The sequence below is a fragment of the Pyrgilauda ruficollis genome, unplaced genomic scaffold (assembly GCF_017590135.1).
Source record: "Pyrgilauda ruficollis isolate IOZ18807 unplaced genomic scaffold, ASM1759013v1 scaffold23, whole genome shotgun sequence".
NCBI classification, from domain to species: domain Eukaryota; kingdom Metazoa; phylum Chordata; class Aves; order Passeriformes; family Passeridae; genus Pyrgilauda; species Pyrgilauda ruficollis.
In genome coordinates, this window is record NW_024522539.1 from 7,938,508 (window position 1) to 8,082,686 (window position 144,179).

The 144,179-nt window shown below is 39.6% G+C and overlaps 4 protein-coding genes and 2 long non-coding RNA genes across 8 annotated transcripts; 2 read left to right on the forward strand and 4 right to left on the reverse strand.

The window, feature by feature from the left end:
- Positions 1-2,273: 2,273 nt before the first annotated feature.
- On the forward strand, positions 2,274-6,949 carry CFAP161 (cilia and flagella associated protein 161). Its single transcript, XM_041469288.1, has 7 exons — positions 2,274-2,336; positions 2,838-2,927; positions 3,096-3,349; positions 3,987-4,071; positions 4,934-5,092; positions 5,754-5,827; positions 6,772-6,949. The coding sequence occupies exons 1-7, from the start codon at positions 2,274-2,276 to the stop codon at positions 6,947-6,949; spliced, it is 903 nt and encodes a 300-aa protein (XP_041325222.1).
- A 22,680-nt stretch (positions 6,950-29,629) lies between these two features.
- Positions 29,630-60,321, forward strand: IL16 (interleukin 16). Of its 2 annotated transcripts, none has more exons than XM_041469336.1 (21): positions 29,630-29,679; positions 33,736-34,141; positions 41,730-41,866; positions 42,537-42,669; positions 44,398-44,491; positions 44,950-45,092; positions 46,907-47,017; positions 47,394-47,508; positions 47,713-47,786; positions 47,879-48,092; positions 49,125-49,242; positions 50,379-50,511; positions 51,454-51,541; positions 52,245-52,720; positions 54,199-54,340; positions 55,570-56,665; positions 57,173-57,356; positions 57,561-57,662; positions 58,350-58,602; positions 59,494-59,619; positions 59,868-60,321. In XM_041469336.1, the coding sequence occupies exons 1-21, from the start codon at positions 29,630-29,632 to the stop codon at positions 60,059-60,061; spliced, it is 4,389 nt and encodes a 1,462-aa protein (XP_041325270.1). In that variant the 3' UTR covers positions 60,062-60,321. The 2 variants fall into 2 exon arrangements, with proteins under 2 accessions (XP_041325270.1, XP_041325271.1); XM_041469337.1 differs by having other exon boundaries at positions 42,537-42,645; positions 54,202-54,340.
- Positions 60,322-62,157: 1,836 nt separating this feature from the next.
- Positions 62,158-67,248, reverse strand: STARD5 (StAR related lipid transfer domain containing 5). The gene is made up of 6 exons (XM_041469254.1): positions 67,096-67,248; positions 66,943-66,992; positions 66,708-66,840; positions 65,290-65,407; positions 64,177-64,270; positions 62,158-63,637 (listed from the first exon to the last, which is right to left on the reverse strand). The coding sequence occupies exons 1-6, from the start codon at positions 67,183-67,185 to the stop codon at positions 63,490-63,492; spliced, it is 633 nt and encodes a 210-aa protein (XP_041325188.1). The 5' UTR covers positions 67,186-67,248; the 3' UTR covers positions 62,158-63,489.
- A 665-nt stretch (positions 67,249-67,913) lies between these two features.
- On the reverse strand, positions 67,914-89,303 carry TMC3 (transmembrane channel like 3). The gene is made up of 22 exons (XM_041469312.1): positions 89,079-89,303; positions 87,598-87,741; positions 86,245-86,320; positions 83,680-83,761; positions 83,181-83,287; positions 81,986-82,084; positions 81,751-81,893; positions 80,176-80,323; positions 78,854-78,897; positions 78,553-78,700; positions 77,684-77,793; positions 77,453-77,531; positions 76,690-76,917; positions 74,996-75,124; positions 74,199-74,266; positions 73,812-73,940; positions 72,875-72,985; positions 72,356-72,481; positions 70,938-71,016; positions 70,698-70,740; positions 69,795-70,092; positions 67,914-69,075 (listed from the first exon to the last, which is right to left on the reverse strand). Exons 1-22 carry the CDS (start codon positions 89,186-89,188, stop codon positions 68,235-68,237), a joined length of 3,342 nt encoding a protein of 1,113 aa, XP_041325246.1. The 5' UTR covers positions 89,189-89,303; the 3' UTR covers positions 67,914-68,234.
- Positions 89,304-96,571: 7,268 nt separating this feature from the next.
- LOC121354584 lies at positions 96,572-112,211 on the reverse strand. 2 transcript variants are annotated; one of them, XR_005955298.1, is made up of 4 exons: positions 112,029-112,211; positions 103,799-104,677; positions 99,598-99,703; positions 96,572-98,944 (listed from the first exon to the last, which is right to left on the reverse strand). It is a non-coding gene; the product is annotated as an uncharacterized LOC121354584 (long non-coding RNA). The 2 variants fall into 2 exon arrangements; XR_005955297.1 differs by lacking the exon at positions 112,029-112,211 and adding an exon at positions 106,690-106,870.
- Positions 112,212-125,753: 13,542 nt separating this feature from the next.
- Positions 125,754-128,272, reverse strand: LOC121354269. The gene is made up of 3 exons (XR_005955249.1): positions 128,145-128,272; positions 127,696-127,772; positions 125,754-125,956 (listed from the first exon to the last, which is right to left on the reverse strand). It is a non-coding gene; the product is annotated as an uncharacterized LOC121354269 (long non-coding RNA).
- Between the last annotated feature and the right edge of the window lie 15,907 nt (positions 128,273-144,179).

A 144,179-nucleotide genomic window follows, 5' to 3' on the forward strand; every position in this document is an offset into this window, starting at 1 on the left:
CCACACATGATAATTTGTGCTACTGATATTACCAATGCATTTATAATTTCAAGTATTGAAAACATTTCTGACAAGCTCAAGGCAATTAAAAGTCTAACCAACCCAGCCTTTTATGTAAACTAATGGCTTAGCTCTGTGTGCTATTTGGGGTCTTCTCAACCATCTAGTTATCTTTCACTAAAAAAAACAAAAAGAGAAGATAGAAAGGATAAAAGATCTGCAACTCCAGACAGTAGAACAGTCTCTGAAAGTAGCTGGCTAAAATTTTACTTGGCAATGACTTTAAAAAACAAACAAACAAAAAACATTCAATATTATTGTATTCAGTAAATCACATAGACCTTTAATTCTGGTCAATTTGTATTCTGGCATAACTTGACACACAAAACATAGATAAATTCTTTCACAAGCACAGCTTTTCTTCACACCATTTAATAAAGCAAACAACTGTTAGGAGTAAACACAGATTTTATCTCATAAGGAAACTGAGTTGAATAGGCCTGTAACCTTTCCTGCAGGGCAGATGTTCAATTTTCAAACATCTTTATAGGGAGCTCTTTTTGTTTGTTTACAGGAAATACTATGTAATCAGAAATTGAATCCTTCCAAGTAACAAGGATACTCACCATAATCCTGCTAAGAGAAGCTTGGAGATATTTCTGTACACAGTTATATTTTAGCACAGATACTTCTCTATGCATCAGAGTGTGTAAGTAAATAAGTACAGACAGTGCATAAGGCTACAAAACTATGGAAGCTTGCTGGGAATTCTGTATATGAGCTACATGCTGCAACAAGACAGTGCACCTGCTCTTAATAACACAGCTAAGCATAATAGATGATTTTATAACAATGATTTATTAATGAATATTGATTTAAGTGGTCTAATTCTGAAACAAGAAAAAGGTGTTTGGCTTTTAACATTTAGCTAAGATCAACAAAGTTTCTTCCTTATTTTAATTACACATGTTCAGCATTGCTGACAACAGAGCTAGGTGTAGGGAAGTGTCACTTACCAGAACTGAACACTGAGTGGTGCTATTTGAACAAAAATGGATAGAATTTGGTCCTTAAAAGTTTGGGATGTGCTAAATAACTTTTTGAGTAATGACTTTTTGGGTTAAAAAACAAACAGGAAAGAGCCAAGTTTCATGTGAATTACTGTCAAAACTGCCTGATAATGAAATGTAGCCCAGCTGTCCACGCAAAAAACCAATTGTCTTTTAATCTTTGCAAGTTGTCCTGCATTGAAACCTTACAACAGCAAGCTTGCAAGAAAACCATAACAGTGGTAAAGGGATTAAATGTGTTGTGCAAGGATCTACACCTTCTCTGAAGATCACTGGCTTAGCCTACCTGGAAAATAAACACAGGGCACAGTCACTTAGCTTAACTTGCCACGTAGATTTCAAACCAAGATAATAACAAAGCAAAACATTTACAATCAAAACATTCACCTGACACATTCACTCCCTCTAAACACGAGGAAGTTTTTCACAACGAGGGCGGTAAAACACCGGCACAGGTTGCCCAGAGAGGTTGTGGCTGCCCCATCCCCAGGAATGCTCAGTGCCAGGTCGGATGGGGCTTGGAGCAAGGTGAAGGTGTCCCTGCCCACGGCAGGGCACGGCTGAAACGAGATGACTTTAAGGGTCCCTTTCAGCCCAAACTGTTCTATAATTGACAGCATTCACCAGCAGGGCAGTGATAACATGAGCTGATTTGCTGTGTTATACTGGCGCACCTCTTTGTCTTATACGGAGTGTAAAGGCAAGTGCCCGAGGAGGCACCGGTCTGAGCTATTCTGGCTGCTCTGGAGGACAGACCGACACGGTAAGCGCTAGAACAAGAGCGAACAGCCTCAGGCTGCTCCGGTGAACTTCCCACCGGGAGCTGCTCCACCGACAGGACTGGCGAGCACCGCAACAAGCTGCCAGGGCAGCGCTGGAGTCACCACGCCCGGGGGCACTTAAAAGACGTGTGCACTTGGGGCACACACGCGAGTGTGTTGGATGTGTGTGCTGGCAGTGTTGGATTTACAGCGGGACGGGACGATTTGCCCTCTCTAAACGCTCTTTTGTCCGGTGAAACCCTCCGTGACCCCACACCCCCTCACGGCCCCGCTCCGCCCTCAGCGCCGCTCAGGCCCCACCCCTGGCCCCGCCCCGTTCTCCTCGGACTGGCCAATCATCGCCCCGTCCTCTCCGCCTTGGCTGACCAATCGTGGCGCGGCGCGGTCGCTATGGCGACGGGGGACGCGGCCCGGCCCGGCCATGGCTTCCTACCGCCTCGGGGTCCGCATCGGGAACTGGCTGGAGGACGAGATCGCGCAGCAGGTACCGCCATCCCGGGTACCGCCATCCCGGGCACTGCCATCCCGGGTACCGCCATCCCGGGCACTGCCATCCCGGGCACTGCCATCCCGGGCACTGCCATCCCGGGCACTGCCATCCCGGGCACTGCCATCCCGGGCACTGCCATCCCGGGCACTGCCATCCCGGGTACCGCCATCCCGGGCACTGCCATCCCGGGTACCGCCATCCCGGGCACTGCCATCCCGGGTACCGCCATCCCGGGCACCGCCATCCCGGGCACTGCCATCCCGGGCACTGCCATCCCGGGTACCGCCATCCCGGGCACTGCCATCCCGGGCACTGCCATCCCGGGTACCGCCATCCCGGGCACTGCCATCCCGGGCACTGCCATCCCGGGTACCGCCGTCCCCGGGCACCGCCGCTCCCCCCGCTCCGGGCTGCCTCCCCGCTCTCTAAATCCACTTTAAACCCGAGACTGTGGGTGCTGGATAACGTATCTGCTCCTCTGTCCTTTGCCAACAGGACCTCCTGAGGGATTTTATCCGTAAGAGAGAGAAAGGACAACTTTTAGTACAGAGATTAGCCAGACTTCAAGAGAGTATTTTCAAGAAGGTAATTTTTAAAGAGGGTTGTGTCCACCTCCCCATGACCCCACAGAGTGGCATAACTCTTATTATTGCTCTGCCTGCACTAAGAATTTGCTACGGAAATTATATACTAAAATACTTCTGATGTTAGGTTCAGACAATTCTGTAAAGCACCGTGTAAATTCTAATTTAGGTAGAGCTGTCGGTATCTTCTGATGGATTTGTTCACTTTGGAGACACCGTGTTGCTTATGAACCCAGACTGCAAATCCTCGGATCTGGGAGGGACCTCGGAGGAGAGGGACCCCGAAATGCGTGGTGATGTCACTCTGGCTGTTGACATGGAAGAAGTGTCCCTGTACTCAGATGAGCCCCTGCAGATCTCACGTGGACTTAGTGCAGTCAAGAGGGTGGACCCCATAGGTCGAAATGCTTTCTGTATTGTAAGGTCTGCTACTTTATTCTGAGTTGTTTTCAGTTATTATTTTAGCTTTAGGTATCTTGTTTTGAGAAATATGCAACAAAGTGTGCTAATATACAAAGGAATATGAGTAAATTTAATTTAGTTAAGAAAGAGTCTTCAGTCATGCATTAAGCTGGATTCTATGCTGCATATTACTCTGATTAATTCCAAGGACCTCTAAATCAGCTTAGGTGTGAAGACAGAATCAAGTTCACTGCATCATTTGGTAAATTCTGCAGCTGTTTTTAGTCCAGTTGCAGACAAAACATGTCCAAATATCACTAGTATTAATATTCACTCTCCTGTAAGCAGAAATATGTGTCAGTGCTTTTGCTTTCCTTGAAGTGGACATGGTTCTGTTCTAAAAAACCCAGCATATTCTCTCTCTCAAATATATATTTAATTGCTGCTGTTTGTTGGAGAAGAAACAGAAGAACAGGGTCCTGCTCTGTAGTCAAAGGCTCAGCCTTAGGTTAAGATATTTTACCTATTTCAAAAGGTAAACAATAAAAAATATTGCCACAAAGCAACATCTAACTGTAGACCAAAACAGACAAAACCCCTAAACAATAGTAAAACTGATATTTGAATGTTCCTTTTTCCCTTTTTACAATTTTTACAGTGTTGATGGAAGTGCAGTGGGTGAACCACTTCGATACGGGCAAAACTTTCTTCTTGGGACAAAAGGAGGGGTTTCTGACAAACTGGTAAGGCAACAAAGTTACACATGGCAGTGGCATATACTGATAATGTGCACTGAATCCCTCTCTAAGAATAGATATACAAGGCTGTACCTTGGTGCAATGTCTTAGTTTTACAGAACAGGCTCAGAGTCATGCATAGATCAAGATAAGTAATACCTAATTAGAAAGTTTATGCTACTTGCCTGAGGTCAGGTGTGCAGGCCAAGGGGGCTGTTAGCCAGAATGACTGAATAAAGGGAATCTGAAAAGGAAAGAAAAAAGAAATCACAATTAAATTGTGAATCATGAAAGAATTCTTCAAGGAGATTTTAGGGTTTTTTACTTTGAACAACTCACTTAGGTATTGGAGTTAATGATCCTCGTGGGTTCCTTCCAACTCAGAATATTCTGTGAAACTCCAAAATGAGAAGATTTCCTTTCTTATGAAGATAATCTATAGTAGGAATATAAAGTGATGCACTATTCTATCATTTGGAGGAAGCAGACTTCTATTAAATAGTTACATTCTTTCCCACTGCAAATTAAAAGCAAATAAGGCATTACACATGTGTATGCACTCAAAATAAATCACCACAACTTTGAAAATGTTTTCCTTCTCAACAATCACTTTGGTGAGATAAAAATATTTGGAATGTAAATTCAATTTTAAATTTATATTCACAAATCTGCACATAGAATAACTACTTTATGAGTTTATCAACAGTATAGAATCTGTCCTATGGGTTTTGCCTGCTTAGTTTTAGCTAGGAAGACTGATCTGTCAGGAGCCAAGAGAAAAGTTCTTTTGTTCAAGAATATGTTTCAAAATTACATATCTTGTTTCTTTTACATTAATACTATCCCTAATATATATTTTTATTTACAGTTTTATCTGGCAAGTGACCACAAAACATTTAGAGATTTTGCTAAAAAATCTCGCCTTCAGAAAGTATTTCTGACAGCTGAGCTTTCCTATTTGACCTTCTGGCAAGCAAAGTCCTTGGATCCACAACTGCGTCTTGAACATGAAGGATTTCCAGTTCCTGTAAGAAATTAAAACTGTAGGAAATGTTATGAAAATTTAATTGAAACAGGTGGACTACTGAGAAAAAAATGTCATGTCGATTTCATTCACATATTTCCCTTATGCCAGTTCTGACCTCTACTTTTAGGAAGGGTAAGAGGGAAGGAACAATCTCTTTAATTAGGAATCTTCTAATAAAAATATTTGTTTCTACTATTCATTTTGAGGTTGACTTGTTCAGGTTTTCTCATCAGAAATTTTCAAAGCTTGACATTATAATGTTGTGAGGGTGCATTACTTACCTGTTTTTAAGGCCTTTTGAGACAGTAAATTCCATTTCCAATATTTGGAGATGTGATTAACTAACAGGTCCTATACATTAAGTCTCTAATAAAATTCTCAAGGCATCTGAATAAGTGGATGATTTTCCAGATGTTTTTAACCTTTTGTAAATACAGTATTTTCCTGTACCAGATAACTGCTAGGCTTCCTGAAGTGCTGGTGTACAACAGAGTACCACAAATACAATTGTTCCTTCACAGCCTTGAACTAAGACTCATTTACATGAATAAGCTCACTAATAAACACAGCCAAAATTAACTAATTGTTAAAGACAGTCTTTATTCACAGTATTGGTTTAAAAATGTTTGTCAAGTGTCTTCCCTTGCTCTTTTTTTTCCAGGCAGAAACTAAAATTATTATTACTCATTGCTACACCAATCGCAACTTAGCTGTTCCAAGGACCTTCTGTGTGTGGTAAGAGTAACTTACAACTGGCAGGGGAGTGCACAGTGATGGGCCAACAGCAGGAATTACTGTGAGGAGCAAGACAGGTGCTTTAAGAACACACTGAGGAAATGGAAAATAATGGAAAGTGCCATTCTCCTTTCCCTCGTGTTACTTCTTGTCTGTAATGTGTGCTGCTGTGTTGCTGCAGACAGTTGGATCAGTCTTAGTTGTTTGGATTTTGTTTTCATTTTTCATTATCATATCATGCTTTTAGTGTTCCCTAGTTTCTTGGTGGTTCTCTATGAAAATCTTGAGCGATGTCAGTTGTTTGGGTTACTTTTGAAGGGAAAAAAGAATATACTAAGAAGTGTAAGGAACAAGAGAACTAAATGAAACCATAGTGCTTAAATTTCTAAATGCTTATGTCTGTCTGAATTAATGTCTCAACAAAACAAAGTTAATTTCTCAATTCAGTTAATATAAATGCATTAAATTAATATTGATTAAGCACTGCTAGGAGTGCACCAATGTTTCCCATTAACTCCTTAGCAAGACCTGACTGAGGATTTGTGCAAGGGGTTTGAGGATGAAAGGTCAGAAGGTTTGAGGTTGAAGAAGTTATTAAGTAGCCAGAATCTTCCTCAGTCAGAGAGAGGTAAGGATGAAGGCCTAACCAGCTTTTACAAATCGAGTTGGTGTATTAGGGCCTTATTCTGCTGTGGCTCCTTTTAGCTCTGAGGCCAGAAAGGTGGCATTTATTTTGGATTTCAAATTCCTAAATTATTCATAGGAAACAAAGTGGGCTGTTGTGTTTCTTGTAAGGGTCTGGTATTTGAAAGTGCATGGTGATATTTCTGAGTATACCAAGAGAAAAAGGAGAAAATCTCAAACAATTCACAAGTAATGAAGATTTGCTGAATTTGTGTATATGTTAATTCTCCCTGCCTATCCCATCTCTTTTGACTTTGCAGGTCTTGTTTTGGAAGAGAATTTGAAGTCATTTGTCACAATTATCTGGACTCCCACAAAGTTGAAGAAGATAAGAATTACTGGGAGATAATTACAGGAAATCCTGGTCCTGAAGATGGTACAATGCCTGAAAGACCCAAAGCTCTCCCAGAAGGGTATGAGAATAAATTAGTTTCATGAAAAGACAGAGGACATAAAAGCCCAAGACCACAGCCAGGAGAGGTTGATGAGACTGCTTATTGTTTCTTTCTGTTTGTATTTTAGTTTTAGAGATTTTTATTTTAAAAATGGAAATTAAAGTCTGCTATTAATAATATTGCATAATCTCATTAACTCATCAAGGTTATAATGGGCAAAAAACTCTTAAAATTTGATGAACAACACATAAAAAATTCTAAATCAGGAGAGGCTCATTTTCCCATTTTCACATTCACTGATGACAAAAGTTGTCAGAACCCAGGAAACCTAATAGATTTTCATAAAATTACTGGCTCTCAGAGTATATTTAAACAATTCTTTCAAAGCCAAACCAGTGTCACAATTTTTAAAAGGGTGAGTGGACAGTTTCCAAAACACTGAAAACCAAACACACGCAAAGTTATCATGGGATGCTTTGACATTTAAAGTTCATCTGACAGAAAGCTGGTTGTTGAGTTTGTTCCACCCTACATCTAGCACAATGTTGCCAATTATTAAATTACAAGTGAGACTTTTTTTATCTTGAGTTTATCTTCTAATTCATGGATATAAATTGAGGTTTTTTTTATGTTTTTCCATGTATTCTAAACACTTTAATATCAAGTAATCAAGAACTTGAGCACAGTGATACAGACTAGAGACTTAGAACAGTCTTTTCCATGCATCACCATGTTCCATTTACCTCTCACCCACAGCATTTTTCAATACATAGTAATTTCTAGAAAGTTTGAGAGTAAGGTAAAATCATCAAAGAAAATTAGGCACCCACAAGTTTCATGATAGTAAATGCCAAAGCAGAAAACAAATATGATATGCTGTAAGTTTATCCAGTAAGAAAAAAATTGTAGTCTACGTTCCTACCTAATTAGGCAACAGAGTATCCATGCAAAAAAAAAAAAAGAAAAAAAAAAAAAAAAAAAGGCCTTTGAGGGTAGAAATTTCAGCTGAAGCTCACATTTTCTTAAAACCAAAATCAACCAAGTGTAAAATGCAAATACCAGGAAAACAGAGGTCATTACTGCATAGATTTACCTGTCTTTATATAGAAGCTGAAAAAGCATCACAGAGATCTTCTACTGTATGGCATTCCATGTTATCTATTTAGTTAAATATATATTTATTTCATCTCCTACTGTACCACAAGAGCAGGCTCTTTCTGCACAAAGTGACAACCTAAGTAAAATACTACACCAATCTCTATTCATAAAAGATTCCAAAGATATTCAGTGATTATAAAGGTCAGTTAAAACAGTCTAAATTTTCCAAAACAAACCCAGTAAACTTTCACAAAATAATGGATTGGTCCAAACATATCTTTAAACTGTATTCCCAAATAATCTGTTTGAAGCCCACAGGCAAAGCTGGCAAACCTTTACCTTTATTCAATATAAATTAAGTCAGCAGACTGCAGCCTCAGCTAGCTGGCATTTGGCATACAGGATCTCAGAGCAGCAGGCAGATCATGCTGCTGTGACATGCAGGTTTGCTTTGAGGGACTGTGCTGCAGAGGACAGCTTTAGCATCACACTCCTTGTGAGTAAACCTTTACCTATTATAGATAGGCTGTTATAGAGGAAATTATCTTCAGGAACTTCTTTCACTTTTTCCTTTCATTCTCTAGGTAAGGATAATTACCATGATGTGTGATGTTTTTCTAGAGGGTCTGTTAATAGGCCAACATTCAGAGGTTAAAATTTGCACATTTTTACAATGGATTGACATAAATCTGCTTAGATTTTGTAGATATTAACATTTAGTAGATAAAGTCTTGCAGGTATTTAAGTTTAGCAAGACTTAAACTGCATGAATGCACTTCAGTGTTTCCAGTTTGGGCATTTTACTGGTATTAGATGCAGCTATTTCAACTCTAAGTCTCTTAACTCTGGGTCAAATGTAGGAAACAAGGAGAGGCCTTAAACCAAAACCATTTCTGAAAGGAAGCTTCGTGTGAACTCATGCAGGAATGAGGACTGTGTGGGCGGGGTGCCTGGGCTGGCTGATGTTTTGGGTAGGAGTGTTTGTGTGTGTGAGTGGAAGGAAAGCAATGCATCCTGTACAAAAACAAGTTTTGCAAAGACTTAGAGGAAAACCAAAGAGATAAACAGATACAAAAATGGGTGAAAAAGCAGGTAATGTTGGAATTTGGTGCTGATTAATTTGGTGTGTTTTAATCATTTTGTGCTTACTGGAAAGGATTTCTTGAGCTGAAAATAAACAGGATTGAATCAATATTCTTGATACCATTAGCAGGGTTAAACCCACAGATTTGTGCATAGCTCCTATATTATATCATACATATTTATAATTCATCTAATTCACGATAACAAATACAGATACTTCTCTGTTTCCAAAGTTCTTTTAAAAGCTGTTTTTTTCACTTTTCAATATTGTCCACACGATGGCAGCACATGTTTCTAAACAGCACAATTCCTGCCATGTCTGTAAAACAGCCTGAGATGTTTAAATCCAAATGAGTCCCTGAAACACTGCCACAGAAGGAAACCGAGTTAAAACAGGCTTGAATTCTAGGCTAGGATATGTCATTAATGTTACATCATGTTTTTGGAAAATAAAGTTAAGCACAAAGGTAGACAGCAATGCAGGACATTTTGTATTGCATGCAATCAACTTCTGCATATTTTTATAGGGGTACTGTTATTGCTTTTACCAATTTACAGAAATTAAAATTATTTCCATTTTCACAACAGATTGACATAATTCTGATTTGATTCTGTAGGTATTAAACTAGGAAATAATCTGGCTGTGTAGAGTCCACTGCAGGATTTGTAATTTAGCCATTTGCTGATAAACCCGGGATTTATTATAAAGAATTATGGGATTGAATATTAGTGGAGAATATGAACAATCCTGCTATTGCCTGTTAGAGTCACAATATTTCTGTGGATAAGGCAATGGAGACCTGAACCACACCCCAGACCTGGCCATTGCGTTGCTTTTTCTTGTCCTAATACTGCGTATCATGAAATAAGGGCAGTGACGTTTCCCTCCTTTGCAATGCACTTTGCTTTTTGGAGGTGTATGGCACAGTCATGTATTTAAAAAGCTTTCAATGTTTCTTCCAAATTCCACCCAATATGGATAGCTCCACAAAGTACATTGTGGGAGCATAAAAGTCACTTTGCCTCCATTCCAGACAGCTCAAAAGCTGTTAGCATGAAGCTGATCCTGAGCTATTAGTCCTTGCTGAGGGCCAGGGTGCATTAGTCCAAATTTAGTGCAGTGTTACAATAGCCTTTCACAGGGCTGAGGCACAGAGAGTGCTCATATCTGCACGTTTTGCTGTGCAGTTGGGTGTTAGCAGCACAATATTGAAGTAAAGAGGAGAATTCAGTGTCAGCAAAGAAAAGCTGACTGGTTAGCTCACACTTAACACTGGAAAATGAAAATCCAGTTTAAATATGCCTTTTCACTTCCCTCTCTTTCACATTCTTCCCCAGCTCATATTTCACATCACATCACTTCTCTGCCATGTTGTCTAGCCCAAATGTACTGATTTACTGTGGTTATAAAGTGCTCTTCCAGCACTCAGCACAAGTTCTTGGCCTCACACCTAATCACATCAGTATCTTCAGAGCTGTTTTTCAGTTCAGTGATTGTCACGAAGTATTGTTTTAGCTCAGACAGCTGATAGAGGAGGAAGCCATATGCAGGTTTAGTAACCGAATAAAACGTCTGAGGGGGAAAAAAAGGCACAGAGAACATTACAATAAAATTCTACACATCAGTGGAAGAAAATATCCAAGCACTGGAAAATTTGGTGGAGTTGGTAGGTAAGCGTGTGATTTTGATAACATCTGTGCCCACTCACCCATAATTAATGTTGTAATTTGAGTGGGGTGGGTGTGAAATGATCTTTTAAAACCATAGCTGTTGTTTTAGAAACACTTAAGACTTCAATGTATGAAAATTAAACTAAGGAGGCCACAAAATAAAAAAAAAAATACATGTGATATGCAAAATACATTACAGGTGAAAATTATGAAATCTCTGTGTCAGTTTGTCAGCTACACTTCTAACTATATTCTGTTTTAGACTTTGTCCCAGGTCTTGTATCCACTCTCTGCCTGACCTGCCTTGTTTCCTTGCCTGAGCACAGCACAGAGGGGCAAGCCTTGCTCTGTCAGCTCCCCCATTCCTGCTGGTTTGACTTTGCCCTGGAAGCTGTAAAAGGGAGTCTAATCCTCAACACTCAATGCTTCTGGCAAAGAGGAGGAGTGGGAAAATCTGTCACCTTGCTGGATGTGTGCTGTGTCAGCAGGGATATGAGCAGCCATAAGGATATAAACTGCAGGATTTGCATGATAAATTAGCATTACTGACAAGAAGAAGGATAACTTGGCATAAAGACACAGGGAGATCCTTCCACTTTGGGGTTTTGGGGATTTTTTTTGGTCAACACTGTGTGCAGACGGTATGTAATGAAACAATTGACACTTTTCTTCCCCCTTTTTTTTTTTTTTTTTTTTTTTTTTTCCCTTGTCCCACTGCTGGGCCTGTACAAGGCGACATTCACTCAACAGAAGAAAATTGTCAGTAGGGTGCTAGAAAGTATTACTACAACTGAGGCACCTTCTCTTGAGAAGTTTTTATATATTCTGGCAAGGAAGACTCAAAGTACAGCAGAATAGGCACAAACATTTAAAAATGCCTGGTGACATTAATACCCACATTCAGTGATGAAATTAATTCATACACATGCATCTCTGCTCTAAGTTTATACAAGAAACTCAGAGAGCTAATTTCCCAACCTCTGTTAAATGCTGCTTCATACAATATGTCAAAACAAAACTAAACAGACCATCCAGTTAGAAGCCAGCTAGAATATATGTTTCTATAATGCTGGTCTTGTTTTAATTATAGCCTCCTTGAGGCAGGGACCATATCTTCATCTTCATCATTTTTTTCCAAATACAAAGAACTACAGCAGAGAACCCCAGTAAGTAATAGCATAAAGCTGTTATTAAAAGCATTTGTAAGACAACAAGAAACTGAAGTAAAGCTGGTGCAAATAACCAGAGATATGGGCATATGAAATCTGCACATAAAGTAGTGCCAAGTAGCAGGCTCTTAGTGTGGGGTATGAAGATTCAGCTGCCCAAGAAATTCTGATGTTAGTAGGAGTTGCTAGGAGAACATCCCACAAACCACAGTGCTGTCTCTGTGGGTCTGACAAACCCACAGAGGGGAATAGAATTATCCATGGTAGTATTTATTTTTATGCATATATTTAGTTTTTTAATTATATGGCATACAAGTAAAAAATACCTACCCAGCTCTTAGCACAAGTCCCATTCGCAACAGAGAAACCAGTCCTGAGAGACTGAAGAGCTGTTTCTTCAGTTTGTTCACATTAAAATTGTCAGGAATTATGTTGCACATACCCTTGGAGATCTTGGTCTAAGAAGATAATTTTCCAAAATTGTGTTTAGATGTTCCTGTAAACATTAGTGGTACAATTTATAAAGATATTAAATTCCAAAGCAAAATGAAAGCAAGAAACTAGTGAATAAGCAGAGCACTGAACTGAAGTTTGAACTACCTTTCCTTTATATTGAACTCTCTTATAACTCCTGAAATGCTAATAACTGTGGATTATTGTTTTAGGGTCTCTAAAAGATCAAACACAGAGGTTTGTGAAATCCATGGCAGACAGAGATCTCTATCCTTCCTCCCTGGTTTCCTACCGCTCGTCTTGCTTGGACTTTCTGCCTCTTCCATATCCTGAAGAAACAACTGAGCAGTTGTTTGGGGAAAAGTTTAAGGTTCATCAGCTTTTCCGGTCTTTTTGCTGACAATTTTGGCAGCATCAGTTTAGCCAGAACACCCAAGATGTATTATAGTCTCAAAAATAACCAGTGAATGTAACTGTGCCATGAAAATAAACACATATAGAGAAATATAAATGAATTGCTGCTATATACACATACACAGTCTGGGAACTTTTATGCTAGCATAGAAATCACATCCAGTTCAGCCTATGCAGAAAAAGAAATTCCTCATGAAGGGGAATTAACTGATTTCTTTTGAAGCTACCTGAAGTAATTAGTTCTTTCAGTGTAAACTATAGTGGCCAGGGACATACTCAGGTCTGATTATGAATGGCTCCATGGCATCACATGGTGATCCTGAATAACAGCTATTGTTTCACCATGCACCCTTTTGCCTTTCTGTCTTCATTCCCCTTTCTGCTTTCTCAGGTTCTACTCACAGTGTTATAGAGAAACTAAAAATTTGCCTAAAAATGGCCCAGGATATAGAGCTGTGCTCTTTGGTCATCCCAAGCCAGTCAGGGTGATAATTCTCTCCAGAGCATATTGAGCAGAGGACCTAGATCACTTTGTGGTCAATAATTCATAATTACAACAAAAGCAACTTTTAACCTTGTTGGCATAATTTCTGTGATAAGCTCCCGATTTATTTTACTGTGTTTTGTGAATTTGCTGCCAAAATGGCAGCTGAACTTTACTTTTAAGACTTTCTTATCGAAACACTAGCTTTGGATCAAATCAGGAATTCTGCCAGAAGTCACCTTATTGTAAGGAATGTTTATGACCAATAAAACACTTTTAGTTCTTGAATCAAACTAACTTACATTAATAATTTAGTCAGGTTGCTGTGGTATTAGTTGAATACATTTCAGGAGTCTCAAGCAGGCACAGCTGAAACCATCAGCATTCAAACTCTTGGACAGAATGGGCAGCTTGAAAGGCAGCTAAAGAATGCCTCCTGCTTTGTTGCCTTGGAAGGGGAAGCCAATCAGGATAAAAGGGAAGGGCTGAGTATGAAACTGCAAATCTTAAGAGTCTTAATGCAGCTAGCTCTGGCCTGGCAAGCCCTTGAAGAAAGCAGTCAGCCATGGTAATCTCCTAGACAGCCACCCACAGCTGCATGGCATTACAAATTCATGTTTATCCCTGCTGTGAAGTAGAATGTCTAATAGATAATAATTACAAATATGGGGGCTGGGTTCGTTTCTTACATTGATGGTAAATTACTGTAGCTCAGGTAAGGAGCAGTAGTTAACTTTGTCTTTTATTTTCATGGCAACACTTGTACACAGTGATCATGGTAGAAGTAAAAAACAGAGACCAGCCAAGACAAAAATCCCCTCTGCTTCAGCTTTGTATCTCCAACCACTGTTTCAAAGGAAGACAAACTTCTTTCCATTTCCCTATCACAGGTAATGGTGTTTGCTCTGCATTTCCTCATGTGTCTATCATGTGTCCTCTCTTCTTTCATTTACCATATCTGTGCATCACTAGCTGGGCATAGCTATTTCATAAAGGTAGTAAGATGTAGATTGTGGATGTTTATTAGGTGCTAATAAGAAAAACAAAGAAATATTACACAGATAATGTTTTCATTTCATTTCATTTTTAAGTATGTTGGCATTCCAAAGTTTTTCATAAAATATGTCTTCACATACTTGCTCTCAAATGGCACCAAATTCCACAAATTGAACTAATCAAATTAATAACTTTGATTAAGTTATCAATTTATTCAGACACAAGTTCCCTGGATCTTGTATTTTTTCTCCACATTTGTTTTTCAGAAACAAATTACAATTTGTCTAAAAGGAATGCATGTAGCTATCTCAATAATTACATGATCCCTGTATGGCATCACATGCATGACCTTTGATACAACATGGCTTATTGTTCTCTTGCTTGTTGGAAATTTTGGTGCTTCCAGAAGTACTTGAAATTCAACATTTTTATCTGCCCTTTGCTAATTAATATTTAACCATATATCAACTGATTGTGCCCTGTTGGGTGGTTATGGAATTTTGTCTGTAAGTGCTAACTGATTTTAAACAGTGCCACACTTTGGGACTACTGAATGGTTTCTTCTGAACACTGGGCTTTATACAGCACTCAGAAACACCAACACAAATTCCTGCTTCCTATGAAATTAGCTTAACAAGGATTTGGGGAGTAACCATTTGCACTCCACAGTTGATGTGTGCGACCTTTTCATCCAAGCAATTATTTCTGAGAACAGAATGTTCATTCATCATGGAAAGAATTGAGGCAAAGTCAATTTATACCACACATTTGGCCTGTTACATGACACAACCATTTGCTGTTTGGTTTTAGAAGTTAAGTACTACATAAAATCAAGCAACTGGTGAAGGTTTTTTGATTAGCCCACGTAACCTAAAACAATCTTAGGTTTTCTGCAATAATATCAAGTTATTGTTATAACAAAATATGTCAGAATTGGTATAAATGCCTAATAATAATTTTTCAAGTATATTTGAAGGTATTCTACAAAAGAGAACTTTGTATCACGCCAGGGTAGGTCAGCAATTTTTTGCAAATGAGCAGTGTAATTAAGTGAGAACAGTCCTCCTATGTAACTGTCGTGAAGAGAGTATTCATCACCTGGAATTCTATGTGCTTCAACATAACAGCATGTTTGGTAAGTTTCCTGAGGGTGGGACAGTGAACTTGAAACTGAAATGATAAGCAATAAAGGAGTTCTTAAAGAGTTCAGAAACCATCCATGAAACCAAATTTACAGAGAAAGAGAGCAACATAAACTAAAGCTCTTCAAAATATATTTAAACTTGCAGAACTACTTCTCCCTGTGGAGAATCCAATGTGATATTAAGGTTCTACAGGTGAACTTAGGTTATTTTCCCCACAGAAATAAAAAATGATCATTACAATTTAGTAGAAAAATATAGCCACAGTTATATTCTTCAAAATCAGTCTACAAAGTTTTGTGTTGATAGGTTTCTCCCTTGTTCATTGAAGCTAAAAAGTTTGCTTGAAAGAGCATGTTAGAGAGCGAAGAGGATTCACCTTTGCCACAGTTAAAAACAGTTTGTCTCAGTTCCTGTTACTGCAAAAAATATACTGGTATGATAAAGCCACTGGTTATGGAATAAACCAGTATTGGGTTTAAGTCTCACATTTCATTAAGCTACGTAACATTTGTATGTTGAGTACAATCAGGACAACACATACCAAGTTACAATTAATAACTTCACTTAGGTAAAGAAAACAAACCATTAGGGAGGTGAATTCATTTCACCTGATCCTGCCAATTACTACATTGCATTCTTCCAGTCCTTAATGCAAAATATGAATGAGTGAGCAGGCTTTTGAAAAAAGAGCTAAACAGAAACGTAGCTCCCAAAATTGATTAGGAGGGCATTAAATGTTGAGATGAAATCAGATCAGCCACTTTTCCAAAACCTGTATATCACTGCTGTGATAAATTGCATAGAGCAGAATAAACATTCCAGGAAGTTCTAATTACCTTAATGATGAACTTCTGTGTAACCATATTTGTGATTCAAATGCATCTGCCTTCATGTTCCCATACTCTGAATTCTGCCTCATGCCGGTATGTACACGGACTGCAAAGACATCACATTGCAACAAACTGCTGGAAGAAAATAAAACAAATTCTTAGTCTCTTACTGCAAAACACAATCCTCTGGCTTCTTAAAATGGTTTTCTGAACTCTTCCCACCTTGCTGCCATCTGTGCTAAAATGAGTGGATGCCAGAACTGGACACGGAGTGCTCATTTAATGCTTTATTCAGTGGTAAGGATCCTGTTCTTCCTTGATGCTTTTTGGCACATGCATCCGTTTTCAAGGCTGCATCCAAGACCTCAGTGAGGGTGGGTGGCCTGGGGATATCTGGAGAAAAGAGTTACATCCTCAAACCCCACTCCAGTTCCCATTTCTCTTTGCCTGAGCAGTTTGAGAGCAGAACAAGCTGTTCCACTGCGGCCAAGGAGGCAGGAAGATGGAGAGGTGACATTTGGTGCACAGAAGAGCAGGCTTGAGCTCAGTATTTAGACTAAGAGCACCTGGGAGCTGCTTTTCTGAATTCAGCTGTGAGAGGATTACTCCACACTGCTCTGGAGAGACTGAAAGAGACTTTTCTGGCAAACTGAGGTTTTGAGTTCCTCTGTCCTGCCATTCTGCTCTTCTAGAATTAATTCTAAACTCTAGCTTTGACTTTAGGTACTCTGGCTGTACTTGTCCCTATAGAGTTTCAACAGCCAATTATGATTAAATTCTTTTTAAAAGACATTAGAATAATGGATAAAAGTATAATCTTAGGGGTATAATGTAGTTAGTTATTTTAAATATCATAAAATGTCTAAAGGTAAAGAATAGCAGAGGACTAAGAAATATATTATGACTCAGAAAGTTGTGAAGACTAAATAAAAAAATACAAGTCAATGGTTATTTTGAACTGGGAAGTATATTAATAAGTAGAGATCCTAAGGCCTACACCAAAAATGGGGTTAATTTAATGTATTTGCTACTCATCTGGAAAGGAAGCATTCAGTAGCAGAGACAGCATAATTGGGAATTATGTGATCATTTTAAAAAGCCATGACTTAAAAAAGGCCCAAGAGCAAACAAAACAAAACAAATGCCTAAAAGAAGGGACCAAAAAAGATGGTAACTGAAATTCAGTGTAGGCAAGCATGAGGTAATGTGTACTAAAAGGAACAACTTGAACTACTCATATACACTTGATGGTTTGCAAAATCACTCAAGAAAAAGATCTAGGCGTTACTGCAGACAGCTTAATGGAAACTTCTACTCAGGGCACACTAGTGGTCAAAAAAAGCAAACAAAATGTCAAGCTATATTAAAGATGGATTGAAGAATAATACTGGAAAGAACAACAATGCCACCAAATATATCAACAAAGTATTCTTCATTTTAAGATTAGGTTATTTTGCTTTCATTATATGAAAAGAAATGGGAATCACCTAGAAAAAGAAATTAAATGAGATTTAGGGGCATTGATAAAGTACAAAGTGAAAGATATTTAAAGGGTATCAAAATTATGACATCCTTCAAATTAAGGGGTTTTTTTCTAAACGTCTCTATTTCTCAGTCATTGAGTTTGCAAAAAACGTTAGTAGGAGCATATCTGTCCCTTTGTCATATCTACTGAAATAAGTGACATACAGACTGTGGATGAGCTTCTTTTGAGCACGAGGCTTAAACGTAATTTCTGTGCAGCTCTAGAGAAAAAATGCAGAGGGTCAGCTCCTCACAGAACCTCCCTGCTCTGCTAAACCCAGTCTGCAGAGCCCCATCCAGTGCTGGGTCTTACCCAGCTTAGGCTCACCTGCTGCCTGCACCCAGCACCTTGTGTTCAGTTTTTACCCATTTGCTCAAATCCAGCCTAGCACCCTGAATTCTTTGCTCCTTCAATCCCTTCCTTCCCCTCAGTCTCTGCACTTACATCCCCAAATTACCCTCGGCTGCTTCCAGTCTCACACCAGTTACTCTCTGCTCCCCCATGGCTTTTTAGCCCACTTTCCCCTCCTGCAGGCACACTTCCAGCTTAGTTCCCCCACTGTGGGCTGTCAGGATTATCAGCTCTGCCAGACCCCCAGGAATTCCCTCCCCTCCAGTACCTACAGGAACTTCCCAGGCTCTGCAAACCCATGGCAGAAGCCCATGGTGCTGTTAATGTTATCAGTTACTATTCACAGTAAACATGAAAAACTACAATCAGAGATTAATTCACAGCAGATGAGCACCCCTTTCTGCCCCTACACACACCACCCACCTTGGGGCTTTATCATGCCCCAGTGCATAAATTGCTTAGATATTAATTAAGGCAGGAGATTTCTCTCCTAATTACGTGACATGCCAAGTTGAAAGCTGGCCTGTGGATTAAGGACAATGATATACACCAACCTCTGTGGTTCTTAGGGTAGAGTGCCTGCTATAAATAGATGTTAGAATTGTAAATTTAACATTGTTTAGTCTAAGTGAGGAAAATGGGAAACTCATTTGCTCAGTAGTAGCAGGGTGTGGAGTGTTGTTTTCTGCCCAGGATTATTTTTATTTTTATTACTAAACTCTTGAGAGCCTAGAGATGTCACAAAGTCCTTTTGCTGTTCTGGGCTGTGAAACCAGGAGAGGAAAATATGAACTTACACAGTTTTATATAACTTACAAATGTGTTTAGCATTTTCTGTGACAGTGAAGGCAGTCAGAAAATTTAACTGTTTCCTTTGTGAACTTTATTTTGTTTGTCTGGAAGTTTGACCTGTTTCATAGCAGGGGCAGGACATTTTCCTACATAAGCAAAATAATGTCTAATTACAATAAAAAGGGGAGGAAGAAAGAAAAACTGAAGTTATGCTGTGAAATGGCACTATTACTTCTCTAACAGGAAGCATATGGAATAGTAGCATACACACAGGTCTGAGAGCCAGGAATAAATCAGTCTAGACATGCTGATTCCAGCTGTGGTCCTGAAACAAGCTGTTAGGGCTAGAACCCGATTAATTCTAATGTCCATCTGGAGAGGATGATGAATGAAGGCAGAGCAACTGTCCCATCAGAGCTGTTGGGAGAACAAGGGCTACCCGCTGTAATCCCTTTTGTCTAACAGAGGCTGGATCCTCAGGCAGTATCAGAAATCAGGGTGGTACATCCTATGGAAGAGTGCCTAATCACATAGCCCCATTCTCTGCATTATAGAAGAAGAAGCAGAGGAAATGTCTTCATTTAATCCTTTTTTCCACTTCTTAGTATTCTCATTTGTTGTTCTGCTTGTGCTTTCCCCATTGTGGTTATAATTAATGGGGTTAACTAATATTTATAGACACCCTGAAGATGGAAAGCCTATGTATTATCTATTTAGGATAATTACCTCACTAAAGGACCTAAATAAATATTGATACAATTTCAGAGAGCAAGGCACTCACTACACTCACAAAAATACCTCCTCTCTCGGTCCTGCCTCTGCTCAAAACAATGACTCCATCTCAATTGATCTCATATGAATAAATAACATTTGCACCTCCTTTGCTATTATCTTATTTTCTCACAGCAAGAGGATCCTGGTTTGTCTGTTTGCTGTAGCCTAAATTCTACCATCCTCAGACAAAACTCTTCCCTCCACTACACAGACTTTATTCACCAAAGAAAAACCTCCCAAAGCCCTTACAGACCTTATGAAAGACGTTTTCACTCACTTGGGTTAAATGAGCACTGTGTGTTTTCTTTCTTCCTTCTTTTTTTTTTTTTTTTTTTTTCCTGGGGGTGGTGTAAAAAGTAATAAATGAATCATTTCAACTTTGGGCGAGAAGTTTAGGTGTTGTATTTGTACCATGCAACTACATAAACACAGAAGGAGCCAGTTAACCAATGAATTGCAGGAATGAGAAGCAGCGAGATGATCTAAAACGTTTTAACACATTTTCCATATACTGGCGCTCGGATTAGTTGTGTTTTGCTTTCTTACAACAGACACAAGTCAGTAAAAGTCCAAAAGGAAAGTCTGAGGTTTTATATTTCTGTTTGTGGTACAGGAAAAGGGTTACGATCTCAGTGGTTGATTCAGTGAAATAACATCTCTTTTATACACATCTGCCTAGCAAGTAGGGCGGTAGTTGGAAATACCCAATCTAAAGCATTAAAGATTTGCTGGCAAATAGCAAGGCATTTTCTGCAGAGGAAAAGTTGTTATATTGAGTAGTCACTTTGAATGCTTAGGAGTTACAGTCAAATATCCAAACACTGTGGAGTTACACTGCATTTATTATTTTCTCAAGTATTTAACACACTGGGAATGGACTCTGCTGCGTATTTCATATCCAAGAAGGCATGATAATAGCAGATTTAAATAAGAAGATACTTGGCAATGTCAATGGTAAGTGATATTTTTATAGCAAATTATTTAGGCATCATGCAGTCAGCTCTTTTTACATGTCAGTATGTATTATTTTCAACTGCTTTAATTTCAGAATTTGAAAGAGAGGAATAAGCAGATAAGAAGTATGTCACAAATTACATTTTGTCTGTCTATTCACTGTTATCACTGCTTTGTCTTTAAATTCTCTGAGAAATTTGAAGCAAATTATTATTGTTCAATGATCAGCATTATGAATTAAACAAAAAACCTCTTCATGGAGTACCTTAATTTAGGGCACTTCTGGTGTCCTGTAAAATATTTCTCCTCTTTCTGTTGATGTATATAAAAGCCTGCAGAGTGGACCAGAGACCTTTGTGAGTTCACAGCTTTCCTCAGTTTTGAAGGCCCCTGCATACCTGCAATATTATAAGAGGCAGAAAAGAAACAAAATCACATCAAGATCAAATGATTCATTATGCAGAAACATTTTTAAAACTACAAAATATCTCATTAGCAATTAAATTTCATAAATAAGATTAATTAATTTCAAAACCAGATGGAAAGGAGAGGATATGGGGTTTTAATTAATCTTTTTTTAGCTTCTGCTAAGTCCATTTTTTTCCAGAATTTTCTCTAAACTTTCTACTCATTTCCACTGTGCTGTGTAACTGAAGGCTATATTCTTTGAATATTCTATTTTTCTATAAAAAAGTAATACAGAAAAATTTATTCCTCTACAAGAACTAGATAGGGCCAGTATCTAATAATCTGAAAACAAATTTTCTAATAATTTTAAAATTAAACATTAATATGATTGTCTCCTACAGCTCCAGAGCATAGATCCAAGCAAGACATACAGATGCAGTATTTACTCAAATCCCTGTATGAACTAGCCTATACAGGAAATCAGTAAATTGCTCCTGAGTCTGTCTCAAAGGGAATACGTATTTGTTTAGTCATGTATTATAAATAACATCTGTAGACTTGAAACCTTGCCAGCATTATTAATGCAGTGTTCACTTAATAGTATTTGTTATTTTGCGCCTCATTAGTAACTGATTGAAGCAGTGTGAGCCCACAGAAAGAGGTGCAGGCTGGTGTAGCCCAGGGTGTTGGTGCTGGGCTGTCCCTGCTGCCAGCGCAGCCTGCTTGGAGGAGCTGGGGAGCCCAGATTTGGGACCCAGCTGCTGGCCAGCAGAGCCTGGGACACACGGTCACTGCAGGGCTTTGCAGCAGGATTGCTCCCAGGGTGGAGGTGGGGATTGCTCCCCTCTTCTCCCACTGTACCAGCCTGGGAACAGATGACATAAAGCTGTGGGGCTGTCAAATTGCCTCAATTTGTGCTGAAGGACTGACCTGACAGGCGAGGCCTCTTTGCTGCTCTTACAGCTCCTGGCTCTTAGAGAGCACCAGGGCTGTGATCTGCTGCTTTATTTGCCTCCTGCTGTTATAATATTTCTGCTCTCTGTATTACAGCGTGGCACATACTGCACCCTGTGAGAGAGCTTGCATGCCTTATCATATGGAATAAGATTTGTATGCAAGAGATTCTGCTTAATGGGAGGTGGGTTGAAAGGATATCATTACTTGACAACAGCAAATTCTTGTTATTTTCTAAGAGTAGCTGTTAATAATTTTGTCCATCGTCCCATAAAAAAAAAAAAACAAACAACAAACATTTAATTTTCTTATATTTTCATCAGAGAAATTCTCACTACACATACCCAGAAAAGAAGGTGACCACAAGGCCATAACCATCTTTCTTTGATGAGGACAAGGATTCAGAAGTGAGGAAAGCAAGCCTTGGGTCAAACCAGCAGGTCACCATCAGAGCTGGAAGGAGATCTCCAGACTCAATTAGAGTGTTCAGTCAAAAATGAGTTGGGGCAGATTTTTACTGCTTTATAGTGCATTAGATGTGGTAGGTAAGGTTCAGCTATGGTTAGTTTAATTCTTTGCCCAAGACTAATGCTGAGCCTAAACTGATATTTTCAAAGTCTTAACATTTTACTGATACCAATTTTATGTATTTTTCCTTAAGACAGGAATAAGGGTCTTTTCCTTAAGACAGGAATAAGAAAAAAACCCCTCAACTTATGCAATCCTCAAAGGTCTGGGTATTAAGTGTTTATTTGAGTCGAATCTTTAAAGATTCAGTCAATGAATAAAAAGACAACATTTATAATCAGATTAAAAGGTGTTGAAATAAAAAAGAAAGAGCCAGAGAAAGAAAATCCTGGGTAATATTGGTGGTCATATTTTTGTATTGGAACATGATTTTGGACAGTTACTTGGGAGTTAAATCCCAGAAGAGACTGCTTCTTTTGGGGAATCCAACAGAGACAAAGAATATAGCATCAGTTCTTATGGAAATCATTATTAGGTATTCTCTGGATCAAAAATGAGCATACATAAGAAAAGGACACTGGAAAATTTGACTTCCCTGAGCACATCTGTGCTTGAGGGTCAAGGTCATTCAGTGGCCAGGTGCACCAAGGCTGCTCTAGGAGATGGATTGTGCTGAACCTCAGCATGCTGTTTCACACCAGCTCTTTGAGTGTCTCCAGCCTTTCTACAGAGTCATTTCACAAGTCAGCCCCAGGTCTGCAGGCAGAAATTCTGTCCCACAGTCCAGTTTACAGGTGCTCTTCCATGATTCCTTTCACTCCATGGTCCTCCTACTGATTGTCATAAAAAATGCTGTGGAAGTGATCATAAGTATTTACTGTGCCATAACAGCAATAGTCAAGCTCTTTTGGGCCAACACAGAATAAAGGCAAATGAGGACACAGTGATGTTTAAAAGAAATGGTAACTAAGCAGCATAACAATCTGTCTTAGTGTATAGCACGTTTTCAAGACTGGTGTAATAATATCTTTACATTCAGATTTGGTGCTTATTTTAAAAAAGCTTTACCTGGAGTAGGAATTATTTTCATCAGTAAAAATTACATTTTATCTTCAACAGGTTAATCACACTAGCTAATTAGAACAACAACTTCTGGGCTTGAGAACTGATTCCGTAGAAAAATCAAAACCCAGTTATCAGGAGTACTCAGCTGAGATGTCTCAGCCACTAGCTCTAAACTACTTAACATTAGATACTGCTCTGGAGGTGTAGGCTGATTTCAAAATGTGGAAGCAAAGTAATCTCCCACAGACACTAAATCCTAGACTGGTTGGGATGCTGCAGCTGACCCCAGCACTACTTATCACACCTATGACCATCAGATCTCATGAAGCACTAGAAGCATTATGTTTTGTGCCTTACCAGGGACCTATTTATGTGAGAAATTCTACTGTTTCCCTCATGGGAAACCTGTGAAATACTCTGATTTTTCTGTCATGTGAGTAATGTATGTGATGTGCACTGTGACTAAAGTCAGTGTTAAAAGCTACAGCATTGCCAAAAAACAAGAGAGCCGCCCTAGGAACTTTATACTGTTATCTTCAACACCACAAACAAAACCTTTCTGCTCAGCTTCATTCTGATTGTCACAGCCTTAGAGATAAGGTACAGCAGCAGAAATATGAAGGGTCCTCAAGATTTTTCTAAGGCAGAGTTAAGAAGCAGCCTTTGTTAAGTAGCTTTGCCTCTGCCAAGCTCTAGGGATGACAAATATCAGAAATAGCTACTGCTTAAACCTTGTGCTTAAAATGACAACTCTACAAATGTGGTAAAGTAATTTTATTAAGACACTAATATCCAAGAGAAGAGGTTGTGTAATTCATCACCAATCACTGACAAAGCTAGCTGAAAAAAAACAAAGAAACAAACAAATAAAAAAGTTCAAACCAAACCATAAGAGCACCCCAAAACACTCTGCAATACCTTCTCCCCCTCAAAAAAGCCCTAACAGACAACCTAACCACCCAGAGAGGACCATGCATGTTACCTGTGAAGTGCTAAGGGATGATAAGACTCTGGTGAGCCAGAGATCAGACTGGTGGAGCAAGTGATGCCTGGACCAGAGTGTGAAATATGGAGTAAATTCTGCCACTGGTACTCAGGTGGACTAAGTATATTCACCTTTTCAGTTCTTCCACTCATTCACATCTGTTCAAGGAGTAAAGAAGGCAGCAGAACAAATATGACAAAATCCAATGTGAATTCACAATAACGGGTTAAATAAAAGGGCAGGTCAAATATACCTTTTAACTGAACTCATGAAAAATAAATAGAAAATTTTTGTATAATTTTTTCTAGGTAGAGTCAATTCAGTTTTCTTTTGCTGCTTATGTTTTTTTCCTTATAAATCATAGTTTGGCTATTGATAATTCTCCTTTCATTCAGCCTAAAGGGGCCTTTATGTATGCCTACAGTTTAGGGAACTATAAATTAAAGGAAATACTAGGTCAGATGAAAAAGGAGCATTATGTAGAAAGAAGGTAAAGTCATAACTTTTAAAAATATTTGTTTAAATTTGAATGACACCATACAGGAGAGCTCACATAATGCTTTTACTACTCTGGTGCTGCATTAAATTATAAACTGTGTATTGGTCAATGGTTTTTAAAAAAAAGAGATGGACCATTCCCTCAGTACTAGATATTTAGCAACTTCATAGCTGACATAAATATTTTGTGTTTCTCAAAGCCCAGCATAATGTCACACATACCCTATATGCACACTATAAAAATATTACAATAAAAATACAGTGCACAAAATTAGCTGAAAGGGTACAATTTTTGCCTCATGCATCCCTCCATGGCTACAGCCAAAAAACTTTACACTCATAGTGCTGTACTTTTTCAATCACACACTCTTAACACAATCACTTATGTAAATCACATGGGCTACTTTGTAAACAAAGCATTGTATGCATAAAGAAACATATTCTTCATAGAGTTCAAGGATATGTTCTCAAGATGAGGTAAAAATACTTTTTATGGGTGTACACTTAGACCCTCTTGCATGGAAATATATAAGCAGTATTTTACTGCTCATCTCTGGGGCACTGCAGCAAGAGTGGTTGGTAATCACAGAGTGGGAGTGCAAGTCATGAAACACAAAGGCTTCTGGCAAGACAAGGTCTAGGAACTTTTATTAATTCACAGGAAAGTAATTCACTTGAAAATAGTCTAGGAGGTTGCAGAGCTGGATACCATCATAAAATAGTCAGGTAATAAAGTTCACAAAAGGAAGTGAGTTTTTTCCAAAAGGATCTGAAGCAAAAGGAGGAGTTACAAACATATGAAAGCAGTGTGAGGCTGGAAGGAGGGGCAGAAGACAAAAAGATAAAAGTATGCAGAACACAGAGGATGACATCAGTACAGAGATCAATGAGAAAAGTATTCCATGGAGATATGAAGATCAGAATATTTTTCCTAGTACAAGAACTGAACAAATCTTAGAGGCAACAAATTTCAAACAATTACAAGGAAGAACATTTATATGTAACACATGAAACTCATTGCCTGTGCATACTCTTGAAATCAAAATCTTAATGGGAGCCAGAAATGGATAAATTACAGTTATATTACACAGGATTCATTTCATGTGTAGAAGGGAAAAAAATGTCTTTGTGCTTCCTGGCATAAATTAGGTACTAAGTAATGAAAGGAATTAAAAAGAGATTTACCTAATTTAACATTATGCAATACTTATCCAAAATGGGGCAGCTGTAACTTCTGCTGAAACAAGACTATCATACCATATCATATCATCATATCATATCATGATATGTCCAAGCATTTTGGAATAATATACAAACCTCACCCTACCAAGGTACTCAGAAACTCTTCCTGAAAGCAAGCTCTATCTTGATTTTTTTTTTTAAGTTAATCCCTTTAAAACAATTGCTGGAGAAGGATACTGGATTAGCTGGGCTAATATGGTGACTCAACATGCCATGTAGCTATGTTTTCAGGGATGGAAGGGCAGTGTGAAAGTCATGAAATGCAAGACAGAGATGACTAATCCAGCCTGGCTTAGCAGCAGTGAGGGGATGGATTGTCCTGTGCAACATAACCCTAGTCTGGCAAATGTGAAAATTGTGGCTGTGTTTGAGGCAAAAGTAAATTATCAGTTTGCTGAACAATGTAAGGACAGGATAAAAACTTGAACAGTTCAAACTATTGGCTTTGTTTCACATTAACACAAGCAGTGTTTGGGGTTGGGTGGAGATCAGGGTTGAGGCTGTTCCATCATTACTTAGATCTGTTTTGCCCAGTACTAATGTCCTGTTTAAATTTATACATTCCTTTTTGGAAAAGGTTATCACCAGTAGCAACAGGCAAAATATTTAATACTGAATAGTCTGCATATTTGTCCTCTACAACCCAAACCTGTGTATGTGGAAAATAATTTGGGGAAAAGAGGGATCAGCTCCTGTATCTGCTATAGTTCCAGACACATCCTGATTTTAGTCATGCAAAAGAGAAGACTTGACATAACTATTGAGTGAAGTGGCTCTTCTCTTTCCTTTACCCACTGCCAATAGATACTAACTCCAGACGTCAGAAGAGTTACTCCATTTAATGGTAACTATCCCATGGCAGGAGTATTACTCTGTCTGTAAACTGTATTGTTTGACTTTAATTCTGGAGCAGGAGTTGCTGCCCCTTCTGTATGCACTGTTCCCTTTATCTACAGATATATATTTTCATCAATTCACCTCTTGGGGTAAAATTTCTGTCTGACTGAAATCAAAGACAAAACAGCTAACTTCAAAGTGCTCATGATTTCTGCTGCCTTCTTGTTCCACACATTCATTATGGTTTAGATTTTAAGTATTTCCTTTTATTCGTTTGAACACTCTTTATTTTACCACATTCTTTTCCTGTCCCTCACATGAGAAGGAAATAAAGAAACCACACTGATTTGCCTTATATTTCCTATTATTTCACAAACTTTTATCAATATAGTTCCTTTCTGCATAGGAAGTCCACATAATTTCAATCTTTTAACACAAAATTACAGCCTCTGATCAGTGTTCATTGCCCTTTTCCTGCTACAATACCTTTGAGCTAAGTAATGAAGATTGACCACAGTATCCAATATCAAAGCATACCATTAATGCAAGAGGCAGGCACAGTAGAGGTTCTCCCTCTCCTTGTCCTCATGGCTTCTAAAAACCTGCTTTTCTGTTCACTACTGGGCACTGAACAATTACTGTACAGAGAAGACGGAAAAAACTGAAAAGGTTAGAGTAAAGCAACACGAAAAAACAGCCCCTCCTTGTGATATTTATGTTTCTGCTGCTGGCCCTGGCAGAAGCCCAGACTTGGAAAGAACAAAACTCCCAGTGGCTTAGGGACTACATTATTCAGCCCATAGTCAGGAAATGCAAAAGCATGTGACAATGGGAAGAAATAAAGCAAGCTTTCCAATGCTTTTGAGCTTCCAGCTCAATCAGCTTGGATCAGAACTCAGGGACTGTTGAGATTTTGTGTGAATGAGTTCTCTATTGCTAAACAAAAACATGTGTGTGTTGTAGTGAAAGACAGTAAAGTGGTAAACAGTCTGTGGCTTTGCTTCCTTGCTGATATTTCTTTTTTACAGTACTAGCACTACATATAAAACCCCATTTTATCTAGAAGGCCACTGTGCTCTCTTTTCAAATACAGTGACAAACTCTTTCCCAAAATACAAAGTCAGCTCCCTGTTTCTCCCCCTTTCCAGGAGAGCTACTTTGTAATTGTTGAGCACTAGTCAGTGCCAAGGCTTGGTTCTTCTGAAAGAGTTGGGTAATGTTCCATGTCATTTGTTAACCAGTGAGTCAGGTATAACCTCTGTCTTTTAGAGAAGATTTCCTTTGGGGAAAGAATATCCCAATAACATAGATGTTAGGAAAATAATGTCAAATTCTCTCAATAAATGTTTAAAACACAGAATTATCACTGACAGAGTTTTCCAGGACTCCTGTAGACATTGTACAGAGCAGAGATTTCATCTTCCCCTTTTCTCCCAGTATGGAATAATTCTCATGGGACAGATGTTTGTCTTTACAGTCCATGTTTTTCCTAGAAGTCATAGGATCACTAAACATGAGCCCCTATCAGTGCAAGATTTTAAACCTCTTCTGTAATTCCTCTCCCTCCTTTGGAAGGTTACTAACAGAGCAACCAAGACACAGAACACAGAGGGCAGCAGGTGTCTAAGCACTCTCATATTGACCATTTCCATGACCAGACAGGGTGAGGTTTATGGTTACATTTTTCCTGAAAAGCATGAGGTTTATGGTTTGTGAAAACACTCTAAAGAGGCCTGACTATTTCAATAAACTAACATTAACTGTTCCAGATACAATTCTTTTATGGATTTTTTAAATTTAACAAACACCCTATGAATCTTATCACACAATTTCATTGAGAGCAAGCAGGTTTTTGCAGCAAATTTGTTATGTCTCTCTGAGCACAACTGAGGATCAACAGGTGGGGACTGACATGATCTGTATGATAAACAACACTTTTCTGAGTCCTTGATCAGATGGGATCACAAAGTTGCAGTCTAGCCCATAAAGGGGAAAATATTTAAGAAATGGTTAAAGAGATTGTGTTCATGGTGAACAATACAGAGGTCTGGCATTCAGAAGTGGCAGCTCTTATGTTTTGCTCCTGGAGCAGAATTTGTCTATGAAACTCCTACTAGCTTAATGTTAAAATATCAGCTGAAAAATACAAGTATGCTTGCCATCTCAGCCTCCAACAGAAAACTTTCTTCACGGGATTAGCACAGACTCTGCTGTTGCCCAACTCCCCTCAGGTGGGTTTAACATGCCTGAACCCCATCAAACCTTGGGCCAGAGAGTGACGGGTGAAAACAAATGACACAAACTCCTTAAATGGTCCTGCCATGTCCGGGTAGCTGGGAGCCTGTTGGAAACAGCTTCCCCAAAACTGCATCCCATTGCTTTTGTTTATCTAGCCTTGCTGACATTTTCTTCAATTAGGAAACAATAGCTCCGTTCCAATGTACTGAGCACAATTACTGAAACTGAGTCACGTGGCACCAGGAGAGTGTGTTTTCAATTATTCACTCTGTCTTTTTTTGCCAGGCCTATGAAGAGGAACAGCCTTCTGCAGGAGTCAGGTTTGTCTGCCTTGCTGTTGTAAGTTCCTCCTTTTAAATTTTTATTTTACCATTAGGTTTTTTTAATTATAATTTTTTAATTCTACTCTCTGAGAGTTTCTTGCTCTTTATTAGAAAACTTCCAAATCTTTAGCTCTACCTAGTGTGGGGAAACCCCAGACATCTGCAACACTTCAGTGCTATAAGTACTGCGTAGCAATGAATCTGAGTAAGATGACAAGGTCTAGATTAAATTAGGATGCAAGATCTAGATTAAAAGAGGATGCTGCTAGCACTTGGTAATGTAAAACTCATCTTGTTCTTGCTAGTAAAGTCCTGTATCTTCTACTGTCTGGTTAACAGCAGAGCATTCACATTCAATCTGGGAGATACACCAAATTATTTGTATCTTGTAAATGCTTGGTTTAATATCCAACCAAAAATTTGAACCAAATGGCTACAGCTCAGATCATGCATTTTGTTTGCAGAAGACAGTCTGAGTTTGGGCTTTTAAGATTTAAGGCTGGAAAAATAAAGCTTGGGGGAAAAAAAATGAAACATAGAAAGAACATTTGGTTTGCATTACAAACCACAGACAGCTTCCATCAGACAAGCTGGAGGTATAAGAATGGCAAAAGAAAATGACAAGCAGTGAGTGCACTGGAGAAAAAGATGAATGGTTTGGAGAATTGACTTTGAAGTAATTGTCCAAGCCATCAATATCTCAGATTAAATTTGGTGGAAGATAGCAATGAATCACAAAGCTTCTCTGCTACTTGTGATATTGTATGCTGTGTAAAATAACACTTCTGGACATTTTGATTGGAAAACTTACAGACTATGTTTTTGATACCTTCTATATTTTTGTCACTTATGCAATCCTGAATCAGCAGCTCTGGAAAGAATGTTGCCTTAGTTAGGACTTGTGATCTAATACTTATAGTAAGAGCAAGTATTTAACTGGAAGTCTTCGGGTCTAGTGGGTTTATTTTCACGTCAGCCCCTGTCTCACTGTGGGATTGGGTAAGTCATTCAGGGTTAAACTTGGTCTTTGAGTGGATGAAGCTTTCATGGGGGTGGGGGAGGAGGAAACAGCTGATGGAGCAGGGCAGAGTTCTCTTTGCATAAGATAAAATTCCTCAGGAGCATTACAGAGGGATGGGAAAGCAGGATGCACTTAGACCCGTGTTTCCTTCACTGTTTCAACAGGTACTTCCATCATCCCTGCATCCCAGATGTTTAGCAGAAACAGAGAGGCACCTCTTGGACATTTAGTACTGATGGCAGTTCTCCCTTAAGCCCCCTAGCTTCAGGCAGAGCAAGAAAGGACTTCATTCTAGCATGCCAGTCTCCAGAGAGCTGCATTCTGACCATTAAGCTATCAAGTCCTCTGCTTATCCAAATGCTTAATAGCTCTTTTAAAATTCTTCCTCTTTGAGAAAAGTAAGAGTGTGTTTAATGTTTGTACAAAATTGAAATACTTGAATGAAAAGTGTTCTTTCTTTTAGTTTCCCCACACAGGCAGGATTGTTTAGGTCTGAATGTGCAGCTTGGGAACATTTGTGATGGTGTTACCAGTCTCTAATAGCAATTTCCAGTATCACAGAAGAAGCACTGATCCCGATAGCAGATTTTCAAGTGATGCACATTCCACTCACCTCCAGCTCTGTTGCTTCCTACCCAGGTGCTGAGAGTAGAGACTTGCAGAAATTCTCTTCACCCCAGCCATTCTTTCTTTTTCAACTCCACATTCTGGTCTAATAGGCCTGATTGCATTTTTACATTTAGACATACAGGGAACACAACATCATAGGCTTTAACAAGATTAATTTCCTAATACAGTGGAGATGCTAACAGGGATTTCCAAGTTCAAGAATTTAGTTCATGTATATGATGATAGACTAAAGCTTTAGGCTTATCAAGACACTAAAAGGTGCATTTTTAAAAAGTCACAAACAAGAACTCCAAACCTTACATTCATGTGCTCTGTGTCACAGGAAGAGAGCATGGCTGTGCAGTTCTCAATCACACCAAACTCTTCATTCATAAGAGAGGCTACTCTGAAAAAAAGAAAAAAGTAGAATGTTCTGTGAATTGAAGGGGATGGAGAATATGCAAATCCAGTTTGACCCTGAAAGCTTCCCTCATGCCAATATCAGGGAGGCTGGGATCCCAGTGACTTCCATTCCCCTGCTCCAATCCAATGGGGTCAGACTCCCACAGGAGCAGAGGATCCCCAAGACACACAGAGAGGGGCAGAAAGCACACCAGCTTTAGGAAACTTGACATTTTTTGGATACTTTCAAAGTTTGCCCTGAAATAGTGTCTTGCTAGGAAATCCCTGGTGTTCCAATAATCAGGGAATGAGTTTCTGAAGAATTAGGGATTTTGTTTTGGGAAAATAGACATAAGGGCTGAGCAATAATAGGACTGGTGTGATAGAAAACATGATGGAATGCTGCAGAATCATTACCTATCCAAAACCATCAGAAAAGACTGCACAAAAAGCCATCCTGCTCCCTGGGACATGTCTGCTGCACCTGAAAATTGTTTTATTTTTACAAATTCAAGCAAATTCAGATTCATGCTGAACTGCGGATTTCTCCAGCAATGCCATATAGCTCCTTTAGGCAGATGCTCAGTGGCATAGTGTTTATCATCTGCTTTTGTTTTTCCTGTTTAATTGTATAAGAAAAAAACCCCAAGAAAAATAATCCTGCAGCTTTCTTACCATGCTGACTTGGATTTATTATCCTGGCTTGGTCTGAGTTTGTAGGCCTGTGTTTATTGTCATGGCTGTAAGGAGCCTTTAGAAAATCTGCCTTCTTTCTTTCTGTATCACCAGTGGAACTTCAGGTACAAAGTGCATATATATATATATATATATATGCATACTTAATTCTGCATAGAAACAGGGGAAAAAAGAACCCAAACCAAATGCAACAACCCAATTTAGAGCACAATGGACAAACTTTTTCTCTCAATAGGATACCTGAGAAGTGCTTTTCAAATTACATTGATTTTCAGTTTTGTGTATAACCAGCATCTTTGATTTATGCAAGTACTTACATTTCAATTGTTATTTTCTCTAGAATGGCAACATTAGCATCAGTTGGGTTCTGTGAGGAGAATAGAAAAGTTTGTGTAGTAAATATTATGATAAAACTTAGGTGAGAGTGTCAAAGTAATTAATTTAGACATCCTCTTGTAGAATTTTTAGTGCTGACACATACCTACCAAAGCATTTCTATAAGGTTTTTTTTGAGACTTTTAACCCCTTTGTTATCTTAAAATGCTCATTACATTACTCATTTTACAAAAGCTCCAAGTTTTGCTATATTTTGACTGTATTTATTTTTTCCAATTTACCTTAATTTTATATGTTGAATCATGTGCAGAAACAAACCATTTCTGTAATAGGACACTTTTTGATTGATGTACTGGAGCTGTATTCCTTTATAGAATTCAATCCCTAATCAGATATTCACATCTTAAGTGCTTCACTGGATCCCTCTGTTACTCTTAAATGCACAGTCTTAAGTGAGTTCTGGTTTGCAAAGGTGGAAGCTTTATGGCAGCCTGACATTCCTTACTCTCTCAAGGCTAAGATTGACTTTTGCTAAACCACTTACAACTCGGATGTGCCAGGCAGAGAATTTAGAGTTGACAATTTGATTAATCTTCTTTGAATTATAGTGGTTTCATGAATCAAACTTCAGAAGGAGCTTCTTCTTTCCAAATAATATTAGGAGGATAGAGTAATGCTTTTAAAGTATCTTCCTTTTCAATTTGGGATTTCAACATGCAAATTCAGCAGATGCCCAAAGCAAGCAGACAATGCCAGTATCACAAACATTTATTAAAAGCACTCCACTCTGCTTGGGTAGCATGGCAAGAAAATGAAAAGGTGAAGGAGGATCTAGGAGAGCTCTGCACAGAAGCAGAATTAGCAAGTCATGAGATATCACGTGGCTGTTCTCAGACTGAAAGGCTCTGTTGATTCGATTTATTCATTAGGGCTTTCCAGTAGCGTAGGTTATTAAGTGGGAGAAAGTAGGGTATATTACAACTTACTTTTATATTTCCTTTCCTGGAGGATATTTAGCACCACAGAAGCAGAGAAAACTACTGAAAGTATCATGCCACATAAATGGGAGAATGATAGAAAAAAGAGCAGCAGCTCTCTGAAGATGGATCAAAAGAGCAATCCTGGGAACAGGAAGTCAAGAAAGTTTCGCTCCATTTCAAGATCACTCATACTCTGCAATGCCAAAACCAGCGATGATGGGTCAAGTCCCGACGAGAAATGCCCTGATCCCTTTGAGATCTCTACCAGCTGGGGTCAAGAGGATTTTGACTGCTGTCCTAAAACTCAGCTGCCATGCACATCAGAGGCAGAGGACAGCCCACCTGATCCTCCACATGTGGTCACCAGCATTCTCCAGTCCAAAGCTGAAGCAAATGAGAACTGCAACAACATGAGAAGAAAGTTCCTCACCAAGGTAGGCAACTTGTGCTGTGTATTGTAAAGTTTCCTGCTGCAGTAGTTCCTAAGTTTCCTGCTGCAGTAGTTCCTAAATGGATTAATTAATATTTCTCAGGAACTTAGGGTTCTACTTGGCTTTTTCAGAGCCTATGAGCCTGCAGTGTTCCTGCTCTGCATAAAAAGCATGAAAATATACTGGCTTCCCTGCTGTGCTGTTGCACTCTGCTGATGCACAGTCTGCTGAAATCAGTGCCTCTAGGCCACTATCAGTGTTCAGACAAGTACAGCTGGTGTATTCTGTCTGCAAGAGACTCTTCAGCTCAAAATATAAACCTGTCACTGTAGCAAAGGGCTCTTGTAGTGTGATACCATGATATCTCCCAAGTCATGCAAGCATGAATTATATTAATACTGTGTCAGACACAGGAGATTCAGTAGGCAGATGCTCTTGCCCTCTGATTCAGGAAGAAGGTAGTGATGGCTCTAAAATCACCAGAGATGTCACATTTCCTAGAGATGTAAAAAGTCTAAGAGCCTCATATTACAATGCTATTCTCTAATCAGCTATGTGAACCCTAACAATCTGAACAATTTTTCAGTCTGAGCAATATATTTTAGATGGCTTTAGAAAGTTCTTTCAGTAGGAAAATTTTTCCACTTTCTCTCTACCTGTTGCTGTCATGTGTAAAAAGGACCTCACTGCAAGTATCATCTTGGCACCTCCTTTATTACCTTATGCCTTTTATCTGTGCAGATGCATGCTTATCTGAAAGAACTGATTCTTTCACCTAAACAGTTTTTCTTGTATATTCTAATTTATTTTATATAAAATAAAATATGTATTGGCTAAAATTAGACATCTATGTCTAAACACACAGTGGCACAAGTGGTACTGAAAATCAGAATTTCCCCTTACCCTTGATAATGACCACAGCATGCCCAGCATCACAAAGACTGCAGCAGGATGAATGCAAGGTGTTTCCACCCTTGGCAAAGTCCCAGCAGGAAGACAAAACCAAACCAACTTGCTATTGCATTTTGACAGAAAACAAGACCCAAGCCCCAAAACTCAGTCCCCTGAAAAACCATGCCAACTCCTCCTTTTTGGAAACAGTCCTTATGCACCCTGCTGCTGTCTCAGTGAGTGAAGGAGCTGGCCTCTGTGCACTCCTCCATCTTTTCTTTTCAAAAGCTGAAGCACTTAGGTATGTGTCAGCTGCCACAGTCCATTTCCTTGCACATCTCCTGAGTGTGCAGGGCTCCAATAACTGCTGTGATCCATACTCACTTGCAACTCCTCAGTATCTTATCTCGGACTGGAAGTTTAGATTGTCTGCTTTTATAGCTGGCAAGCAGCTGGATCTGGGGAATAGAGTAAGTCCCACAATGCCTTTGCACATATGAAATAGAACTGCTAAGGGTATAAATCCACCCTTAGGCTGAAGCATCAGTGTCACTGAAGAACGTGTGTCAGATGCTGACATAAATTAGTCAGCAGCTCAGTCCCTCACAGCAGCATTTGGGTTGCTTAGTGCTGCTGTAGACTATGAGTACCATTAAAATCCCACTCCAGAGCTCTCATAGCAATCTAAACCTCTTCAAATGCTACTTGCTAATCTTCCATACCTTTCAGAGTCATGGATCAATGAGTGATTCTCAAGTCTTGGCTTGCTAAGTAGGATGAACATGGTAACAGCCATACCAACCCTGTCCTGTGCTGCTGAGGCTTTCCCCCTGGAGTATGAAAGCAGTGATCTCTACCTTCCAGGCAGAAGCCTGTCAGAACAATCTTCCTGTACCACATATCTTACAAAGCTTAAGCCTTCTCTCTTTAAGAAGTCAAACAGGCATTTTTTCATGTCCCAGTGTAATTCTCTCTCCTCCATCTAAATGTGACACTTCAGAAATTCATGATGTGTGACTCAGAGCTGAAGAATCCTTGCCTTTGTTCAAGAAAATTGATTCCATTCTTTCTGTGGTGTTCTTGAGGATATTCCACTATTCGTCTGCTTTCCAGCACCTCCAGCCCCAAGCGTGACTCTGAAGGTGTTAATAACTCCCACAGAACAGAACAACTTAATATTGCTGTCACAAGGAAGGAGAGAAAAATGTCTAAAAGTGCTACATGATTTAATGCTCCCTGCGCATTTCTTCTCCAGAGCAAGGGGGAACCTGTAACACCAAAATGCATTCAAAATGCAAATTCCTTTTTTTCTGTTGAAAACCTTAAGTGCCTCTCTGGGCCATACTCTACTGACTGCATGGGATTCACCATAAGCAATAAATTATTAGCAAATCAGTGTTGCAGGACTAAATAACAGAGGGGTTTTTCCCCCTCCTTTAATGTTCTGTCAGCAATGAGAGCAGATGAACAGTCTTTTAATTCATTTGGCTTCTGTGACCCACTATTCACTTACACTGACTATTTCTTGCTGTGTCTAGAGTCCCAGGGTTACCCTGGTGTCACTTGTTCAGACACTTTCTGAGATGAGGTGTGCTTGGTCTGGTATGGTATGGTGGACTGCCAGCTGGTCTATGTACAAACAAGCAGATCTCCTTTACAGTTTGCTTCTCACAAAATCAGCAATTTCCACAAGGCCTGAAAGAAAAGAAACCAAAGAAATGGTAAGCAGTATCTGATATCCTGAGCACAGACACAGCAAACACTGTGGAAGATGTCTTTGCCTGCTCAGAATGAAATCACTCCAGCTGGAGAACTGGGCAGGAATAGATGATATCAGCTCCTTTAGAGAACAGCAGGCTGTGCTGAGTGTGAGAGCTGCTGCAAGAAGCAGTTCTACTACTCCAAGAAGCATTCCTTTACATCTTTCCAACACCCCCAAAATCCTGGGAAGCACTGAGAGCTACCAGTGGGGCTGGTAGCAGGGTTGAAATAGCATCTAGAATAAACTAGAATAGAAAAGGGCTGAATTCAGATGAAATAAATATGGGAACTAAGCTGACCTGACTGCATGGCTCTACTTGGTTCTGGAAACTTCTGCATCCTTTTTTCCTTTAGTCCCTGACTCTCTGCTTGAAGAAGAGAAAAGGCAAAAGGTAATTTTTCTACTTTGGTCAGCAGCAGAATATAATTTTATTAACTTGCCTTGATGCAAACACCAGTTAGCTGGCCCTTTGGTACCAGGACAAGTGCTATGGCAACAGACTGTAATGTCTCAAACACAAGCCCACGGGCAGGATGGAAAACCAAAGCCAGGATAAGAGACTGCATTTATTTAGATATTTGTGTTCTCCTCAGTTTTCACACTTCTCTCTTTCTGTTTGCCCAGCCTTCTTGCTTTTGGTGCACATCACCAGGTCATCCTGGGAAAGGAGCTGTTCCATTAATACAGCATATGCTGCAAAATGCAGGCCAGCAAAGGCTCCCAGGAAAACACACCAAAGGGCAGATGATGGGGGAAAGGTCCTTCTGTAACATCAGATGCGCTGAATTGTCAATCTAGGACAAAACTTGGTCTCATGCCCTGCTCCTTGCTTCATCCTGGCTTTCCAGCTTCTGCCATTTTACTGGTTTCAGAGGGAGTATGCTGCTGGGAAAATGAATTACATCTACTATAAATATTTTTAAAAGACCAAGGCATTGCTACGTCAGAGCCAGCAGGGTGAGTTTATGCCAGAGAGACTCTGGCCCTTTCTGTCAGAAGTGATGCAGAAAAAATTTACTCCTTGAAGAAAATCCCCAAAGACCATATTCTCTCAGAAACCCCAGCCATTTCACAGTCATAAGACTGTGAAAGACCAGAAAAACTAAATATTTGAATACATTATTGTACTGCTGTTAGATATATTTTTTCTTTTTATTTTTCCTTTTTTTTTTTTAAACTAGCAGTCAATTAGCTCATTGTCATGCACTTGGTTAACTGAGTCCAAGACCTTACTTGAACTAGCCTTGTATAACATTTCAATTCAGACAATCTAACTACTGTGTCTTACTTTAAGAGTGCACAAAAGTTTTTCAGTTTTCCACAGATGCCATGGTTACCCTTATTTCTAAACAACATCTGGAATTAGATGTTTTGAGATGGGACTCTGGGTTAGAAATGCCTAATGAAAGCATGAAGGAAAAAGGAATCTTTTAAATGGCAGATAAAAAACATCCTCAGAAGCTTTGCATTTTGGATGACAAAAAACGGGAACAGGAAGAGAGAGTTGGCTTGGAAGTAAAAATAACTTTTCCAGAACAAAACACAAGAATCTATTCTCACCTGTGGAAAATTCAAGAAGGCTCTTAAACTCCTTTAATTTTTATCTTTCAGCCAAGCAGATTCAGTTTAAATACAAATTTTGCTTTGAGTGGAACTTACAACGCAGATAAAAGTTTCCTCAGTGTCCTGAAGTTCTGGAAGACAAAGCAGAGAGTTTTTTCACTGGCAGAAATATATGTTTAAATATATGTTCTAATGATGAAGAGACAAGTTTGACCTAGGATCCACCTGCCCCCATCTCAAACCTGATAACCTTCTTTTAGCAAATTTTCAGTACTCACTGTATTCAGACCTACAAATCACCTTTCAAAAGAAACAGAACACTTTAAAAAGGATGTAAAAATAAATACTGTCTTTACTCTTGGAACCATCAGCAGTATTTCTATGCATAAAATAATCAGAGACAGGAAAAAAATATTAAATAACTAAACCCAAAGCAAATTGACTGCGGGCACAATAATTGGTCAAACATTTATTTTTCTGAAGAACAGCTTTTGTTCATTTTCTGTCATGTTGCAATAACTTGGATATGAATATAATGATCTATATCCAGGACTCAAAAAATACAGATGTTGACAACGTACAGATATTTGCCACATGTCCATAGACCAATAAAAACTTATTTTTTTAAGTAATTCACCTAAATGAATTGCAGCAATGATTGAGACACGGAGCTAATTTGAAATGTAGCCCAACTGGGTAATATGACTACAAATCTAAACAAAAATTGTTCTCAGGATTTTTCTGCTGTGTACAAGGGATTTAACCTCTACTTTCCTAGTGACTAAGTACATGCAACTTACAGTTCTTGGAAAAACCTTCATATCAGTTTTGATTTGGTGATGTTTCACATGGATGTCCTAATACAACCCAGAATTTCCAGCTTGGCATGTGTCCCATTGTACAAAATACAATCTCTTCCCCAGAAGACTTTCATGGTGCTGCAATGAAAAACCTCAGAGCCAAACCCACTGTTCTCTGTGATGTCCTGTGAAACTGGGCAGAGACACAACACTTTTGGACAATTAATTAGGAGGATATTTATAAACATGATGAACACAGTAGCTATATACTGTGAACAAGCTATAGGACTCAGCTTTTAACAGAGTTTAGTTGGGGAGTCTGAAAAGGCCTATGAAAATCAATAAAATGAAGTGTGGAGAACAGTTGTGCAAAGTTGTGTGTGTGTGTCTGACAGGTGTCTATGGGAAGATATGTGTCTCTTTCAAGGGAGCATCTCACAAGAGTAGGGACACCTAAGAAGAGAAGCTGGCAAGTTCAAACTTGAATTCTGACCACAGGGAAAAGAAAGAAAATAACTTTTTTAAACACTGAGTTTTTAATACCATTATTCTTTCAGAACAGCCCCAATCCACAAGCAGCTGACATCTCAGAAATACTCAGCCAAATGGCAGAATAATTTCCCATCTTTAATATCTATCTTACATTTCTCTTGTTTTACAACAAGCATACTACCTTATTGAAAACCCCATGAGTTTCAATGGATGCTCCATGTACGCAGAATCTGACCTGCAATGTTATAATCCTACCTGAAATAAAGGTAGGTGCAAATAAACAGAAAAGGGAACTCACATTTTTTGCTACTCAAGATCTCAAATTTTAAGGCATCAGAATGTTAATCTTTATTTTGTTACTGTGCCGAAGACCTCAAAGAACTGCCATAAGATTAAGAAAGAAAAAGAACATAATGTAATCCTGATTTCAAGTAAGTATTTCCCAAGATATTTATCTTGGGTGAAAAGTAAATATAAAAGCTCCAAAACTAATATTAGAGTTCAAGTCAACTGGTTTAAGATAGAACTCTGTCCATGCTTATATCCTTACCAACATATTACTCACCAGAAAAATTCTTCATGAACAAAAAAGGCTTCGTAAAATTCAGACACTCCTCATCAAAGGCAGACAATCTGGAATGTAAGCAAACCCACAGAGTTAACGAGTCAGTCAATACAAGTACAGCTCTCATCCATTACCTACTGGATTCAGCCTAGGGCCCCAAGTTAAATATTTCATTCATTCACAGCCTTAGATTTATTCTGGCAGGTTTCAGAATGGGAGCCAGGCTTCGGCAGTCAGCCTGAAAGATAATGACCTTTATTGACATTGCTGTAATTTGCATTTTGTGTTTGCTGTCAGCTAGGAATGATGCAATGCCTATTGATTTTTGGTGAAGCAGTGCAATGGTTCTCATCCTCAGGGCTGGATGAACTCTGCCTAGGAAGGAAATTAAACCCTACTGATGGTGAAAGTGGCTACACAGCTTTCCTTGGGCTCTCAGAGGACTACAGATGACTGGAACTAGTTGTTGCCACTTTGACCAGGGGCCCTGGGAGCAACACAGACAGTTGACCACTGTTATGTTTTGTGGCCTGTCCTAACATATGAAATTTGCCTCCCCTTCAGAAATCTATACCTCAGTCATACAAATCTCTTGGGAACAAGCCTGGATCCAGGATACACTGAGAGCCCTCTTCAGTTTGTGGAGTATGGAGAGGCTGGCGAGGGCAGAGGAGGTGGGTTCAGTTGGGAGCAGAATAAGTGAGAAATGAATGATTCTCTTGAATCAGGAGAAATACTAAGCAAATGGAAAAGAAATTGTGTGCTAACTTTCCAGCTTTCCTTGTCTCTTAAATTTTTAGGTGTTCGCATTTGTGCCACAGGAGTGTATTTCCCAGTCAAATGTGTTGTGCTTAGCTGCTCCATTCTTTGCTTTCCATATATGTCTCAAAGCACTACTTCTCCTTCTGAATGGCCCTGTGTTAATGATTCATAACTGCATTAAAGATATGCTTACAATTAGTCCTCCAGATGCAATGCAGACTACAGCAATTTCAACCAGTCTGGAGTGGACAAAAAATTTTCCACTTCTACAGACCTCTCTGGTCCCCTGCCCCCACTTAACAAGTCAGCAGCAGGGGTGGAGATTCTAGTGTTTTGTATACACTTATTTTACTTATTTTCCATTCAGACCTCCTCTGTTTTCCAGAGCATTTAATTTTCTGGCATGTGTTTATTTTCCTCCCTGTCTATTCTTACAATAGTTAGCATAGGCAAACTTTACCCAGTTACTATGAAAAGTCTGTTATTTGTTCTCTTCCCCCCCATGCAAAGGGACACTATATTGTAATTCTTCTCTCTTGTAGCCAGAAGCCACTGAAGTCCTAAGGAAAATAACTTCTGTAATACACTGACTCTATAACACCATTGTTTTTTCTCAAATGGACAGTGTTAAAGGCTCCTGCTCTCCTGGGAGGCAACCTGGTTCTAAGCCTTTCTTAAAAAGGTTCAGAAAAAGTGTAAGTAACTTAACAGCTTTAGTACATTTTTGCTCATGCAACCTTTCATCTTCTGGATCAGGACAGCTGCATCTGCAGGCTGTGTTCCACATCAGGGAACAGCAGCTCAGGAATCAAGCTCTCCAGGAGTCCGAGATGTGCATCTTTCTGGAAAGGGTTAACAGGCAGCCATGTGCCTGCTGAAGGTCCAGCAAACAGGTACAGTACATGAGGAGTTAGCAAGTTATTACAGAGACATTTGTTTGCACAGAGTTTGCACAACCAGCTTTTTGTGACAAGCTGTGCCTTGAAGCTCAGTTCCAGAAAAAAGAAATGATGTCTGGGAATCCTTCCTTACCTTGCTTCCAGTTGGAGACAGGTCAAGATTGTAGAAAAATAAAACTGTGACCACTCAGGGATCTATGCTGCTCATTTACACCAAGAAATAAAACCTGGAAGAAGAGAGAGTGTCCACAACATCAGGTTCTCAAATGGTAATCCCTTGTTAAAGGGCAGTGTAGGCTGGCATCAGTCCCACAAGGCCATGGAAAGCAATGTGAGCCAAGGTTCCTGACAGGAAGTAAATGTAGTCTTTGCTCAATCTTTCAGTGCAAGATAGTGAGAAGGGAGGAATATCTTGCCTGAATGCCAGCTGTGTGATCGTCAGGCAGCCAGTGATCACCAGGACTAGCCAGAAGAGAGCAGCAACAGGGAAAAATCCTAGCAGGGGATGGGGTGTATGACACACCCAGGCACCTCATGGCAGCCCAGGTCAAAGCAAAGGGAGAACTGCAGCTGACTCTTCAGATAGTAAGATGGGTAGCACATGGAACAGGCACATATTATTCTGTGTGAAATAATACACAAATGTTTCTTTTCTTCCTTTAAGGGATGGTTGCCTGAGCCCAAGGGATGAACTGTTAGCATTAAATGTACAATCACTGAAAGACCTGTCCAGAAAGGAGGCTGAGTCTCTCATTCCCCCAACAACACGGCTGGTGAACATCATGATGGCTCACAAAGTAAGCATGAGCAACTGTGGGGTGACTGGACATTTACTTTAGAGAGGAGGGGAGTTTGTTCATCAGACATTTGAAGATGGTTTTGCCTTTCCTGACAAAACCCAAAACCTCTTGTGGTCAGACTCTGGTGACTTTCAGCACAGCTTTTTCCCAGATAAACAGAGGCTGTGAGGAGGCTAAGGTCCTGGGAAGCTCTAGCAAGGGCTGTTCAAACCCTTCATTTAGAAACACAGAGCTTGCCAATGTTAATTTTCCATTTAGAAGTTGAAGAAAGGCAGAAATGGATTTAAGGGAAGATCCATGAATCCCAGAGAAGCCAGAGAGCAGGCCCTGTAACAAAGTAGTTCTGTGAATCTATGATCTATAGTTAATAGCAAAGACTTTTTAAGCTAGCTAGCTTGGCAAAAGAAACGCTGCAAAATCATTTTCAAAATTCATTTTTAAGGATCTTCTCCGTATTTCTTACTCTGAAGAGTTCCCTAAGGGAATGGGACTGGAAAGACTTAGTAGGATATTGCTACTTGGCAATACCCCCACCTGCTGTCCAAGAGGAAAATGAGCATGCCGTAGGTGGTCTCTCCAAACAGAACTCCTGAATGTGCTCTGACACTGCTCCTGTCTCAGCTCCTAGAGAATAACACAGAAAAATTTGGCATTTTGTTTTATTTATATCAATTTCCATATGGTGTCTGTATTTAGTAATGTTCTTCCTTTAACCGGGATTCCCTCAGGATCAAAATAATTGTGTCATGGAAACAGGATCAGAATCAGGACTTGCAGGAACCACCAAGAAATTATTCCTTTGATTATAACATCAACTGTTATTCAGATGTGATCATGTACTTATTTTCCAAAAGTTCTAAAAACCTGCATTTAGAAAGCTGAATGTTTAATCTACAAGTTTTTAAATACTAGAATTAGGGGCCATATTTTCACAAGCAACAGGAGATTCCAGCTGGAAGGTACTGGTTTTTTTTTTAAAGCTCTTAAACTTAGTCCTCAGAGGTTTTTAGAGAAATTATTCCTAACATCAACTGTTATTCAGATGTGATCATGTACTTATTTTCCAAAAGTTCTAAAAACCTGCATTTAGAAAGCTGAATGTTTAATCTACAAGTTTTTAAATGCTAGAATTAGGGGCCATATTTTCACAAGCAACAGGAGATTCCAGCTGGAAGGTACTGGTTTTTTTTTTAAAGCTCTTAAACTTAGTCCTCAGAGGTTTTTAAATGCTCAGATTGTATTTTGACTGAAAAACATCCCTCTGAACCAAAAGTTAGACACCTATCCACCATTGCACAGATGGGATTAAGAATTTTCCTCTTGAATGCAACACCTCCCCAAGGTGCTTGAGTACCTGAAAAGTATGCGCTACCTCCAGAAATTAGACAAGCATGGCTATTTCTTACCCATTCATCAAGCTATTGATCTGTCTGGACCAACTGGGGGTGTCCAATTAATTTTCTGTTCATTTTGTCTAAGGACCTGAATCTATTTCTATCTTATTACTTTGTAATAATCATTTTCATAGCAAACTTTTGAGCTTCATTCCCCTTTATCCTCCCATTTATTTTAAATAATGAATTTTGCTCCATTTTTTTTTTAATTTAGGCTGAAATCTGTGCAAGCCAAATTAGAAGAAATTTGTTTTTTAAGAATAGATCATTTTGGAAATTTCTTGCATAGCCATGGGTTTCGTTTGTTGGGTTTCTGTTTGTTTTGTTTTAGGAAACACCAACACGTAAGGAAAGGCCTTTGGAAATACAGAATGGTTTTCTGCACGGTAAGGCTGCATGCCAGCGGACTCGCAGTAACTCCACCAGTAAGTTGCAGAGCAATAATCTGTTTTCTTGCAATACTCAGAGGGTGCAGATCACAGGCTCCCATTGTGTGATGGTACTACAGCGCTAAAAGAAATGTTGAATGTTGTCCAAATTTATTCTGGGATCCTTAGCTAAGAATTGCTGATGCATAAAATCATCAGCTGCTGTATGCACAACATCCTGCAGCCAGGTTTGGTGCATAAGGTTTGCATTTTATGGTTTGGGGCTTTTTTTTTTTATGGTATATTCTAAACAGCCAACACTTTTTTGGTAGGGAATGCATGCTTTTTACTATATTTAACATTAATTGCTGTCGCCAAAGTGACAACTGAAAACATCAATCCCTTCACAAAGAGATTTAACAAGGAAAAAACATTTCTGAGTAACATTTGCCTAAAACGCCTGTACAAGGTGCCCAACCCTTGAAAGTAACGCGGCTCTCTGCCCACCCCGGCAGGTGCGAGCCCGCTCTGGGCCGGGGCTCTGGAGGGCCCGGCGCCCCGCCGAGCTGCGCCCCTCAGGGACCGCCAGCCCCCCGCCCTCCACGCCAGCCGAAAATCGCTGTCACAGCAGCTGGACTGCCCTGCAGGGAGAGCCCCGGTGAGTGCCACGGAGCCACCCGGGAAACACACGGCGCTGTGCCCAGCAGGGCTCTCTGCATGACCATGGCACGTCCTGCCAGATCCCGTCTGCCCTGCAGGCCCTGCCAGGGCAATGGTCACTCTGCTTCCTCTGCTTTCTGCCCCCAACATCTCCTCCGTGAGGGGTGGGAGAGTGGGAAAGGCTCCGTACCAGCAAACCCCCATTTCTCCAGGTTCTCCCTCCCACTGCCCAGCAGGTTCTGTGGTGTGGCTGAATTCCCAAGGGTGGTTTACAACACCCTGCTCTGAGCCCCAGTGCCACCAGTCTCCCCAGGCACCTGTGCTGGCCCAGCCATGGCCACAAGCGGGTACGGACTCACCATGGTCTCCACTGAAAGAGACAAATATAAACACCTGTTAAAGGAGGCTGGAGACTGTCTCCTGTGCTCTCCAGATGGATGCCAAGTGACCATCAGAGGCTGGGAAATGTTTGGGTTATTTATGGCCAAAGGTCCCCAGGCTCAGACCTGGAGGAGGAGATGGAGGCAAAGCTGCTCACACTCAGCTCCCACCTCCCTCCCTGCTGCTCCCTGCCTTCTCCTGGCCCATCACCCACCCTGAGGGACCCAAGGCTTTAACAGGAACAAGGAGGCTGCAAAACAGAGCACAAACCCCAACCTAACCACACCCCAGTGCACAGACAGGTCCTCAGGGATTCACTGGGTTTCCTTCTCCCCAAAGCTCCTGCGTGGCACACCCTGCCCGTTTGAAGAGGCTCTTCGGCAGCATCTGGGCTTTGGGTATTGCTACCCACCACAAACAGAAATAAAAAATACACCTTCTTACACAGAAGCAAAAGAAATTTGAAAATTTCCTGGTTCAGATTCAGAAGACCCATACCAGAATAAACAGTCACCCTGGTCTGACAGAGGGATACGTTTTGGAGAGTGTGTTTTTGGTGTTGCATACCTGTTCAGCTCTAATCCTGTTCCCAGGCCCATGTTGAGTAGATAATCTGGTTTTCATGTCAAAACTGAAACTCTCACATATGCAGAAGCCATAATTTTGGCTGATATTTCACTCTTCAACACCTGCTAGTTTCACTTTGCTGCATAAAAAAAAAGCAAAAAAAAAAGTGTTGAACTCTCTCAGGTGTGTAATGAGTTCAATTAACTCTGACCTCGCTGAACTTCATGCATAGTTAGCTTTGGGTAATGACTTCTGTCAGTGCTTAAATTATCTTGTAACACCCAATTCCATGCTGAAATAGGAGATTTTTATTAAACATTTCACTAAATATTTCATTAAAATTTTATTAAAATGGGGCAAATCTCAAAGACTGAATTTAAGAAATCCAGCACAAATTAATATTTTGAGGAAAATGCTAAAAACAGGTTTGGTATGTGCCAAGATAAAGTTTTTAGTCACAAGATGAAAGAAAGATTTTGAATGTCTTGATTCTAGTTCAGTTCTTGAAGGCAAAAATGATAATACTTGTTTATGTCCCCTAATGACCACAAATGGGGTTTTGCATGGGGACTCAAGGCAGAGCACAAATATATCTTTCTACACCATTTCACCACTTCAAGGACCAACATCCTAATTTTTCTCTGATTTAACCCCTACAGGATAAATTCAGTGAGCAGCAATTTTCTGAATAACAAATGGCTTATGAAAATTAGAAAGTTTTTTTTTTTTAAAAAGAATTTTTAGTACCATCAGTTATAAGGAAGAAAATTTCAAACAAACAAGTTGCTGCAATGTATGTTCGACAATTTCTGCTTATGCATAAAAGAAAATGGTGGGTTTTGTTGGTTTTTTTAATGTTCACAGGCAATTTCGAGGCCATCTAGATCCCTAAGTACAGCACAACTTGTGCACACATCCTGTGGCTCACAGGCTTCAGTGATTTCAAACATTGTACTGATGAAAGGACAAGGGAAGGTAAGACTGGGTCTCTTGGTTTACTGTGAGTTTTACTTCATCTCACAAATGTGACATGCAAAGTGCAGAGAAGTGACTGCAGGTTGCTACTTTTGGGCTGCTAATTCATATCCAAGAAAAAAAATTAAAAAATAATTTAGACACCTTCCTATTTGCATATAATAGTGAATTAATTGATTGGAGCAAATAAAAAGCAAAACATGAGAGGATTCTGCTGAAATTTCCGTTTACTCTTACTACAGGAAAATGATTGACTATTTTTCATGTATTATACTACTCCACTGACAATACTGCCCATGTAGGTAATGCAGAAGAAACTACAAATGTTATGAGAACTGAACATGGGTTCTCACACGCTTTTTCTTCCATAAATTAGGGTTTGGGCTTCAGTATTGTTGGTGGTAAAGACAGCATTTATGGACCAATAGGCATCTATGTCAAAACCATCTTTCCTGGTGGAGCTGCTGCTGCTGATGGAAGGCTGCAAGAAGGTGGGAAATACCTCTTCTCTCCCTTTTCCCACTTCCCAAAAAATGACACTGAATGACAGATTGAAGCTGAAATGAGCCCTAAGTGACTTCAACACCTGCATCTATTTTTGCATTTGCAAAAGTCCTTTGGAGTGCATGTATGTTGCCATGGAACTTATTGCACAACATAGTAATAGTAATATATTTTTTTCTCTTTCAAAACAGGTGATGAAATCCTAGAACTGAATGGAGAATCCATGCATGGATTAACACATTATGATGCTTTGCAGAAATTTAAGGTTATGTACTCTCCTGCCAAAACAATCTCTGGTTTTAGACACAATGTGCATGTCAGCTCAACCCATTCACTCACTGTCTTTCTTTCTAGCAGGCCAAAAAGGGTCTTCTGACTCTTACAGTCAGGACAAGCTTCAGCACACCTCATTCTGCTTCCACCTGTCAGTCACCCCTCTTGTGTCAGTCACTGAGCTCCAGCACATGCTTAACCAAGGAGAACAGCTCTTTCAGTTCAGAAAATGCAGCATTCTCCTTAAATCCTACAAAGCCCAATGACAGGGTCATAATGGAAGTTACCCTAAACAAAGGTGAGTGTTGACATTAACTGAGCAGTGCCAACAAAGCACTGACTGACAAACCACTGTTCATTTGCTCTCTGAATGTCTTTCCTCACAAACCTGATTCTTTTCCTGAACTAAGGTTTTTTAATAGACTAAATTAGGTCTCGGTACCTGTCAGTGCTAACAAGTATCTATCAACAGCAGGATTTTGAACACCATCTGTCCTCAAGAGCCAGTCATTGAGGATTTTTTGCTCTCAAGCACTAGAGTCACATTCGTCCTTCACTTGAAAGAGTAAAGCTCTTGCCAACAAATGCCTCTTACTAAGCAGACTGTGCAGCTCTTACCCGTAATTATGCAAGCAGTTAATTTCACTCTTGAAAAGGCTTAAAACCAAATAAAATAAGTATCTACGTCTTCTTGTAGTTCTTTCACCTCCTCTCCAACTGTCATCATCTTCTACTTATAAACAACCACTGGCACAGTGAAATAAACTTTTAAATATAGGAACATCAGAGCAACAAACAAAGCAAAGCCTCTGTGAGGTACCAGTGATTTACCAAACACACAGGATGGGATCTGACATCAGTGACTGTCGAGAACAAAGAGGGTAAACTCACAAAGTCTTTAGCTGTATTAAACAGAGGGAGGACTGAAATGATATAGCTAACAGCAGCCATATATCCTTAATTTTAGCTTGTTTTTCCACTTAATTTTAGCCCCTTAATTTTTTTTCTATTCTGTCTTCTTGTAAAGTCATTTGAATTCTTCTATAACGACAGTTATTTTGCAAAATAAACCTGCATTCCATTGTGTCTGTTACACTTTAATCATGATGGGAACAAAAGCCCCCGTAACAACCCCATAATAAAACAATAGAAAGGTATAGAAAAATGCAGTGGAAGCTGCAACAAATACTGAATGTGCAACACTCATGACACAAGACTTTTGTTCTGGTTTGTGCAGAAAAAAGAATTTGATTAATTTTTAAGATGGTTCTTCAATGGTTTGCTTTGACTGTTTCTTATGGAGTTTTTTTATTATTATTGATTCTTTCAGAGCCAGGTGTTGGCCTTGGAATTGGGTTATGTAGCATCCCTTACTTCCAGTGTATTTCAGGGATCTTTATTCACACCCTCTCGCCAGGCTCAGTGGCACATATGGATGGGAGACTCAGGTAGGATGAGAAAGGTTGGCTGTCTTATGCCACAAGTTCCTCATTGATCTGTTGTATGGGTTTATTTTTGACCTATTTGGGCAGGAAGAAATATTGATTTCTAGGAATTTGGGGTTTAAGGCACGTGTGCTATTCTCAGGATATGTGGGATTTCCAGAAATACAGCAATCCAGTGAAATCTCTGCCTCTTGTCCAAGCTGGGCTAACTTTGAAGTTATTAGACAAGCTTGTAGCATTGCTACTGGAGGAGATCTCCAAGTGAGAAAGTATTTGGAAAAACCTAAACATATGGCATAATTTGGCTTGTTTGAGCATTAGATTGTTTTCCTGATACAAGCTCCTCAAATTCTATCAGTTCTTGCCCAATAGAAAAACAGATTTGCTGAAATGAGCTTTAATGAGAGTGTAGAAATTCACTTTCAGAGATTTTTGACCAACTAGTAGTGTTGAACATATTGAGAATTGAACAGACCACAGCAGTTTCAGTGAAGTATTTTTTATTTAAGTTTAGGTGTTCTGTAATCCTCCTCTCTAATACTTTAGCTGAAAGAACTGTAGTTTTAAATTATTTGAATATTTGCATGATACAAATGAGTGCCTTCAGTCAGGCTCTTAACGTGTGTGAGAACTAGAGCAGAGCAAGGCAGTCTCAGTTTCCATATGAACCAAATTTGGATTTTATCTATAAAGATCCAGTTTAGCAGATTTTGGTAGTTTGTCATTGGAATTTTTCTTTTAACAAGTTATTCACATATGTAGCAGAAACATAACATCCTTTCTGACCTTAAATAGCACTAACATAATATAAAGACATGAGATGTGAAATGTTAACTGGAAAGGAAGGAAGGTGTAGGTGGAAGCAGCAGCTGAGCTTCAGAAAGAACACCAAGCGTGCACAGCTGAACATGCAGAAAGCTCAGAGATTGCATGCAACATGGCAGATCAAAACCCCTTGACATCCAACTCATTCCCATTCTATTTTCTGTAACAGGACAGAAAGACAGATTTAATCTGTAAGAAAATTAATTAGGTTGACTTTATGAATTTGTTTTTTGTATGTTTTCACATGGGTGAGATGAGGTCAGGAGAAAATCTCTTTTGTTTACATCCTCTCATTTTTTTTAACATCTCTCTAGGTGTGGAGATGAAATTCTTGAAATTAATGAAACTTCAGTACAAAATACAACCCTTAATGAAGTTTATGCTGTGCTGAGCCATTGTGATCCTGGTGCAGTACAAATCATTGTCAGCAGACACCCTGAACCACAGGTAGCACAGTCTGTATTCTTTCTGAATTTCAATATAGCTCATATTGAGAACTAAGAGGGAGCAAGTCCTGATCTAATACAAGTGGAAAAATGTTGACTACAAAGATGCTGATCTTGTTATGATCATCACTGCACACACAAAAAAAAATCTGAAATATGCACTCTCTTAAGTATAATCATTTAAGATTTGAAGATCACCGGTGACAGTCTTAACAGTCTTACATGAGGTTCTATGCAGTGAATAAGGAAACTACAGAAATAACATTTAAGGAATAACCCAAAACATAATTCTTATGTAAGAAAGAATTGACAAGCGTTATGATCATCACTGCACACACACAAAAAATCTGAGATATGCACTCTCTTAAGTATAATCATTTAAGATTTGAAGATCACCGGTGACAGTCTTAACAGTCTTACATGAGGTTCTATGCAGTGAATAAGGAAACTACAGAAATAACATTTAAGGAATAACCCAAAACATAATTCTTATGTAAGAAAGAATTGACAAGAATAAATAAATAATTTGAAAGAGGGAACATACCTCCCCAAAAAGAAATAAATGTTTATACACTGTCTTTCAGTAATTAAAATTTAGGTCTTGCCCTGCCAATATTTATAATTATTATTGAAGTACAATCTTTTTTCTTGCAAGGTTTTTCAACAAAATGCTTCCTAACACCAAATACTGTATAAATTATTATTAAGTTTAAAGTGTTACATAAAGTATGTTGTATTGAGTTACCTCATCTGTTAAATCCAGGACTCCACTTCTAGTGAAATGTGCAAAAGAATGTTTGTCTTTGAAAGGTCCCATTTTACCTAAACAGCCGCTGAATAAAGCACATCCATATAGATACTTCATATATATTGGGATATATACAAATATAATGGTGTGCAATTAACTCACCTCGTGAGACTAAAATGGCATAATATTTCCTAGGTGTCTGAGCAACAGCTAAAAGAAGCTGTTGCACAAGCTGTGGAAAGCAACAGATTTGGAAAGGAGAGACACCAATGGAGTACTGAAGGTAAGGGAATAAATGCATTCACTGAGACATGGTCATTTTGACTTAAAAGATGTCAAGGATGACTACATACTGTATTAGACTCCTTGAAAAGTCAAGTAACCCAGAGCAGAAAGAAAGAGGAGGAAACCTCACAGGACACCCCTCCTAACATGTCTCCAATGATATGTTACAGAGTGATGGAAACAGACCAAGTCTGTCTGATTACCAACAAAAATTTCTTGTGCAAACTTCCTCTCACAGTTGCTCATCCTCTCCAATTCACAAGCTCTGCTTAGAGCTTTTCAAACCACTTTCTGCAGGTGACGGGACTATGACAACAAGGAACTATGAAGGTGATGTCCTGGGGGTAAAACTTGTTAATTCCTTTTTTGTGAGGAAATGCAGTCATGGCTGGAGCTATTTTCCCAGCTCAGGTATGACATGCTCTCCCAGTAATGATACTGCTTTGAGTGTCTTCTAAAGGACCAACAGGTAACAGTCACCATCAGTAAAACTATAGTGCTGACATATCTATATATAGGAAAAATGTTATTAGGTTGTTCAGGAACTTGGCTGTTGACTCTTGACCCTACAAGCCTTCAATGCATAAATCACACCTTTGCATCCACCGAGGATGATATTTAGCTGCAGATTTCACCAGCTGAATCTTAGGAGAGCACTTTGCATGTACTGAGCAGACATTTTGACCATGTTCCTGGTACAGGTGTGAAGAGGCTGGAAATGAGCTGGCACGGGAGGCAGCCCTGTGAGAAGCACATGGACAGGAGCGTGGGCTGCTGCAGCCACAGGGCACAGCGGCTCATGACCCGCTCCAGCAGTGACAGTAGCTACAACCCCCGGGCCTCCTGTGCCCCTGCTGCTGTGCACCAGCTCACAGACTTGAAAGCAAGAGTACACAGTGTAGATGTACCAATCACCCAGCAGCCTGGGCTGCTGTACTCATTCTCTGCCAATAATTCAGGGAGAAATTCCCCTCCAACCTGTAGTGAAGGTGGTCGAGCCTTGCAAAACACTAAGAAGTCATCAGAGATCCTCGTTAGAAAACCTAAATCATCAAAGCCCAAACCTCCACCAAGGAAATACTTCAAGCAGGACTGCACGTGTGATGACCAGAGTAATGCAGCTAGAAAAGAGAAGCTTGTATCAGAAGTGACTGCATCACCTTCTTCAAGTGTTCAGGTAAAGCAAAATTTACAACATTTTTCTTGTGTCTGCATATTTGTGAGGGAGGGGAAAGAGGAAGGCAAAGTGGCTTTGCATAGCAGCAGAAAGAAGAGTAGGAAAGAAATAGAAAATGTATATACACATGAGAATTGGGGGAAGGAGATGAGGCTCTTCTGTTTTGAAAATATATCTTAGTGAAGCCAGTTTAGCACAAAATGTTATGTTCAAAGTAACATCAGAAGGCAGAGAATGGTCTGAAGAAAATCTTCCATACTAAGGTATCTGAGTCGAAATCCCAGTGAGAGCAGCTGCAAGAATGAATCCAAGTCTCACGAGCATGTGCCATTGGTGGTAATCAAGCATGCTCTGCTTCAGCCTCAGATGCCAGCTTGGTGTGGCTCACCCCAACTACCTGTGTCACAGAGTCATATCGTTTATGAAGTAGTCATAAAACAATAATTTCTTTGTTTCAGTAGTGGATTTTTATTGGAAGAAAGCACTAATATTATGTGCAGCAGGGAATCTTGGGCTCAGATACATTTCTTGAAACCAGGAGATATTAAATTAGCCCATTTAAATTGTGGTGCACATACATCTTTGTCGATGAGCTACAGTATTTGAAAAGTGTACATTTCTACATTACTAAATTTCAGTTCCCTCTCTCATCTAGGACGACAGTGTTTCACTTTTGCATGAGCATGAAGGATTGTGAGATCTGCATGTTGAAACAAAATTGTGGTTTGTTTAAAACCGAAACTTCCTCAGGTTTAGTAATATGGCAGTAGAAATTAACTGCTCTCAATGCAATGCAATGGAAAAATACAAAAAACTAAACACAGAAAAAACTGAACCAAAACAACAAATAACTAAACCAAACACAAAAAACTGCAATCCCCCCACAACCAGTTCCCAAGCTGCAAAGATCAATACAAAATTATATAGAGCAAACTGAAGTCCACATATGATGTTAATATCCAAGAAAATTTCAGCTAAGCATCTTAGGTAAGGTCATTTTTACCATCCCCTCAGTAGAAACCACTGCTAGAAAATCAACTTTCAGAAGTAAAATTAAGGGTAATAAGTACTTGTTGAACTTATCACTCCCTGCAACTTCTCATTCTTTGTACTTAGTCATTCTAAATGATGGTGAGAAAAACCTAAATCTTAAGATCAATAAAATCCATGAAAAATCAAGGTCTGACCAGGAAGACAACTTCCTCTATTAAGAGCATCTGTATATCTGTATATACCCAAGAGAGAAAGTTTCTGGTCAGAATGTATTTCAGCTCATTAAGAGAAGGTTTTATTAGTGCTTTTAAATTTTTTTTAACCCTTATTCTCCACAAATTTTGTATTAGTCAATCTGAGGCCTGCCTACCACAGTTTTATATGGGGTTTCTGTTTCTTTCCAGACTCACATATTTTTTCTGATTCATATATAGTGTGGTTTGCATAATTGCATTCTGACACACTTCTCTTTCCTGTTTGTTCAGCAGGAAGTTGGAGAAGCAGTGCTAGAGGGACATCAAACCGATGTAACCCAAAGTGTATTCACCACTTCTCCTACTGCATGTGATAAGGAACACACAACTGCTGCTCCAGTGGGAAGAGATCAAGAAAGAAAAGAAAAATTAGGTATGTTTCATTCCATGAACTTTTTTCCCCCAGCTAAATATCTAGTATTTAGTTTGGATTCCAAAATGGGTATTGAGCTGACTTCAGTTTCTCTTTAAATGTAGTCTTCAAACCACATCTCTAAATTTTGGGATGAACTGATGAAATTTCAAATTATTGACTAATCTGTAAAGAAAGGGAAAGTAGATCAAAATAAGCATAAGAGATGATTTTTTGTAATTTTTAAAAATTATAATTAATCTTTGTAAAAAAGAGAAACTAGATCAAAAGCGGCATTAGAGATGATTTATTATAAAAATTGTTAATGGACAGGTACAGTATTTCTGTATTGCTTAAGATGACACTGCTTAGTTATACTGAATATCTCATACTAAAGCTTAGTTTTAGCATTTCTAAAGGATATTTTTTTGCACAATTTCAAGACCCTAGGTGTTGCAATGATACAAACCACTGATAAGTCAATTTTCTGCTGTACTAGTTAGAATTAAGGAAACAGTGCTAAGGGAACAAGACAATCTCAAGAGGTCTCTTACAACATACAGGCTTATGTAAGTCTGCAAGTTATGGCTCAGATCATTAAAAAAAAGTAAAAATGTTGCCTTAAAAAAAGTTCACACTGAAGCAGAAAACAATACATATGCAGCAGCACAAACAGAAGTTTGCTGCCATTCAGCTTCGCCATGTCTAACATTAAAATGCTTAATTGCTTTCTGAAGTAAAAAATAGTCCCATATTAGAATCAAGTTTTTACTTATCAGAAAAGTCAACTGGAAAAGCCTGAGGAAATTTGAGGAAACATAAATATAGAAGATCTTCCTACGATAGTCTTTTTAGAGTAGGATATACTTATAAATGTAGAAAATAATTGTTTTTAAAAAGAATTTACTGTAACACAAGCTTTTTCTCTAGACTGCAAACAACATTGCAATTTTAACTTTCTATTTTAGCTGTTACATCCTGTATCAAGATTTCAGCACCCCAGAATTTCAGTATTTGTGAACCCTCTAAAAAAGCAATCTCATATAAAAGTGTGCAAAAGCCTTGTTTTTCAGTTAATTTCAGTGTCTGGATTCAGAACTTATGGATCAAGAATTAAGAATTTTTAAATGATTAAATTTTTTAGAAACTTCAAAAAATATTTATCAGAGGCTTGAATGAAATTCAACATTAATGAATTAATAATGATGCAGTGAGAAGTGTTGTTTATAATCGATGTCTTTTTATTACAGGGACTGCACTTTCATCAATACAAAGGCCTGTACTTAAAAGACAAGCACGGGTAGATTATAGTCTTGATACAACAGATGACCCCTGGGTTAAAATTTCTGACTGCATAAAAAGCTTATTTAATCCTACCATGAGTGAAAACAACGTCCACTTAGATTTGCAACCTGGCACAGACAAAAAAAAAGAGAATCAAAATCGAAGCAGCTCAGAGACAGTTATGAAGAAATCAGAATCAGAATTAGTCAGTTCCAAAGTGCTAAAATCAGATGAAAATGACAGTGTGAAAAAGGGTCCTCCTGTTGCACCAAAGCCCACCTGGTTCCGCCAAAGTCTGAAAGGATTGAGGAAAGCAAATTCAGATCTAAAACCACAGGCAGACCAAAGTCCTCCCAACCACGACAGTATTTCCAGTAAAAAACTGCAATCCAGCTTATCACGTGTGTCTCCTGGAGGATCATCAATAAAACAAAGAATAAGCTCATTTGAATCCTTGAGTGCTCCACAGTCACCTGAAAAAACCCCCCGCAGGTTGAGCCTAAAACCATCGGTGCAGAAAGAACCTTCTTCCCCTGCAGCAGGGGCAGAGGCAGCTGCAGCCTGTTCAAACCAGCCCCTCCTCCCACATCGTGAGAACAGCCACCAACAGCCACCTGTGGCCATGGCTACAAAGAGCCTCGACAGATCATCCTCTCGAAGGGAGAGTGTTGCCAGACCAGAGAAAACCTGCTCAGAGCAAAGCAGCAATGCCAGCACTGGAAGTTCATCAAGTTTCCTAACTCCAGGAGCGGTTAACTCCCATCTTGTGTCAGTAGCGAAGGCACACAGCCTAAGATCACGAAGCTTCCCTCTCACTGCTGCCCAGGCTTGTGAGATAATGAAGCCATTTGATGAGAAATGTAGCAAAATCTATTCCATCAGCAGCCAGGTGTCATCTGCTTTAATGAAATCATTGCTTTGCCTTCCTCAGTCCCCTGCCTCCTCTGGAAACAGTGCATGGGAAACTCTGGACACAGTGTCTCAGTCCTCCATGGAGGAGGATGGGACTTCCACCCCACCTGCGAGTGAGAACCATCACCTGGACACTGGCTTCTCCCTAAAGTAAGATACCATATTTAAAATTCAGATTTACAAATAAGCACTGGTGAGCAGCTGCACTGATTCACTCACAGATTGAAGTTCTAAGGTAGAGCTTTAGCACACAGAAGTAAAGCACAGGCTAAGTTAAGAACTTTTTAGACCATGAAGGTTAAATGACTCATGACTGTTAATCTTGGTTTTGATTTGTATTATATCCATACATGGACATTTCAAACATCCTCCAATTTAAGGAGCATTATTTCTAGTATCTCCATGATAAAGCAAATTTAAATGCATTTGCCTAAGGCCATGAAATTTTTCTCATTCTTTTATGCAATGGATTCTACTTCCTTTAAGTGAACATGATTAATTTCCATTTGCCCGTATTTATAACTGTTGTAGGAGTTACCACCCGAGTTACATGCTAATGAGATGAAAAGATGACTGCTCCAGAATTGCCTTTTTCTTTAGTGGGTATGTTCTCTTATAACTCAATGTTTCTTTTTTGTTCTTGTCACAATGGGACAGCCTCTCAGAGCTGAGAGAATACACGGTGAGCCTGGCAGACAAAGGGAAGGAGGAAGACAAACCGGAACAGGGCTCACCTCAAGCATCCGGTGTGCTGGGGCAGTCAGTCATCTCTCTGCTTTCCCCTGAGGAGCTGGCAAAGCTTATAGAGGAAGTCAAAGCCTTAGATGAAGAAACCTTAAAGGTAGACCTGCCTCTTTTTTTTTTTTTTTTTTTTTTTTTTTGTGCATGATTTTTGGAAAGCTGTAGAGTGAATGTGTCTGGTAATCTTTGCAACTTAATATTATGCTTACACCACTAAGTCTGATTTAAAAATGCACAACAGACTCTCCAGTCATTGTGACATATCTTCTGGGAAGTTTTTAACTTTACTCCTTTCTCTGCTTAGGAACTTGATGATATTCATGTGACAGTTTTGCATAAGGAAGAAGATACTGGGCTTGGATTCAGCCTGGCAGGAGGCATTGATCTAGAAAATAAAGTGGTAACAGTAAGTAGCATCTTAAAAATTACTCTCAAATCAACGCACTACATAAAAATACATACCTTTATACATGTTTTTCTACTACAGTTTTTGGCTTTTAGATAATCAAAGCAGACAGCTGTATTGATAGGTTTGGAAGGGCCATTGTGGGTGAAAACAGGTTCCTTCTGCACAGAGCTCTCTCCAGGTGTCTGGTAGCAGTTTCCTGCTTCTTTGGGCACCTCCTCCCCAACAGCTCTGAAAGCTGAGGCAGAACACACAGCCCTTGGCAGGAAATAACCAACACCTTACTCACCTGCTTATAGAAGACCATGCAGGATGGTCTGGAGGAAAGGTATGGGTGAAAACATGTCAGGGGTCTGGAAGCTAGAGATAAGTGTCACACCTCCTTCCTCTCACGAGCAGCAAGAGGGTCAGGAAGTAGAATATGCAAGGTACATAGCACAGGTAGCACGGCTGTAGCCATCTGGTACTAGGACCAAACTGCTCCCCTGGCTGCTTGAGGAGGGATGTGCACAGGAAAGCTTCTCTGTGCAAATTTATTCATCCTCCATTCTGAAGTGTGATAGAAGCAACTTATTCCTGGCAAAGAATAAAAAATGCACATGGTGTAAAGTGTTAACTAAGGGATTTAGTGATGTTCTTTTTTCCTCTTCCCTTGTGTGTGTGTGTGGTGGCTGGGCTCTTCAATAGGTTCACAAAGTATTTCCCAATGGACTGGCCTGTCAGGAAGGAACTATTCAGAAAGGAGATGAAGTACTCTCCATTAATGGGAAGTGTCTGAAAGGTGCAACTCACAGCGATGCCTCAGCAATCATGCGACAGGCCCGGCAAGCCAGACAAGCTGTTGTTGTCACCAGAAAATCCAAAGATGGAGGAAAAAATCTCAATGTTTCAACCAGCTCTAGTACATCATCAGTAGCAAGTGATGCCTCACAAGAGTCTGGTAAGTTTAGTGGCATTATCTTGCAGCCCCCACTTGGTAAGTGTTTACTCATCACCTGAAATCCAGGTGCTCATAAAACCAGCAGTGGCTGCATAAATCTGTGAAGCCAAATTAAACACAGCACAGTTAATAAAACATTCCTGAAACATACATTGAAATATTTGAAATAACTTTACTGAAAAGGGAAAGAATTAATGGATTTCTAAAATAAAAGGCCTTAAAAACCCAAGCATGATTATTTTTGTGGATTTCTGTAGATGTACAAAGATGGTTATTGTAGCACATCATCCAACTGAAGGTATAATGACAACTCAGTGAACAGTGATTCTTTATCCTAATATTGTTGCAAGACTTGTTCTCCATGAAAGAGAATTTCAGTTTGAACAAACAATATGCTATTGTTTGATATAGCAGGTGGCTACATCTGCAACACAGCATGGTAAGAGTTTTGCAGAATATTTCACTTTCAGAATAGTTTTGTGTTTTGATTTGGTTTTGTTTTTTTGTTTTGTTTTTTTTTTTCTAAAGCAGGATCCCCAGTTCTGTAGATTTATTTCCATTTCCAAAATAGCAGCTTAATAGTCAATAACAACTTCATGACTAATATGAATCAAATATTTCCCTTAGATTTTGTTCATTTAACAGATTTTTATAATTCTAGTAAATGTCTTATGTTTCCATTCTCCCATTAATTCAAACATAACTTTTTTTTCCCCAGCTTCCCAGAGGGCCTTAAAATGACATAATGAGAAATTAAAAGCTTTAGCTTTCTCTTTCATTTGGCAGTTTATAGGACCTTTGCAAACAATCCAAAAGTTAATTTTTTGTAACAGATGTTTGAGCTTTTTAGACTGTGTGCTGTCCCTGTGGTAACTTTCCATTTGTTTCCAGTCACTGGGGATACAATCTGCACTGTAACTCTAGAAAAAACATCTGCTGGTTTAGGATTCAGTCTGGAAGGAGGGAAAGGCTCTATTCAGGGAGATAAACCCATCATCATCAACAGGATATTTAAAGGTAAACACACTTAACATGTCCCCAACTCAAGTAGATTTGTGGGGTTCATAACTGACTGCTGATATGTAACTGTGGAAATGTCATTTTTTCAAATGCAGCATTATATTGTTTGGTGCCAGTAATTTGTTGCCTGCTGGGACCGGGTGGTTTATAGCAAACATGCTGGTGATCCATTCACTAGTAAGTGAAAGATCCATTAAAGTTTCCTCCACAGAAAGAAATAAAGGAAATTCATTTTCTGTCTGCAGGGACTGCACTGGAACAGAGCAGCCCTGTTCAGCCTGGCGATGAGCTCCTACAAGTGCACACAACTGCCATGCAAGGACTCACCCGTTTTGAGGCGTGGAATGTAATCAAGGCATTACCTGATGGGCCCATCACAGCCATCATCAAGAGGAAGAATCGCAGCTCTGTTACCAGCAAGTCATCCAAAACTTTGTAATAGGAGGGATTAGACTACTGCCAGTATTCAAACAAAGGACTTTATTGCTTGCAGGCACTTGGCTGCCTCAGCAAGATACTCAGAAAGCACCCACGAGGAGTACACTGGATCTTACTGCCAGTTACAGAGAAAGCTGTTAATCTGGGATTAACTAAAACGTGCAGGAATCAGGCATGATTCTTATTTCAACCTTCAGAAACCGATGTTACAAAGTGTATAATTAGAAAATAATGACTTTGTTAATAATATAGTGGTTGTAATAAAATACGTCACAGCTATAGTACTCTCCTATTTTAAGCTATTAACTTAGCAGGTATCACAAACAGATCCTGTGCTGAATTTTCAGTGCTCCCCTCCCAGTCCTGCTCCTTACCTTACCATGCCAGCAACAAGAAATGTGTCTGTGAGCCTACAATTAAACACTGCCTTAGAGAATGGGTAGGGTAGAGAAAGGGGCTGCAGTTTTGTGTGTCAAAACAACATTCCCTAGAAAACTCCAGCTTTCCTATTAAAAACACAGAACATTCAGGACAGCCAAAACCTGTAAAAGTGACTTTCTACTAGCAGCTAACAGAGCCATCTCAACTGCAGCAGGCAAACACAGGGTGGAAAGGAGTTCTCATTGTATTTCAAGGCCCAGGCAGGAAGCTGAGGGTAATGTAGTAGAAGTTTTCTTAACCTTCCTCTGGCCAGAGGTCTCAAGAGGACTACAGCAGGAGAATAACAAGGCCGTTCAGAACAAAATCTTACCTTCTAACAACACTAAATGTCTGTTAATTTTGTAAGGGAAAGTACCAGTGAGAGTAATTGTGAATTCAAGTACTTCTGAACTGAAATATTTATTCTGGAAAGGCTAAATAACTTGGAGACAAATCTATACTTCAAACACTGCTTCCTATATGCACTGTATGGAACTCTACCAGCAGCACAGGTACCTATGGAAAGATGGTGTCTCATGCACTCACTTAGTCTTCTCTGACCTGCTTCATTAAAGGGAGAGAGATGCAAGGGCAGGATGGAAGTTGTGACTCCCCAGCTGAGAGCCAGATGACTGATCTGGTTATTGTCCTTGGCTGCTCACCTTCCCAGAGATGGGAATTTTCTGTACCCTTCTCTGGTTATCTGATTTCACCAGGAAGAAGTTAAGGAGCTCAGAAGCTGTTTTCCACTTAACACAATGCCTCAAAAATAGCAATTAAGAGAAAGGGAAGAGGATGGGCAGGAGAAGTTATTAAATCCAGGCATTGAACTTGCTGTGGCCTTTTCTCACAAGACGACTGTAAATTAATCCTTGAAAGAACATTCTTGACAAGCCATCTGTCCCCACACTTCCAAACACTTACTCAGCTGAGCTCTCTTTCCCAAAAAAAAACCTCTATGTCAAAAAAAAATTTCATTAGTTGGGTAGAAACCGAAATAAGAGAAAAATGTGAGAGTAAATCTTATACTTTTTTGAACTGGTACCTACATAAAAGTCTTTGCCAAAACATTTCCAACTCAAATTTGTCAGGGCAGAAGGCTGAATTTGAAGGGCTCTCAATTTCTGGATAGAAGGTGATGGGCACTCAAAAAAAAGAGATTCTTCAGTTATTCCATGAAGTGTCTCACCACCTTTATTGCTAAAAGCAATAAAAAAAATTATAGCTAATAAGAAGCCACATTTTCTGCAAAAACAATGAGTGGTGACCTCAGCTGCGCTTCGTGAACTTTCTGCTGATTAAATTCATGATAATCCTGGCAAGACTTGCCAAGATATTATAATTCATGCCTGAAAACTTCAGTACACTTACAAATATGTATAAGCTTCTGTAGTATCAAGGCCCACATCTCTTCTCAGTGAACTTGTTATTCTTCTTAAGTATAGAAAGCAGCAATTAGAAATAAAGAACAACCAAGGGCAGAGAACCTTGAGGGTGAGTGTTCTCACCAAAACACCTCTTCCCCAGGTAGTGGACATCATCAGGGAAGGATTTTTACTTCTCTTTGCCTTAAATTCAGAGAGATGGTGGAGGTCTAAGCAGCTGTTTGGCTTCTCTGATGGCCAGAACAGTGTATGAGGAACCATTTCAAAGGATGATTCAGGAAAAACAGTAAGATGCAGCACAAAAAAATATTTATTTCACCACACTCACACAGGTTTTTACATCTTTGTATACAAAGGAGACTGGACTAAAAACTACTTCCTTGAAAAACCAGTCCATAGGGTGAGGTTTACAGTGGGAAACTTATTGTGCAAGTCCATGCCCTATACCAAAGATAAAAAAATACAGGGGCAGAAAGCAGAACATATTAATCTTATTAAATAATCGAGTCACCACAGTAAAATCACAACCTGCATTTAACTTCCTCACTCAGCAATTATTTTTACTTTTGTAATTGTATGTAATCCATCACAATGTCTGATGTTCCTGCAGCAACCAGCACTATAGATATCTCTTAAAATGAACACACCTTGGCACAAAAATCAGGTGCTGATTTCCCAATGTAATGTTGGGAGGCAAACCAGTCTTAGAAAAAAAGCAACGTCCTTATGGCCTGTCAAGGCAAAGCTAATTAAAAGATTATTTACCCGTTAAAACCTCTCCCCACAGGAAACCAAAACCATTCAAATACAGTTCAAAATAGTAATTTCATATGCCTTTTAAAAATGGCAATTAAAGTGCTTAATCCTCTTTATTTATTGCCTCTACATTGCTGCAGTTTGTGTCATGAACCACTGGTTCTGGTACCAGAGAGGGGAGAGGGAGAGTGTGTATGTGCCAGCCCACACACCTGTGCATTGATTAGCACTGCTGGACCCTGACCTAAAAAAAAGCACTTAAGGCATATTTACCACCAATATTGATGTCTGCTGGAACAAACAAGTGAAATCCTCTACATAATCATGTTTGCTCTGGCTTTCACAATGTGCTGGCTGGACCCACTGAGGCATTTTAGCAGCTCTAGGAGTGCTGGCTGCAGGAGGGATACATCTTCTTTCGGGCAACATTTTTCCACAGGAATCTACTGGGAGTTTCAGAGACCAAACAGAGCTGACTTGCACCTGGCTGTGGTGCTAAGTGGATTTTAGCAATGCTTCACCTCACAGACACTGACAAAGAGTGGGCAAGAACAGATCCAGTATGTCTGTCTTCTCCCTGCAGAGTCACCACTGCCGCCTCCAGGATTCTTCCAGCCTCACGGGTGGTATTTTTCTAATCATTAAAGTGAAGATTTTCATATTACATAAGAATGCATTGTTCTGCATGGAGTCAGATAGAAAATGCTGTTTTAATGTATTGTTTTAAAATGTACTCAGTTCATTGTTTCATGTCATCTTTTTTTCTATCTTAGCAGATAGAAAAGCCCTGAGACCAACTTTGTATTTTTACCCACGAGCTGACAGGTTGTTTCCTACCCTCAGCTGGTGATGTCAGCAACTCATCTTGTCATGCTTTTAATGCCTTAACAGCTTTGGTCAGGTTGCTGTAAAATCCAGATATGCTAGATGGAAAAAAGGAATCCACCACTGTCTGGGGAAGATAGCCACCAAGATCCGTCTGAAAGAAAGTGAGGAGCTCAGTCCTGTTTGGCTCTCTGCAAAGACAATGAAAGTGATTTTATAGACAGTGGTTTAAGAGTATTAAGAACTTTTCAGTGACTCTTACTTGTATTAGAATAGATACTTCCAAAAGCTTTTCTTTTCTTTAAACAAAACAGACAAATTTCAGTGAATGTCACTACAAAATTATCACTGCAAAAAGTTTATCTAAGCCCTAATTAGTTACATGACTCTGTCTATAAATTATGGCAAATCAACCAGATAACCATTTACCAAAAATTAAGAGCATACTTGTATGTTTTGCTGAATTTCTAAATTTCAAGAGGTCAGGGAGAATTGCACCATGATAACAGTTTCTGTAATACTGAAGACTTCCCTCTAGGAAATGAAGATAAACTAATTCGTTGCACAAAAATGAGAACAAGAACACTCAGTCATAATGATTACTGGGAAGGCAGAAATATACCATTGCCAAGAGGTTACAGGTCACATGTGGCCACATACACATGAACACACCACACAATGCATAAGGAGTGCTTAAGAATTTATAACATTCAAGCAGCATGTTTCTTACCCTGGAACAGGTATGCAGAAACAGCCACAAGGATAATTAAAGCCTCTCACAAAATTTGGTTGAGGAGGACACAGCGGGTGTTCCACATTGGTGGCTGAAATAAAAAGCATTGAAGGAAGTGTCATTCTTCCAGAAAACAGGAAAGAGTCATTGGTAGGCAAAACTCCAGATGGGAAGCAAACTCATTATTCAAAATGTATTTAAAAAGAACTGCAGTACAACTTCTTCAGTGTGGGGCTGAGAAGTAGTCAGAAAAGACCATTAAAAGGAACTACTCTGGCCTTACAATGGGGAAATCAAAGTGCTGAATTTAGAAGCAATTGTTACTGAGCTCTGAAGGAGGAAGCATCGACATTTGACACAGTTTCATCGAGCCCTCAGAGGTCATTTGAGCTGCTTCCAACAAATCCAGGTCACATAGATACATCACTTGGCTGCTGAAAAGCTGCACTCTAGCAAGTATATAAATTCCTGACAAGGCTTTTCTGAACAGGATAGGAAAATGGGACACCCCAACAGTGGTCAGACCTGTAATAGTTAAACAACAGAATGAAAGTAAAAAAAAAACAAATAAACATACTTCTGTACAGTGGCAGCCCCTTAAATAACAGCACCTTTTTTTTTTTTTTAATAAAACAAATTATTTTCACATACAGGAGTGGTACATTTATTCAATGGCTTCACCGAACCCTGTGCAGAAAATGTTAAAACAGGATTTAGCCTAATGACACTCCTTTAAAAAAGTTCTGTGTCAACTCTTAAAACAACATAAAAACCACACTCAAAATACCCCAAAATTTAACACTAAATTAAATACTTATTCAATCTCAAAAGGATGGGAGGGAACCAATCATAGACAAGTCTTATCATTATCTGAGTGTTAAGATGATTTACATATTCTGGGAACAACAACGTAGAGAGATTTTTTTCTTCTGATTTTCTCTTCTATTTTCTCTTCTGATCAAGATCAGGTCAACAACTACTGAACAGCTTGTTATTTAGTTTTAATTTTATAGGTTTTTTTTTCTGGTAGCTTTATTTTATAGTTGTTTCCAGTAGCCATTGATTATCTCCAAATGTAACATGAACCTGTTCAGAACACAAGTGCCTCACCAGCAGACTGCATCGTCCCATCTTCATATTGCTTCATCACTACTACATCCACAAATTCCCTGGGTGAAATAATCCTCATGCAAGCTGAAGGGGTTGTGGTTCTGCATATAGAGACAGTCTGGAAATCACAGAACAGTTATGTCAGTTGATGTTTTCAAAAGTACAGCAGAAAAATCCCTATACTTTCTGGCACTCTTCTAGTTATACTTTCTAAACTCTATCAAGGTGTTCCACATGCTTTGTTGAACAAACTGGAAATCAGCACAGTCAAAAGGTACTACCATGATCAATCAAGGACAGGAAAAAACCAGAGTGACAAGGCATTGCTTCCATGTTCAGAGGGGACACATACCACAAGGGATGCTGAAATGCAAATCTGGCACATCTGTGCTCCCAGGAGAGTTAAAATCCTTGTCCTCCCCAGGACACTAGCAAAGGTAACTTCTTTGTGTAGGATACAACTTGATAACCCAGTTTGTTACACTGCACAAACAGTAACCCCACCATCTGCTTCCCTGATTGGCTCCCAAACAGAAGTTTCTACCACACTGGTAGAAACTGGCAAGTCTGTGAATTTCAAGTGGCAGGCTGCAGCATTCCTGAACTTGTCTATAATGAATACTGAACGCCTACAGGATTTCCCCAAGAAAAATAAACTTCCTGAAACTTCCACAAACATTTCTGGGACTGATTGTGTTTGCACCTGGCTGGAATCTAAATCCAACGCCCTTTTAATTTTCCCACATGCTTTAAAAAGAAGGAATTACACTGTACAAGTGTGGCAGCAGAAGCTGCTGGCTCACACACAGCCCTGCTCATCTGTCTGCTCAGAGTGCAACATCTCCATTTTAATGACAGATGCAAAGCACTGGCAGCTGAGGCCAGCCAAAGGCAGGGTGTGATGTGCAGGGCAGAGCGTCACCGCTGCCATGGTGAAAGATGGGGCCTGAACTGATGGCTGATGACGTGAATGCTTCACTGCTTGGCTAAGTCTGTGTACTCTGTAAACCTCCTCTTCCCTCACACCGAGCTTGCTAAAAACAGTCGTGCTTAGCTTGATTTGTAGCATCAACAACAATGTGGTGCAGGAATCTTTAATGTCTAATATTTAACGTTATACATATATATATATGTCATACATTTGCATATTCACAGTATTTACCCAAGAATGATTTTCCTTTCAGAAAGATAAGCTATTGTGTGTGTATACATATATATATATATGTTAATAAAATGTATAAAATTTATGGAAAAGTATAAAGAAAAAAAAACAAAACCAAAAGAAAAAAGGTTTCTTAACCCAGCTCCATTCAGCTGATCCAGCTGAAACACAGTACAACTTAAGACTCACTACCTCCCTGCACATAACACTGGCTGTCTCATAAGGCCCAACAGCGCACAGTTTTTAAGGAACTTACATCACTGATGGCTTCGATGACCTCGAAGTCCTTCACGTTTTGGTCCCACTTGGTCCTGAGCCCGCCGGCCACCGGCTTGATGCACTCCCAGACATTCTGCGGGCTGGCGGGCAGGATGCCCTCTCCCTTGTACCTGCGGGGGACCAAAACGAAAGCGAACCGCGCTGCTCCACCCTGCCTGGCCCCAGCAGCACCTCGGGCAGGACCCCGCGCCCCGGGAACGAGCCGTACTCACAGATTGCCAGCGAACTCCGCCGAGGGTCTCCAGGACACCGCGACCTCGCCCTGCGGGACGGGAAGCCTTCAGTCCCCGGGTCGGCTCCCGCCCGTCCCCGCCGCAGCCCCCCGACCCACCGTACTGCGGCAACCCCGGCGGCCCCCGACCCACCGTGCTGCGGCAGCCCCGCCAGCCTTCGGGGTCCCGGCGGTAGAGCTGCAGCTGCTCGGCCGCCGCCTCAGCGCGCCCCGCGCAGTCCATGGCGGGCGGGCGGGGCCGCTGCGGCGCCGCTTTGAGCGCCCGCGCCGCGCCGCCCCTGGGCCGATGGCGGCACCGCCCCTCACCTGAGGGTGACGCCGGCCCGGCCCGGCCCGGCCGCGCCTCACGGGACAGCGGGAGCGGGGCCGGGAACCGGCAGAGCCCCGACAGCGGGCAGGGCACTGCGGGGGTGTGGTAACGTGTGCGGGATCGGAGGCGGAGCAGGGCTTCCTCGGAGAACGGGCCGCCCCGCGCTCGTCACTGGTGTAATGCCAGTCCCAGTGACGCGGAGAGAAATAAGCGAAAAACCAACCAAGCAATCTTCAGTATCTAAAGGAAGTGCGAAATTGCAGTGGTGTGTGAAAGACGGGATAGAATTTGGAAACTGCGAGTAATGAAGTGAGCCTTTTAAAGACCACGGATAGAAAGTTTACCACTGAGAAGTTTACCAGGCTGGTGTGAGGCTCACCAGAAAATTAATAGAGGATCTAGGATTTAATCTAGAAGTCTGATTTATGTTGTCAAATAACTCCCCTGCCCATGTGATACACTCTAAAGAAACTCAGTTAACATTTTTTCCTGATTTGTTTGGGCCACAGCATATTCAAACAAGGCACATCAAGATCTACTCTTAAGTAGCAACTCCGTTTGCAGGAAGCTGATTCCCTGCTGAATTTATTCAGGAAGCATCTTCAGCTCTGGCTGCATCAGATAAAAAGAGCCTCGTCTGATGTATTTTTGTACTGGTTTAATAGAAGAGCTCCAAGTACATGGCTTTTGATTTTCCAGTAGGCAGAGATTGGGGGTTTTGACAGCGTAACAGTAGGGAATAAATTGGAATAGCCTTCTTTTCTGAAATTTGCGACATACCAGTTGTGATATTAAAGCAAGGTACAATAAAGAGTAAAACACAAGGCTTTCCCCACCTCGAGTGGCTTCATCCACTATTCTTATAAAAACTATGTTGCAGTTACTGTGACAGACCTCCTACAGCAAGTAAAGTACAACTGCTCATACACTGGCTCAAAACACAGCGAGGCTGTGGCGCTTTCTCAGACATTTGAGCACACCAGTTCACTAGGCTCAGACATACTTAGATCAACACTGTTTTTAGATTTCTTTTTGGTGAGTTTTGCCCCGGTTTTTGGATACTTGTCCTTGGTATGAATGACCTGGATGTACTGGTCATTGCTGCTGTTCTGCGGATCGCTGCTGGATTCAATGGAAATGGAATCAGACTCGGTTAGAGATTGCTCCAGCTTTTGCTTTGATTTTGGTTTCACACGTGGCTCAGGATAGTTCAGGTGTACTTTCTTGTAAGCATATGGAGGCCTGTCCAGGTCCAGCTCAAAACCATCATCCCAGGATTTGTAATGTACTCTGGCTAGATCTTTGCTCATTAGAACGTGGCCATCAGCGCGATCCCCAATGTAAAACCGTGATGCTGGGCGCAGGTCAGACAGTGAGCGAGGGCGATGGGATCTGTTCATGAATTCTTTCTCAAGTTCTTCTTCATCCTCCTCATCTTCACTGGGATGAGGGGAATACATCTGGTGTGGTGTCCGAACCACATATCTTCTGATGTGGCGTGGATACAACTCAATAATGTCTCCTGATTCCTCCTTTCTGAAATGCCTTTGGAGTCGGGAGGTAGAACGGAGCGATTTTTTGCGGGGCTCGTTTTCATTAACCAGAAAATACCTGGTAGCATACGGTCTACATCCCAGAAATACAGGAGCTCGTGCCCCAATGGCATCCGAATTTACCTGCCGAATGGCTTTTCTGAAGAGAGGGTCAGAGTGAACATCTTCAGTGTGCTTTTTGAAAGTCACTGGTGTGTAGGGCTTTGTTTTGCACAGCTCACTTGCACTCCTATGAACAACACTTGGGTATCTTTAGGAAGGAGGAAAAAGAGAAGAAGTATTGATAGACACACTTATCAATTAATAAAATTGAAACATATAAAAGAATTCACTGCTCTGGGAGTCAAAGACTAGGTTGAAAAAATGGAGATTATCATATCTCCTCTCTTCCAAACATTTAGAACCATTTTGAGAAACATATCCTAGAAATTTGGAGATATATTTGTTCTTCTCTAGGAAAAGGTAACCCAATTGTCCTCTCACATTATATTCCCTTTCTGTTTTCTTATTGTTCTGAGAATTGTTCTTTATCCACTTGGAAAAAAACCCAGCAGATAGTTTAAAGCATCCATCTACTGATATGGCAGACTGTCTGTTTTACAACTAAAGCTACATAGACATTCTGCAGAGTTCCTTCACTCTGTATTTGTTTTGTTCATGGAGATGGTATCCTGTACAAAGTATTTTAGTAATGTGCCTGAGGGCAAGTCTAGTATTTACCTTTGCTTGAGCTGTGTGTAAACTCCATCAGCTACATAATTCCAAAAGGTTTATAATCCTATCTCTGTTAATGGAGGGTTAAGGATGTGGTATCACCACCAATAGTACCCATGAATGAATCTGCTTTTGAAAAATTCCTCTGCTGTCTTACAGCTCCAGACAGTCTGAATGCACAGCTGTTTTGTAAATAAACAGGTATGGCATGGAGCTGCTGGAATAAATACCATTTCAAAACCAAAGCAGTCTTACCTGTTTGTGATATGATCATTTCTTGCTTTCTGTACACTTGACACAGAGGGAGCTGGTGTTAAAGAGGTCGAAGTTGTGGGAGTTGCATTGGCAGGCCTCACAACATCAGTTGTTGGCACAGCTTGGGGCACAGACTGGGAAATGGTTTGTATTCTGGTGCCTTTGCTCACGGGAGATTCAAAGTTCAAGACACTGCCATTCTTTCGGGGTGTTGAGGACCGAACAGAAGACTCCTGGCTGATAATATCAGTTTCTTGCTCTGGTCTTTTGTCATTAGCATCCAGATTTTGGATTCTGGCTAGAAACAGAAATTAATAGAGAAACTTTCCAGGTCTCTACATTTAGAAACTGTTATGCAAATTCAGTGGCTTGAATTCCCACTTCAGTTAGAGATCCAATGCCAGTATAACTCCCTATGTTCAGAAAAGAGAAACTGGTGTCACACTGGGAGACTTGATGATAAAGGGGCAGATCTTCATACTACAGTACCTAGCAGATGGAGTACTGGGGACACAGAAAAAACACTGAATATTGCACTGTAGGATCCCAAAAGACACAACAAGCCAATTTTTCTTCTCCCTACCTGCCTCTGAATTACATGTGAAGTCTGAGATTATTTGAATCATAAAAGATGCATCCCAGGTTCTTCCCTGGTTGGTGATAAAAGCAGGAAAATACCCAGTCTAAAGATTCCAGGTGAATTCAGGTTTAAGCTATGCACAATATCTTTCAATGTTGCCAAGATTAAGTCAAACTGAGCTCAGAAACCATCTAACAGGAGGATTCTACAGGAAATACAGTTTAAAAAATGTAGTTGTACTTCCCTATATGTATGAGAAATTAAAATCGGTTTACATCCAAATGTTTTATTAATAGTGGCATTTCTAAAGGTCGCCAACTTACCTACTGCCATCTGAACCACCTTCTTCTTATCTTCAGTTCTTTCCTAAAATACATTCAGAAGAATGAGGATTTGTAAATTATTATGGATTAGAGAATAAATCCCCTGCTCTGTAAGGATGAAAAATACAGGAATTGTTTTACATTGTGAAACACTAGAAGTAACTTTGGAGATTTAACTAGGCTCATGGTTTACTGAAGACCCCTCAAATTACATCTAAGAGTGCTTTGCACCATACTTACCGTTTGTATCTTCATTCTCAGTTGATTGTTGGTGAATTTTAATGATCTTGCAATACTTTGTAGGTAGTAGATTAGCATGCTAGAAGTGAAAGGGGTGATATGAGTCACTTCAGACATTCTTGACAGTTTCTTTTTGAGGATTTATAAGTCAAAATGATGTACAAGTTCAGCTGCTGCTCTGTAGCATTTCCTTATATTGTAATAATGGATTATAGCCTTCTTTCAAGCAAACATAGATGAAAGAAATGACACTGAAAACAGATTTAACAGCAGTTCTAATTTCACCTGTGTTTTTGTAGGTATTTTCATTGTGTGTGTAACCTGGAATGCACTTCCAATTGGTTTTGTTTTGGTTTTTTTAATTCTAGACAAATAATTTTGACAGACATTGTTTTGTGTTTTTTTCCCAGTCCAAGGTTACAGAACAGGGACACCATAGTTACAGCTGAGTTTGCACAACCATACCAATGCAATTTTGTTGGCTGGCTGAAATAACACCTTGTTTACCATGGCACAGATGAGATCAGATCCTGGCAGATGATGGCCTGACATAATAGATTGCACTGGCTTTCAGACAATGTCTTATAGCTAGATTTCATGCCACAAACAATTACATATGTGCTTAGCTCTCAGTTTGAAGCAGTCAAAAGGAATACTTAAACTTATAAATACTACATGCCTGGGACCTTAGAGGAAAAAGTTACAAATAAGAAGTGTTGCTTTGGTCTTTCTGATTTGAAAAGCCACTGGTGGCACAAACTCTGCCTTTGTCTGCAGTTTACACAAGAAGAAAATTGTACAAAGATACAAGCAAAACAAAATAGAACTTTTCAGAGAAGCAAAGTGAATTTCAAACAGCTCAAAATCAGTATTATTTCCCAACTGTGAACAATTATTTCTAACCCAAATAAGAAAAGACTTTCACTGGAGAGTCTGCAGCAAGTTATATTAAATTAACACTTAAGAGCAGACCTTCATAATTGACTTATCTTGTCATAAATCAGGACGACTGAGTAGCTTCTTTAAACGACAGACTGAGACCTGTTCACTGTCAGAAACTGAGCTAATGGCCATGAAGAAATGGAAAATTTATTTCTAAGGAGCTCTTAAGAGGGAAGAGGTTCTTAAACTTCCTGGAACCGTCAGCACCGCAAGCCTTGACACAATGCAGTGAACATGCTCTAACAAAGTATCCCAGAAGGAGGAATTCCTTTTGACAGTCTTTTTAACATTCTTTCATTCCTGTCTGGTCTATATACCACACATTCAGTGAGGTGTTGGAATTGTTGTTCCGGTTATGCTTAATGAAACTACAACAGTGCAATGTTTGTTCCTCAGTATCTACATCTGACTCTCCAGAGATAAGGCCAGTATTAATACAATCAATTTAACCTGCCTACAAAAACCAAAGTACTTACAATAACAGTAGTAGTGCAGGGAGGACAACCACAGGACTGCTGATGTAAGTAATCACTGTGTTGAACCATGTGGGAAAATCATTTTGAATTGTTTCAGAAACAATATCATATATTTTTTCTTGACCACTGTAGGAGGTGTGGGAGGAAAAAAAAAGTAAAATTAAGTTGTAAGGAATCCTGAGTATATTTCTTAAGCAGTGTTGCACTGAATAATAAGCAAGCTTGGAGGGTGCTTGGATGAAGACACAAGACAGTGATGTTTGGGAGGTTGCTCAGTGACACATTACGTCATGTAAATATAAACGAACTAAATTACGTATATAAAGCAGATCAACTCAGAACTTTGACCTATTCACCTTATTAAACCATAAACAATAAAATATTGGTAGCAGAAAAGCATTGTCCTCTCAACTTGTTTTGAATTTACATCTGTAATTTGTGTATTACTAAACATGATAAGTTTATTGTAAGAAGGGGAAAGAGAATCTTTGCAATTTTCATAGTTCCATTATACCTTACCTGAAGGGGCCGCAGCTTAAGGATGGCTTATATCGGGCAATAGCAAAAATTGTTGGTAACATGCACAAGAACAGCATAAACAGCAACATGGCCAAGTAGAAATTATTGGATCTGCAAAAGGTGTAGCATGTTTCAGATTATACTTGTCAGAGAGAAAACCAGAGGCAACATAAAAGGTACAAGTCTGAATCTACCTATCCAGTTCAAGATCAACATGTCTGAAAGATTAAAATCATTCTGCCATAATTACAAAGTCTGAACAGAGATGGTTTAAACAGACTCTTAATGATCAAAATTCTATTTGCACTGCTTTCCAGATACCACTGTTGCAGCCAGAGAACTGGTTACTGCACCCTTTGACAAAAACTGCCCTTACTGCCCAGTTGTGTTGGGGGAGAAAAAGAACAGCATCAGAAGTCTATTAATCTTAAGAAAATGTTAGAAATTACTCATTATTAAGAATTACAGATGCCCAAAATTATTTCCATTTTGGAAAAAAACCAATTAAAATATTCATCATGATAACAAAATGAGGAAATGTGTTGTGCAATGAAATGGACAAAAGCAGATATTGCATAGCTTTTAAAGAGAAACATCAAGAAATAGGACTTGCAACAGGTAACACATATAGGTTATTGTGCTCTGCCAGATTTGTATGGAAATAAAGCATTTTTGTTAGGCCATAATAGCTATCTAGAAATATTCCCTGACATATTTTTTAGTTCTTGCACATCTTCAACTACCCTGCTTCACAAAGCCTCCAGATTCTCAGTAACTATGTCTTTTTTCCTCAGACCTTTGCTATCAGTGTTAGTGTGAAATTTGATTGTCAACTTTTAGAGCTAAAATCTCCTGTAGTTTTCTTCATATTGATGAAAGCTATTTCTCTTGCCTGCATTTGATTTTTTCCTTCTCTTTCATTCTCATTTTGACTTACCGAGATGCTCTGAAAACCTGCTGGTGTGGTACATTGCATGTCAGCACAGCCCAGCTCCTCAGGTACATGAGTCCAATCAACTTGAGTACATTGAATGCTGGTAAGCAAGGTGAAAAGAAAGCTCCCATCCTGGAAAAATCATATAATATCATATTATGACAGTGCTCCGTGTTGCCAGAAGCCATTTTGATAGCAATAGAATAGACTAAAAAAACCCCCAAACCTCACACCAGGTAAACACTATTATAGCTCACTATTAACAGATGATCTCTTAACATAAAAGATTACCCTGTCAATATCCTAATTAAATAGGTTTCATTTAAATAATCAGATTGACTTAACAATCAGCCAACAAAGGACAAGAAAAAACACATGAGGACTACATACCAGATCATTCCTTGGTTGTAGACCAAATGCAATACGTTCTCTGCAATTTTGAATTCTCCATATTCTGGCTACAAGAAACACAGTGTAAAATGAATACCTTTATCTTGATCTTGTTTTCAGGCCATTTATTACGCATGTTTGACTGAGTCAGTTTGCAGAGAGTACATGGCCCGAAACATCCAGATCAAATACCAGCTGCTTTCAGGCAGTGGGAACAGAGCAGAACCTACTCTGCAGCCAGGGATTAAACAAATTTATTCCTCTCTATTTTACTTCACATCTTTAAGGACAAACAGTCCACAGCCTTTCACACCAACAGCTTCTTGCTAACCAAGTATTACCCACTGTAATTTTTTAGAGGGCTGTGTGGTGTTGGTTACTCTTTCTTGGACCACTGTCTGCATTAGGTAAAGAAGTTACAGCTGCAGAAAAGAGGATGTGGGCAACAACTACATGCCCTGTGTGTCACCTTAGAGAAGTTACAGCCGCAGAAAAGAGGATGTGGGCAACTACATGCCCTGTGTGTCACCTTAGACTGTGGGAATTGCTCTATGATATTATTTTGTGAAAACCAAAAATTTTTGCATCAGAGCCATGTGAGTAGGCTTGAGAAAAACATTAATCTCAACATTTATTCTGTACCCTCCAATTTAAACTCAGTGTGAGCTGTGCCTTTCTAGACGTGTGCTACCAAGAAATTATTCATCTGCAGAAAGACTTTAAGGACATTTAGTACTGAGGGAAGGAGCCTACCCATCTTCAACATCTTATCTTGATAAAATAAGGATTATACTTACAAACTTGCTTTCTAGATCCCAGCACCAGCAATCACTCAGATATCGGACACACAGTCCACGGAAAAAATCAATTAGCAGGATGCTTGCGACTGTGAAAATCATGTCGATAATTGAAAGCTTGAGCATCTCCTGAAATGCACATTTTTCACACATACTGAGTCATTCCGAAAGCAAATGGACTGCATATGGCTCTTTTGCATTTGTAATTGTATTTTTGGCTCAAGCTCAGTATTCTGATAAAATATGAATTGAATATATGAATAATTTCCTTTTTAAATTTTCCTGTTTGACTTTTCCCTTTACTTGTCTTTGTTCTGTTAAAAGAATAAATATAATCAAGCTTCCAGGGTGCCTTCTATTGCTTGCAGCACCAAAATCCTGGTCATAATGGTATCAAACTTTGTTTTTAATGACTTTCTTTTTAGTGTTCTAAAAATGTATCTAGCTAAACTGAAATGGGTTGTTTTTTCTACTGCACCCATTCTTTTATTAAGCTGACTCTTGTAATACACATATACAAAGTGTCTCACAATGAGAAAAATCTTATTATTCAGACAAATCCACAACCCAATGGCACAAGATCATCAAACCATAAAAGTAGTTTTTTCATGCTTACAAAAGAATGTTGTCATCCTATATTTAATTGAGCTTTAAAAATATACAATTAAAATAGGAAAAATTCAGTTCTATACTTCTCTAGGTCATTCTGAGGAAAAAACAAACATTCAAACCCTCTATTTTCTATGAGATTGTGCAGAAAGGATATACAAGAAACAGAAATCTGGCTAATAAACTTCAGAGGGGTCTTTTCCTCCTGATATTCAAACAAGACCGTTAATATTCTTCATTCTGGAACAAGAAGCTCAGGAAATCAGAAGCACACTAACATGGGTCTTAATCCAGTGGCCTAGACATGACTGTGACACTGTCAGAGACCACAGTGACATCTTCGGCATTTTTGTGGTTAAAATTTCTCTCTGAATGTATTAGTGCCCCTGGAAGTCTCAAGCAATGTACCCTTCACATGTAGGGAAGCAAGAGGTGTCATATTAAATTTGGGGTATCTGGAGATTTCCTGCACCCCAAATGTGGGAACATGGCACTGCCATCCAACTGTCCCCATTCCCACAAACTGATGGGATTTTGAAACAATTTGTTGTTCTCTCTCCCTCAGAAAAAGTGAAGAGCACTTGACTGTCTAGAGATTTATTGAGGCAGAATGAATAGAGACTTCTGATACTGTAAGTGACCAAGAGCACAATCTCTTGTTTGTTTCAGGTCTGCATCTCCATTTCTTGAGGCAGAAATCTGAATCTGCACAGAGTGCATGTTGCTGCTTATATGTCTGTATAGTCTTTGCTTCTCTGTAGGGCTTAGAAGGATGTACCCTGTTAAAATAGGATCCATATCACAGATCTGTACAGATCTGCCTGTGCAGAGCTGAAGACAGAGACCAAACCTGGCAAAAGAACATTTGGACAGCACAAAACATACTGTAGATATTGAACAAAACCCAAAGCTTGTATCTGTGGGCATAGCACTTTGCAGTCTTTACTCTTCCTACATCATCCTCAGCTAAATTCTGGAATTTATACAAAGAAAATTTCTAAACTCAAACACAGCACAACATGATTTTAATTTTTTCAAATGTGAATTAAGTAGAGTAAGTTGATGACAATAAAAAAATTACATACTTGGCCAACATATGTCTCCCAGCACTGATCCTGTGGGTTCTGGGTGTTAAAGGAAATTGTCTGGTTAACCAGTGAGTCTGTCAGGCCTTGGGTGCGATGCTCTTCCAATGTGACAAAGCCATTTCTCTTAATTTGTACACTAGGAACGGTTAAATTGTCATCCTTAGAAAGAGTGTTGGTTGCTAAGGAGGTGGTAGAATTACTTGCATTGTTGTTCACATCAGAGTCCTGAAATAATAAATGCCCCAGAAGCTACTTTTTAACTGTACATTGGTGCAGATGTTTGGACCTTCTACAGCATAAACACACACACAGATATATTTTCACATATTTCCAAGCAGCAGTTGGGCAACTGTTAAACAGCTGTCAATGGACAGAGTCAGATGGAACACCAAAGGGCAGGACTTAAAGCTAATTTAGGTAGGTGAAAAATATTTGACCTACAGTGATGAGTTTGTTTTTTGTTTTTTTTTTTTTCAATAATTCAGCAAAGCACAGATATCTCTTTATCTCATTACATCAGCAATCAAATGGATCCAGTTATCCTTAAAAACTAATTAAAAAGACACTTTAGTGAATAAGAAGTAAGAACAAGTAGTTGTAAATAAACATGACTATCTAAACTTTATAATCCTATCAACCCATAATATTTTTAATCAATTTCAAACAAATTTTCATCTAACTTCATATACGTCACAATAAACAGAATTCTTCTATGAAGTCTACTAGCTTTACACATCTGAAAACATCAAGTTAAACTTACAGTGACACTCATACTGTCCACTTTATCCAGGAGGGCAATGATTAAACTGTAGAGATTTCCCAGGTATAGGACAAGAACCCTGAAAAGAGAATAAAATACGATTACCAGCACTGGTAACCATTGACTTCTCATACATTATCTGGTTTGGCTGTACTGAAACATGAACCACAACACAACTCTCCTTTCCTCCTTTTCTCTCCACATATTTTTTACACTGAATAATGCCCATACCTGGCAAGCTGGAAGCGAAGAGTGGTCCTTGGATGATACATCTCCAGAGCTGCCACAAGTTCAAAAGCAGAGGGTGCAATCATTGTGATCAGTGACACAACTACGCTGACCTGTGGAACAGAAACTCGCAGTGTTTGATGATGGCCTTCTGTGGAATCTTGGAGTGATTGAAATTCTGCTGAGGCACATGCTTTGGTGATTGCTTTTTTTGGAGGAGATGCTTTAAGAAGGTATTACTGACATTAGTAAAAACAGTATTATGATCAAAAATTATAGATTTGGAATACCACTCGTGAGTCTTTACTCCAGATATTGTAGCTTCCAATTTCTATTATTTCTATTTCAATTATTAATTGAAATTAAAAGTTATCATGTAGGAAGTATGGTGCTAGCATTTGCCTCTGGAATGGGTGAGTGGCTTCTTCATGCCTATTCACTTCCTACTCATTCCTCTGAATGGAAATAGTCACAGAACATTCAGTATCCCCTGCTACTGAATCAGTTATTCTTATCAAAGTCAATTCCTTTCTAGTCCAACAGCCCAGTGTTTGGTCGCCTCTGTCCTGGGTGTAAAAATAGATTTGTAAGTGACAGGAGAGATTAAGCTTTGTGCTCACAAAATAGGGACCTGCTAGAACTGCAGTGGCTGTGGAAGTAGCACCTGCACCCCACTCTGCCCAGTTCAGCTGCACTAACACCTGGCTGCAGAGCTGAGGGAGCAAGTGCACCAAGGCAGATCCAGGTCTGCCAATTCCTCATTTCTCCTGGCTCATCTCTTGCTATTTACACCTCTGTGCACACTATTGCTGCAGAAAGCCCCCAGACAGCAATCCTGCTTCTAACACAGGGGTGGCATAAAGACAGCGTACCTCATTTTTTTCCCAGAGAGTCAGTTCCTTCTTGGTGCGCTCTAACCTTTGGGATCGATCCACCACAAAGTAGATGATGTAAATACTTCCCGCAAGGGACAGGAGCACGAGGATGTTTGCAATAATTCTTAAGCTTATGGTCACTGCCCTAGGAAAAACAGAAGGTACAACCAATACAGCAGGTTGTCTTATGACACCTGGCTAATTTCTAAGAGGGTTTGGAAGTACAAGACAGGAGATTAGCACTGATATCTGCATTGAAACAGTGCTTTGAAAAGTATCTCTTATCTCATATACATACAAGTTTTTGCTTTTCTTCTTTTCCTGCTCTTCCAATATAGCTTCCTTGAAAGAAACACAGCATTACCATTTTAATAATGTTCAGCAAAAATAATGCACATATATTTCACAGAAATTGAAGCATACTAATAAAAAACCATCACATCCTGGAGGTGCAAGCAGATAAATACCACTGTCCTCATTAATTTGTAGCATAGCACTGATATGTGATATTAAAAAGTGATAGAGATTTCTGAGAAACAAATACACAGTAATCAGATACTCGGGCACTTTCAGCCATGCATGCTTAAGGAAATATAACAAGAGCATTACACTTCCAGATTTTTTGGCAGGATGTGCCTTTAAAATCTGGGTGTCACTAATATAATACAGTACTGTCAAAGGTTATTCTTAGTCATTGAAATAACTAAATATCATACCTTATTAATTTACCCTCTGCACAATTTGAAGTAATTTTTGTTCAATGATAATGAGAGTACATCAAATTTTGGAAATAAGTTATTTTTGATAAAATCACATATGCTCTTAAATTCTAGATGGAAAATATCTATATTTTTAACAGTTTTCTAATATTGAGAGATCTATAATATGTCCTTCCATTTGTTCTGGAGAGATGAAATAAACCATAGAACCATAGAATATCTCAAGCTGGAAAGGACCTATAAAGACCATTGAGTCCAACTTCCTGATACTCAGAGGAGTACTTAAAACTAAACCATTTCACTAAAAGCATCATCCAGATGCTCCTTGGAGTCCAACAGGCTTGATGCCATGACCACTTCCCTGGGGAGCCTGATTAATAGCTGATAAAATAAAGAAGAAAGAACAATAAATGGTGTGCAGAAAGTTATAAACCAAAGAGAGAGATATAAAACTTATTATCATGTAAAAAAGCATCTTGTAAAATATGAGCTGTTGTACATGGATGCCCTGAGGCATAAAACTCTTCCTTTGCATAAAAATAATTATACATTCTATAAATTTGTTTATTTTCCTGCCAAATCAATTTGATTCCAACACTCAATGAAATTTCATCACTAGCAGATTTGTTTCTGGTTATCTAAGTTCTTGTCACACATACAGGCACATTAAATAAAACCCTCCCAAAAAAGGACACAATGGCTTTGCTGGGATGGCAGCAAATATGATGTGTCTGTAATACCACACAGATGTGGTACTAGCCCTCCCCTAGGCAAAGAGATATGCAAATAAATACAAAAAACCAATAGGAAGTGCAAGGGGATGAGTGGAAAAACTTACATGGCTTACAGTTTAACAAGTAAATCAACTTGATTTGAAATAATTCAAAGGTCAGTTGCTCACCCTGATGCTGTTGACTATGGCTGCAGCTTTGCTCTCTGCAGCCTCAGGGTTTCCTATCAAATAGTCCCAAGCACAGAAAAGTCTCCAGCAGAAAGTGTAATTTTCATCAGAGGCACTTGCTAAACTCATTCTTGAGTTCTTTGCCATTCTGTAAAATAAATAACAGGTATTTGACTGCTTCTGGTGTGTGAAGATGGTAATGAAGGAGGTCACTGGTTTGGTTCATGGTTTTCAGAGGTTTATACATTCAGAGCTACCAAAGGTTGCAGAAATTGGTATCACTGAAAAACATAAAACAGGGTGAGGTGCAGCTCATGAACTTGGCTTTACATTTAGAGATAAATGACTCACTGTGGAAGGGCATTTCAATATTTACAGTCTTTACAACTGACAAATAAAGCAAATAAATCTTACTAACTGTGGCTTACACCTATTTCAGTTTTACTACCTCTAGGCAGGATCCAGCTGAAATATATAATCACTAAGATCACTGTTACAGGAATTAAATCTAGTTTGGCATAACTAGTGATTGTGCACAGGGTCTGTTTTTTTGCTGTACTGTTTTAAACCTCAAAATATATATTGCTGTCACATAGAAACCCAGGGCCATTTTACAGACCTTGGAAAAAGAAAGAAAACCCCTCCTACTCATGTCAGGTGAGCAAGGTGGCAGAATATTGCAAAACATGGGAAATGAAATGAAAATTAATAGCTTATGAAAGAAAGGGCACCTGAAAGGACAATGTTAAAGGGAAGCTGCACACAGCTAAGCAAAGGATCACTGAGCTAAGTCAGAAGAAAAGCTGATCCTATCTAGAAATTGCAGATCAGTGTCAAATATACCAGTGACCCTTGGCACAAACCAGCACGTAGATTAAAAATAAATGAAAAGGGAAGGTTTGACCTCAAAACTCAGAGCTATTACAGACAGCATTGAAAACATCCCTGGACTGCACTGTGCCAGATGAATGGGTATCCAGAAGGGAAGAGAAAGCAAATCAGGAGAGGATAGAGTGACCTTGCCCCCACAAGCATTGCACATCCCTGGATTTATGGTCAGTACAGGCAGTCTTGCTCTCTCTGCTAAGTAACTCCTACTCCTTCCCTTCCACAGCAAAGAAATTAAGCTTACATTCCAATGGGATGCCACATACCCACTAAAGCAATGCAAATGATATTGCACCTAGGATGGCACTTTTATATTTGTATTTCAATAGAGGGGAATATTAATAATGCTGAAAGCATTACAATTCAAATATAAATTTCTGTCATAGCAATATTTATTACAGAAGAAGGAAAAGGTTCCATGGGTGTTGGGCCTTAAACTGCTCCAAGACAAAGCACACAGATGGTCTGTGCTGCCCTTCTTTTAAAGGCTGGGAAATGGAACAGAGAGTGAGGATTACAGCAAGATAAAGGGCAATCTAGAGTTCAATCTAGTCTGCCTCCATGATACTAGAGAGGTGAGCATGCTAATAGAACTACACAGAACAAATACAGAGGAAGTGGAGTAAATACCATTGCTGATTGCCTGAGCACACAGGTTTATGAACAGCAGGAAATGGGCAGTCTTACTTTTTTAGAAGAATGATGAAGCTGTAAGCAAACACAGCCATTCCAACAAGGAAGTAGGCAAGAGGCAGCCGGTATCCAGCTTTGCCAATCTTCCTGTCCCGACCATAGTAGCCATAAAACAGAACAGAGTACTGGAGGTAGCCCTGCAAAGACCAGAGCCTGTCAGTAAGAGCAGTAACCAACAATTACAAGAGAACAGTGACAGCAAAATAACAAGGAGGGGTTTGAGTCTTGCCCCTAGGGACCAGATGGTGTCCAGGTCTTGAGCAGATGCAATGTGCTCCTTGGGAATGGTCTTGCTGAGCGTGCTGCCAAACGGGGCTCCGGCCAGGAGCTGCGGGAGAGAGAGGAGGTCTCAGGAGGTGGGAAAGAGAGGAGTCTCAGGAAATGGGGAAAAGAGAGGAGGTCTCAGGAGATGGGAAAGAGAGAAGAGGTCTCAGGAGGTGGGAAAGAGAGAGGAGGTCTCAGGAGGTGGGGAAAAGAGAGGAGGTCTCAGGAGATGGGAAAGAGAGAGGTGGTCTCAGGAGGTGGGGAAAGAGAGGAGGTCTCAGGAGATGGGGAAAAGAGAGGAGGTCCCAGGAACTCCACGAGCCCATCTGAGCCAGGGCTGCACAGTGGAACCCATCAACATGGGTGGTGCTCTCAGGGTAACAAGTACTGTGCCAGCACTGTGCCAGCATTAAAAGTCGTGCTTTCAATGTGAGCATTTTTAAATTCAATGGGGAAATGTTTGATCTCAAAATGATAGTTCAGGATTAAATTTACTTTTCCTTAAAAATTAAAAAGTGAATGTGAATACCTTTTTTTTTTTTTTTCAGGTTACTTTTTATTTATTTGAAAGGTATTTAATTTTTATTTTGTGCAGTGAGAATAAAATCAGGTATTCCCATGTTTTCCAATAACACTATTAAAGTACAGGGTAGGTGAGGCAAAATAATGTTTATGGATAATTTAACAAAGTTAACAAATTGCCTTACTCATATGCAAGAACTAAACAAAGTTGTGGCTGTTCAGAACTTGTAGGAAATGCTTTCTAATGGACAATAATCCAGAGTCTAGAGAGGGATGTTTTGTTTTTCTTAGTGTCATTTACACTTCTCATTACTGTAAGTGACACTAATAGGACTTAAGTGTACTCAACACCCACTACATCTTTAAGAATGGGTTCTTTATTTTAGTAATCAGATAAAAACATATTCTCTAAAAACATTAGCACCATGTTGACAAAATACAATCTCGAACACTAATAGAAAAAGTCTGTTATCCTTTGGCAGAGAAAAACCTCTTAATAGGGGAATTTATTTTAAATAATTCATTTTACAGTGTACATTTCAAACTGATGCATGACTTAAAGTGTGGTGTTTGTTCCACTGAGAAAGGAAAGTCCAGCAGTAAGTGCTTCTCTGTAAATATTAACAGTGTGTTCTTACCTCTGGTAGGACTACAAATGCTCCTGTCATTATGGTAAGGACAATATTGATTCCAAACAGCCATCTCAGGAAGATGAAGTAAGAGGCAACTCCAGATCCAAAATGACCTTAAACCACAAAAAACCATTATGTGGTCTGCACAGTCTATAAAAGCTTGTATCATTTATCCATGAAGTACTTGAATAACAGGCAAAAAAGAAAAACCTCTCTTATGAAGGGCATTCAGCAAACTAGAGAATTTTTTCATTTTCAGAATCTCAAAGGGACAAAATTGATTTTTTCAAAAGTCATCCCCCAACTAAGACCATCAATGAGAACTGTGCAGTTTCTGAGGCACCAGGAAAAGATGAAAAAGCAAAGTTTTAAATAAAGAATTCACTGCTGAAAATATGCATCTAACTCCCTTCCAAATATTTAATTCAGTACATTAAAAAGATACATCATAAGACTCAGCAGTTTAGCAAGTGTTTTACAAATACCATGAAATCTTTATACTTACTCTCGATTTTCTTTATTCTCATTTCCCAAGGAATAAAGATTACCACAAAATTGTATGCAAGTCGAATAAACTTCTTCCAAAGCTGAGAAAAAAGGAGAGAAATATGACACTTCTTCACATGAAAAAAAAAAAATTAAAAATTAAGTGCTGAGTACTTTGCTCGTGTCTGATCTTTTATCACAATAATTGTTAAAAACATGGATGAATAAGGTCTTACTAGGAGCATAATGCCTCAAAGGAAATTCTCATAGAGGAAAAATATGCTTTTTTAATTCAACAGCAGCAAATGTAACTAGTTTATTCTCAGTTCTATGTTGTGCAGCCAACACTTGCAGAAATCCTGTGGTTATATTTTGTAGAGTCTTTATTCAGACTCCATTTTTGCATGGTCAGATGCTCTTCCTGCACACACATGGGGGAGAAAAAACAACATCCACCTGTGCAAAAGTGAGAGCAGTTTTTTGAGTTGTGTTAGAACTATAACTTTACAGTATCAATAAGAAAAAAAAATTTGTATTCCAGGCATTATAATGTATTTTTAGTACAGCTAGATAATAAAATCCCACCTATATTTTAGGCATTTTTAATAGCAGTGTCAATATTCTATCACATAATTTGATCTCCTAAAATTGAAGAGGAGTAAATAAAATTTTAATTACTGAAAATATAATCAGTCTCTTCGGCCAAAGTTAATTAATATCTATGATGATATGGACTTTTAATTGCATGAACGGGAAGTATTTTAAATAAAGAAATTTAGATGCTGGGAACTGCATGGGAATTGTTGGGATTGCAATTTTCAGTACAGGGTTCACAGAGCTGAGAAAGGGCTCAAGCACCTTGTGCCAGCTGCACTACAGATTTAGAAATAATAACAAGGTGTCCACAGTGAAGCAAAATTTACTAAAATTATCATTTAATAGCTATCATCTCTTTTCCTCCCTGCTATGTTGTTGAATGGATAATTTACACTCTTAGAACCCAGAGTATGGGCATCTGGCTTTAACTGGGGAAAAAAACCTCAAAAAACAGCTACAAAGAAAGTGTAAAATAATTGAATTGAGAAAAGAAAATGGCTTTCAGTGTCAAGATAGTAAAAATGTATTTTAACTTTAATTTTCATAAATAATACCATGAGTAAGCTGTCCAATCATGAACACTATCTATTTTGCAAATTTGAAAAACTTGTCTAAATACATATACATCTGGTAACTGCATTTTGTTCTTAGCACATGTTCAACCACTGAGTTCTTAATTTTGATGATGTAGTGCTTGTTTTTAAAAAAAAAAAAAAAAAAAAAACACACCAAAAAATACCCCACACCAGAAAAAGACAGCTCATTCTGTTGTTGTTGCTGAATTTAGCCCTAATGTAAAGGCTATACCCCTAATTTGTGCTAGGATAAAAGAATACAGATCCCCTACATGTAATGAGTGATACTAATTAAGTGCTGAATTACATCCCTGTGCTGAATGTCTTCAAGCACACACAAATACAACAAAGGCAATTAGATTAGACACAAACATTTATGCACTGTGAACTCTTATTCAGATAAAAGCTTTTGGGTTTGTATAGGAAGAATTATATGAGCAAGCACTGAGCCCAATCTGTGATTTACTGACATTCTGATTTAGCACTTCTCTTTCTAGCTAAAGTCCTAGTTCCTCTCATATCAAAGGCAAAAAATAGTGTTTATTTTAACAGCATTTTTCCTTCCACTGCATTTGCCACACATGCAAAGGCAGAACGAGGAAAACTTAGTCTTTCTACATTAGAAAGTGCTTCTGGGGCCAGCATCTCAAAGCACCAGATACAACTGCAGCTCTTCACTTGTTCACATGAATAAAATGCATGGTGTTCTGTTGGCCTAACCCTGCCTTTTTGAACTAAGATAAATTAGTAATTAAAAATGAACTTGTTATGACGACAAAAATATTCTTTACTGCTTAAATGACTAAAGAAATCTTCTTTTGGTTGCTTATTAAATACAATTTCCTGCATATTATAAATTTCCAGAAACTCAGGCCAGTGTCTATTTTCAGTGGTGTAAATAGATTTGCTAAGATTTGATTCAAATTCTGAGTACAATGAAAGCAAAAACCCTTCTTTAATGATGAATTTAACATAAGCTGTTTTAGGATTGTCTTCCAAACTAAAAGCTAGACACATTTTTCATATGAAGCTATTGAACTGTGGCCCCAGTTTGTTGAAATAGCTCTTCAGAGGATATTGCATGATGTTTGTTGTTATCCCTTTCACATCACCCCCTCTAACAGGCATCAATATTTGTAGGCTGTCTGAAAAGAAAGCTTATACTGCATTAACAGAAAGATATTCATCCATCAACACATGAAATTAGTCTGCAAAAATGTAATTACTAAAATTGCAATAAAAAAAAAGAAAAACAAACAAAAAAAAAGCTTTTAACTGTTTTTTTCTCTCCCTACGGTCCTGAGCTGAAGTATCAGGAGTGCAGAGCCAGCACACTCTTCTCTGAATCAGAGCTGCAAATGGCTATTGGTGGGAACAAGACATTTCAGAGATTTGAGAGCAAGCAGCCATACCTCTGCCCCAGCAGCCTGGTAACCTCTGGTTCTCGTGAGCCTCCCCTCGTACTTCAGCACGATCTCCTTGGCCTGCCTGCGAGAGGGGAGGGTCAGCTCTGCATCATCCACTGCTCACAGCTCTCATTCTGCCCAAACAGCATCTACCAAAGGGCTCAGATGCTCTGAAATACAGCCACGGGCTCTCCCACCGTCAGCCCCTAACCCAGGCAATGCTTTTTTCCTCTGACTATTGAGCTTTTTACTGATACTTTAAAACCACTCAGAATTTTGTCTGAGGGAACTCAGCATTCAAGGGTTTGACTGCAGGGAGAGCTTTCTGTTCCTCTCATTTATTTCTCTGTCCTTTTGTTTCAAAGTCGGTCTTTTAAAATGGTCGAACCAAAATGAGTAAAATAGCAAGATCCCCTTTATAGTCTGGTAATCTCCTGTGGATACTGACACCTCTTCTGCAGGTATGGTCTTGTGAGATGCAAAGAGGTGCATGTTTGTCTGGTCATACGCAGTCTTTGACCTCAGCAGAAGGTGGATTAGGACCACCAAGATCTGATCAAAAGGACAGGAAAGCAGGAAGTCACAGACTCTGCCTAAGAGAGAAAAACCTCTCTTTGCTTCCCAGATAACACAAGGGCTCTTGGCACGGTAGAGATTCCTCTGGGCTGCATTGCCATCTGAGCACCACACAGGGTTTGGAGAGAAAATTCCACATGAAAAGGGCAAAAAACCCTCCAAATTATCACACAGATCATGAGGTGAAAAAACCGACACAGTTTTGACAGATAGCCCAAAGAGTTAGTCACATGCTCTTTTATTGGAGATCTGGAATTATAATAATTGAAATCCTAAACTGTGAAACATACTTTACTACACTGACCATACTTTTTAAACTTACAAGTGTCCAGTATTTACTGCATTTACAGAATGTTGCCTGAAGCTATGACCAGCTTCTGCTCTCATACCATGTACTTACCTTAAAAAGGCAGCCTGGTTCTCCTTTTTGGGACACAGTGAAACAATTTAACTTAAAAACAGATTATGGAGCATTACCAACAGCCTTCCTTGAGACCACTGAATAGCTGACAGTCTCTTTTAATAATTAATAGCCAAAGCATGATTTCTTGCTCTCTTTTCTGCTGTGACTTTCTAAAGGGAGCCACAGGGATGCACCAGAGACAACTTCACTTACAGACTGTCCATCCAGAGGCTGCTGCCTTCGGCCAGCCCTCGGATCTTCCCAGAGCATCCTCATGGAACGCTTTCCTAGCAGCTCTAAATCATTCCTGTGCTCACACCCGAGGCTGGAAGCGCTGTCACAGCCAGTGAGCCTGAAAATCTCTGCACAGGCACCTTTACCTGAGCGCCCTCAGCTTCTGCCTCATGGGCCAGGGCCGGCAGCGGATGTTGGACATGATCTCCTTCTGGTACTGGATGTTCTGAAAGATCTGCTCTGGGTCATGGCTCTCAGCCTTCTCTTCACCAGCGTCGTCATCCGAGTTGCTGGCAGCCCAGCACACACCCCACGAGAGCAAAAAGGAGACAAGTTATTCCTTTTGGATTCCCAGCAAGGAGTTGATTTGTACAGGATCCAACCTCTTAGAGCATTGTAAGAATGAGGGAAATCACATAACCTTATTGTTTTAAAGTTGAATGATAACTTGGATGGTTTCTCCATCTCCAGGACATACTTCTTTCCCTCCCCACCACTTGTTGGTCAGTTATAAATTATCTCAGCTCCTGACCATGAATCCCAGTCTCTCTTCCCAAGCATTTCCAGCCATTCACCATGTACATCACGCTAGCAAGACTCTCTGTATATTTTTCTGGAACAAACTGCTGTCTAAACATTTCCAGAAAGAGCAGAAAACATCCATTTATTAATCATACCCATTATTTTTATTTCAATAATTATAAAATGTTTTATTTCTAAATGAATGAGGGGAGCAGGTGATTCAGTCATGGTCACCATTTAATTCTATTGCCTACTGCGGGGTACAGGGGTGTGGGACCCCACATACCAAGAATTACTTGTCCCTGTGAAAAGATTCCTGTGTTTTGATGATTATTAAATGATCTTTTCTGATGCTGTCACCACATTTGCTAAGCTACAGCTCTTGCAATTCCCTGTTGGTCTGTGAAATAGCAGCAATATTCATTCTTACAGAGGCTTAGGTCTAAAAGCCTGTGGTGGCTGTTTCTCCCTGAATGACACAAAGGGATGTGAAGTACTGCAGCAACCACCAGCCAGGAACTTTCCCAGTTCTATGGCTATGTACTTGCTGGGAAAGTTCCCTGCAATTTTGCTGAAAAGGCAGCCTTTTAATCACTTAGAAATAAATCATAACCTAAACCATGCCATGGAATAATATTTGGGGGACATACTTCATCAGACCACTAATCCATTAGTCTGCAGTCCTGTCCCTTCAGTCACAGGCGACATTCAAGGGAAATTTATAATTGCACAGGAAAAGAATAAGAGACTTCTTACCATGCTATACCCTGAACTCTTTGGAGTTACTTTGCTTTATGTACGGCGTTTATGTTTCAGTATGAAATGTGACTTTGATCAAAAAAAACCAAAAAAACAAAGAGTTTTGAAATATATCTTAAAACACAGAGAATGATTTTTCTCACGCTCATTTCCATGCTACCACACTCTTCCTCAAACCAGCCTACCTTCCCCAGTCTGACACACACTCTGTCTGCATGGAAGTGAAAAGACAAAGCAGACTGTCCCGTGAGGAGAGGGCACTCCCTTACCTGTAAGTGAAAAGACAAGCTCCCAGTGCTGTGCTAGACAAAGCAGACTGTCCCGTGAGGAGAGGGCACTCCCTTACCTGTGGGGAGGCTCCTGGTAGGTGTAGATGCCGCTTTGCCGCTTCACCGTGCGCTGCTTCTTGCAGGACTTGGCAGCTCTGAGCGCAGGGGAGCCCGGCGCTGCTGCCATGCTGCCAGCTGGGACTCTGCAGGGCTGCCAGCAGCTTGGAGCTCGCTGGGCAGGCGTCTCAGCAGCAGCCAAATGCTATTAAGCAGAGAGCAGCGTGTGCTGCGAGCCCTGTGGAGCAGAGGATCATTGCCTGGTGCTCCAGCCTGGAGAAACTGCTGCTGCCTGGCAGTGCCTTAAAGCCACAGCACACAGCAGCCCCATCACTGCCCCTCCAAGGCCAGATCAAGGTGGGAAGAAGAGTTCAAAGCTGCAACCCGTAATTTGCAGCCAAGTTTCCCTTGTTGTGGATGAGGGACATCCCACTGAGTGCCCCCCAGCACACCGCACTGGCGCTGGGTGGTGCTGCCAGCAAACACCCTGTAGGTGCTGTTGGTGATTCTGCTTCCTGTGCTTGACACAAGGTTCTTGCCCAGGAAAAGCAAGATGGTTTGTGTTTTGGCCATCAGTAACAGAGAAATATGCAATGTCGTTGTCCCACAGCGCTTCCAGTTTAGTAGTGGAGCGTCCCCTACTCCCTTTCTATGGTCAGCACCCACAAATCCTCTCTGTCAGCACCTCTGTGATGCTGGGCTTGGTTGCCACGACAGAATAATCTGCTCCAGGTTCTGCTGGGGCCAGGGAAGTGAGTTTTTAGTGCTTTTCTCCATGATAGAAGTTACAGATATTCTGGTGTCATTGTTAAAACACACCAAAAATACTAGATATTAAAAGTTCCTGCAGCCATAATTTGATGCTCAGAAAGTGGGAGTGAAAGGAAGAGTTTGAAGAGTGTTTTTACTTGTTCTTAACTTGGTATTTTCTCTCCTTAATAGCTCTGCACACAGTGCAGCAATAATTTTGATTGCATAAATCAATGGTTGTTGTAGTTAACTTTCGTTTGCAGTGTCTCACAAAAAGAACATTTAGTTCTTGCTTCTAAATCTCCTGTAGACAATAGCACAGGCTGTTTTTTCTCTCCATCCTGAATTAATCCAAAATATTGCCACTTGGTGAAAAGTTTTACTTTTTTGCTGTCTATTGTCCTAGACTTATTCAGTTAAATAACTGAAGGGCTAAGTGGTCACAAGTTTTATCTTTTGTTACAGTATTGAAAGAATAAGTCCATTTGGAGTAATTCACTGAATTTCTGAGATGACAAGTAAGGAACAGATAAATATGATTCTGCATTTCCAAAATGTATCTCACAATAAAGCCTAGAGTTTTCTTGCTGGGTGAAGCCTCCCTAGAAATCTGTGAGTTCCATTAGCAAAATCAGAATGGTAAAGAAATGCCCCTATTCAGAGTTCAGCTGTATTCTGCACCACAGAATGTGTCATGTGCATGACTATTAAAGCCTGCTAAAACCCACTTACTGTGTGGGGCTTTTTCTGTGAACTGAACTGTCTAGTCCCAGCTTCACTCTGAGCATCTCTTGCACCCACCTCCTTTAGCCCCAGTAGAGACTAAAGCCTCTGGACTCCAGTTTGCAGCTTACCATGGATGGACCACAGAAAAATTTACTTTTTTCTGTACTGTATTTTATTTTTTTTTCCATTTGAAATCTGTAAAACAAAGGCTGATAGAGCTTTGACATCTCAATCTTTCTGTACCATTCCTAAATCCACAAACCTCTCTGTGGCTTTCCTACTTGACTTCCAGTTCATATGACAAATAAAACATCCCACCACCCTCTCTCTGTCAGGCCATTCATCAAGTGAAAGCAAACAGCCAAAAAAGAATAGATATCAGCCCAGAAGCACATCTCCACTAAGTCTTATCACCTCTTCCTAGCTGGAAAAACAAAAGAACTATTCTGGATGCCAGGAACGCCCTTTAGAGCTTTGATGCTCAGAGAGCTGCAAACACACCCACATCACCACTTTTTTTGACATGCCACAAGATAGATTTTCAATTATATAATTTAAGAGCAGGAATATGTTAGTTCCAACATCCTTCCTTGGCTGTAGTTATTTTCCTTTGCATCTCAGCCAGTGGCACAGCACTGGGGGCAGGTTCTGCTGCCTTGGCTCATGAGGATGTGTCCCTCTGCCCAGGTCACTCTACCACAGCCCATCAGCTCCCTGCTTATTCCAACTGTGTGCATAAATGTTAATCTCATGTTGCAGATAAACACTCACCCAAATGTCCCAAAAGGCAGGTTTTGACACAGTAATGGCCTGAACTCCCCTGAAGACATAAGCTAGATCTCCAAAATCTGCTGGAGAGAAACACAGATATCTCTCCTTCTGTACTACCATTCCTGCATCATAGTTTTCCCTGAGATTTTAGATGTTCTACTTTTCATCTGAAGGAATCACAGTGGAAAGATTAAAATCTAACATCAACTATAGTTCCTAGAGATTACTCTATTTCACAAATAAAGCAGTATCCTTCAATGTCATGGTGTTACAGCACTACCAAACCCATTAAAACACTAATATTACTGATTTACATGCATTTAATTGGCTAGTGTATGTTAATGTGTCAACGAGGCAGACAAATTTTGTTCCCCTTTGTTAGAAGAAAGCTGAGAGTCTAAAAAAAACAAAGGGACAATTTAAGGCTGACATTTATACAGCTCTAATAGTGCCAGTGCTTGAGGCACATACATCATGAGAAGTTACTACCAAACAGTAAAAGCACAATGAGCAGCAAGAGACTTGTGAATTCTGAGCCCATCTGACAGAAGGATGCAGGGAAAATGGAAAGCAACTTCAAGGGCTCAGCCCTGAATTTGGCAATATCCTCTGTTGTCCATGATCCCTGCAGCAGCCTCTAAAGAAGTCAAGTGTTAACTCAGATCACAAAGAGGGTTTTGGTTTTGCTTTTCAACTCAGCCAGCAGTTCAGCAACCAGAACACCCAGCTGCCCATTTCAATCTGCTCTATTGAATCCAGAAACCTGCTTGGGTTTGTTTTAGTCTGAGTGAATACTACAGAGGTTATAGATTTGATTTCAATTGCTATTAACAGGATGTAAAACAGGACATTAGCCTTTTACTGCAAAACTTTCAGCTCTCGTTGTGTAAGAGGAAGACTCACATTTGATCCATAGGATCATTTTGCATTTCCAAACACTTACCCAGGAAAGAGCTGGGCTGGTGAGCTCTGCTTACTGACAATTCAAGGAAACAGTAGGCTTTATTCCTTCCCATATGCTCTATTCCCATAGAGGTAGAGTTTAAATTTTACCCATCATTCCAGCGCTGCAGTTCAACTCAGGACCTTTTCAAAATCTCCCTCCTTGGGAGATTTAGAACATTGCTGATCTCAATTTCAAGGTAAAACATTAAGAAAGGGACAGGTTTTCCAGTCATCTTTGTAAGAAAGAGAGAATATTATCCCTCCACATCCTTAAGTACAGAAAACAAAGGTGACTGGGGAGGAGGGTTAGCATTTGGGAACACTGATCAAGACAGCTTGTGTATTTTTAAGTGCAGTAATTATCAGTAGTGCTGAAAACACACAGACCCCAGTGATAGGTAATGATGCTGAAGATCATCCAGGTTTGTGTAAAAACACTGAAGCTCCTCGTAGCTAGAGGACCTTTCCTTGTAGAGTTGAAAGATCTAAGATCAAAAGACACCTCAGTTAGACTTCAAAGACAGACATTTAATTTTCAAATTGCAATCTCAATTCACCTGTTTAGTCCCCAGAGGTAACACAGATATGCAGCTGGACTTAAGAGCAGTTATGGAATTTCCAGGGTGCCAAAGCCATCGTTTTCACTTACTGAGAATAAAATTGATCTGCTGAGCTCTGGTAAATCATTCTCTCCTCCTAAGATTGTTTGGACAGTCTAATTTCATACAGTAGGTTCTGCTCTTCAATTTCAGCATGTTCATAACTCTTGCTGACATTTATCACACTTGGATCAAGGGGAATGCTCCCATTGTAGTTCAATTTTCTTTGTGAATTCACATCCCACATTAAAAAATTCCATTTAAAAAGCTCCTCCTGTGCAGTTAACTGATGAGCATCATGAGATGACTATTTTTATTCTTGGATGAGTTTCATGACTATTCAACTATATATTTCTGTAACAGTACAACTCAAAAGAAAATATATTGAAATCAAGAAATTTTCAGGAGTGTTTTAGAGACCAATGCCAAGACAGAGGCCAAGGAAGAAAACCAAGGGAAGAAAAGGAGCTGAAGACAAAGAGAAACAGCTCCATGCCAAGCCAAACACCCATGGAGGGGCAGAAGAGGCATTAAAGCTTTTACAGCCAGTTCAGCTGATGCTCTGGCTTCCAGCCCTGCCCTGGCCTGCCTGGCTCACTGTCCCTGGGACTTGTCCCTCTCTACTTTCAGGTGGCAAAAAGTTAATTAGACATCACCAGAAAACTGATTTTTCAAGAATAATACATAGGCTGCAGCTTCTTCTGCTCTGAGGAAATCAGTATCTAGTGCAGCTTTGCCTACCCAGCAGTCTGACGTGCATCCCACAGACGTGTGCATTTCACCAGAGACCTTTTTGAAAGCACTGTAACCAAATTATTTTCCAGACTTACGTGAGTCATTACAAGCCAGACCTAGGAGTCGGTGAAAATGAAGATAATGTTAGACTATTTAATAAATCAATTAAAAAAAATTTAAAAAATAAGAAATTTCTCATTTTAGAAGAAGAGAGGAAGAATTCCAGGAACTGACAATGGCAGAAAGTAACTGAATAGCCAGGACTTCCCAGAGTGATGATATTTGGGACAACCTTGCTAGTCAAAAGCCTGGAAGAGGTGGGATGTAGTTGGAGCAGACGTCCATAAAAACCTATTTCTGGTTTCCTTGGGTTTTGTAACATCCATTCAATTTCCCAGGTTAAAATCCCACCCTAATTTTAGAGGGTTTGATATTGGAATAGTGAGTTTAGTTCACCTACATTTATTGACTAACATCTTCACAAAGGATATTTCCATAAAAAATGGGCAAGGAAATTCAGATGAGCTTAATTCACTGCATAAGGAATGTTAGTAATTCTATTACAACCTATGAGGTCATTTAGGTACACAATACTTAACTCATTAAGGAACAGTAATCATCATTTGTCCAAGAAAAGACCACAAATGCAGCTCCTCAAATTACTGTCTGCAAAGAGATGAGCTTATTCCTCTTGCTCTCCAGGATACTACATCAACACTGTACTTGGGAAAGCTGGGGGTACCAGGCTGTGGGTACATGATCCCCTGAATTCAGCACCTAACACATTAGTTAAAAAAAATAGATCTAGAAATAGGTCAAGAAACTGTGAAGGAGAAACTGTGGAAGTGTAACAGAACAAAAAAGAAAAGCTTTGGAGACTTCAAAATATTACATCCTTGCAGAAAATGACTTTAAAAATTCTTCACACAGAGACAGTGTGCTATAAATACTGCACTACCTCAATGCAATAAAATTGGTCATTTCTTCTTACCCTACCCCAAAGACACACCCCTGCAGCTAAAAATAATGATATTCAGACTGATGTTTATTAGAAGTAGGCAAAATGTTATGAATTTCATACAGTCTCAGAAGCACTGTGCTGCCTGAGCTTGCTGAATATCGGATGACCTTGAAAGTTCCTGAGTCATGGGCAGCTCAAGCTGCAGCCCAAACAACCATCCTAAATCTTACACATCGTCACGTACTCATTATCTGGGCTTTGTACTTTCCTACCACTGAGGGATTTTTCACATAAATTATACAGGACATGAAGCAAAATGCAATTACATTCTCCAACAGCTCCAAGGCAGATAGATAGCAAAGGCATGCAGCACAGTTCAAGAGTCAGCTTTCAACAAATGTCACCTATTAGGAGGAATCTAAATGAAACATATATCACTAAGCCTCCCACTTCTAAATTATGTCATTATCTCATCACTAGGATAAGCAGTTATAAGGTTACAGCAACTTCAAATAATCAGCTTTCAAACAGATTTCTCAAAGGGACTTTTCATCTTTGCTTTTACACATCACCATTTGGACTTTCACATATACTAGAAAATTCTATTATACTATATTAAATTGAGTTATCCCAATGAAAACATCTCTAGTAAGGTTAACCCAGACACTTAATAATCCATTAGCACCCTCGGTTTTTCAGCATAACAAGTTTTCTCATAATGGCTTTTCAGTCTCAAAAGGAAAAGGCACAGTTATGGAACTTCTGAGTGTTCTGAATTGATGGGATTCAGCTGAACAGTGGGAACACTGCAATGATGAATAAAATCATATTTTTTCCCCTGTCTTCAGTGGTTGGTAAGTCAGCCCCACAGCCTTTGCATTAACAGCTCCTGGCCCAGGTCCTAGGAGACCACATGGAACACTCACATCTTCAAGGGACGATCCTTTCTTAACCCATTTTTTAAAGGGAGGATCTTGGATGTTTTTTGTTGCTTGCATCTGGGGGGCTTTTATGGGTGCTACCCTCAGTGTAAAAGCACTAAAAACCCAACATAAAATGCAGTTTACAAACATTAGGTAAACACTAACAAAATCTTGATACATATATTTCAAATAGTCCTTTCTTCCCAGCAAATACCTTTATCTGCTGCTGAATTAATTATCACTGAGCTTACGGACATCAAGTGTTTGAGGCCAAAAGTTACAAGAAAAGCCTTAAATCATAAAGCAGTGAAGAGACTTTCTTAGTTACTGTGGTAATTATCTGCTTCCTGCCAGCACGCATTAAACACATGCTGGTTTTTGGAAGTTCATCTATTGTGTTCACTGGTCTCATGGTACATTTTATTTCCTCTGTAGGTGGAATGTTTTGAGAAAGCTCTTTAATAGCCAGCATGGGCTTTGCTAAATTAACCCATCTAAGATTTGAGATGTGCTATGAAGATGCATATGAGCAGCCTCTAAGGCTCAGCTCAAGCAAAACAGTTTAAATCTTAATAAGAAAACTATGACTCAAAACCTATCATTAATATTTTGCTTTTTATTATTATTATACAACAAACTAAGTCTGATTTCTTTTTTTTTTCGCTCCCCTTTCTTGTATTTCCTGCTCATGGTATAATCATTAAGTTCTCATTACAGTATTTAATTTTCACACTTTTAAACAACACCATATATTCTTCTCAAGGTTTTGAGATGTGCAGTTCTTCACAATTTAAAAATATTTCTAAGCTGACACCTAAATGCAGAAAATATATCAAAATAATTAAATATTTTTTTAGGCTTAATTAAATGAGTGTGATCTCTGCAACTTGTAAATCATCTTAGCTGTAACTAATACTGATTTGTTTAATTGGGTAACTGGTTTAAATGCTTAAAGGACTAAACTAAACCAGCCCCAAGGTAGGAAGCTATTTAATTCAGCCTGTGCAGACCTTTAGATTTGTATCGTATTTCAAAGCACATAAATGTGAACAAGAAAACAGAACTACTGAAAATATTGGTTTATGGTTTAATTAGTCCTTTCAGGATGTGTACTGTTTTTGAACAGATAACATATCAATAGGAAAGAAAAAGTTATGCAAGTGGTGACATCTGGAAAAAAAAAAAACACACAAAAAGAACACGAGTAAAAGTTGTTATAACAAGTCTTACTTTTTATGAATAAAAGGATTTTCCTTCGAGGCTCCATTTCTATTGTCACACAATGAATCCTCTGCCATCACAAACACAGATGTTCCCTTAACTCTGCACAAATGCCAAAAGCTCTTTGCCTTAATATCCACTCTGGGAGGGCTTCCATGTTAAAGAGAATGTATTAGCATCTTATTAAGCAATGTCCCTGATCTGCTGCTGGTCCTTAGCCTTTCCCTTCTGTGTGGTCCCAGCCAAGCATTGCCCAAGATGAGCCTGGAGGAAGGCAAAGCACTTCATGAGCTGTGTAAGGGGGGAAAAGGGTGAGGACAGCGCCCTGCCCCTGTCTGTACCGTAAATGTATTTTTGTGAAGAATTCAATGCATCCAGGAGCGATCAGCGGGATGAGAACCCCTTCACCTGCATGTGACACGAGGATGAGGGTGCAGTGCTGATGCTGAAGGCAAACTGGAATTGCTGCCCTGAATGAAACGCCCTGGTAATTAATTTCACCATTAGATGCTGCTTCCAGACCTGGGCGGGGGCAAAAACCATTCCCACCCTTATTGCGGCTCCCAGGAGAACTCAGAGGACTTGCAGCATCCCTCCGTGCTGGAGGATGCTGGCAGGCAGGCAGCGCTCGGATTTCTCCCTGCAGAGATCCCACCGCTCCACCGTGTGGCCAAGCTGCTCCCTCCTGCACGGCCGCTCTCAGTTAACGGGTCCCTTTGGGAAACGTGCTGTACCTCCAAGAAAATTCAGATTAACTCTTGGGAAAGAAGCAAAACATCGAAAAGGAGGTGTTCTCAGCTGAAAAAAACACCCCTTCAATTAAATTCTCCAGATACAGTCACACGTATCTGGTTTAATTGCAGAGCATTGGATGGCCATAGATGAACCTGAGAGCACTAAAGTCACAAGAAAACAATATAAAAGGCTAGAAACAGTTAAATCCCCAGTCGAAGTCCGTATCAGAGTTTAAATATCAAAGACCATTCTTTTCATTTGTCAATGAGGTGTGAGCAACTAATTAGGAAAAAAGCCCACCTATATATTATGCAAAATGCTTTTATTATCCTTTTTCCTCGCTGAGATATATAAACTGCACCACTTTTTCACTGAGGGTTGGGTGGTTTTTTCCTTTACTTTTTAATATCAGAAGCATTAAGAATGGAATGCTTTTTACTTTAACTTTTTCGCTTAATTCTTCAGTGAACTTCTTAAGCACTACTTCTTCCATATAGCATAAATATTCAGTGCCACATTAAGTGTTTAATATCTGCAGATGACTAGAAAAAGAAATATTGTTATTAACATTTATCAACAAAACAATAAAAAGAAAGGATATTTAGGCTCCCATTTAGAGAAATAACATCTTCTGCTGAAAGGTGAAGTTCTCATAAGTAATTAGATGTTTTTGATACTAAAGGGAGGCATCTGATTCTAATGAGTAATGTTTCCCAGAAATGTGACTCCATTGTCTAATTTTCATAAAACTAATCTCTTTCTTCTGGTAATGATGAATAAGAAAATCAATGTATTGGAAGTGTCAGAACATAAAACAAGCTCAGAGTGCAGAATGTGTGATTTGTCACGTTCATGGTCCTTTTTGTAGAAGGCAAATGAAACAGTTGAAACAGCACTGATATTTCAACTGCCAGAGCATACTTCTGAAAATTACTTTCTCAGACTATTAGTATAATCCACTGTTTACTTATTGTGAAAAGTCTCCTTGAAAGAAAATTAAGGGGTGGTGCATTCAATGCTGAGTGCTCTGCTCCTCCTGCACACCCAAACCAAACAAATTCTCTAAAACATCAGTTTTTAAGTACCAAGTCCAGACATTTAAGTGTTCTGTTTAAACACAAGGAACTAATCTGATTTTCTTGTAATCTGATTTGAAATTTGTAACATAACCTAAAATGAAGAAACCAAATCAATGAGATTAGGAACCTGTACTTCTTTGAGGAAAAAAAAAACAACCAACAGAGTAATTCCACAGACATGCACAGAAACAAAACAACTGGAATCTGAGATGAATGTAGCTAAACAAGATTCTATCATTTGAGATGACATACACTGATTTCCTGGAACATTTAATGTTATTGTGATTTGCTGCAGATCAGTTAGTAACCAAGAATACCTGAAAGGGAAAGGTTCAAGTCACTGGATCATAAATCTCAATTTTCAGAAGGTGAAGGTTGTCAAGCACCCATTCCTGAAGGTCACATCCTCCCTGTGGCCAGTGCAGCACCTCGCAGGAAATTCTGTAGTGGAAAGAAAAGTCAAGGCATGAAAGCAAAGCCTAAAAGATTTGTCCCCTTATTAGGGGAAGTGTCTGCAAAGTACAACTTGACCTGAAGATTTTCTTTTAGTTACAAACATTTTTGAGAACCCAGGTAGCCACATAAATAATTACTACACCTCTGGAAATTACACTTGTATTTCACTCTCATATCTCATCCCACATCTCAGATATGGTTGTCAACTGCTTAATCAATTTATGGTGCTTTTCACACAAACATAGGTGGTTGTGCTGTTTAATCTTTTTTATGCATCTGTGGGGGATAATAGTCTCTGAGCATTTAAATGAGTGCTACAATAAAGTGTAATTCCCTGATCAAACAGCAAGAAAAGTAGTGGGTTTTTTTTTTTTGTTGTTGTGGTTTTTGATGTTTTGGGGTTTTTTTAATCATTCTCTGTGCTTCAACTGAAGCACAGCTGAGAGAAACACTTCAGTGGGGGACCAAAGCCAGAGAATTTAGAAGGCAACAAAGGCTACAGCTTCTGCAGCTACTCAGCTCTTCACAAAGCCTTTTGCCATGACCTCCCATATATTTAGAACACAGCCACTTGTCACCAAGAAATAATTTCCACTCTGCCCACCAGCCCAAGGAAACAGGGCCATTCAGAACCAAACCTGGGGATTGGAATCCTCCCGTTGTCAGGTGGGTGGTTAAACATGGTCAGCTCACCAGGGAATAGTGGTGGTGAGCCAGCTTGCTAGGGATCTGCAGGAACTTCCCCTAAGGATTCAAAGAAATTGTATTCAGTGTGCTGAACACATTTCTACCTGGCTGGGTGAACAGCCTGTAATACCTTTGTGTCCCAAGCTGCTGGTGAATCACTGGCAGCAGAAAGGGAAGCTTCTCCTGGAATATTTAACAGCACTTCTGGGGCAAAAGGCTGGCTGCTGGCAGTGGGATAAGAATAGTCAAAAGGCATTAATAGTCCTTAGAGAAGAATCCGTGAAGTGAATGTCCTGTACCTCCATTACTTCATCCTGTCAGGACAAATCAGCTTGCTTGGTCTCTGCCTTTCTGTAAGCTGAATAAACAAAACCCTCAGGAAAACAATTGCTAATTCCAATGAAATGAGCAGCCTTTCTTTCACTGATTTGCCAAGCAAAAAACTGCCAAGAAGACATAGAGAGGAAGACAGTCAAACAGTTATGAAAAAAGAAATACCGTCCCCAAGTTGAATTTGGCTGGTTGAGTTGGCAGGATGGGATCAGAAAGGGTATAATCAGAGAGAACAGAATAACAGAATGCATCTGATTTGACTGGAGGAGGAAACAGAAATAGATTGTTCAGCCTTGCAGCCTATTGGTGCTGCTGTCAGCCACAGCCAAGCCTTCCAAGGCTCCTTTGGGAAGTCGTGTGTTCTGCCAGGACACAAGAGATGGAGCTTCAGCATGAAAGGGACCTTTCCTGCTTTGCAGCCAGTGCCCCAGGCTCTGCATGCTCACTCCTGTAGCAAGTCTATGATGATGAGGAAGGGAGAAAACACCCAGGATCTGAATGCAAGTGAGAAATCACCTACCAGTATGTGCAGCCACTACTCACTGGCATGTGCTGTAGGACTCTGCCTACTGTGCCTCAGAAAAAATTCATCGTGACAGGGAAGCAAAGCCAGGAGATGAGCCTGTGCTGCTGCCCAGCTCAGTGTCCCAGCCTGGCTCTCCTGGGTGACCAGGCACAGTGTCCCCACGAGATGGCTGCAGAGGCTGTGGCATCGCAGCGAGCACGCAGAGCCCTCAGCTACAGGGCTCAAAGCACCTCAAATGCATGTGGCTACTGCAAGAATTTCCTCTTTCAAAAATGCAAATCCTTGAGACAAAATATTATTAAAAGTGATTTTTAAAAAAACAGAATTTAATAATTTGCCTGGTTTTTAGTTTTTTGTTTTTTCCCTTCCTGTTTAGCATTTTGTTCTGCTCATTTTTTGGTTATATGTCGAACAAAATTCAAATAATCAGCATCAGATTATTTTTTCTTTCTGCTTTTTTGAAATCAATCTTTTTTTAGGAAGTTCTTTTGAAGTGTCTGCATCTCTGTTTTCTGCAATTAGGCTCTTTGTGTTAATTACACTGATTGCCAAACCTTCCATCTCTCCCATGCTTAGCTGCCATTCACTGCTCCTGTTCACTACGCCACCCATTCCTTTCCATTTTGGATTTTTTGGTAACTGGCCATGCCACTTCCTAGCTTGACACCAGCTGTGGGTCTTAAGCTCCAATTCAGCCAAGGAACATATGTATAATTCTGAACACAAGCTTGAGCAGGAAAAGCTTGGCTGGTCACCTAGCCCTGGAAACTTTGCCCTGACAAGGAAGATCAACAGCACCTAAACAGCAACCTCAGCCAAGGACTGCCACTCCCTCTGAGTGTGAACAGCTGAAATCCAGGCTCTGCCTCATCTGTCTGAAACAGTTTTACCATGGGTAACACAAACACTTTAGCCCAGGGACTTCTACGTGTCCTTATGATAATTGTAATTTTCTGAGGTCTGAAGGACACAGTGCTGATTTTAGCCTGGAAACCTCTTCTGCAATGGGTATTAAATGACAAACAACCCAGAATCCCTTTTTTAGCCTATATCTAATAACAGCCTTAGTTTGGAAAGTCCCACAGAGAAAACCTGCATATGATTTCTCCAAAATCCATCTCTATCCCTCTTTTGGTTGAACCCTGGCTCATTGTCAGGTTTCTCTGCTGTTAAGAATTGTTACACTTGTTCAAAGCCATTAATTATTCCAATATTGAAGCAAACTTCGGCTAAACAGTAAACCAAAGCCTCCCTATTCCTGCCCAGCCCAGCTTTAGGCATGATTACTTACAGATTTACATTCCCATTTTTACCATGAACCCGTTTCTCAGACTGATTCTTCTAAAGTTTAAACAAACAATTGATGCCAGCATGAGCCACAACCTCAGCTTAGAAGCCAACAACCTATTTTATCCTTCAAATGTGCCCAACCATTAACCAATTAAAAAAAAAAAAATCTACCATCACACATATATTTAGTACATTTGGGGCTTTTACATCCTTTTTTTTCTGCCCCAAGAGGGAACAAAATTATTCAGTGCCAGACTTCCATGGACCTTGTTTATCAGGAAAAAAAAAGCTCTGGTCTAAATTTCGACCATGAATAAACCTTCATGGCCTCATCTAAACCCAGTCCCTTAATTTTCATTATTACAGTGTATGCAAAGTATGTGAGTCACACAGATATCCCCTTTGGATAAGGCCACAAAGACTTTGTTCTAAGCCCTGAATGTGCACATTTAACCTTCTGAAATCAATTCACGTGGCCATTACTAGCTGTTGTTTTGTGCTTGTGGATTTGAGGCTTGGCTCTTATTGGAGAGTTTATTGATTAATTTCAACACTGAAAAAGCCTCATTTAGCCAGGGGGACATTTCTGGAGTTCAATTTTTGTAACTGAAAACCAACCATAAGAGTACATTAAAATTATCTAATTTTGAACCTCTGAATGTTTTCATGGGAGCTTGCATATGGACATCTTTCACATTTATTTTTCAAAAAACCCTTTCAGTTATTATGTCATTGAAATTAGACATGTATATAATTTTCCCCCTATTGCTAATTATAGAACCTAAAAGGGATTCTCTTGTAGTTTGCTTACAATTTACAACCTCTAAAACGTGTGACAATTAAGAGAGTTAAGAGACCCTCAAACAAGGTCCAGAACATGCCATGTATAGGCTGAGGTTCTCAAACTGGGCATAAATACATGAGACAAATGCTAAACCAGGCAAAACTGTTTATTTTAGAAAGATCTCATTACTGAAGCAAAAAGGACAGTTAATCACTTTGCTTCTGTTTCCCTGGGAAACTGTTCCATAAATGGCATTTCCCACCAAGAAAAGTTAGCACTTTATTAATATTTTGTTTGATATTAAATCAAATTATGATCATTTGAAGAAAGTAATATAATTGCAATTTAATCTCTCTTCCATTTTCCCTTCTAATTTAATTCAATATGTGATAAGGAGTGTGAAAATCAGAGGGGGTGGATTTTTATATCTATGCTTCTTAGTTGTGAGAAAAGAGTGGGTAGTTGTAAATATTTGTGGAAATTCAAATCTTAAAAAACTAACATGAAAACATGGAACACTTTCATGTGCAATTCATAAATCAGCCTTTGAGGTGAAACAAAGTGCACTGCAACATTCTAAGATTTTTTTGAAGTAGTTATAATTTTTTATCCAAGCTTGGGAACAAAGGAAGCTGCAAAAGAAAGATTTATCAATAAACACACAGATATAAAGATATTGTAACAACACATGAAGGATAAGAAAATATTTACTTCCCCTGCTCAGAAAATGGCTGTTTTCTTCCTTTCACTGAAGTTCTGTGGTGGTTGACTGTAGTTTAAAAAAACCCGCTGAGAAACAATTTTATTTTATATATATATACATACAAACATATATATGTATGTATACATACATAGATATGTGTGTGTGTGTAGGAGTATATATATGTGCATATATATATATATATAAAATACATAACAAGCATTTTCAAAACAGTGATGAAGCCTAAAATTTTTGGAATATTTTAGATTCTGAAGTAGGGTTTCTTTTCCAAATTATGACACATGGATTTTAAAGATTAGTAGTAAATTATTATTTTAATATATTATGAATATAAACGTTACCTTTATACCCATTTGTTTTAAACCATAAACTATCCTGCATGTATTTAATTTTTCTAAGTGTGACATTAATATTAATATATCTGTATATTGTATAAAATTATGGAAATAACTGGAATATTAAGATTACTATGAAATTGTATGCATTCATACCACTTACATCTGATGTCTGAAAGGGCTGTATCAGATATTCTGAGCAGAATAATCAAGTGCTGCAGGCTTTTCTAGTTATCTCTTTTTCCAGATATTACTGTCGTCATTACAAGTGACACAACAAACTAAGCACTGTACAAAAGACAGCTCTTGGACTGAAAATAAATCTTGTCTAGTTGGAAAAAATCATGCCTTGAGAGTAATTCCTTCTCAGGACAGAAATGTAAACTGGCTTCCAGACAACAGCAGTCTCAGGAATTTCAGTCTTGGGGGAATCCTGGCAGGGCAGCAGTGGGTGAGGGTGAGGAGGATGGGATGTCCTCTGCACACTTCTCTCCTCTTCGTGTTGTCCAAGAAAGCCACATCTGTCTCCTCCTCTGGCAGGGACAGCAGTGCTCTAGAGGTGGTTAACCCACAGGATCCAAGAAAAATCTGTACATGAAAAAGAAATGCACTCCATCCCGTATTTGGCTAATTAAGGAGAAAACCGGTCTTAGCAGTTTTGAGAAAATCCAAGACAAATTTAAGCATCTGGTATTTTCCACTCATCTATTCGTTTGGGCTTTCTTGGCATATGAGCTGGATTTTTGGCTGATCTCCACTACAAGCAGAGAAGAGAAGAAGTCAAGAAGTGTCCTCACTTTCCCACCATTCATCTTCACTCTTTTCCAAAAAAGCAGTGATAAGGCCAGAGTAATCTCTGTGGGCATCCCAGGCGTAGTGGAGCATCTGACTTCCTTCTAAAAAACTTATACTATATGCAGTTGCAATAATCTTGACATATTTTCTCCACACATCAAATTACTTGGAGAGTCTTGACGGCTCTTTTGGCAACTCCTTTTCCTGCTGCCTCCTCAGCTACAAAAGGCTGTTTTTCTTGTCAACCCTAGTTGCATTTGCAAAAAAAAAGAAACCACCAGGAAGAGATTGCCAAGAAATCAGCAAAAGAATAAAAATTTCCCCCCTTCCTCTTCAAATATTTTCATGTATCTACATTCTGTACAAATAACTGTATGTTCCCAGGTTTAACCAGGAGTTACACTCATTACTGAAAAAGAAAAATGTTGTGCTATTCATCTTCAAAATGATGGTGTGTGAGAAACATTCAGCCTCTTGACAGAGCTTATTTGACTTCACTTTATCAGGAACATAAGTTGACAACAGCTGGTGACCAAAATAAATAAAAGCTGTTTCTTGCACACGAGGAATACAGGTCTTGCACACATTCCCATTGAACAGTTCAGCTTCAGTCAAGCAAGACTACAGTGAAAGGTAGTTTGGGGTCTCATGTTTAACACCAGAAGAAGAAATCACAGCAATATAAATTACAGTTTGATCTCCAACACAGACAGTTTAATAGGCCATGATTTAGCAAAGCATTTAAGCAAATGTTTAAATCCCATTGATTTAAGTGGGATTTAAGTACATATTAAGTACTTAGTTGAATTGAGGCCATACTGTGAAGGGACTCTTAAAACAAGGAAAGCACAGTAGGCTTTAGGGATCTTTATTTACAGCTCAGATGTTTAACTTTGCAAATTTGGCTTAGGAACCTGTATAATGCAACAAGGAGCCAAGGACAGACTGCAAGAACATTTGGCTGCCCGGGGTCACTTCAGGATAATGCAACATACCAATATGGGATTTAGTTTCTAAAATGCTTTTATCCTGAAATTTACCACATATAATTTATAATTAAGCTGACTTGCCTCAATGTGTCATTCAGCAATTGTATGTACAGATCTCTGATGCTGCCAAATTTCTTGTGCTCTCATTTATTCTTTTCCCATTTTTCCCTCTCACTTTTAACCCCAACCTTCTGGCTGCAGGGTGAGGAGGAGGCACATGGCATTTGTTGTTTGTCAATCAACTCTCACTGCAGAACTAGAAATATAAAAAGCTAAAAGCAACAAGTGTTTCACCCTGGAACATGAAAATGTGTTTTCCCAAGAGGGGATCAAAACAGATATTTCACTTAAAGGAGCTCTGTTAAAATGATAAAATTTCTCCCATAGAAGTATCAAAACTGTGTTGTGTCTATATGGACTTTGCTAAATATTGTAGCTGTAACAAAATATTATATTGACTGTAGGGTGACTTTTAGTTATTTATCTTTTCTTCTTGACCCCAAATCTTATCTGACTCTTATATAACTTATCTAACCCTACTGACACTATTGCAGAAGACTGACCTATTTCTATTTATCTTGCAGAGTAGGAGTTTGCTTTTGGGGACATGAGTAACTCTTGTTGTCAATTTGTTTTTGTTTTTTTTTTTTGGGAATCCAGAGAGCTCTGGAAACAGGAAACAGAACATTATATCATGTCCAAACACTGCATTTTGTAGGGAAATAAAGACTCAAGGATTTATGGAATCACCTAATCATATATTAAAAAATATTACTCTTGAGAGAAGTTCTTATGTAGCAGTATGCCCTCAGATATTAGAAACCTTCTTGGCACTGTTTTTATGGCAGGTCCAAATAACAACACGATCAAATTTTAGACATCTAAAAAAATCTCTTTAATTTCACTGCTTGGGCATTGCTTATTTCTAATAAACATCTAGTTATATAGATAACACTGTAGAAATCAATACTATTCATAATTCCATAAATAAATAATAAAGAGCATTTTCTGTCAGTTAAGAGGGATGAGCAATGTTTTCAAGGCATTTAATTTGCTGTGGGGAAAGTATCCTAGCAAAACTAATCCCTGATTTATAAATTCAATTTTCAGATTTGTGCTGAACGAGTTTGTGATAATGCTGCAAGTAAATCTCAGCCTTTTCTGACTCCTACCAGGTGGTAAATTTTCAGAAAAAATTTTTATTCCAGAGAAGACACAGAAATCCATTTAAAGAACAGCCACTACAACCAAAGTACTTACAAGTACTCACCCAGCTCAAAAGCATCCAAGTGCAAGGCCAGTTTAAGTACATGATAAACTGATTTTCTGTCACTGCGTGCACTTTTCCTGGTAACTAAACCCTGCTAAGGAAGTTGTATCAGCCAGGGAAAATCCTGACCTCTGTGGGTGCCTGTGGAGATGGGCACACAGAGCCCAGCACACAAACCACCAGCCCCACTTGCTCTCACCTGAGTGTGTGCAAAGTACTCTGATTGCATTAGTCAGACTTGCTCTGGATTTCTTAGAACTGTGCTAATCCCAGCTTGAACCCCGGGACACAGCAGTCTCTGAGCTGAGGCCAAATGCATTTCTAATGATTAGCAGATAAATTAGGGAAATACTGAGCCTATTAAAAGGAACATACTCAGGAATGTAATTGGATAGTGAATTAAATCATTCCTTTCACACTGATTAAACCAATAAAACAGGATGATGGTGCGTGCTCTCAAAGTGTATTACCTGACATTTCATCATACAATCTGTCAGAAAACAAAGAAGAAAGAGTCACTAAGCTTTAGCAACAACACTCAGAACATTATGGCTATTGAAAAAACAGTCAGTGTTCCCACTGTAAATACCTCAGAGTAAATTTTTACGCTACCCAATATGTAAATATTTACAATGGAAAGAAACTTAACTTTTCTTCATTCTCAATCATGACAAAACATATTTGTCTCATTTGCCTCCTCAGCTGAATCAAATCTTTTTGATAGTAGTATAACATGGCTACAAAAATCTGCTTTGGGAAAAGATGTAGGTAAACAGCTAAAGAGGATTACTTTTTCAGCAAATACACTAGAGGTTTCCAATACTTTTTGCAGTCTCTCCAAACAGGCTAAACTCCCAAGCAGTAGGAAGCAAATAGCTTGTGTAGCACAGTAAAACAGTTGTTCTGTGCTGGAGGGGAAGAAAATTAACAATATTTCAGTAAACTTTCTGTTCAGCATATTACGACATTGTGCCATTCTCAGTTTTATTCCAAGTTTGTGTCGAAAGGTGTGTGTCTTAACAAAATAAATGCCAGAGAGGCTGTTCTCATTCAGAAAATACACATTAATATCCAACTTCAATTAACTGTGAAGCAGGAATCTCAGGAATTACAGTAGGTGTGAGGATCTGGTGCCTGCGGAGTTAAAATGCTCTCAGCAGTCACACCCCAAATGTCTTTGGGTTTTGTTTGTTCAAATTACCATGTGAGAGCTTAATGCTTTAGGACAACTGTCAGTGTGTCTGCTCTAGAGGGTGAAATGTGGGACTGATGAGCTCCAGCCAGGGCAGCTGCACTTGGTTTGGGTCCTGTGAGGAGTAAAGCAAATCTCAAATCTGCCCTGCGTCCTGGGCTCGGCTCTCTGCAGAGCTGCCAGCCCTGAGTGGAGAACTGGAGCAGCATTTATAGGATGTGTCTTTTTTCAGACCCCAGGAGCCCTGAAGTGCCCGAGCTGATGCTCCACAGGCCTGCCCCAGCCTTGGAAACCATCCAGCAGCCCCAGTGGAGAGATCAGGAGAGATTAATTTCATCTGCTGCTGGAGTCAAGCACGCTGCCGCAGGGCAAAGCAGCGCTTTTTGACCTCACCCTGGTAAGATCAGAGTGTTCCTGGTACCAGAGCTATTTCAACACAGAGAAAGGCTCCACTGCAGGTTTCAGAGCAGGCTGACTGCTCTTGGCCTTCCTGTGGGTTTGTGGCTGTCCGTGTATCTATCACTCATTGGTAGCACTGAGGGCTCCTGGCAGCGCTGCCAGCAGCAGGGCACAAGGGACAGCCAGCCCTGGGACAGTGCCACACAGCACCGCTCTTGCATGGGGACTCTCCCAGGGATGAGACTTCCAAAGGAATGTGCTGGAAACCCAGCTTGGCCTGATCAAGGAATCACCCTGGGTGAGAAGGGAATTTACTGAAGGGACTGTCCAAATGAGACGGGAAGGCTCTAAGTAGTGTAATATGTTGGTTATTTCCAGCATCCAGGGGATGTGTTATCCCTCAGATAAAAACTAAACCCATAAGAGGGGAAAGTTATTTGGTAAAACCACCACAAACCAGAAAGAGTCACTGCATCTTCAAAAGCAAAACCATTTTCAGCCCATCAAAGAGAAGGATTTTGAATTCTCAGCTATAAATATTCAAAATATTCCACAAAGCACCTTGAAAACCCCTTAGACATGGCCAAAAGCCCAGGTCTTAGAGATATTCTTGTTTCTGTGACATTGGCATCAGTCATTTTTCTACAATTTTCCATAGAAACCTTTGCCTTATCCTCCACAGCTTATGACCTGTGTAAGGTTTCTGAGAAACAATGTCACAAACAGTTTTCCCTGTAGTTTTCCTCCATTTTTACAGGTTATGCTTTAAGGTTTGAATGTGCTGAAGTAGATTTAAAAGGCAATTATTTCTTTCAATGTCTTACAGGTTTTATACCAGGGCTATGATTCCATCAGATATTTCTGCTCATCTCAGTGCCAGTTGTAGCTTACTACAAATGACAGTGTGTCCATCTGAATTCCTGCTGATAGTTACTTAAGAATGCAAAGCAACTAAATTAAACAAGCATCCTTATAATCAAACCCACAATAATTTATATAATTAGCTCTTTTTATCTTTTTTGGTTTTTCATAATAGAACAGCAAAAGACCAGGACTTCTCAGACAGTAAGAAGAATCAAGAACAGAAAACAAGATCAAGTATCTTTGTTTTACCAACAATTTTTAGGCTCAGGGACCAGCAAGTCTGTGGAAAAGTCAATACACAGACTTGTGGGCACCATTATATAATTTCCTGTTGCTTTTCCAAGAATCCCATGATCATTTAATGTGGCACTTGCAGGAAATATATAAAAAGGAGTATTGAAGACAGAACTGCAGCAGTATGATGACATCAATACAAATGCAAATATACACCATCCAGAGATTATTCCAAGAATGCTATTAAAAATAATCAGCTCCATGAATTCTGGGAGCCCAGGATGGGTGTGCCAGAGTACCTCTTTGGGAGGCCACTGCCAGCAGAGAGCAGAAGACACAATCCAATAAATGAGGCCATTCTTTTGAAGGAATGCTAAGTCTGATACATTACCAATACCTGAGGAACCACCCAGATCCTAGGAGGGCAAAGCAATTCTGAAATGAGTACAAAACCACCTGAGGTTCCCAGAGGCCTGGGGAGACCCCCATCTGTTCAGATGCCGCCAGCTCAAAATATTCAGCAAACATTCAGTTTTCCTTTGTGCCAGTTATTCTATGGAGGAACAGCCCAGAACCCTGACACCTTCAGAGTTTTCCTTGCATTTGGGCATTGAGGAATGGCACCTGCATCTCACCCCAGCCCCAGGCAGGGGCTTTTTGTACCAGCCTTTGTAGGAGCCCTTTGTACCAGCCTGGCACTGCAGAAATGCCCAGGACAGCAAAGCAAGAGGGAGGACCAATATTTGCTGCAGTACAGAGCAGCAGAAAGCAGAGTGGAAAATCCAGGCTGTTTTCATCAGGGTTTAATCTACCCCTGTGCTAGCCCAGCTCAAACTGTGTTAGTGTCAGCTGCTACTCTGAGATTTATTAAAAAGGAGTTTTAATGGCTCCTTCAAACAGTATCCTTCGTTTGGAAGAGGAAAGTACAGATTGCTGATATTGTGCCCAAATACACTTAAGACTCTAAAACAGGCTATGGGCAGTCAATTTATTAGAATCAAGTATTAGCAACTTATTTTCAGTCTATGTCAAGCACTCAGTGGAGGAGAAGAGATCCCCCACCAAGTATTCAATTAGTAACAATGATCTCACAATGTATTCCTTCTGCCTGGGACACTCATTACTCATAAAATATTCTGAATACTGGCTGAAAACACTGCTACCAAGTGTGAAAGAAGGCAGTGGGAGAGAATAGGAATAATAACAATAAAAAGAAGGACTTCTGAAATTTATAAAGCAATAAAAAGGAGTCTGAACATTATGAGGTAGAAAGCAGGAGGTGTTAGAGAAATGCCCACATAGGAAAGGCCTCGGGCTTCTTTTCATGGCACCTCTCCCAAAGAGCTTGGAAATCCATAGGTTTTCTTTAGTATGTAGTAACTACATACTCAAATATCACAGGATGGATCAGGTACTGCAGTGCCCACCTTAGTGATTCTCAGAGGAAGGTGAGAAATTTGTGAAGGGCAATTATAGGACAAAGAGAATGGTATCAAAACCTCTGCACAGGAGGAAGAATAGTCCTTTCAGAGTTTTACAATCCACCTGCAAATATACTCTAAACTCTGCCTGGCTCCTCTGACAGCCAGAGGTGTCTGCAGGGTGCACATGTCCAAGAATTCCCCACAGGCCCTAAGCTCAGCTGCTTTCCAAGGATCTCGTTCTGCAAGCCCTTAGAACAAATGTGCAGCGACATCCCACTGCCCTGGCATTTCCCTTCAGCTCTCCCTGCAGCGTGCCACAGTGTGAATCACCTCAAATAAAGTAAATAATGCCGTTTCTCTGATACCTGGTGGCTTTCACCTGATAACTGGAGAGGGCTCTGGCCATCAGGAGTGGAAATGGATTTTCCTTTTGTCTCTGTCGGTGTTACGCCCCAATTTGATTTTTCTGTGTGAGGCAGTCAGGGACTCAAGATGGCAATAGAGAGCTGGAAAACTCATATTCCAGCAAAGAGCTATAAATATCCCTTTTGTTGCTTAATGTGTTGTTATACCACTTGCTAGAGAGGCCTTTAGTGTTAATCTGCCCATCAGTCTCTCAAAAATTCCCATCTAAAATTATCAACAAGTAGTTTGGTCAGTAGAGAATGTTTATTTGCAGTTGCACAACTCTCAGTTTGCAGAATATTATCTGCTTAAAACATAAGCAAACAGCCACAGTCTAGGAAAGCCAGGACTGTGAAAATTAATTCATAACCTTATTTTGCAGTAAATTTAGTGTTAGAAGATTTAGCAACATTTAGCATACTTCAGATATATCATATGCCTTATGGGCAAATATAGTTTTTTTTTGTTTTTTTTTTCAATGGCTATCAGAAATACGTATGATTTTAGAAAGCAAGTGTGTGTTTTTGCAAAGAGGTTTCTAGTTCCCTGTGTGTGGAACCTCCCTACAGTACAACCTGGATGCAGGGTTTCTGGCTTGGCCTTGAGAATGCTGTGCAGAGCTGCTCTGTGCTCCCTGCCAGCTGCTGCCTTCCATCCCAGAGGTGGCAGCCTGGAAATGATGAATGAACTAATTCATACAGTCTGCAGCTGAGTGTCAGAGATATACCTAATACACATTACACATGTCTGCATATAAGGACACAAACTAAATTTGGGTTACTAGCACTGAAAAGCCAAGGAATTGTACAATTATCACTTACCAACATTTCCCATGTTAAATACATCCAAAAAAAATGTAACATTTTCTACAAGATTATCCTTAATCAGGCTTTGTTCCTTGAAGATCTTGTAACAGTTTACCTCTTTCAGCCTAAGTGACTCTGTGTGCTGTGTGAGGGGCTGGGCCAGAGCTGATAAGGGTTTATCCCTTCACTTCTGTGGACTTCACATCAAGCCTACTGCCCCTGCTGGGAGACAAAAAAAAAAAAAAAAAAAATGTTTTTTTAAATAGAAAAGGCTAATTTATGCCTAAACTGCTGTTTCTGATCAGAGTAAACGTTGAAAGCTTTAAAGCTTTAAAGCTGATTACAAATTAAAATATCTGTGTCCCCAAATGCTTGCCTAACTTCAAACAATTGGCTGCTGAGCAGGAGCTGCAGGGACAGGTGTGCTGAGAGCTGACACCTAATTCAAGATCAGAAGAGGGCACTAGGGCTTAAGTTATATTCAGCATAATCCCAGACAAAGAGAGAGGGGGGGAAAAACCAGTGAAAAGTGTCAGAACGTTTCTTTTGTTATTCTACTGCTTCTCTCTCATAAAGTGAGAAAACAGGCGGGGCTGGAGGCCCATGGGACCAGGATCTGTGGCAGCTCCAGCGCAGCTCAAGGGGCAATTTCTGTCTCAAACATTTACAGCAGAGCTGCCAGACTGCGGGACCTCACTGTCCCACCCCACCCTGCTAGGGTCACTTTGCCTGTTGCTCCTCATGGGCTCTGTGCAGGCAGCAGAGGCAAAGCCACCAGGGTGGCAGCTGCTCACAGGGACAGAGAGCTGCACATCCACCCTGCAGAGCACCAGGGAGGGTCAGGAGATGCCCCTCACACAGCAGATTTTACACTGCAGCTTAACAGTGATAAAAAAAGCCACACGCGCCCCAACAAAAAACAAACAAACAAACAAAAAAAAAAAAAAACCCAAAAACCAAAAAAAAAAAACCCAAAAAAAACAAAAACAAAACCCAAAAAAACCCCCCCATAAAAACAACAACAAAAAAAAACCAAACAAACAAAAAAAAAAAAAAAAAAAAAAAAAAAAACCAAAACCCTTTGTGTCTTGTTCTCCCCAGAGCCATGAAATAAAATAATTCATTATGATTGTTACTAGCTGTTAAAGATGATGTGGTGTTTTGAAGCAGCACAAGATGAATTTTCATCACACAGGACCTTGCCCCAGATTGTGCATGTCCTGTGCTCAGGGGTGCAGTCAGGGTGCTGTGGGAACCACACAACACATGCAGTTTATATCAGCCAGCTCAGCTGTTTTATCTCCCTCTGCTGCCATTGCAGGGAGGATTACCTGGACAAAGAGAACCCAAGGTTTCTCTGAAATGCCTTCTGTGTGAATATTTTCCTCCCCTTTGGCTCTAAAGAGGATTTAGGAGGAACTGCGTCCCACAGTAGTTAAAATGGACATGTGGATATCCACTATGTATCAATAAATCCATGTCAATTTGAGTTGCAAGACATACAGACAGCTGTACCAGTTGAAGCCAAATTATCTTGTGTGATAAAAGATAAACACAGAAGACTGTAACAGGAGAGTAATCAATACTTCCCCCGGTGTCCTCTCCCAAGTCCCAGCAATTTCTGGCTCAGGGACTTCAATTCAGATGTTGTCTTTTTTAAATATCACTTGATATTTAGGTATTTAGATTTTTCATGTATGGATTTCCTCTACCTTCCTTTAGAGATGTAAGAAAGACCCAGGAGGAAATACAGTGAATTAATTTTCCTGACATTGGTTTCTGCTGTCACCAAAAAGAGCAGCCCCAGGATTCATCCTTACCCCACACAGAAGTCAGCCCATGCAAGGCTGCTGAGGGACAGACTGTTGGCTACCACTGGCTTGGAGACATGAGATTTGTGTCCCTTCCTTAGTGCTGAATATAAAACTCATCTGAACATCCCTCCTGAAAGCCCATATCCACCTAAATCACCCTATTGGGAACATTTGGCTTTAAGCTTCCAGGACGTGGAAAAATCAGAGGCCACAAAGCCCTTTCAGAGAAGAGGGAAAAAACCTTTAAAAAGAAGAACATTTAACACAATCACTGCTTAAAAATACATTTAACCTCTTATTAAAATGGAAAAGTCAATTACAGCATCCAGATTGGGATTGTAGAATTTGCAAAAGCAGGAGGACAGAGATGGATGGGTAGCAGCCTTCAGAGCACAGACAGCTGCCCTAAAACCAGTGCAGGACCTCTGCATTTTATCCTTCCTACTGGCCTTAACTGTAACATATATTGAAATATTGAAGGATTCATTTACCAGGAAATTTGCATCCTTAAAACTTTTTCTGTCAATTCTGTAAAAGAATTATTGGATTCTATGCACTAAAGTACCTGAATAATGTACATGAGTTTTCAATATAGCTTGTATTATTGTTAGGTTGCAATATATGCACATGTAAACAATGTAAACAAAATATTTAAGAGGCATCTCACAGTGAGCAACAAATTATGCATCAAGTATTTATTATCTAGTATATTCCTCTGTAGGCTGGAGGGAAAAAAATTGGCTTATGCATAGAAAAAAAGATATTCTGAATCCACTGAGAATAATTCAAATTGCATTTTATAAGAAGAAATTATGGGTACAAGAGACCATCTGTCTTTGGTTTTTTAAATGGTGCCTTTCAAAATGCAAGATCCCTAGCCTAAGTCTGTTTTCTATTTAAAAAATAATTATTGTGTTTTACTAAAAATTGAGTGAGGAAAAGCTGGACTCCTCATGCTTCTTCTAAGATAGACAGGAACAGAAGGGGACTGGCGTGTTTGTGTGTAAATCAGGAGCAACTTTATCAAATAAATTATTAATTTGGGTAGAATGCAGAAAAAAAATTAAAAATCAGAGAAGAAAACATTTGTATTTCTGAAGCAGCCCATGTTACAGCACCTCCCCACAGCCTGACCCTGGCAAAGCTCATCAGTGTGGCTTCCCAATGTGTTTGAGGGTAGCAGGTCTCTGTAACTAAAGTCAAATTTTCTAAGATGACTTGATATTGCTCTGGCCTCTCCCTTTGACCAAGACTTTTAAATCTTATTCTGCAGCTTTGAGATCACCTTGCCAACTCAGACAAGTGTCTCTCCTGGTCCAGTGAGGAGGTGCTAACGCTTCTCTTCCCAAACCTCAGAAAAAGATACATGGCTGTAGCACAAATATCAGCAGGCGAAGAATCCACACGGACCTGAGGGGAAAGGGATGGAAAGTCTGAATTACAGGGAGGAAAAGCTGCTGTACATGCTGTGCAAGGGGCTTTCCCAGGAGACCTAGGCAGCCTCTGCTCTTCACCTAGTGTAAACGTGTATGGATGCTGAATATTAATTACAATCAACAACAGAACATGTGGAATTTCTAAAATATAAATTTGGTTCACGTGAAAGTCCTTGTTAGAACTTTTCTTACCTCCTTGTAATTGAATCATGACCCCACTGAGGTTTCCTTGACTGCTATCCAAAGTTGGCCATCACTTCTCTCCAAAACAATCTCCTTTTGGCTGTTTTTGCTTTTCAAACTCAAACTCAAACAGAGAGAAGAAATGAAAAATTCAGAGAATTATCAAAGAAACACAAACAGTGTTGCCTTTCATCTAGTGCATGCCATGCTTACAGCACACTTGCCATATTTATCTGAGGACCAAAATAAGAGCCCATATCTAGCCAGATTGTCCTTGATGTCAGTGCTCTCACCTCAGAATTAGTCAGGTCACATGAACACATCAATGAAATAAATTGTCTTACTGGAGAATTGGTTTTTCACATGCAGAGTCACAGTCATGACAGCAGAGTCTGATTGCATGGATTAAAGGTTTGATCTCCCACAGAGATCTAAAAAGGCAGCAACACCCACCAGAAATTTACTACAGTTATGATTCAGGATCTTGCCACCAACGTCTTGGAATGTCTGGATATTTTAGCAGAGACATTCCAGGGGGCATACACTGTCAGAAATATCCAAAGGGTTTCCACTAGCTAAGAAAAAGGAAGAAAATACTTAAGGAGGATATATTCCTGACTGCAGTCAAAACTACACTTGTGTAATTCTTAAAATTTTGAAATTGGTCTCCCTGTTCCACCATTGTAAGGCTGGCCAGGAGAGAAGGATTCTTGATGGCTCTTAAGGAGAAATGGAAGTTGAACTTGAAATGAAGCAGCTAATTTATGGCTAATGGCTGCTAATGATGGCAGCAAAATTGTGTGTTTATTGCAAACATTTAAAACTTCGGGGGCAGACATTTACAAAGGTGAGAGTCAACAGTGCCTTCATAAAGCTGGAAAGTAAAAAGACATAAATGAGTATTAATATTATGTTTAAAAGGGAAAAAACCAAAGTCATACTAATGCAGATGTAGAATAAGAAACACAGCAATTGAAAAAAATAATTACGATTAAAAGTGCGGCAGTTTAGTGGGATTGATTTGCTCTTTGAAAGTCAATAATAAAAAATCACTGCTTTGAAAAGGAAGGACAGGTTCACTGAAAGGCAAGTGTTCACTGAAAGGCAAATGCTCATTACTTTTATTTTAAAAAGCATAAAAAATAATGAGGAAAAGTTGAAAGCTAGGGGTGTATTTTGGGGGAATATGTCTTACCCTAGACATTAAATAGGAATAAAGACCACATGCTTTCAAATTAGGACTTTTAGAGACATGAGATACATATTATATATCTCTTGGAAAAGGGACAGTGATTTTATAGATCTTCCTTTAAATTTAGATCTTTGGTATTTTCAAGTATTGAATATACCATCAGGAAAGGTTAGAAGCAATGTGCCAGCTTCACTAATATCATCCATTTCTATCTGATCAAGCCAGTAACAGATTGGACACAGATTGATCAGGATAAATTTGTATGGAGTTCAGCTCTCCCTGGAAGAAAGCACTACGTGAAGTTAAACATGGTTTCATGGTATTGGGAAAAAATTATGAAAACAGAACAGAAAAGCAGAGAAATGCCTTGAGACAGTCAGAACTTGTAAATGAAGGAAGTGATAGAAATGGTGCAGGAATTGCCCTAACACCTAGCACTGAACATTTTGGGCACACTGCTCCCACTTCTGGATTGATTGCTGGACATGGACCCATCATTATTGCCCAGGGAATCATCCCAGCCCTTAATAATGTCAGCAAAGGAGACATGAGGGCAGGACATGTTCCTTTGGGTATGAGTCTCCTCTCAGAGCACAGTGGGGGTTTGGACTGAGGGTGGAATTTAGCCAGCTTGCACACAGCTCTCCCTGATAACCATCCAAGTGACCAGAGCATCCCAGGACGGTGCCTCTTTAATTATAAAAGATGCTTTTCTAAAGACAAAAGAGCTACCACCACCCACCCATTCCAAAATCCAAAACAGACTAGAATCTTGGAGAATTTACAACAAAATAAAACTGTAACTCATGTTTAACAGATCAGTACTCTGTCTTTTCAAGCTTTGTGTAGCAGCACATCATTCACTTCACCTTAATTTCACTATTATATTATAGTTTGCACCACTGTAATTGTCTCTCTGAAAACAGATCCCAAAAAGATTCAGAAAAGCATCTCTCTACCCAGTGTACTGTGCTTACTGATGTGAGTGGTAGAATAATTTACATGAGAGCTATCAAGATATTCTACAGCCAATTTGTAATCTTCTGTTTTCATGGTAGAGAGAGCAAACATTTTCATGAAAGAAGGCCAGCTTATTTGACTGTATGGATTTTTAACTTGGGGGATGACAACTTTCCTTTTTGAAATGAAGAAAAATGTAGACCTAAAAAAAAAAAGAAAAACCAGAAAAAACCCTTACAGCTTCTGCTTCTCTGCGGAAGATATTGAGAACTATACATTACACTGCAGTCACAAGTGTGCAGACCTGTTCCTCAGGCACAGCATACACAAAACAGCATTTGAGGTGATTGAATGGAAGAGTGCACAGGCTCACTCAATATGCTCCTTCCTTCAACCACAGAATTTACTGCTTGTAGCAGCAGCTAAGAGAAAAATTTAAATTGTGGTTTTTACTGAAGTGCACCACTAACCAGCAACTCTGCCATAACAAAAACTGATTACATAAAGCCATAAAGCATTGCAGCATAACAATGTACATAATTAAGAAATTAAAAAGCAGTTAGGAAATCTCACCAAGACCTTGGTGGAATTAAGATAAACCTTTACAAATTGAGGAGCCAGCACTGAGACTGGAACTGTTTTCAGTGTGTAGGGCTGGGTTTTGTAAGGCAATGCTCATCCATAACTCAGGAAATATTTTTGGTGAGCCTCATGGGGCAGAGACAGCTCCTTCCACCCTCAGGCCACAGCTCTCAAATTTCACACTCTAGTCACAGTAACCATAAAGGACACTGTTTAAAAAATAAACTAAAATAATAATTAAAAAAAAGCAGCTCTATTTTCCCACCTCATATATTCCTGCAGTAACTCCCCAGTTCTGAAGGCATGGAAGAAATGGTAGTTTCCTACAGGAGAAACCTGATGTGCTAAAATAATGTAACACAGATAATAACAACTTACTCTTAACTAAGCATTAACATTTCCCTGCAGCCCCATGGAAGGCTGGCAGCACCAGTGCAAGTTACCCATCAGAACTTGGATAAAATCACTATGTGTTTGGTCCCTAGAAGGAAAAGTCACCTTTTGAGAAAGGTAATTTTGATTTACTGTGGTGGGTCTTTTTGATGCTGGTGAACAGAACATGAAAAATACTCCAGCAAGGCAAATCTGCTGAAGGTGCAAACCACTGCCAGACTAAACTGGAATTATCTGCGTGGCACTTGGGTTGGTGTTTGTAACCAGATACTGTGGAAACACGAGTGAACTTGACCTTGCCCTTATCTTTGGACTTGCAAAATGATCTCTGCTGGAAACTTCCTCACATTTCCTTTCATGTGCCAGATCAAGACTGAGACCAATCAGATAAAGCAGCGTGCCTTGCAGGCTGCACTCGCAGCTGTCCGGACAGTTAACCTTAGCCATGGAAGAAAAAGAATAATCAAACAATCTGTTTTCTCTGCAGCCCTGCAACTGCTGCATCACATGATGTGACACTAATTTCCCCACAGTGTATACTTTGAAGCTGACAAGTGTTAAGCTGTGATTAAAAATTCCAGATGGATGCAAGTACCTGTCACTCAGACGGGTCCCTCCGTTGCACGGGTGGCCACAGGAACAAGCAGGAATTCACCAGCCCATTTATGTAGGAGGAAGGTGCTGCAGAGACTTAATTAGAGGGTGCATCAGTTAACTTCTCAGCAGATACAGATTTGACTCACAATCAGCCTAAATGAAAAGCAGATAGTTATTATATTACCTTTAGGATCAAGGATTATACGGTAGAAAAATAAAACCAACCAAAACCAAACCAAACAAAGCCCCCTAAAATCACCACTGGAAATTTTGCACACCTGCTCCCAGAACTCACAGGTCTATTTTGGTCAGTTTTATTACCTGGTTCAGGAGAGTAGCTGTTTTATCAGCTAGTTTTAATTTCTCCATGAAAAGCTCTACCAAAACACACTAATTATAATAAACAAACAAGAAGTGTAATTGGATAACTTCAGTACCTGCAGGGGAATTGTGCCTTTTTGAAGTAACCTCATGTCAGACAAAAATGACAGCTCCTTCTAGACAGTATTTCTTTCACAACTATGCTACAGCTAATTGTAAATGCTTTGAATATGCACTTACAATTAAACAAATATCTTGTGTCTTGTTAGCAGGACACAAAATTGAGCTATTTTAGCTTCTTTGATGAATCACTCATTCCAAAACCTTTTTAGAGTAATGAATGCTTTTTAAGTAAAATGCAGCTGAACTGTAGAGGTTATTAAAGTGTACTAAACAGACATTCTAAACATTAAATACCAAGTGAACACACTAAGTAGGAACACTACAGATGATTTAAATCAAGAACCAAAAGCTAGAAAGTGAATAGAAAAATTCAAAACATTTTCAATAACAGTTACAGCAAATACTCAAAACAGTTGTTTAGTCTAGATTAAATCCTTATTTGGGACATTTTAGACCAAAAATGCCTTCTGATGTTCGTGTGCTGGCTTTCTTTCACAGAGAAACAGGAGGAATGTGGGAGAGGAACAATGACATTTTCCTCTCAAACACTCACTTGTATGAGTAATTTTACCACATGAAGACTCCTGTTGAGTTTACCAGGACTATTTGTGTAAGGAGTTCCTCATGGGCATGATTGTTCACAAGTCCTAGGCCATTAGAGGCTATTAACTCTGCTCCATGGTAATAACATTATTTACATGTTTATTCTCAATGAACAGTCCCAGTCATTAAGATGAAGTAAGGAAAATATTTCACTGGACAATATATTTCTCAAAAGTACAGTTATTTAAACTGTACGCTGTCAAAGCTGCTATCAAGCAAGGAGTTGATGAAAAGCAAATCAGAAGTATGAAAGTCACTTCCTTTTGTTTTCAAACTTTTTTTTCCCCTGAAAATTGACCCAAAAGGAGGGGAAAAAGTCCCTGACACAGGAAACATCTATAAATTCTGAGCACCCCTCTGATTATGCTGCAGAAGCTTCAAGTGCAGAACAATTCCTTTTCCCTTTCCCATACCAAAAATGTTACAAAACAGATTCCTTTCCCTTGTTTTGACTCACAGAATTCCACATGGACTTTGATGAAAACAGGAGCTAAATAGTATGTTTCTCTACAGAGGATCTCTGGGTAGTGTGTGAATTCTAGGTGAATTTCAGGGTGCTTCCACAGCAGTGGAGGAAAAAAAAACTCCTTGTAATCACACAGACTTCAGGGCCCCTGAGAGATTTTCCTTTCCCCACACCTTTTTCATTAAATTGGGAGAAGTCAATGTTGGCATTGGGTGTCTCCTTGGATTCCAGTATCCCTGTGCAATCACTACAGCTGTTTCCAAAACAGGAGGAGGGATGACCTGGACCTCCAGCAGAGAGGACAGGATGGACTCAGAGTTATCCACTTCCTCTAACTTCTCTTGCCTTTGCCCATCTTGTTTTTTGCCACTGAAAGTGGTAACTGTCCCACCCAAGAGCAATGGGCTCCAACATACAGAGTTACACCCATTAAAGACCACGCATGACAAGAAATTAATATCTTGTTAGAAACATGACACTGATACAAGGGCATTATAATCACTGAAAGATTTAAGGGGACATGATTACAGTAATTTATCTCCTGATGTGATTACAGTAATTTGTATCTATTAAAATTAACCCACATTTTAAATCTCTTGCCATGTTAACTTTTTTAAGGAAATGATATGCTTCAATTTAATGATGTGAAATTCACCCCAAGCACGCTACTTATTTCTTTTCAATTTTGTTGCACAGCTATAACACAACCACAAAACAAAAAGTACCAGATACAGAAGGATTAAGTTACCTCAACGGCATCAGAATGAAATTGTGGGTATTTCTGGCAGTTTTAGTGAAGATTTTTTTTTCTTTTGAAGGCTCTTCTGCAGAAGTGACATAGCTGTTCTCTTCCCTGGACATCACCTGTCACAAACATTGCACTAAAGGGACAAATCAATATACCTGCAGTCCATACCAGCATTTCCCTAGTCAGATTTTGCTTGTATGCCATTCAGATACATTTCCAAACTACAAGGAAGAGAGGATTTCTGATGAATAAATATATGGAGCAATTAAAATGAATGCCCATGGTGAAATCTTTCTAGGATAATAATAGATAAGCAAGAACAGATAAGCAATGCTCACACTTTGTGTGTTCAGAGGAATTTCAATCCAAGAATCACCCCAGCATCAGGTGGCAGATGTGCTGTTGCTGTTTTACAGCTGAGGAAGGCAAGTAGCAGCAACAGAGGCATTTGGAAGGAGGATGAAATAGTTACAGGGATAAAATAAGAGTAAGCACAGCTTTTCAGACATGAAAATGAAGCTCTCAGGAGGCTTCTTTTCCTTCTTCTCTCTCCTGTCTCCCGGTGACAAGGGGGGTCTCCAAGCTGCCATGTGTCTATGCTAAAACTCTGGGAAAACAGTGTGACCAACTCTTCAGTCCACTAACTTTTACCCACTGACTGGGGTTCAGCTGTTAATGCCATCCAAGCACTTTCTCCTGGATTTGAATTCTGGTTCCTACCTTTGGAGAAGGACGTGTGAGCAGTGGCAAGCACTTGGGTTAGATGATGAAGATAATGAAGGAAAATAAGTAACAAAACCCAGAAGCAAGTAAGATGTAAAGGTCACAGACGAAACAGTGCCAAAGTAAAGTGAATTTGGCAGAGGAGAAAAGAGAGGGGAAAAAAAACAGCACCAAATTCAAATTATCCTGTGTTAGCACAACCTACAGCACTGCCTTCCTGCCCAGCTCTCACAATCAAACCCTACTGATCTTCCCTAACTTCTAGCAGATTTCAGGCAGAGGAGAATCAGGTTCCAAGAAAACAAATGAAGTGCCAGAACTGTGATACCTATTCCTTTCTCCTTTCCCTCTTAAGTCTTCCTGGGCAGGACTGAATTCCACCAATTCCCCATTAATCATAATTTTAAGGCTCTACATTGACAGTAGCAAGCCAGAGCTAGCAGCACTTTTCCTTGTAACCTAAACTGGCGTAGCTTCAAAACGTTGTGCCATAATTTCACAAAGCAGGCTGGGGACACACTAAATTTGTATTTACTGCTGGCAGCAGTTTATACCAATGAGGCACTGTGTCAGGATGCTAAAATAGTTTTTAAAAATCCAGGAAAATGTTGTGTACAGCACACCTTCCAGTAGCTGGTTTCAAGCAACCCATGTGTAGCACTGTTACACCTCTGTCTCATAAGAGCCAAACAACTGAGCTTTGTTATAGGCTGACTTAACATCAAGAATGTCTGTAATTTTAATTTACATCTAAATCAAAAAGAGTATTTGATTCCAGATAAAGCATTTAAATAAATGTACATAACTACTAAAACCAATTACAGAAATTATGTGAGGACATGCAAGAAGGAAAGGCTGAGGGTTAGTCTAGATTAAAATTCATGACAAATTGGCTGTTCTTTTAATTTTAAAAACACAGTTTTTCATTTGTCAATTTGATAAAATACATGTTCAAGAAACTTCACTCCTACCAGATATTGGTTTCTATGGCTCACTTTGCACAGTTCACACAAAAGATGTATGTGGTTTATATCATTATTTTTGGACACTTTCAAGGATTTCCTAAAATGCTTTAATAAATTGTTAAAAAATCAGGTTAGCCACATTAGAAAAAAGAGCAGATAACCCAGGACTGATGAATTCCTGAGTGCTGGTTCAACACCAAACACCTCCAGCTTTCTTTGAAAAGAATGTCCATGCTATTTTCTGTGTTCCCAGCTGCCCAGCTTCCCCTAATTCGTCTCAGAATTTTGTGCTACTCTGTTTACATTATGTATGCAGGTAATACTTCGTCCAAAGAAGAAAATTTGATTTCTTATGATGTATAAAGTAACAAGAAGAAAGTGGACCTAAACTAATAGCAGAGGATTTAATCACAGCAAATCAAGCAAGTATTATGGAACATATTTTACAAACAGATAAATTTAACTGAATTGAGCAAGCTGATGGAATGAAGTAACAGCACAATTGGAAATCAAAGCAAGAAATGCTATTTCATTATTTATTTGAACTCAGGCCACTGGATATAAGCAGCACATGTGACACTCCCCACTTCATGCAGATGTTTCTGACAGAGAGAGAGGCTTGTTGCTGTCCTGACTTCTTGTGTTGGCAGCTGACATTAAGCAAAGTCACTGCCCTTGCTGAAAATAACACACAACAGAAAAAGGGCCATACCAACTCTAGATAAGCCCTGCTCCAAACTTTTGAAAGAAAAATGTTGTACTACTTTTGAAATTTAGATGAAAGAACATGCCTGTATGGTGAGAACTAACCCACCAAAGAAGCTGCTCTGACTGGTTTTCTATTTTGTCAGCTGTTCAGCTATTGAAGGGCCGTGCTGCAGTATGTCACAGAATTGTAGTCGTCAAAATAAACGAGCACAAGAAGCCTGCAGTACTGGGATAAATATTTTCTTCCCTTTTACTCTTTTAAACAACTGATCACTGCTATTTCTTGAAATAGCAACATACAGCATAAGACAAGAAATTACCTCAGGCTTTGTATTTTTCAAGATGTCTTCCCAGCTCTCCCAACCCTTCTGTGCAGAATCACAAATTCATTATTCTAGGACTCTTTTCCACTCTCACTCTGAGACCAGTCAATGACAACAGCCTCACCATGCCAATGACTGTAAAAGGTTCAGAGTCTGTCTCTGAAAGAATGACTGACTAAACAATGACAAAGACAGAAAAAAATTCTATGCAGTTGCACTCACTTTCCCCCAAAAAGCCACATCAGAAGGAAGGAAGGAAGACAGCTTGACTGGATGCACTAAGGAATGCATTTAAATTTAAATTAAAACCTGATTATTGTCGTAATGAATTTGTATTTAGGAAACCCAATGATTAACTGAAGAGAAAGTCAAAAGAAATGAAGCATGGCTTACAATAGAACTGTGGAGGCAGCATGCTTTAGTTGACTTGAAATGCTGCTATCTCTATGTAAAATTGTTGTAGGTTTTGATTGGGTTTTTCTTGGTTGTGTTTGTTTTGTGTTTTAGTTTTCAAAAGACTTAACCTCATGAATGGTATGTGAAAAGAAATTTCAGTGCCAATTATTTTCTGTAGCTTAATAAAAAATACATTCTTAATGCAGGTATCACGTGTTTAATTTATTGTGAATATATAATGCAAATGCAGACAGAAAAATGGTTGTGCTTCTGCAGGCAGAAGGGAAATCGGCTAATGTCACTGTAACAGAATTTCTTCTACAGATTTCATCAACATTTCTGATCTATCTGCAGCTGCCTGAGCAGGTGGAACGTGTTTGAAATAAGAGCAGTATTAGCTTTGCAGTGCTATGTCTACTGATGTGAAATTCAGACATTTTCTCTGGTAATTTGCATGTGTCTGTATCATCACCAGTGATGCTACTAATATTTTGACTAAACCAATGAAATATTTGTCAGTGTTGTGTTAATATTATCTTTTATTAAAATAGTATCAGCCATTCATCCATTCAGGAAATTTTTCAAATATTCTGTTTTGTTGGGTTTTTTAAGGAGCCGATGGACATTTATATAATGTATAAAAAATTAAATAATAAAGAAACAGCTTGGACATTTATATAATGAATTTCACTTCCAAGTGAGGCTGACCAATATTTTTCCCTGTCACTGCAAATGAGAAATAGGAACTCAAATCGGAACTCATTCTCCAGAAAGATGAAAGATGAAATGACCGAGTACTGGAAGCCTGGAGGTGAAAAGTAATTGGCACAACAACTTCTGGGATGTGTATAAAATATATTGAAAGGGTCAAGTAGCATAGCAATTTCTAGTTGCTGTGATAACAAACAACCATCATGATATAATTTTCACCCAGAAATTGACTTCTTTGATGGAATCACGAGCAGTTGTCATGGTTTTCTTACTTCCTACCTTCATACTAATGAACATATTACAATACACCAACATATCTACGTTTTATTATATATTATAAACTCCTGAGATTTTGTTGGAAGAGGTTGAGAAAAATCATGTTGCAAGAAAGAGTGGAGAGGACTGGAAAGAGATCACGTTCTTGTTCCAAGTAGCAGAAGCGTTTTGTGAGGCAAGGATGCCATTCACATTGAGACAGACCATGCTTACCTAAAGTATTGCAGAGTTGGTGGTGATTTTGTGGATGATTAGTGCTTCCAGAGACAGCCTGGCTCAGCAATGTGCTACCTGAGCAGAAATCCACTGCCCAGATTGAAGATGTTTCATGGAAGCTTCATGAAACCCACCCAGCAGCCAAGACCAAGTCCTTTGGGAGTAGCACTTGGGTGGATGAGGACACTGTGTCTGAGCCATTACAGTCTGGGAAGGAGGAGACAACAGAAAGATTCATGAGGTGGAAAAGCAGCAACTCAATGCTGCTCAAACATCAGCACAGATTTCCTGGCGCCAGGCATTGCAGGATAGTTGCATTGCAATCAGTAAAAGCAGCAAGACAGAGCTACAATTGAAGGTGCAAAGACAGTGGTCAAATGCCATCATTGTATTGGATGGAAGCTGTCAAACATTCCTCTCTGAAATCACACAATACTGCATCCCTATATTTTCATTTTTGTGTTATATAATTACAATGCAATCCTTTGATTTCCACTGCTCCCAAAAAAGGACAATAAAAAGCATGTAGCAAGGTAATGAACAAAATTATCTTAAAAAAAAAAAAAAAAAAAGTAGAGAGTCACAAGTTTAATAATATTATTTCCTCCTTGGCCATGACTCTCCTCCACTTTTTTAATAAAAAGCAGAAGTGTTATAGAATATGTATGGAAAACATCATCAGTGCCAAATGAAAAGGGTTCCAAGTAAGTAGCACTCCCAGTTTAGCAAATTGTAAAGCCCAGAGTTGTTTGAAGCTGGGACCTCACAGACAACAAGCAGCCTTCAAGTGCCAGCATTAGCCCATCTCCTCCTGCCTTGGCTGCCCTTTCTGGGGCTATTTCTGTAAATATAACAAGATATTAGATTGCCAGGTCCTGACATCTACTAAGAGAACCATTTGGGCACAAACTTTCATCATTTAAATGTTTTGACCATGAAGTCATGGGCAGCATCACCCTGTGAGTCCTATTTATAGCTCTTGTGCTTCTCTGTAAGGTCTTGAATTAAAGGTAAAAGATTACTTCACTTCTTTTATACACAGTAGAAAACTTGTTGAAGTAAAGTCAGTTCAGTTGAATTTTTAGAGCGAAAGGAAATCAGGCATTCAGAGTCCTGCCTTTTAACAGTGAAAGGAGCTTTTATTATTTTAATAAATATCGTATTTTGTATGAGGTTTATAAATATACTTGGCAAAGAAGTTCCATCCAAATGTTAGCAATTTCATATCTTTCATTTAAAGGATATTGACCCAGTTGATTTGTAATTAATTGCAAGGCTTTTTTCCCATTAGCTTATCGATTGAGGAGCCTGCAGTGCATTCCTGACTGCATTATAAATTACAGCTGTGCTTCCAGGGTACATTTGGTTGCAGTTAATTCCGATTGTCTACATTTTTCACGTTGTAAGAGTTACCTGCTCTACATCTTGCCAAACCATATCCCTTACAGTAGAGAACTACAGGTCCTTTGTTTTTTGTAGATCTGCTTCTATTAGCAATAAATCCAATTTTCTGCTTATTCAGATTTAAGAATGCAACAGTGAAAACCAGAAATGCCTTCATTCTCATGCTCTCAAAAAAGGCCTCAGCCAAAGCTCGTGAAACCTTCTGGAGGTTTTCCAGTGATTTCAGACAGCTTTGAATCAGGCTGATTCAAACCCAACAGAGTAGGTTGTTCTAAAAGTAGGCTTGAAGACCATACTTTAAAAAAAAGTCCCACACCTTCAAATCATTATTTAAAAAAAATCCTTTACTGGAAGCTCAATAAACCTAGCAACAGTATAAAAATTAAACCCTTCAATAAAATAAAAGCAAAATATCTAGGAAAGGGGTAAATTCCAATTGTGTTCAAGAAGATGGAGGCTTCATATAAGCTTGTTTTTCAGTAAAGGCAATTTCCCTTAATAAAAAACCAACCAAAGAAGACTTGTGCTTAAATAGCACTTACCTGAATTCACAGTAGTGGAGTTCAGTAATATGCATTGGAGTTCTCATGTAATCCACGACCTGGGCCATCATTAGTGCCTATACAAAAGAGAAACAAACCAAAAAACAAAACCAGTAAGAAAATAAATAAAAAGAAAAGTAATTTAATCTAGATTATATCTAGATTGTGGCAGGAGAGAATACTATCGCACCCTAAATTTTATTTAAGGACCAAGCCAAGAGCAGCTCTCATTGCAAAAAGTAGAGCCATTTCTTTTCTGTTCCAGGAGTTGCAGTTCTGAATGTTGGTTGTAGGCACAGATGTGTGTCCTGAGCAGCACCTCTGTCAGGCTCACTCTCAGCAGCCCATAATTCCATTTTAGTCATTTGGAAATAAGCTGCTTTCCCCAAAAAGCATCTTCCTGGCACTACAAACTCAACATCCTGAAAATGAAAGGAATTCTTAAGTACCTAAATTACTGACGGGTTCAAGTCATTACCAAGAGGAAACATCTCTTGGAACACTGGAATTATGGTGCTTTCTGGCAAACACTGTAGCACTGCATTTCCACCCAAAATGGGAAGGCTTCTGAGGCCAGTCACATTTTAGAGGTCCATCTTCTTTCTCTTGATCTTCACAGCAGGATTTCTACTAAAAACCCAACTATGAGGGAGAAACTGATGTCTTGCTTTTATAGAAAGGTTTTCCAACAAATGAGATAGAATTAAACTAGAGAGGATAAACCCATTGCAGCTGAAAAAAAGCCTGCCTCAGAGAGGGTTTCTGTGCCAGCACAGGCTAAACCAGTTCCTAAAACAGAACACAGTTCAACACCAGAGAGTTGTTTTACATTTCTTTCAGAGTCTTTGCCAACAGAGCAGTATCAGTTTAAAGGCTCAGCTGCTTTGCTTCCTGGGCATCACAGCTACATCCATGAACACTGTTCAGCCTGGGCACTAGTGCATGAGCAGGGACAGGGTGCCCCATGTGCAAATTGCTTTTGAACTGACAAAAGTGCCCTTGCACCATGAGCACAGTCAGGCCCACTCACTGCTCACTCCTGCCAAGCAAACACATGCAGCACAACCAGGAAAAAATCATCTGCTCACACAAATCTGCCTGACAGGGATCAAACTCCCCATCAAACCTGGCTTGACACAGTCCTGCCAGCAAACATCTGTAGCAGAGACATGGCCTAAAAGTCACTGCTTTAAAGGGAAAGGCCACCAGCTGAGATTTGCTTTCCCTTTGATCTTTTTGAATGTTATATCAAAGCAATCCAAAGGGCCTCAGCTGAAGGGGTTGTTGCTGTACTGAAAAGGCAAAAACAGAAACACAAGAGGAGGTGGGGGATGAAGTACACACACACACACCACAGAGCACCCTAAGCCTCCCAGAAATACAAGGGGTTCTGGGAGTTAATACTTTAACTTTATTGTGGGTGCCTGTCACTGGCTATCTAAAGGCCAACCATGCTGCTTATATAAGACCCAAAATGTCTGATTGCATCTGGCCAGGGATTACATGTCCATATGCACAACCAAACCATTAATTAACTTATTTTTCTTCTGCCACTCATCAAATTTCTTTCAGAATGGGATCAGTTAAAATGTTTGCACAGATGGCAGCTTCCAACAGCAAAGGCTGAATACCACATACTGCAGACACGCAACGCAAAACTGCCATGACACTGCATTATTTCAATCTATGCACCTAATTGTTTCAAGCCCTTGAAAAATGTTACTGTTTAAACCATAATTTATGAATGGCCTCAGAGTAATCTGTGGCTGCAGCCAGCACAAAGTCATTGATCAGGCTGGATCCATTCACCCCTTTTGGACAGAGGCTAACAAGCTGTGTGATGTGATGGGCTCCTGTGCAGGTTCTCTGCTCCCAAGTGGGAATTCCACCTGCTCATGTCTGCTCCTTTTCCAATGCTCCAGCTGACATCAGACAAAGATGTGCTGAGATGTGTTCTCACACAGCCTAAAGCAACCTGAAATAAGAATTCTGGATATCTGTGGATGTACACTCATTATCACACAGCAATTTCTATTTACCTGTTTACCCTTGTCCCTTTCTGCAAGGCAAGCCAGCCAGCCCCTGCAAGGATTGGTGACCTTGACACACATTAATTAGACAAAGCTCCCATGCCTGCTGTTATTCCCTGGAGGAAACAGATAGTATGACCAGAGCTCCTCAGGGGATGGGCTGTGTCTCGTAGTGTCCTTGGAAAGCAAAACATTACCACCACCAAAATAGTGAGAAAAGGGTGTTTTAGAAAATCATTGACCAGATCTACTGGGTGTTTTCCCTTCCACAACACAAAGAAGGATGAGACAAACCCCAAATATCTCCCAAGAGGGGTAGAAATTCATAATCCTTTAAAGCAAATACTTAGAAAAACAGAAATCCCCAAAAGAGTCCTCTTGTACACATTTATTAGCAAGACTAATCTTGGCTTCTTAACTCCCTGATTATGCTTTCGAGGAATAAGGAAGAGAGTTTTAGTTTTCTTGGCAGTCCCACTGAAAACTGCCAAGATGAACAAGTAAGAAAGGTCATTTCAATATCTAAGCAAATGGCAGAAGCAGACTACCAAAAAGTAAGACAGACATAATCTAAAATGAAATGTGCTGGACAGAATTAATTCCCCCCAGCAAACTAGAAAAGGAGGCTGGTCCATATCCAGCTCACAATCTTTTTGCTTCTTTTGCATCCCGTGTTGCCTTCCATGTTTGCTCCTCAGCAGTCTCATACTGTCCCTGCCCCTGCTCTTGGCCATTCCCATTTAGCCATGCCTGCCTCTGAAGCACAGGTACACCCACTGACATCACACACAAACACCTCTCAGAAAACAGAGCTGGAGGTCTCTGCACTGCCAGTCACTCGCCTTGCTCTGATCTATATCCTCGTGTTTGCCCCCAAAACCACTTTCTTCAAATCGACTTGACTTTGTGGACTCTTCATTACAGAAACTAAACCAGGCTTATAGAGTCCTACACACCTGAGCTTTGATAAATTACTACAGGCTAACTTGACTCATGCCTGGGAGTGAAATATCCTTAGATAGCTCATAACTGGTTATGTTTGTAATGAACTTTTTTATTTAGCATCCCTACTGAAATCCTTGATGTTACACTCCTGTGCACAAGCAGCAAATATTTTTTTTTATTCACTGTTTTGGCACAGACAAGCTGAGTAGCAGTTAGCAGCATTAAGGCAGGTTTCTCAGCTGTGTAACAGGTATTGAGATGAAATCACAGTTGCACGGGTTTTGGTTTACAAATATCCTTCTCTGGGTGAGGGGAAGGATGAATTAGGCTTAGTCTCAACTGACATCAATTGCAAGGGTTGCAAACATAGTATGTTAGGTAAAATATACAATTACTCACTGGAAAGTGCTGTTTGTGTGCTTGAAAAATCAGTATAATGGACTATCTCAGTGGCAATGGCCTTATTTGTGCATGCAGAGCATGACAAAGGATGCAGGTAAACTGCCTGGTTTTGATGAAAGAGCCTCAAAAAAGGCTGGAGGTGCAGACAGTTTACAGATGGATTACAGCAATGTGGCTTGTGCTGGTCAATCACAAAAGCATAAACTATATTAATTCACCTTAATGTAGTAACTGCATGATTCATCCTAAAATATTTATCAGCTGGTTTTCCCTCATCCACAAGAGCAAACATTTAAGCAGATTGCATTGGTTTAACTGAATGGATTTTATGCAATATTTTAGGGAAATTAAGGCTTCTGGACAAGATGCTTCTGTTTGCAACCGTGACCCAAAGACAGTATAATTCAGCACTCCCTTATAAAGTTAATTAATTTGCTTTCATTCTAATTTGTCATGTTATCAGAGACAGACAAATGAAACCACAGGGTGGAAAGAAAGAAAACACAAAGGAGGGGGCAGAAAGCAAGCCTCTTCCAGTGAACAAAGCACAATTTATATTTTGGTTTTTATTAACCAAATATGATTTAGCTATTTCCAGTAGAGCTGGAAAGTCAATACACAGCATTTCTATCTGCAGTGATACATGCCTCACTTCTCCAAAGGATGATTAAATGGGTGTAAAAATCCACTGGGATATTTTCAGTGTGACATTTCTGCCATGACTTTATCCAAAACACAGAGTATCAGCTCTCAGGAAACATGCCACTTCCTAGCTCAAAGGCTTCAGAAGGACTCAGTGGCAGCCCTGATAGAGCAGGAATTTCAGTGACAGTTTGATCATGTACCTTGCTCCATGGGGTTTTCATTCCCTAGAACCTATCACAAGAGAACGGTGTCAAAGTTGCACAGGCTGTAAATGAAAGAGGGTTTGCAAACACAAACTGCTTTGGGGCTTCCCTTGCACCTCCCTGCACTGCTGACCAAGGAAAATGCTATCGAGTCAGATCCTTCTCACTGCAGAGGAGGGGGAAAATAGTATTACCAAGGCCAAGGCAGCTGAAGCAGGGGGATTTCAGCTCATTATACTTGTATAATAATATTCTTAAATAATTCCCAGAGAAGTGGAGAATCGGGGAAAATTATGACAGGCAAAGCCTGGCTGCTGGTCAGAAATCCAAGCCAGTTTAACCACATCTGACCTATCTGGCATGTTTTTTTGTGGCAACTGGTATCAATAAGTCACCTTAATGTCAAGAGTGTGTATTTTTTCAGGAGTGGTCAGGATCTGATTTTTTGAATCAGATAACACTTCCGTTAATAAAACCTATAGTCCATAAGATGATTAATTAATGTGACTAATATCAACAAGATTGAGAGCCTATGTGTCAAAGACAAACCAATCATTCCTTCCTTTGCTCTTTAATGTATTTATGGTCTTGTGCAGAGGAGGAAAACAGTCAGTAAAGGAAAAAGCTATAAATAGTAATGGGCAAGCAACTATAGCAATTTATTTTTTACCATGGTGAAATAAGAGTTGAAGCAATTAATACTGGAATTAGCCCACCTTAAAAAAAAAAAAAAAAAAAGGCACCAAAAAACCCAAAACCAACAAACCAAGCAGGGAGAAATTAAAAAAAAAAGGGCTTCTCAATCCCTACTTCATCATGAACAAGCTGACCTTTGGGGAAAAAAGCCTGGGTCTCTTGGAACAGGACCAGCCTGGATTTCTATCAAAACACTGGCAGTGGTGTTTTTTGTGGTAAAACACTGAGATTAAAAAAACAAAGCAAAATTATATTCTCATTTCTTAATGTCAGGTCTTTGCAGAGCTCCTGTAAGCACACAGAACATGGCTGGTTGTGTAGCAGCAACCCGTTAGTGGTGCAAGGCTCTTTTCACAATCCCTGCCTCATCACTTTATACATCCCTAAAAAAAAATTAACCAGCAGAAGAATTTGGAAGCCTAGAGGACAAAACACCCAGCAAAACATTCAGACAGTTTATCAGGAAGAGTTCAGGACATTTGAATTAGAAGCATGTTGATAGGGTGGTGTCTGCAGCTGGAAACCTTACCCAAAACTCAGCATAGGAGTGCACTGCCCAGGGGTAAAAATTCCTAATGGCATCCACTTCCAGAGCAGAATTTTTCCACAAAGAGATCTGAAAATACTCCCCCAAAAGAGGCTCATGACAGAAATCTCACCATTACTTGAGGACAATTTGTAGTTGGCAGGACAATGCCTTTACAAGAAGCTATTCAAATAGATGCTGCTGCACTGGGTTTTGCTATAAAAGCAAGTGAACTTGATCACCAATTTAAAAGTGTATTCACAATTGCTATTTGATATTTACAGAGAACCTTTAACCAATTCAAAACAAATTAGTCCTCCACAGAACAAAGGGCTCCTATATCAGCTTCACAGAGGCATATGACATGTTCTCATCATGCACATGAACAAACAGGAAAGAACAGATTTATTGTGAACTGGGGTTTTTGCTATAAATTAAAAGGCTGTTCCCTTTTATATGTCATGTGCATTTAATTTCACTCCATAGGGTAATCCACTGAGAATTCAGAGAGTGCCAAGATCTACTTTCCCCATTCCTTTTATTTCCTTAGGCAAATATCTAGAATTAGAGACAGAGAAAAATGAAAAAAAAAAGAAAGGCCAAGGGAAATACAGAGGTCCAAGAAAGAAAGTAAGACCAGTCTAAACAAGGATTTTTCCTGGTCTGTGCAAGCAGCACTGATTATTTATAACAGGCAAAGGCATCTGTCTTTGATTATGATTTCATGTATACTGAGGATGGTGGTGAGCTTAGTGTGTGCCAAGAGAAGACTGTCATCCTGCAGTTTGAAATTCTAGTGAGAAACATGAATCTCTCTCTCAGGGAGAGCCTTCTACCTCTGACTAACTGAAGGACAAACGGAAAGAGCTTTTGTGCCAGGAAAAACAAAACTGCAAGCTATTACAGAATGTAAGGAAATCAGATTCAATTTGCAAGCAAAGATAGAGTCAGAGCACATGAATTTTACAGAAATATCCTTTGAAGTGTAACTGTTCAAAGGTATTTCAACCAGTTTAAATTTAAAACTGAGGAATCCATGTGATGGAAAAGATCAGCTTTCCTTTCTACAAACCTTTATTTGGTGGGCTACAAACAGACTTTGGTTTGTGTTACTTGAGAAGCATGTGCACGGTGGCCTTAGGGAATAAAAGCAGCCCAAAAAGGCACTAGGTAAGTACACAGGACACACATAAATCTGAGAGAGGCACTCTACCATCTCTCCACTCGTGACAAGATGCTCCAGTCTAACAATCTATTAAACTGGCATGTAAAACATTAAACCTGCTGAATCTGTATACCATGGTTCCTTTCAATGAAAACAGAAACAGCTGGACCTCTGCAGCCCAGCCAATCCACAAGAGGAGGGATAATAGCAGCCAGAAGCACCTCACAAGCAGAGGCTTTTCTCAGACAGGGAAATGGGGGTGTTTCAGGGCTGTCCCTCTTGGAAGGAAATTACACACTGGAAATTACACACTGCAGTGACAGCCCTAAAAACCATCAAGACATGTGACACTTTGCAGCCTGAACAAGTGCTCTGAGCATTTGTTTCATTTTCTAGGGCTGAGAGAAACAGCTTCCAATTAGTCATTCTTGTCCTTTAGGACACCCCATCCCTCTCTGAGATCAAATGAGCAAAATGCCAAAGTCTTCAGGACTCCCTTCTTCCCACTGCCAGGTACATCAGCAATAAGCATCACTTGCTCCTCTCTCCTCATTTAGGACTAGATCCTAGACCTCAGTTACAATCAGAAACTCTTTCCTGCCTTTTAAAAAAGCCACCAGGCACCCTAACTGTGCTACCAGTAGTGCCAAAAAGGACATCTGCTGATTTGATGGACAAGCTACGGTTAAGAGTCATCTGAAATCTGTACAGCTTGTCAAGAGGAAGGAGCTGACAGTATTTTGTTGACACGTTCCCTCAAAGTAATGTGCAGTCTTAGAGATTTGATTTTGAAATACTCTGCGTTTGAAAGTTGCCAAGTGATAAGATGTCATTTGCACTGAAACTCCATTTTATCAGTTTCTCATCAGCTTGAACAAACTAGAAGGAAGGAGTCGAAATAATTTTTAATTATGGTGGCAGGGTAATTATGGAAGTTTAGCCACTGGAGTAGAATGCTCTCAAAGAAAATCTCTTTTATTGATTGATTTGCTACATCTGGTAACATATATAAAAACTACAAAATCACATTAAATTATTTTTCTTGTAGTAGCTAGTCTTTTAATGCTTCTCATTTAACACACTCCATTAAAAAACAGAACATAAATCCCAGATAAAATAACAGAACTCCAGTCAGTAATCACCATTGGATTTCTTCAAATACCAGAGCTTCAGGCCTGAGCCTAGGCTGTAGATGTGACTGGGATTTTTGCCATTTCAGTGCCACTGGAATGGGATCAGACTTGGGGTTGGTGAGTTACACTAATAATGATAATGAATGATAATTTCTATCAGGCAGCCTGGGTTAGCAGGGAAAGCTGTCACATTCTTTTATGTACCTGACATTGTGCTGAGAAATTGCTATCACTGAACAAGCTGACTGAGGGCAAGTGTGATAAAAGAAAATGTCAAACTGAATCCAAACTATTTTCTTATTTCCCACTTCACCTCCCTCTTTTAGAGCATGCCTAACCCCTTGGATTTTATTTTCAGACCATAGCATTTCCTAGTCCAAACACTCCTGCCATTTCCCATAATTTCTTTCAACTCTGAAAATGGAGGAGGAAACTGCTTAGAAGATTCACAAGGGACAGGGCATAAATATTGAAGCCAGTATTTATTTATTTATTCATTTATTGTCAGGGATTTTAGTGATGGGTGCAGCACATCAGTAACCCAAATTTATAAGGAAATTATAAATTTGCATTAAAATGCTATTCAGCATTTTAAGACTGTTGGGTTTCTCTAAGTGCCCCAAGTAGGGCATTTTAAGAATAAGGCCACAAAATTCCCAAGGGCACTAAAGTATTTTAGAGAATGCCCAGTGGCAGTATGCATTGAGTTTGCTTTGCACATTTTCAAAATTTGACTTCATCTTACCTTCTTTATTGATTTCTGTGTGAAAGGGGAAATCAAGTGAAGCATCTGTTTCCTTCTTCAGGACAAAGTCCCGGCAGGAGCAATACAGCATTCATTTTTGGAAAGCCTTAGCTGAAGGGTTTTTATCCTTTGGGTACATAAAAAGATCATTTCTCAGAGGGCACAGATGAAATTTCAAAACCAGCAGCCCTGGATTCTCAGACAACAATGAACACTCTCAGACACCACAGGCATTCAGTGTCTCTTACAGACTTACCTTTGCAAAGCCAGGTACAAATGGAGCTTCCACATCTAAAACCTGCAGCTGAACAACTTAGAGGTTAAATGTCAGTGTCCAAAGAAAGCAAAAGGCTTAACAGTGGTGGAGTACCTTACTCAATGCCCAAGTACAACGAAAAGGCTACCAAAAAGAAAAAACAAAAAAACAAACTAAGAATACTAACCAGCATTATCAGGTGCTCTCCCATTTTACAAAGAGTAGGCAGGGAAATTTTCTCACACTTGTACACTTACCTTGCTAATTCTTCTATTTATTTTGTTCCTTTGTAATCTCTGATACTCAAGTATTTTAGGCTTAATAGTGTTGTGAGGCAAACATCACAAAAGCTTGGAAGTTACAAGCCGATATTTGTAAGGATGGGTTAAATGCCCAAAGCTTTCAGCCAGGTCTGAGAATCAGCCCTGGCCTGGCTCTCTAGAGTAAATGTATTTGTGGTCTCTGTGGACAAGATGTGTTTCAGAGCACCACACCACATGCAAACAGTTACAGTGCTGGGAAAACAAGAGCTCCAAGAATTAACTACCAAGAACATTCTGGGTCAGGATGGCAGCAAGAGCAAAGGAAACATGTTGAGAGTTGCAAGGGGCACCCCCAGCCAGAGGCTCAGCGAGCTGCTGCTGCCCAGGTGCACAAACAGAGCCTGGCTCAGCACAGTCAGGCTCCACCACTCCACTCTCTGCTTGCCCACAACTGCACATCCTTCAGTGATGTGTCGAGGGATTTGTTACCTGATGTGTGTACAAAAGCAGCACCTGGGCCCCAGAGAAGCTGGAGTTCACTCCATGCTCAGCCAGCCTGCTGAGGCTGGGGTGTGACAGGAATTGCAGCCTCTGCTCCCCTTCCACCACTGCCCCAGGCTGCGCCTGCTGGCACCACAGCACCAGCGACCACTGAGCAAGCTTGGTGACCTGGAATAATAATTAAAAAAAACAAATTGAGAAAGCCAACTTCAGAGACCATGCCAGGAGATCAAGGTGTTTCCAGCCACCACCATGGATCAGAAGTCATGACCCCCCATTTGCTCTCTGTGTTACCTGGGGGTTCTCAGGGATGGGGTGGCATCAGTAAAGAGTGACACTTGTCTCAGTCACTCCTTATGACACGTGATCCCACTCTACAGAGTTTGCACCTGGCAAGACAGGTATGGTTACTTATTATTATTATTATTATTATTATTATTATTAATAATAATAATAATAATAATAATAATGATACCCCTCCTCACTTTCCCCCTCTGAGATTTTCTCTCTCTGGAATTGCCCAAGTGAAATCTCTCACTTAAATGCTTACCTATGTTCTGAGATGCAAACTCCATGGGCAAGTGGCAAATAAATGTGAAATCTGATTCAAAACTAATATTCATTGTTACTCATAAGAACTTACAAAAAAATCCCAGATATTTTATATGTTTAAATGAGCAGGAATCTCATCAGACACAACTGGAATTAATTCTTTGGTCTGAAGTGATGCTTTTGATCACTGTAACTTTAAGGAGTTTGCATTTCTGCTCAACTGAACACTTAAGAAAAACTGAAAAAAAAAAGTTGCTTGCTACGCCAGTCTCCCAAGAATGGGATCTACAGTGATAAAATTTCCATTATGTTCAAAGTCATCAGCAATCAGTCAGTGGGACAGAAGAACTGGGGGCTGCACTTTTAAACAAAATATGTAGGTTGTTTCCTTTTGTCTTTAATGCAGATTTGGTGCAAGAGAGGTAAGAAAGGAAGTGTAATTTCAGCATCACAGACAAACCTGGCTTGGATCTGCAGAAATACAAAATAAACATCTGGTTAATCAACTTTAAACTACATAACCCTATGCCTTTTAAAAATTAATAACAGCATAAAATATCATTCAAGTTTGATTATACTGTAACATTCAAAATTGGGTGACTTTTTCTAAAATTGGGTGAATATTTGTGCATGACTCATAAAAGCCCTGCAAATCACAGCCAGCTCTGGAAAGGGTGACAGAGCTACACCAGCATTTCGCCTCTGCCATAATGAGCTTTAATTATGTAATTATTTCACACTTCAAGTGATTTGCACATGTTCTTCGTGATCCTAGAAGCCATAAGCAGTAACATATGAGAAATTATGAGGCTCTGTCCTCAAAGCTTGATGTCTGCAAGTAGCAGGAGCAACAGAAAATCCTTAGAAATCTTGTTAGAGCTGAAACATCATTTTCCTACAAGATCATAACAACTCTTACCCAGTTCAATCTTGCACTTTTTGGATATTCTCTTTTAACAGGATGCACCCCTGCTGAGGCCTGAGCTAGACTAAATCTCCACGCTCAGATAAGCTGAATTGCTCAGATTTAAACTGGTGTTACTGAAAGCTGGAAGTCGATAGACAGCAGAACATAATTTGAGGTTTAACAATGAATAGAGAACAAGGAGATGCTTTTCATTGCATTAGGCACATTAAAGACTGAAGATTTACTGCACACACACACACTCTGGAAATGATCAGTTATTCTACTTAGGTTAAAAAAACCCACAATTGTCTTTGCAAAACAAATCATTAGATTTGCATACAATCATACTGTGTAGCCACATGAAAATAAATTATATTTTCTGCTTGCATTTCTATTGCAGATTTAATTGATGTAACAGTGCAGAAAACTGAGACAAAATTTTATTTCTTCTGCCTTTTAATTACCATCTGCTAACATAAGATTACATTTCTTAAAGTGACTGGGTCTACCTGCCAGCTGAATTTTTCGCCTGATTTCCTCAAGCTCTGGCAGCTGCCTTCATTATTGGTGAAAATGGCATGGCAAAGCTAGCATGAAAAATGAGGCTAAGCACCTGTCACTTCATTTTTCTGCAAAGAAACAAAGAAAACACATGAAGCTCTCTGCTCTGCACCATCTATACTCAGCAACAATTTGCTGCAAATAGAATAACGCATCAGTTTGTTCTTGCACAGAGGAAGAAGCATGACATATAAAAGCACCTCTAGCAACTTACATATTTATGATAATCAGAAAAGATAAATCTCTGAATCAACAGTGCAAGGAAATAAAACAAAGAAAGTGTGTTTCTATAAATAGAATCATTCCCTAAATACCAACCATTTGGTGATAAGAGCTTTACTGCTGAACTTCACCTAACAAGCTGCAGTCAAGCCTCTGATTATTTCCCTCTACAGCACAAAGAGCCTCCTATTACAGCATGAATCAGCCAGGTACTAAGCACATTAGGCCCGTGAGTAATCTCACTGCAATCACAAGTGTTTGGATGCTCCAATATTTTCTAGAATTGAGCCCTTGATCCCGATGAAATATGGCTCAGACTTGATGGGTTTGAAGGCAGTGCCTGCTGGAAAAGGTAACCATTACATCAGAACCAGCTGTTTGAACATCCTTTGAAACCTGTCAGTTTTTATGAGTGGGAGAACTCACCTGAAAAGAACCCAAGAATGGAAACGATGGAGGAGGGCAAAGAAAAAGGCATAAAAAGCACATTATACCAGCTTGTTTCCGTTGAATTTTCTGCTTCATCACAAAATAAGCGTGGCTATGTCAGTTGCTCTTTTCCAAAAGCAAAATAACCAGATCAGGGTGCCTGGAGCAGTGCTAAAACCCAAAACCAGGGCTGGATCCCCTATTTCCTTCAAGCTCAGAATGAACATTTTGGCCAATTTGTACCAGGTCTTATCTGCACCCTCTCCAAAGTACAGAGCTACAGCAGGGGCTCTGATTGCCTGAGAGGAAAAAGAATGAATCCATGAGATAATTCCTTTAAACAAGTGCAAAACTGAGGAGTATGGGCAGATTCTGCTATGACTGAGTCGCAACCTGGTTTTTCCAACGTGTGGAATATCTGGAATCACCTGCCACCTTGAAGAAACTTCACCTCCACTAAAATACACCATTTTGGAGCTGTGATGGCTCTTAAGAAATACACTGCACAACCAAAAGGAACATGTAACTACAGAATGTTCTGAAGTAATGGGAATTTTCTGGCCAAGAGTTACCTCTGTGGTCTAACAATACCAGGAACTAAATTGTGACACAAGATGTTGCTGATTTTGCTTGAAGATAACCTTCTGCCAGGCAGGATGCAGAGAGCAGCACTGCCTACTTTGCACAGTGACAGATTAATCTTGCAAATTATAAAAAAGTAAAATAAAATAAAATAAAATAAAATATGTAGATTTGATGTTTATGCAATTGTACTTTCTAATGTGTTCTTCCTCCACCCATTGTCTTATTTTCTGCCAAGTTTTGAGGGAGCATCTGCAGATGATTTTGCTGAAGTGTGGTAGGAACCATGAACAATCTTAATTTTACAAATGAAGCTGCCTAAAGGAACAGCCTCAAGTTATCAGGTGTCTAAGTTTGTTTATACAAGGTCACCAAAAAACTGTGATGCAAATATAAGCTAATCCTTTTATAGAATTTTCAAAAGTATTTTTTTCAATCAGAAAGACCCTCATTGCTCCCATTTTAAACTCTATTTCAGTCTCTTCTTTCCTCCCCCCTCCCCCAGCAGAGGCATGTGAAACAAAGCTTTATATTATGGAGATACTTGTCTTTGCTCCATGAAGTTACTATAGTCATCCTCTAATCCAAATGATCCATGAGAAGCCAAATCACCAACTTTAAACAAAAGTTTGAAGCTATATCTAAAAGGTGTCCAAAAATGTGAGATTCAGTTTTTATACAAAACTTAAGTTGTCCTGTTTTCCTTTGGAAATGAGTATGCACATGTCCAAAAATTGAATTTTTTTCCTTCTGCTTTGCCAAAAGGAAGATTTTTTAGAAGGAAAAATCATGAAGAGATCTGAAATTTCAGTCATCCTGGAATGACTAGAAGAGTTTAGGGGGTAAATATATACTTTATTTCATCCATATTTATGGAATGATAATTGAAAATTTTTGCATGACAATCTTTGATGAAATTCACTTGAGCATCTAGTGGGAAGTGTGAGGAGTCTTATTGGTTTAATTCTTTTTAAAGGCACTCCTAAATTTTGTGAGACTGTGACTGAAGTATCACACCAATTTCCAAAGAAATCCTTAGCAGTACATTTTAGCACTTACAGCAGTGAAGAGTTCAGCTCAGGGTCAGATAATAGCAATGCTGTGTGGGCTCTTGTTATCTTCACTTTCATTGCCATCTCTTATAATTACTGTGTTAAAATACACATTCTAATGCTTGCAACAAAAAAGAGAAATTGCATCTGTTAGCCAGTGCCAGGCTGCTCATCCAGCGCAGTGATAGATGGAGCTGGGTCATGTAGGGACCTTGTCCATCACACATCTCCTACAACAAAAGCAGGATTTGGTCGCTGCTTGGGGTGAGAAATTGGCAAATACAGATGTTGCAAGCAACAAAACCAGGAGTTCAGTAGGTGGCAGCCTTCCCTTGGAGTTGGTGTGGAACCAAGGCACCGCGGGTGTTGAGCCCAGAGATGTTCTGGGCGGAGGTAGGTGCTAAAGAGAGAATTTCACCACACGAGGTCAAAGACGCCACAGTATCTCTCCAGATGATCAGGGGCAATCCAGCCCTGCTCAGGCTGCCCTTCAGGGGGGCACAGCCCCAGATTTCCTCCTGTCACTTCAGCAGGGTGAGGAACTGGGTGGTTTGTGCTGCCCAGTGTGGCACATGGCCACAAGGCTGAGCTTCCTGGGGCACCTGCAGCTCAGGTTGTTCAAACCAGGACAATACCAGCACACTGCTCCCGGAGCATGGCACCTCTTCCAGAGCTCCAAGGCTCACTAGATTAAAGCTTTGATGAAAAGGAATATTTGCCACAGCTATTCCTCATGACTAAATACATCCCTGGGTGGATTCTTTAACTTTTCCCTTTTGGCCTTACTTGTATTAGTTTAATTGTGAAAGGAAAATAAAATCAATATCTTTTTTTAAAAACTCTACCCCAATATCTGAAAAAAACCCCCAGTCTACATTATTTTAAAGACGTAGCAAATAAAAAGCACACTTTTCAGAAAGACATACAAAAACATTTGAACTTATGCCACCACATAGCAAGATTGAAGCATGCAATTAGAAATGCACATGAATTTTTAAGGTGCTCTTACACATTAAATAAGTTATATACCATGGGATAGGTAACCACCTATAGGCTTCTGCCATTCTTTTAGCCAATTTTCAATGCTTTTTCTCTGTAGAAAAAAGAGAAAGTCTTCTCTGTAGACTTACATTCAGAAACCCTCAGTCTTCATATATAAAGCAATAAGCTTAATAAACAGTCATTTAAGCCTTGATTCTTAAAGAAAAGTTAATCGAAGAAAAACAATGTATATTTATGATATGTATTTAATTTGAAGGAAAAATAGTCACCTTTCCTCAGTTGAAGGTAAGCAAGTGTCTTTCTAGGGCACTAAGAGTGTTTAAGGATTTGATGTCAGAAAACTCCAAGTGTGGTTATCTATAAGACAAAATAAAAATCACCAGGCTTCATCATCTTGAGGCATATCCTTTGAAAAACAAATAATTATATTTCTGAAGCCATAAAAGACAATTCCTATCATCTAGCTTGACTAACACACACCACAAGACAAATATCCTCTCTCAATTATTTCTGGATTAGATCCACATTTTCAGACTTAGCTACAGTAGCTTCTTCAAAAGGATACTCATACTTTATTTAGGGAAAATATTAATCTTCCTATTTAGGACAGTCTATTGGTAGCCCTGGCATCAAGATTAATTCCAGTCTTAGCTACACCCCTCTATATGCTACAGAGCCCAGTCTCCAGCCTCTTGTCCACATTCCCACCCTGATCCTTTTGCTAGGCTTTCATTACCCACTGCTAAACCATTTCTTTTAAATGTACTGTACCCTAATGCTGGCTGGGGCTTACTGCAAAACTACAAGGCTCCAAAAATAGGAGATGCACTCTTCTCAATTATACAGAACATTATTCCATACAACATTCTTAAACTCTCAGCAAAGAGATAGTATGAGCAAAGGTGATTTTTTTTAATATATGTTCCTTTGACTAGATCTGTGGTTTAATGAAAGAAAGAGCTTAAGGTACATTCAGTTCCAAAAGCTACTGAAGGATTGACCCAACACACTCTATAGCCGACAGAACTCTTCCTTCCCCAACCCTAATTTTGGCACATTTTTGGCATTCCTTGACACTTCCTTGACTCATGTTCATGCTGAGATTCTGGGCTAGCAATGCAAGGGAATGGAAAGCAGAGAATGGCCAGAGCATTCTTTGACTCACTTTCTGAAAGACAGGAAAGTCAACACTTGTTATTTTGAGGTGTGTTGGAAGGTTTCCTTGTCTGAATTTCAGAGGGAGCATCACCACCTTCTCTAACCAAGCCCCTAAACTGCAGAACCTGACCTAAAGCATTTCACCGAGGCACAGGGAGAATGCTGACAAACATTCTGACAAATATCAGGTGCAGTCATTTTGGTTAGATGGGAAATGTTCTGATGTATTTGAGGAATGTGCTGAAAATGCAGTGTGAATACCAAAAAGCTGAGTAGGTCTTTCAAGTCATTTGCTGTCCATATGCAACATCATTATCTAATATCAATCCAGTCTTTCCCAGAGAAATCAATATTAGACTGTGTGCTAAGTTCATATTTTATTAACTACTCCATAGAGCAGAAAGTGCATGTGCTCAGTTAAGCTCCCCCACTGACTGTCATTTAAAGGTGATGAAATCTTTTAGATCCAAAGCCTTTCTCAACATGCTACAATTTTACACCAACTATGA

Bases quoted from the DNA above. Each gene is read 5' to 3' on its own strand.
- TMC3 (XM_041469312.1), bottom strand. From the start codon at position 89,188: ATGGCAGCAGCGCCGGGCTCCCCTGCGCTCAGAGCTGCCAAGTCCTGC. The intron at 74,267-74,995 runs GTAAGTATAATC...TGTTTCTTGTAG, and splicing joins GGGATCTAGAAAGCAAGTTT to CCAGAATATGGAGAATTCAA. The intron at 72,986-73,811 runs GTAAGTCAAAAT...CACCTTTTGCAG, and splicing joins CAGGTTTTCAGAGCATCTCG to ATCCAATAATTTCTACTTGG.
- CFAP161 (XM_041469288.1), top strand. From the start codon at position 2,274: ATGGCTTCCTACCGCCTCGGGGTCCGCATCGGGAACTGGCTGGAGGAC. The intron at 3,350-3,986 runs GTCTGCTACTTT...CAATTTTTACAG, and splicing joins AATGCTTTCTGTATTGTAAG to TGTTGATGGAAGTGCAGTGG. The intron at 5,828-6,771 runs GTAAGAGTAACT...TTGACTTTGCAG, and splicing joins CCAAGGACCTTCTGTGTGTG to GTCTTGTTTTGGAAGAGAAT.
- STARD5 (XM_041469254.1), bottom strand. From the start codon at position 67,185: ATGGACTGCGCGGGGCGCGCTGAGGCGGCGGCCGAGCAGCTGCAGCTC. The intron at 66,841-66,942 runs GTGAGTACGGCT...GGTCCCCCGCAG, and splicing joins GCGGAGTTCGCTGGCAATCT to GTACAAGGGAGAGGGCATCC. The intron at 63,638-64,176 runs GTAAGAAACATG...TTGTCTTTGCAG, and splicing joins TTCTGCATACCTGTTCCAGG to AGAGCCAAACAGGACTGAGC.
- IL16 (XM_041469336.1), top strand. From the start codon at position 29,630: ATGAAGAGGAACAGCCTTCTGCAGGAGTCAGGTTTGTCTGCCTTGCTG. The intron at 44,492-44,949 runs GTAAGTTGCAGA...CCACCCCGGCAG, and splicing joins GACTCGCAGTAACTCCACCA to GTGCGAGCCCGCTCTGGGCC. The intron at 56,666-57,172 runs GTAAGATACCAT...ACAATGGGACAG, and splicing joins GACACTGGCTTCTCCCTAAA to CCTCTCAGAGCTGAGAGAAT.